At 34.5% G+C, this 114460-nt stretch overlaps 1 protein-coding gene across 1 annotated transcript; it reads left to right on the forward strand.

Annotated features, from left to right (window-relative positions):
* The first annotated feature begins 458 nt into the window (after positions 1–458).
* Positions 459–112380, forward strand: LOC115889234 (potassium/sodium hyperpolarization-activated cyclic nucleotide-gated channel 1-like). The gene is made up of 10 exons (XM_030909179.1): positions 459–550; positions 787–939; positions 43217–43461; positions 77145–77385; positions 93870–94008; positions 97745–97918; positions 98114–98272; positions 100792–100981; positions 101839–102152; positions 112233–112380. The coding sequence occupies exons 2-10, from the start codon at positions 818–820 to the stop codon at positions 112269–112271; spliced, it is 1623 nt and encodes a 540-aa protein (XP_030765039.1). The 5' UTR covers positions 459–550; positions 787–817; the 3' UTR covers positions 112272–112380.
* Positions 112381–114460: the final 2080 nt, after the last annotated feature.

Here is a 114460-nt window from a genome sequence, read left to right on the forward strand (position 1 = left end):
TCAGACACACCCTACAACGTATATTTGACAAATTATGATGACGTAACGTTGGACGATGGCTGAACAGACTGTACATTCTTTTTTATTGAGGTTTGCGGCAACTGCTCCACCCTGCCCCGCCGTAGCTACGTCCATGGTGTTAATTATATGCTGATGATGCTAACATGGTTAGAGAAACGCGCCAGTTAGGCAGTGTTAAAAGTAAAGTGTTTTGGTGTATTGCGCTGTTTTTGGTTTATTTAGCTGTAGATGATGTTCCATCCAGACGTCTAAAGAAAAGTTTTGCATGGGATTTTGAGTCATTGCATTAAACCAAAACTATATTGACATTTATTTTCCTAAAATAAGGTTTTTACTGGAGTTTTGTAGCAAAAACTATACTACACGTTTTATATTTCTATAAGTACTCAGTTTCTATGGAAACTAACGTAGCTGTCAATTTAAGCTGACAGAACAGCATGAGAACAACACTATGCCTGCAATATTTCAATTATTTTATCTTTACAATAAAATTCTCAAAAAACTGAGTAATTTGAATAATAATATTCATGTAAGTATTTTTTAATAATTATATACCTACTGGCCTCAAACTAAAATAATAGTTATTAAAACTAAATATCATGAGAATATGTAACTAACAACTAAATTCAAATAAAACATACAGCGAGATATTTAAATTCTATTAATGCCACAGTTTTATGGTGTTTTGTTGTTAACAATATTTTACAATGTTACTGTAACTTGAAAGAAGTTTTAATAATTTTTTTGTTTTTATAACCTGTGGAGTGATCCGAGATAATTACAATCACTTGTGAACATGGATTCTAGAAGAGAAGATACGAAACATCACAAGTGTGAGTTGCAAGATGGACGTGATGACATAGTAACATCTTTCATTGATGCTGGAATTTTCATTAACATAAGAAGAAGACTTAAAAGGTAAAATAACAGAGTGTATCGCACTGTTTAGTAAAAAACAACTAGATATCAGATTTTGAGTCTATAAGTGCTGTTTCACATGGAATCGCGCGGACCATCGTGTATTTTTTAAGGTCCGACGGAGTACTTTTATTTGTACTGCCCATCTGCGCATATAAAACAATGTATTTAATCATAGAGAATGTATGCGCGCGGATGGCCGTCGACTAAAGTCATCCGGACGGATGAAACGCGCCCATGTGAAAATAGTCATATAAACTCATGGTACTTGTTCAACCAACGGACGGGACGGTCCGTATGGATTTATCCGGTCCGTGTGAAACAACACAACAGGGACGAACAGCGCGGACGGTCCATGTGAACAGCATTTAGATTTTAACCAGGCCCTGTGCACTCTCCGCGAAACGTCAAACCGCGAAATTAGTGTCGCCTGGCGGGAGAAAGCGACAGCCAATAAGAATTTTTCTGTTTTATGATTGGTACCTGCTCAAAAGAGGGGCGACCGGCTGAATTTTAAAATTCTTCAATCTATCCCCGTCGTCATTTGGGTTTGTTCGTGGTTCGATCTAAATTTTTGTAATTGTTACGAAGTGTTATTGTGTTGACTTTTTAAAAATGGTGTAATATTGCTGTGTGCTGGGCTGTAAATCCTCTACTAAATCGTCGATTTTGCATAGTATGCCAATGGATAAAGAAGTAAGTGAACTTATGTTTTTGACCCGTTTAAAAATTCGTATATGTAGTTTTTTTAGGGTTATGCAAGTCCAGGAGTTAACAGATCCTCTAAAAAAAACTTGCATTTGAAGTATTTTAAAAAAATAAAGTAAAACATAAAGCCTTAAATAAAATTAAACAAGTCCCTTTATAAACTTTAATTTTTTTATTGCTTTTGTTGATAAATATTGTTTATATTATAATGTAAAATGTCTGTATAATGTGTATGTCTATAACGTAAGGTACTAATCTATATAACGAATTATTTTTTATTCAAATTGAATGGATAATATTATAGAATTATTTGATGATTGTTAATAAAATTTTTGTGTTTCATACTGGTTTTTGTATTATTGTTCCGTATCTTATTAGAAATATTATATACATATTGCTTTTTTTCTAAACGTGAAAGAATTAATATTGTTTTTTTTAGTTTTCTGTAAAATAAAAGTTATATTTTTAAAACGGTATTAATTCTTTCACGTTTGGTAAAAAAGCAATAATGCAATTCAATTTAAAATTCCCAGCACCTGGCGGGAAAAATGAAGATTTAGTACGTCTTCAACTCACCGAGCGCTGTAAAACGCGTTCTCGATAAACGACGAGAGTTGCCAAGCTAAATGTTTGTGGTCTGTGATTTTAACTTACTTTTTTACTATATTGGCAAGCAGCATCTTTAATTCTTTAATATACAGGAAGAATAAATATGCCTAACTAAACCAACAAAAACACATATTTAAAATGTATAAAAAATGTTTAAATAGAACCGATATTTTAGATTTTTTTACCGAGAATAGTTTATTTCTGTTGAATATTTGGGTCAAATAGAGTAAATCAGAACACTTTTGATAAACCAGACAAAAATATACTTGATATAAACTTAAACTACGCGGTACAAAAGAATGAAAACGGAATCAAAGAGAGCTTATAAGACAATTCAATAAATCTGCTGAAGGCAGTTGTCGGGGTCATTATGAACTTTTATTCTGTGCTCAATATAATACTTTCTAAATGTAAAACTTCATTCACATTCACACTTAAAATTTTGGATTTTTGTTTAGATGATTCCTGTGTCGCTATTGCTCTCCATACTCCCGATTCTCCACGGAGTTCCATGGTTTGACTAAATTATATACAGGGTGGCGCACCTCATTCGCCTCGGTTGATTATACGGAAACGGAAAGATGTAGAAACAAAATATTTTATGGGTATATGTGGGGAGACAATGTGCATAATTTAAAATTATTTTGAAATATACAGGGTGTTTCAGAACTAAGATCCATACCCAAGTTATATTTTTTCTTATGGAACACCTGGTATTTTATTTTATTTTTGGATTCTTGGGCCCAAAAAAAGGCATTTATTATAAGGGTTAAATATGTTTAAAATCTTTAGTTTTTGAGATATTTAAAGATATTTAAATTTGCATGCTGCAATAGAATAGACTATTAACACCCTGTACATTGCTGTTCAGAATTAATTCTTATGCTGAGTTTAAAGGTAGAGAAATAGACTTTACCGAAAAATGGTATTGGTTCCTTAAATTTACACAGGGCTATCAAAAGTTGCTGATCTATTTTAAGGATATATTTAATATAAAATCTTCGTTATTTCAAATGCAACACCCTGTATTTTTTTAAATAAGTTGAAGCAGATTCAAATGCTCTTTAAAACTATATTAGGGTTTCCTATACCTATCTAGCTCAGATTTTGAATAAAAAGCGATTTTTAAATAAAATTGCAATCAAGATGGCTGGTGTCGCCATGGCAGTTTTCTAGTGACAGTTAATAACTATTTTCAAAGTCGACATTAGTTTATGGACATTATTATTTATAATTTATAACAGTTAACTTAAATTTACCTACAATAGTTTAATAAGTAAGTATTCATTATTTTATCAAGAAAAATTAATCAGTATCTGCTGGGGCGGAACGAATAGATATGTTACTAGTGATATTATTTTGTGATTAAAATTGCTTCTTGGCCTCAAGGGCTTATGCTCAAAGATATCCAAATAGGAATCTTCCTGATAAGCGTTTCTTTGAAAAACTTGTCCTATTTCGCAGAGCTGTTAGTGTGGTTTATAAAAAAAACTATTAGGCAGAAATCTGTCATTGGAAGTGAATAAAATGAATTTGCCGTAATTGGCTATTTTATAGAAAATCCATATATCTACAAGTCATCGTAAAATAATTCAAAGAACTACTTCTTCGTTTTTCTTGATAGAATAATATACACACATTTAATAAATATTATTTATTAAACTATTGTAGGCAAATTAAATAAAAGTAAACTGGTATAAATTTAAATAAGTCCATAAACTAATTTCCATTTTGAAAATAGCTACTAACTGTCACTAGAAACTTGCCATGACAACACTAGCCATCTTGATTACAATTTTATTGAAAAATCGCTTTTTATTCAAAATCTGAGCCATATAGGTATAGGAAACCCTAATATAGTTTGAAAAAGCATTTAAATTTGCTTTGACTTTAAAAAAAAATACATAGTGTTGCATTTGAAATAACGAAGTTTTTTGTAAAATAAATATTAAAACAGACCAGCAATTTTTGATACCCCTGTATACATTTAAGGAAGGAATAATATTTTTCTGTAAAGTTTATTTCTCTACTTTTAAACTCAGCACAAAAACTAATTCTGAAAAGTAATGTACAGGGTGTTAATAATCTATTCTATTTAGCATGCAAATTTAAATGTCTTTAAATATCTCAAAACCCAAATGTTTTAAACATGTTGAAACCCTTATAATAAATACCTTTTTTTGGTCACAAGAATCCAAAAATGAAATAAAATACCGGGTGTTCCATAAGAAAATGTATAACTTTGGTACGGATCTTAGTTCTGAAACACCCTGTACATTTCAAAATAATTTTAAATTGTTCACATTACCTCCCCACATATATCCATAAAATATTTTGTTTCTACATCTTTCCGTTTTCGTATAATCAACCGAGGCGAATGAGGTGCGCCACCCTTTATATAAACGGGATTTGGTTTAAGTATTTAATACTCATTTCCAACTACAGCCTATTGCTGCCTTCCCGTTACCCTACGCCACACATCTCGATTTAGAGCGTCATCAGCTTCTAGGTTACGAGCTTCCATTGCTTCCATAACCGTTCCGTTCCAGGATTTTCTAGGTCTACCTCTCTTTCTTCTGCCCTGGGGAGCCCATTGAAAAACTCTTTTTGGCCACCTGTTCTCCGGCATACGCAGAACATGTCCAAACCATTTTAAGCTGGATTTTTCGATTCGATCTAGTACTGATGCATTCCGATGCATTCATGTTACGTAAATACTGTAAATCTACATTCCACAACTAACCAGTTAAAAATAAAAAGGGGAGTTAGGCAGGGCGATACCATGTCGCCAAAATTGTTTATTACTGTGCTTGAGCATGCATTCAAAATGCTGGCTTGGCAACAAAAGGAATAGTTATCGATGGAGAGAGACTCAACCACCTACGCTTTGCGGATGATATCGTTATAGTGTCAGATAGTCTGGGAGAGATCAAAGACATGCTTCAAGAACTTAACGATGCATTACACGAGATTGGGCTAACAATAAATGTTGACAAGACTAAGATACTGACTAATATGGTGCCCAGCGAACACATACAAATTCACAACAACAGAATAGAATTAGTCCACAAATATGTATACTTGGGCCATGAGATCAAAATAAGCAGAGATAACCAAACCTGTGAACTGTCTAGACGAATTACCTTGGGATGGGCGGCTTACGGAAAAATGAGGGACATCTTTAGAGCAAATATCCCAATACACCTGAAAAGAAAGGCATTTAACCAATGTATCCTCCCGGTTTTGACCTATGGCGCAGAGACACTCACTCTAACAAAAGCAACCGCAGAAAAATTGAGAGTGACACAGAGGCGGATGGAGAGATCTATGATTGGCCTGACTTTGAGAGATCGAGTAAGAAATGAAGAGATACGCCGACGTACGGGAGTGGATAACATTATCCAGCGAATCACAAAACAAAAGTGGAGATGGGCTGGACCATTGCTAGAATGGCAGACGGGAGATGGACCAAAAGACTTATAGAGTGGAGACCAAGAGCCGACAAGCGTAGCCAAGGCAGACCTCCCACCCGATGGACCGACTACCTGAAACGAAAACTAACTGGATTGCAACAGCTAAAAACCGCGAGAACTGGAGACGTTTGGAGGAGGCCTACGTTCAACTATGGACGTGAAAGGGGGCTGCGTGATGATGATGATTCATGATACGCCTGACCTCGATTTATGTCTTTTTTTCCATCCTAGATATACCTGCACTTCTTCTAAGGTAGTCCATTTCAACAACTTGGATTTTGCGCTTCGCGTCTGCACTCAGAGTCCATAGCTCTGAACCATAGCAAAGAACTGACTCTACCAATGTTCTCCAAGTCTCTTTTTAGTTGTTGCAGACAAGTTTCGGTCCCACCAGAGGCTGTTAAGACAGCCAATAACTTGTTTGCTCTTCTGAATTCGGGTTTGTTTTTCTACTTTGCCCAAACCCTCGTTGTTGATAGTAGCACCCAGGTATTTATGGTTGTTGTTGAATCTGGACGTTATCATTAATGAAGACTTCAAAACAAGCGTTGGAATTGACAGCTATGTATTCGGTCTTCTTTAGACTAACCTGAAGTCCCTATTTGTTGTATTCTTGATAAAGCCTCTTAGTCATGAACTCTAGATCGTATGAGTCCTGCGCAATCACGACCTGATCGTCTGCAAAGCTCAGGGTAAATAGTGTGTTGTCCTCAATGGGTATTCCCATACCTTGACATTTCGTCTTCCATTCCCTAAGGGCTACTTCGACGTAAGCGTTGAAGATCAGAGGAGATAAGCTGCATCCTTGTCGCAACTCTTTTGTGGTGTTAATTGGATTAGATAGCCTGTGTCCTATCTTAACATACGATTCACTTTCTTTGTATAGCTCTTTTATTATCTTAAGCAAAGGTCTATCTACTTCTAAGATATTCAAGACTTCCCATATCTTGCTGCGGGGAATAGAGTCGTACGCTTTCTCCAACTCAATAAATGCTAGATGGACTTCTTGATCTACTGCTATCTATTTTTTCCATCACCTGCTGGAGGACAAAAAGGTTATCTGTGCAAGATTTCCCGGGTGTGAATTCGCTTTGGTCTTCCGAGATTTTGTCACCAATACTGTCCCTGGGCCTACCCTGGAGCACCTTTCCAAAAAGTCTGCTGACCAAACTGTTAATGCTTAGGCCTCTGTAACAAGCGGGGTCGTTACGATTTCTCTTTTTAAAAATGGACACTATGTGAGCCACTCGCCATTCTCGGGGTAGTTTACTTTGCAGGCAGCACTGTTTAAATAGCTCTGCCAGATGCCAGCGCAGTCTTTGGGTTCCACACTTTAACAATTCCGCTACAATATTACCAGGACCTGGTAACCGCCCATTTTTCATTCTTTTGAGACTTTGATGTACTTCTCTTTCGCTTATCATTGTGCGTATCAAGTGCCTGCAAGGTTGTTCTCATCTTCTACCTCTTGGAATTCTGGTCGGTTTTCTGTCAGTAATTCTGCATAGTAGTTGCGCCATTTTTCTATATCCATTTTATTCAAGAGCTTGTCCGTTTGATTGGTTTTCATTTGTCGGATTGTTCTCCATACCTCAGTACTCCGTGCGCCCCCTATTAGGCTTTCCACTTACTGACACCTTCTTTCCCAAATATCTGCTTTTTCCTATCTTAATGGCGGCTCGTACGTCTCTATTTTTTTGCTTGTAATGATTCCAGTTAGTATATGTTCGGTCTGAGAGCCATCTTTGATAGAATTTTTGTTTGTCATTGATTAAGGCCTTTATGCTGTCAGTTATCCAAGCTGGTTCATCTTTTTTTTTCTGCATGTTCTGTTCACCTAAAACTTCGAAAGCTTCTTTTTTAATTAGGGTTTTTAGGTTGGTATACTCTAGTTCTACATCGTTACAGGCTTTCACTTCCTCTAGGGCTACATCTAATCTTCTCTGGTACAACCATTAAATACTGGCATCGTGTAGTAAATGAAGCTTGTACTTAATACGCTCAGATTCTTCAATTTCCAGTTCTTGTGATGTTGTGTATTCTATTCTTTTGGCTCTGCTCTGGAAAGGTACTACTAATTCTGCAACGACCAGACGGTGGTCGGATCCACAATTTGCTCCTCTCTTAACTCTGCAGTCTTTGAATTTGAGTTTCGATATTTGTTTAGCAATCATATAATCAATTATAGATTTTTGTTGCAGAGCGGGCCTTTCTCGGGTGTATCGATGAATCAATTTGTGTGGAAAGAAGCCGTTAAATATACGTAGACCATTCAGTTCGCAAAAATCAATTAACCTCTCTCCAGAATCATTAAGGACGTCCTCACCGTGTTTTCCAACCACTTTACTATCTTCTTTCTTACTAATTCTTGCGTTAAGGTCTTCCATGATTAAGACTTCCTGGCTCGGTTTTATTTCTGTGAAAACTTTTGAGAGTGCAGCATAATAAGAGTCTTTTTCCGCTTGGTTTGAATCATCTGTGGGCGCATAAGTACTTATTATTGACTAAATTATAATCGAATATACAGTGTGGTCCGAACTGTATTCCGGAAACTTCGGCAACATATTCTGCAGATAAAAATAAGTAAAAAAGTTCGTATAAATATATGTCCTAAAATGCTTAGTTTCGGAGATACAGGGTGTAGAACTTTCATTTTTATTTCAATTTTTAGTAACGTCAATATTTGGATGAAAATTGGTGTCTGGGAGTTTTTTGACATGAGAAATTTGATTTTTATGTTAATTTGACTCCTATTTGTAGAGGACACCACCTACATATTTTTAACTGGTTTGAAGAGTAATATATATGTTATATTGGTCCACCCAGTACGTTCACCCGGCAGGCCATATCCTATTGCAACACGTCCGGCGCACGTTGCGAAATCGCGAACGTATCATAATAATATTCTGTTGTTCTCACGATTATTGTCAATCTAATCATTATTTCTATTATAAAACCCAATTATTTTTGTTAATCAATAAGAGTAGTTTTAGTTGCTAAACGAGACTATGTCCGTTTAAATTTTTATAATTAAATTAAAATAAATTAATAAATAAAATAAAATATAAAATATTATAAATGTGTTTGGTTTGGTTTAAAAAAGTAAATAATTTTTTTTTAAAAAGTGAATCTCTGGTTAGAAGACTCTGACATATTTTACCTCGAAGGTGATAATTTAACTTTCACAAATGAAATCAAGCATACCATAGACACAAAGGGTGCAAAACCTATTTATACAAAATCCTATAGGTATCCCCAAATCCACAAGGAGGAAGTAAAACACCAAATTGGAAAAATGTTGGACCAAGGAATAATTCGACCATCTGTGTCCCCATGGTCATCACCTGTTTGGGTAGTACCCAAAAAATTGATGCTTCTGGAAATCAGAAATGGAGAGTAGTCATAGACTACAGGAAACTAAATGAAGTCAGTGTAGATGACAGATATCCCCTACCAAATATCTCTGACTTACTAGATCAGCTGGGAAGATGTCAGTACTTCACGACACTTGAACTCGCGTCAGGTTTCCACCAAATCGAGATCAAGCCAGAAGACATACCCAAGACAGCTTTTTCCGTGGAAAATGGCCACTATGAATTTGTTCGTATGCCATTTGGCCTGAAAAATGGCCCCTCCACATTCCAGAGGGTTATGGACAACATTCTTCTAGGAATACAAAACGAACGTTGCCTGGTATATATGGACGATATTATCATCTCTTCTCCGATCATCCACGAACATATGCAGCGCTTAAAAGAAGTTTTTAAACGACTCAGGAAAGCGAATCTTAAGATCCAGCCCGATAAGTGCGAATTCTTGAGAAAAGAAGTTGCCTATCTCGGACATATTGTAACAAAAGATGGAGTCAAACTGAATCCAGTTAAGATAGAATGCATCCAAAAGTTTCCAGAACCGAAGAATTCCAAAGAAATCAAATCTTTTCTCGGATTAGCAGGTTACTACCGCAGATTCATCTCGAATTTTGCGAAGATATCGAAACTATTGACTAAACTGTTAAAAAAAGATATACCATTCAATTTTGACACTGAATGTAAGTTAGCCTTTGAAGAACTAAAAAACACGCTAATTTCAGACCCAACACTCATCTATCCTAACTTTGAAGAACCGTTTCTACTCACCACCGACGCAAGTGCTTTTGCCATTGGAGCCGTATTATCACAAGGCCCTGTAGGTAAAGATCTCCCTATAGCTTTGGCATCGCGAACCCTTTGCCATGCGGAGACGAAATACTCTACCATCGAGAGGGAACTCTTAGCGATAGTATGGGCTGTAAAACATTTCAGACCATATCTGTTTGGAAGAAAATTCACCTTAGTTACCGACCACCGACCTTTAACATGGCTCTTCTCAATCAAAGACCCTGGAAGTAGGCTAGCTCGCTGGAGATTAAAGTTAGAAGAGTATAACTACAAAATTGAATATAAGCCTGGAAAAATAAATAAGAACGCCGATGCAATATCCAGAATTAAAATCAACCATTTCCAAGAATGTGCTAAGCTCCAAAAGAAAATAAATATTCTAGCATCCAATGAAGATGAGATCCAGGACACCGAAAATCCAGATGAGGAACACCAAGAAGATGATAGCGATACCGATGAAGAAGCTACTAGACAATACAAAAAATTTGTAGAATTGTACAAGACAAGATCAATAATCGATTACTCGAAAGTGGAATTTTCCAATTCACAGCTTCTGGATAAATCAAATAAAAACATAATAACATTCTTTCGCCAAAATAAACTGGAACAATTACATGAAGAAATAATAGACGACATTTTTGAAGAAAACTACAACTTTAGCCAATCAAAATTAAATATAGTATCCAGTAAAAAGGTAAAAGGACGAAAATATTTTATTATCCCAGTACCGTTTGATCCAGGAACTGTAGTAGCACACCTATTTTACGTACTTTTAAAAGGACAAGAAGAATTTAACAAAACTGACACCTACTGTGTAGAAAATAACCTAGATTTACCTATCTTAGAAACACTATCTTATATTTTTGCTGACAAAGACATAAAATTAAGAATATGCCAAAACACTGTCAAGACACCGAGCGAAGATGAAATACCTATTATATTGGAACAGTATCACAGAGTAAAAAACAATTTACACCGAGGCATAAATGAAACAGTCAGACGACTTAAAGCAAAATATAATTAGCCAAATTTAGCGAAAGATGTAGAAAAATACATTAAAAGCTGTGAGATATGTCAAAAGGTAAAAATATGTAGGAAAAATCTTAGTACGCCACTGGTCGTGACAGAAACACCGAAATCTCCATTCGAAAGAATTAACATCGACATATTTGAGTACCCTACGAGAAACTACGCTTTTAACAAAATTTACGCAAGCGTATCCCTTAAGTGACAAAAAGGCAGAAACAGTTGTAAATACACTTTTATTATTTTTTCAGCATTACGGAACACCTCTCAGAATACATTGCGACTATGGCCGTGAATTTGATAATACTCTGATGAAGGATTTATGCGAATTGTACGACATAAAATTAACCTTTTCTAGTGTCAATCACGCTCAGTCCAACGGATCCATAGAACGATGTGACGCGACCTTAGCTGAAACGATACGTGCAAACTCTGCAGAAAATCCTAATGAACATCCTTTCAAAGTCCTTCCTTATGCCGTGATATGTTACAATAATACTAGAAATAAAACACACGGTTTCACTCCATATGAGCTTATTTTTGGTCATACAGGAAGTAGAGCACCAGAAACTCTCTATAACCAAGAAAAATTAATATCTAAGTACATAAGAGACCTTAATAATCGTATGGAACATTATTATAAGATTGCACGCGAAAAAACTCAAAGACAAAAAGAAAAGTCTAAAGTCCGATTTGACCTAAAAGTATCAGCTGAAAAACCTGAATATAAAATTGGTGACAAAGTTTATGTAAAAGAATCTCAAATAAAAAGTAAATCAGAAAATAAATTTAATAGTCCATTTGAAATCACCGAAGTTTTTGAAAACTCTGCTATAGTTTTAAACCCACGTACTAAACAAAATTCAAAAATAAATTTCGACAGACTAAAACCGTATTTTGAATAAGAATTTCTTTCTTGCAGATTCTTTGGGCTGTTTTCAGTAGCTCTATGTCAATACACCATAACACCTATAAATAACACTCTTGGGGAATCTTCTTCCACGAAGACGGAACAATCAAAATATCAAACGATAAATGGACACTTCTGGTTTACAAAGACTTATCACCAATCAAACAAACAATTAGAAATAATGATAAAACACTGGATGACATAATTAACGCTTTTGCAATGGATGATTCCCCTAGAATGGTATCATTTAGATCTGAAATACAAACTCATGTTAGTCTTTTAAATCAAATTTCAAATTCGGTGAATTTAAAATATTCTGAACTAATAGCGGATACACAAAAATTTAATTATAGGAAAAGACGCGGAATATTTAATGGTATTGGTTCAGTTTGGAAATCAATAACAGGTAACCTTGATGCCTCAGATGGCGAATACTTTAATGAATGTATAAATAAGGTTTCTCAAGACGAAAGACATATTGAAACATTACTTAAGAACCAAATTTCAATCACAACTTCAGTAATAAAAAACTTTAATACAACTATTCAAAAATTGCAGATTGACGAAGAAACTTTCAATAGAGATTTAATCGAAATTAATCAATCGATAACAAACATTGCTGATGATCTCGCATTTTATCAAGCACAAATCAAAACACTAGAAATATGTGAGTTTCTAATGGAAAGTTATGCTTTTGTAGAAAACTATCTAAACGATGCTTTAAACGCTGTTGCTTTTGCTCGATTAAATATACTTCATAGCTCTATAATAACACCTAAAGATTTAATATCTGCCTTACAACAAGCCTCACAATCACTAAGGAAAAATAACCTTCCTCTTCCAGTTTACTCTTCGAGCGTTGCTCACTACATTGATATAATTGAGTTAGATGCTGTTCAGACAGACCTCAGAATAGTATTTGTTTTGAAAGTACGTCACTGCAAATCCACATAATCCAAGACTGGTAGACAACTTTAAAGCAGCCAACAACACGCTTCGAAGAGAACTGCGCCAAGTAAAGGATAACCGGTGGTCACAAAAAGCGAATCAGATTGAAGAGTACGCCACGCATCACGATTATCGTAAATTCTTCGAGGCTGTAAAAGAAGTATACGGCCCAACTAAGAAGGTAAGCTGCCCAATCATGGCTCAAAATGGCGAACTTCTAAAAGAGGAAGAACAAATCAGAAATCGCTGGAAAGAACATTACAGCCATATCCTTAACCAAGAAAACAACCCCAATATAGAAGCACTAAACACAATTCCTCAGTACAAGAAATAAAGACCTCCATAAAACAGCTTAAAAACAACAAATCAGCTGGCTGTGACGCGATTCCGGCGGAAATCTATAAGTGTGCAAGTAAAGAACTTATTGGTCATCTTAAGGCTCTCTTTGATGTCGTATGGGAAAGCGGAGAGGTACCTCAGGATTTTCGCAATGTGAATATAGTTAATATATTTAAGAACAAAGGAAGTGCATCAGACTGCGGAAATTACCGGGAAATTTCGCTATTGGCTATCGGCGGAAAAATTCTTGCAAAAATAATGTCAAACCGCCTGCACCCATATATAGAAAAAATCCTTCCAGAATCGCAAACTGGTTTTCGTACCAATAGCGGCACCTTCGATTCCGTATTTTCCATCCGTCAACTACAGGAAAAAGTAAAAGAGCAGCAGTCTAAACTTTATGTTGCATTCATCGATCTAACAAAAGCCTTCGACTCTGTGAACAGAGATGCGCTTTGGGCAATTATGGAAAAGTTCGGAGTACCCAACAAATTTCTTACAATGTGTAAAAGCCTCCATAACAACAACAAGTCAAGAGTGTCACATCATGGATCACTGAGCGATCCATTCCTGGACAAATACAGGAGTTAGGCAGGGATGTGTCTTAGCGCCTCTCCTATTCAACATATTCATGGTAGCGCTCTCCATTATGAAGGACAGCAAACTGCAGGAGAGAGGATTGGGCATTAGATACAGATATGACGGCAGTCTGTTCAACATAAAAAGACTCAGGGCAAAAACACGTACAAAATTTATCACAGAACTTCAATACGCTGACGACTGCGCTCTAGTTGCAAACACGGTACAACAATTACAAGAAATGTTGAACACATATACCTGGGCATACGAGGCTTTGGGCCTTAAGCTGAACATCGGCAAAACTAAAATCATGTGCACTCCCCCGGAAGATCACAACAATGCTATAAAAATCGGAGAAGAACTATTCGAATATGTGGCGGAATTCAATTACCTTGGCAGTTTGATTTCGGAAAAGGCCAATATTGACTCTGAAATTCAGCACAGGATTAGTAGCGCCTCAAGAGCATTCTGGAAATTAAAAGACAGGGTTTTCTACAATCATGACTTGAGTACAAAAACAAAACTTGCAGTATACCGAGCAATTATAATCCCCACCATGATATATGGGAGCGAAACCTGGGTGCCTTACCGCCGACACATGAACGCATTGAACAAGTTGCAACAGAGACACCTTAGACAACTCTTAAGAGTCCGGTGGTTCCATCATGTCTCAAACGTATCGGTCCTTGAAAAATCTAACTGCGAGAGTATTGAAGTCATGGTCACAAAATCCCGCTTAAGATGGGCTGGTCACATATGCAGAATGCAAGAAAACCGCATACCAAAATCTCTGCTTTACGGTGAGCTTGTAGACGGTAAGAGGAGGCCGGGTGGACAACTGAAAAGATACAAGACATTTTCCACGAAAATTTAAAGGGAATTAACATGCAGAATGAGTGGCAAAAAGCAGCTCACAATAGAACTCAATGGAGAAGGGTTGTAAACTCAGTTAACAGCGGCAACCAAAAAGTAAAGATGCAACAAAGCAATGAGATTTTTGAATGTCCGGAGTGCGGTAGGCAGATAACATCACGTATCGGGCTTTTCAGTCACAGAAATGCTGATGAAAGAAAACGCCTTGCGTGACCATCTTTTTTATGTGTGTCGAATACTCGTCAGCGAGTAACGGCTGTATGTATGTATGAATATTAGTCATAGTTGCCAGGTCTAGGAAATTTCCCTAAATCTAGTAAGAATTAAAATTTAAATCATAGAAGTAAATTTTCGGAAAACATATTTTTTAGACAAAATTTAATGTGTTTTAATTTTGTTCCCAAACTTGGCATTTCTAATAGTATCATCAGAAAATATCTTTTAATAATTATACACTACTCAAAACAATTATCGCATATTTGAATAAAAGTAATTATTACATATTTCTAACTGAAGCATGCATTTTTCTGTCTTTCTGTTGTGAGTTTTTTAGGATAATTAGGGTATGCACTGACATTTTTAGTCGGCCGACTTTGGACTTGGTTGCAAAGGTGAAAACAATACATTTTTATGGAGCCGATCGGGCCAATATTTGATTACATTGCGTAGCCTTAGGCTATGCGCTGACAGGTAATTTTAATCGGCCGACTATTTAGTTGCATATTTGTAACCAATATATTCTTATGGATCTATATGAATATATTCTTATGGTCCACGTGCAGTCAAATAGTCGGCCGATCGACTTCATAAGTATGTATTGTTTTCACTTTTGCAACTAAATAGTCGGCTGACTAAAAATTATAGGTCTGCGCGTAGGCTTGTTTTATCGAATTTCCCTCCACAGTCCAAGCCAGGGAATTCAAAATGTCTTCTCAAATTAATATTTTTTTAGAAAATATGCGATAATTGTTTTGAGTAGTTTATTTTTTTTTAAATGTAATTTTTCTTTATTGAGATTTAAAACAAAAATTCTAACCAGAAAACGAAAACTACTCTAACTAATGATATTATTTGACAATATGCTATTAGTTATGCAGAGGTTGTTAGAGGAAGTTTATCTGGCAACACTGAGTACAGTCTCGAATTATCATCGGTATCGGACTCGATTTGTGCTCCCACCATGCTCATTCTTAATCCCGCCTACACGTTTACGAACCGGCAACACTGTATCCCCCATTTTATTTTGCGTCTCTCTCTGTCAACCGGTCAATTGTATTATTCTCTGTCGTATCAATTAAAATCATATACAGAGTAATTAAATGACCAGGACTGTATAGTGTACAGAATAGTGATGGGTTGTTATTTAACTATCTGTTATTTTATAACAATTATTTATAAATAACATAACGCAACCGTTACCACTTCTAAAAAATAACAGATATAAAATAACGACACGTAGAGATCGGCCGCTCGTGAAACGAAAAACGAAGTCGGCGCTCTGCACCGCCACGAAATTCTATGCTGCTCGAAGCAATTCCAGAAAACAACTAGTATGGATGGAAAACATGTTATTTCGTCAACCATCGATACACGCGGCGAGACAACGGACAACGGAGTGGGGAATGCGCTACGGCGAACGTAGCTGCTTCGGTCGATGCCGTCGATGGTCGTATGGGGTTGCAACAGCTTAAAAATAATAGGATATAAAAGGAGCAGGTTTTTTGAAACAGTTGCGGGCATAACGCCTGCCGGTCGAGATAACAGGAGTGGGAAAGGAACGCTGCTGCATCGGTCGATTGTCGATGGGGGCTCGCAACGGATTGGAGAAGCAGTCATTTTAGATACGTTGTTTTTCAACCTGTTACGAGCATAACAGGGCGGCGCACGGTGGTGTATTAGCATGAAAAAGGTGATCGAAATTTGAAAAAGCAAATGTGTTTAAGATTTTCCAAAAAAAGATAAATGATAAGTTAAATCATGTCTGCCATGAATGGCGTTGCTATGGGTGTGTTTAGTTGCATTCATTCGTTTCAACGAAACGTCAAAGTTGTTACTTCTCACAGACAAGAGGTAAATGGCTAAATTTTATGTTAAAATTATAAATTGTTGTTGTTCTTGTGCTCTTTTTACGTTTATATTATTGTTTTGATTGAAAATGGCTCAGCAAGCTGCAGGTATATATTCTACAAGAACGTATTATTTATTTTGATATTCTCTATACTAACGATTTTTTTTGCAACTAAAAGTCCTAACTTTTAGTTGCAGCCTACTGTCAGAAAATTTGATTAAGTTTGTGACATTTTTATTATACTTAGAGATTTAGTTGCGCATTTCGAAGAATTCAGCATATTGTCTATATACGTTTTACTTAGTAAACATTGGGCTTTCATACAGTAAAATAAAATACTGCGACTTTTTGCGACTTTGCTGATAAAATGAGAAAAACATTCTTGGTTTCCTCTAATTTGCCAATCAGTGATATACTAAGGCGTGGTGTAAACCGCGATGGCATTGTTGTGTACAAAGCGATCGCATTAGTGCCATTAGCAGTATAGCACAATTTGGCATTAGTAGCGACTTTAGTGGTATCGGCATTGCTCGCGGATCAGTCGTAGCGGATCAGTTGCGATATTACTACTGGCATTAGTGGCATTGACCGTGGAAACACTGGAACAGTGATTTTTCTTTTTTTAGAATCGACGAATTATCCTTTATTTTGTCCATATTATTTCCTCTTTAATTGAAAATAGCAATAATTTATATAGGTCTACATAAAAAAATTTCGATCAACTATCTGTGTCAAATACCCCACTGTGCGGCGGTCGAGATAATCGGAGTGGGAAAGGAACGCTGCTGCATCGGTCGATTGTCAATGGAGGTTCGAAATAGGTTGGAGAATAACGCATCAGTTGTTTTAGATACATTGTTTTCCAACCTGTTACGAGCATAACGGCGGAGGTCGAGATATTATGGCGCTGTATGTTTCAGTACTTACTTATTAAGTTTCAATATTTAGGTATTTATTTATTCTGAAAAATTTTCAGAATAATATTTTAAGATTTTTTAAAAATGTATACAGGGTGTTTTGAAAAATCTGGTCATTGATTAATCATGATCCTGCTTAAAGCCCTTGACGTAAAAAGCTGATTTTTGGAAAACGGATTGACTTTAGGGTGTAGAGGTTCGATAAGAAGGGATTTTTCGAAACTCGAATTCTAAGGGGGTGAAACTACCCTCAAATATTAGAATATTTTTTTATTTAAAAACCGGTGAGTTTTTCGGAAAAACTCTGAAAACACTTATATTTTATTATGTTGTTTTACATATTTTAAGATTTTTTAAAAATATATAGAGGGTTGGATTACCATCTTGGACTTGAATGTAAAAAAATAAAAGTCGACCGGTATCGATGAAATACCAATTTATTTAATAAAAAAATGTATTAAAGAATTTTCCGAAATTATTGCAACAATTTTAAATAAGTCTTTAGAATTTTCACATTTTCCTTCATTTTTAAAAACGTCATGTGTGGTACCAATTTATAAGAAAGGTGAGTCGATCTCAGTAAATAATTACAGACCAATTGCATTATTAAATATCATTTCAAAAGTAATGGAAAAGGCAGTATCCTTACAAATTAATAATTTTTTTGGAAAAAAATAATATTCTTGCAAAAGAACAATATGGTTTTAGACAGAGTTGCTCAACAGAAACAGCTGCTTCTCACCTTGTACAATATATTCACGATAGACTGGAAAATAAAGTGTTGGTCGTGGGTTTGTTTTTTGATCTTTCTCGAGCTTTCGATAGTTTGGACTTCGAGTTTATTATGGAGAAAGTGCAAGCGGTAGGTTTAAGGGGAAATCTTGCTGGTTGGATAAGATTGTATTTAAGCAATAGAGACCTCGTTGTAAAAATAAATGAAGTAAAATCTTCCAGTTTTGTTATAGAGTCCGGTGTGCCCCAAGGCAGTGTCCTGGGACCGTTGCTTTTTTTGATTTTTATTAACGACCTACCTGACTACATAACAACAGGTCGGGTGTTTTTGTATGCTGATGATACTTCGGTAATGTTGTCAGCAAAGACCGAAATGGTTATACAACAATTTAGCGCATGGTGCAATAGAAATAAGTTAATGATAAACCATTCTAAAACTGTATGTGTTAATTTCTATTTTAGTCAAAATCCGATACAAGATAATTTAGTTACAAGTCTAGATAAAAATATTGTCATTAAACCGGAAAAAAACTGTAAAATTTTTGGGAACTACACTTGATGAAACTTTGAGCTGGTCAGATCAAATAGAAATTGTGTGCAAGAAATTTTATATTAGGGTTATTACGCACTCCTTAACTTGAGAGACTCGGTTAATGAAGAGGGTCTTTTGAGTGCATACTGCGCACTGATATACTCCGCTATGTCCTATAATATTGCGGTTTACGGTTGCGCAACTCGCAGCCAAAGAGTTTTTATTGCCCAAAAGCGGGTACTCCGCTTAATTTACGGGTTGACACCCTTGCAATCGTGCAGAAGTATTTTTAAAGAAAAAAAGATATTAACGTTTATATCCATATATCTCCTAAGCATTCTATGCTATGCATTCAAAAACAGAAACTCCTATGATACGATTGCTGACGTCCATGACTATGGAACTAGAAACAGGGAACTGTTCTATATCGGCAAAGTATCGTATAGCCGGCATAAGAAATCTCCTTCGTGTGCCAGTAAACATTTTTTTAATATGCTACCATCTGAACAGCGTAATATTACCAGTTTTCAAGTATTTAGAAAAACAATTAAAGACATTTTAATCCAACAGTGTTTTTATAGCATTTCTGAATTTATGGACTATTTCAATAAATAATTTTTTACTTTTATACATTTAGTGTTTATACATATTTTATGTCTTGTGTGTATTTATTTCATCTTAGATTAATTTTTTATATGTTCCTTTTATTTGACATGTCCAAATTCAATGTATATTTGTGGATAAATAAATATATATATATTATAATGTTTATAATAATGTTTAAAACAACTTTTTTAGAATTACTTAATATTAAAACTTGTGCTAAAACTTAATTGTATTTATTCTAAATTAAAAAAAACCTAATAAATAATCACAATATTTATGTAATATTATTACATAAATTTATTATATTTATGTATGTTTTTATTATGTAAGGCTGTACTTAAACTGCCGTTAAACGGTAGCTTACTAAAATGCCGTTAATAGGTATGACGTCGTTGATGTGACGCACTTGACGGCTTGTGTGTATATATGAAATATAGAAATTTTACAAGGACTAACCAACGCTATCCACCCCACCAAATAACCAACTTAACCAACGCAACTAACCTCGACACTGATAAAAAATATAAAAAACAAATATAAATTAGTAAAAATCAACCAACCCCACCAAATAACCAACTAACCAATGAATTAACACCCTCCAAATAACCACGCTAACCAACCCGCCAAAAACTAAACCAATCCAACTAAAAAGAGTGAAACCAATGCAATAAGATCACGCTATAAGCAAAAAAAATATAAAAAAGTCTTGGTCGGCGTGAGATTTGAACCACGGACCATTCGCTTACGAAGCGATAGACTCAGCCACTGACCCACAGGTGCTCTTGCACAATGCTTAAGGCCAGGCATTACTTCCCGCCGACATGAACGACGTCACAATATCTATTAACGGCATTTTAGTAGGCTACCGTTTAACGGCTGTTTAAGTACATCGTAAATGTAATAAAATACATGTCAATAAAACGAAAGTATGTTTGGTGCTCTTTTTAGCTTGTTCACCAACCTCTGCGCTGATTAGATACATATCACATGCCATGCTTTATGCGCCATGCTTTTTTTTTGATCCATTTCATACTTTACATCTATTCTTTTATTAACACTATACTTTCGAGTGTTTCGTAAATAAAACCTTTGCAATAACACGCAAATTCTAGCCTTTTTCCGAAGTTGTCAAACCCCTAACAGAAAAATGTATTGTTGAATAGAATAATTATTATTAGTTACCAAGACGATTAGAGCTTTCGGTACGGGAACCGAGGATTCGGTAGGGTTTCCGTTCGGTTCGGAGCTACGGACTAGCTTTACGCGAGATACGTGACGCAGTCCGTCCCATTCATAGTTCATGAACCGACCTAGTTATTATTTTACTATTATATATTGCAAACAATTAATTTGCTGACATTACATTTCATGTTATTGAATATTAGATATACCTATTCACTTTATGATTAACTTTCGTACACTACGTAGTTACTTTATATTGTCAAATTATTAAATTGTAATTTTCTTGAATAAAATAAATTTTTAAAAACAAGTTAGTTACAATAAAATACATAACTGGCGCAGTCAATCGTGTAGGTGTCTCAGAGATTCCTGGTTTTGCAAGCAGTCCCACAAAAAGACGTTGCCGAAGCCCAGAAAATCGTCAGTTTTAACTGTTTGTTGAGGCACAGAATCTAAGGCAGGAAGACCACAGTTAAGAAGAAACTAATCTATCGTAAGTGAGTTTTCCTTTCCACTCCCATATAATTGTGTATATAATTTACATTATTTCATAATATAATTTTAGTTTAAAAGTTTTTAAGTTTTAGTATAGAACGATAATTTGCTTACATTTAACTTTTTTAAAAGTGCAATAATTTCGTTAATTTAGTTTTACATTTTAATGTCCGAGAGTGAAATTGAAAGTATAACTCAAAGCCTTTTAAATATTTCTCTTTCAAACATGACCACCCTTACAGCCGCAAAAGAGATTGCTCCTACACTTAAAACTTTTACAGGCAAGAGTGAACATTTAGAGTTTTTTATTTCAAACATAGACAAATTTTACAATAGATATTTCATAGGTACTGCTGATGAATCTCTTAAAGAATTCGTTTTTGCGTCAATTTGCAGTAAAATAACCGAGGAAGCAGGTGACTTTTTACTTTGTAGACCAGATTTAACGACCTGGCCCAAAATAAAGGACGCGTTAAGACAAAGATTTGGTGACCGAATTAACCGACAAGTACTTGCTCAACAGCTAAATTTTTTGACTCGATCTAAAAGAGAATCCATTTTAGACTTTATTGAACGATTAAAATTGTTAAAATCACGTATTTCTCTAAAAATTTCCGCTGATGATTCTTTGGAACAAGGCACAAAAGAAGCTCTATTAGAGCAAACGGAATTAACAGCCGTTACTGTCTTAATGTCAAACTCTCCTAGCGAGCTTCGAACAATTTTAATGCTAAATAATCCAAAAAATATTGATAACGCAAGTTCAATTGTCCTAAACCACTCCCTTATCGAACAACAGATAAACGAACGTACATTTTTTCCCCGACACAATATGCCTCTACAATATGCCTCAAAATAGAGCACCTTCCCAAGTAAATAATCGCCAAAACTTCAACTTTATGCCTCCACCCACCCAACAATCTTTTGTTAACCCCTTTCCAATGACACAAAACAACGTTCAACCCCAACAATCATTTGTGAGTCTCTTTCCAGTGACACAAAATAACGCTCAATTTTCAAACAGCACAGGTGCTATACCTAAACAACCATTTCCAAGCCAACCAATAAAAATTCAACCACAAATGGTACGACAAAATTTTCCGACTAACGAACAAGTTTTTGGCAAGCCAAAAAATGTTTTCTCTAGAGAAAACTCTAATAAATTGACTAGCCCCCCAACACCAATGTCTACAACCAGTAGAATGCCGTCGACAGTAAGTAGAAATTCAGACGTTCACATGCGCTCAATCCAAACCCAAAGACGAAATTTCCTCGAAATCGAAATTCATTCGCCCAAAACCGACACCCATTCACTGATTTAAGCTATCTAGCAGATATGCCAGACCAATATCAACAAGACTTTGAATATTTGCCCGAAGAACAAGAATATCAAAACTATATCGAACCTCCCGAATATCAAGATATAGAATATTTCCAAAATCACGAAACTCCGCAAGATTCACAGGAAGAAAATTTTCCCAACAGCCCTCTAAACGAAAATCCGTCCTAAATTTAAATAGCTTTCAAGTCAACTCCCTTCCCTACATTCAACTTCAAAATCCCCCAGCTAAACTTCTCATCGACACGGGTAGCCACACATCCTTAATCAGACCATCTGTAGCAGAAGAATATTTTCCACAATTAATTTACCCTTGTAAACACACCTTAGTAACTTGTACCGGCAACACCAATACCCAAAATAAAACAAAAATTCCCTTATTAAAAGAATTCAATATTAATAATGAACTCGAACTAATTTTATACAGCTTCCATGACTATTTTGATGGAGTAATAGGGATCAGAGATTTACGAAAATTAGGTCTTAATATCGATATAACAAATAAGCTTTTAAAAAACGATACGATTGAAATACCTATCTATTACAGAGACAATTTTGATTTGCAAAAAATAGAAATACCACCCCTATCTATAATAATGAAAAACATAAATACTGACATACCTGACGAAACCGAAATATATATTCCCCATTTACGCACTGCTTAAAACATCGAAATTCCAGGTTCACTTTTAAAAGTTCAAAATGGTACGTCCCTTTAGAATTTCGAAATCAAACTAATGAATACGTCGTTCTAGATTTTTATCCGGATTCAATTAGGGAAGTAGCCCAATTTTTTGATTCCCAAAATTTCGAGATATTTAATATCGAGCAAATAACATCCAACTTTCAATCATATGACAATTCCGATCACAACCAAGATTTTTCGCTTCTCCGATCATCTAAATAATGATCATCTAAATAACCAACCAAGCCAAACCAAATCAATTTCCAGAAGTTTTACATAGACCAAACGAGAAACTATCTTGTACAAATATCGTTACGCACAAAACTAAAACCACAGACATTAATAACCGGCTCATGGATAACGTCCTTAAAGATCTTCAAGGTAAAATCTGTCTGGTATACATGGACGATATAATCGTCTTTTCCACGTCTTTGCAGGAACACATTTCTAATTTAAAATCCGTCTTTCAAAAACTCAGAGATCCACCTAAAAATCCAACTTGACAAATGTGAGTTTCTTTGTAAAACTGTAGAATTCTTAGGGCATATCATTACACCGGAAGGCGTAAAACCCAACCCAAAAAAAATAGCCGCCATTCAAAAATTTCCAGTACCAAAAACATTTCGAGACATTAAATCATTTTTAGGTCTAATCGGCTATTACAGAAAATTCATAAAAAATTTCGCACACTTGACAAAACCATTAACAAACTGCCTGAAAAAGAACAAAAAAGTAGAACACACCACCCAAATGACCCTGTACTTATACATGCAGATTTCACAAAACCCTTCATTCTGACCACGGACGCTTCAAACGTCGCTATCAGTGGAATTTTGTCTCAAGGCCCTATTGGCAATGATTTGCCTATGGCGTATGCTTCTCGCACCCTCAATCCAGCAGAAACAAAATATAGCACCATTGAACGCGAACTTTTAGCTATAGTATGGGCCACCAAATATTTTCGCCCCTATCTATATGGGACCCGATTCAAAATCGTTACAGGTCACAAACCCTTGCAATGGTTATTTTCCGTTAAGAAGCCGAATTCCAAACCTATTCGTTGGCGATTGAAACTCCAAGAATATGACTACGAAATCATATGAAAAAAAGGAAAACAAAATTCCAATGCCGATTGCCTATCCCGCATACAGATTAATTTAATCGAAGACGATCAAATGTCAATTTTTTCTAATTTCGACCCTGAGGAAATTCCCCAATTACCGCCAGAAGAACTGGACTAGATTCTTAACACTATTTCCGAAAAGCCAAAGAATGATAAAATCAACATAATTTCTGACATAATACTACGACCAGCCCAACCCTCTACCGACCTAGAAACCGAACTTAGAAATTTAGAAAATGATGTCGGCCGAATTTAGAAAATGATGTCAAAACGTACGTAAATCTTTGCGAAATATGCCAAAAACCACGTACGAAAGGCACCCCAATAAAATAATTTTTAAGCCCACCCCTATTAGTTACGAACCCTTCGACCACATTTATATAGATATCTATAAAACACATAATACTTCCTTTCTAACCGTGATCGACAGTTTTTCTAAACTAGGACAAGCATACCCCCTTGTGACACCCATAGGAGTTGAGGTAGCAAACAAACTTATTACGTATTTTAACCACTATGGACTCCCACGTCTTCATTCTACCTTAAGTGAAATTATTCTTACCCTTAAGTATCAAAAGCCAAAAGAAAATATAATAATTTTAATGAATTATGCTGTACTTTCTTATAATAATTCTACGCATAGTGCATCAAAGTATACCCCTTTTCAAATTGTCAGAGGGAAATTAGACTATAAAAACCCTTTAGAACTCTCAAATGATCAAACCCTTTCTCAATACATGCAAGAACACGCAGAAAATATATAAAATTAATTAGACAAGAACTTCATCAAAAATTAACCTCACAACAACAATCTTCTTTAGATAGAATAAATAAAAATAGAAATGTAGTAAACATTGATCCCAATCAAAGACATTATACAGATAGACCGAACATCTCATTCATAAATACTCGTTGGTAGTGTATCAAACATTCCAATGTGTTAAACAAAGACAGAAGAGACAGAGAAGTCTAAAATTTCCGACCCAGGCAACTAGGCGCATTTGAATTGTTCTAATGGCCAGTGGCATATCGTTTTTTGGAACGAATTTAATTAGTAAAGTAAAAGTAAAGTAATTAGTAAAATTTTTACTCCATATTAATATACTACATTAACACTTTTTTGTCAGATGAGTTTTGTTATAAGGTCTAATATAATAATATAATTAATATCCCACATATACATATGTTGAAACGTTAGTAGTTTTCGAAAATCGCTCCAACGTCGATTTTCAATTTAAACTTTCAGTTACTTCTATATAAACTTTCAGTTGCTTTTGAATATTTACAGGGTGACTCAGGCTTCCGAAACAGTTCTATATTAGGTTTGGGGTTGGTGACTTTTTTTTCAATTTTTTTTTCAGAATATGGAGGCAATGGTAAAGCATATTTTAGACATTTTAGTAAACATAGGTGGCCGGAACATATTTTCAAAGTAAAGTTGTAGATTTGCCATTAAATTTCCATTCCAGAAATACCTAGGGTTGCCACTTGTCCTTTTTTGAAAAGGACAGTCCTTTTTAGAAATAACTTGTCCTTTTGACTTTTTTTTACTTAAAAAGTCATTTTGATTTACGTATTTTCCCTGAGAAAATTACCTACAGCAAACAGAAATATTCTTTTCCAAATTTAATTAGGAATTTACTAAAAATTAACTAAAACTTATAAATAAGAAAAATCTTATTTAGAATAGGCAACATTATTAAGAACTTCCCGTTTAATCTCAAATGATAGTTTAGGTTTTAGTTTTACCTTTTTTATCTTAAAAAAAACTTTTCAAAATTAGTAATTAGTAACGATTTAGTTAGTTCGCAATCGATAGCTTCCTGTAAAGTACTGTGTTATAGTTGTTTAATCTTGTATTATTAATAACTTCCTATACCTAAAATCAATATTTAATGAGAAAATTGTGTTTTTTTAAAGACAAGATATGACTTTCGGTCTTCTTCTTGTATAATGATAGCTCTGATACGAGGCAATTGCCTTTTAGTCTCTCAATAGAAGGCATTTATCATTAAAAGTATAAAATCTGTGTGCTACAGTATAGGATTTCTGTCGCATGATAATGAATACCTATTACGTTTATTTACAAATCCATTACTTTCAAAGGATTCATTTCACTTTCAAGAATTTCAGATAATCAAATTTTAGTTAAATGTCTCAATCTTCGTGAACTGTATTAAGTATATGTATTGCGGTTTGAATCACCCTGTATGTTGACAAAAATATTTTGAAAATGTGCGTTACAATGGCCCTCATCTTATGTAAAAAATTGAAATAAAAATCACAAACCAAAAACATAATAGGTAAAAAGCTTTTTTGGAGGCCTGGGTCACTCTGTATATAGGTATGTATAAAACTAGTAGCCTAAGAATTATTTACAGTTCGTCCCATTCCAAAAAAAAGTTAAACACACCGTACAAATAACTCTAGGAAGATGTATTTGTGTAAAAAATTGTCTAAAGGTGGTAAAAAATTATCTAAACAAAGCCGAAGGGGCAGATATAATAAAGCAATAAAATGTAAAAAAGGTCGGGAAACACCTTTGTTTATTTGTTTAACAAAATTCCTTTAGAATATCGTATATAATGACCAAAATATGACGCAATTTAAAAAAAATATCTCACTTTTTGGCTTATAATAAAGTTTCAAATGCAACGTTTATATTCAAATTTGTTGTGATCTACAACAGTTAGGTAGTAATTGAGACGAATTATAATTCAATTACCGGCTACTACGTTCTTGTTTTAATAGATCAAAATTCACCAAATAGAATTAGAAATTATTTTAATTGTGAGAGGCTCCCTTATGGGACGCCTATGTACAATTACGCCGGAAATATAAAACGTCAAAACAATACCGACCTGTGAAAAGACAAATTCGGGTAATTTGAGCTTATTTTTCCACACACTTGACACTGTCGTACCATATTGAACATTTGCAGATTCAAAAGTACGTTAAACAAAAACAAAACCTACTGAAAAACACTGAAATGACTTGATTTTCGGACTTGATTCCGACTTCAAACACACCGTAAGCTAAACGTAGTACGCTATAACGGACCATGGGACGTCGCGAGGGGAGGTGGGACGGACGGCTCATTTCATTCTGGAAGACTAGCAGCGACGTTGCCAATAGTTCTAGACGTTTCAGCGCATTAAACAGTAAACATATCCTTTAATAGTAACGCATAATATATCCTCTGGTTAATAACATATTATTACTCATGCTTCCTTAAAAATAAACTATTAATTTAATTAAGAAATTGAGATTTATTGATATCCGGTGAATGTTTTAAAATCACCTTTTCTGCAAATCAAACTAAGTAGATAGGCGCAAATTTGATATGTGGCAATGTCGCCTTCTCTATTTCAGTTGGTTGTTATAGTACGTCGTCAACCTCCGAATGTTTGATCGGGTTAAAATGCATAATGTGATATCTGTTCTTCCTAAATCTATGATCCCAATAAACCACTTTATGCAAAAACTTTCCCTCAGAAATCAAAAGTTAAAGAATTAGATAAATATAAAAAAAATTGACAAACCTATTGTAGAAAAAAGTAATGTCATAACTACACAAAAAAAACAACTTCACAAAAAAGAATTAAAACCGCAACGTAAAATTGTTTCAGATGAGGCAGATCATCCCCTTCCTGCTCCTTCTACCCATCGCTATGAACTTAGAAGTAAAAAGCATTAGCAATCCCATACTACCAATGGCCATAGGAAAAACCTATATATCTGCCATGAAACACACATCCAATTTTCACATAAACCTTACAGAAATCGAAAATTCCTTATTTAATATAAAAAATATTTTAATTCAATTGGACAAAGATATTTTAAATAAAAAACAAAACGAAAGTTTTTCGATTCTTACGTTTTACAAATTTAATCAAACCTTTGAATATATTCAAACAATTTTGAGAAATACCAAAATTTTTCACAAGTTTAATCGACAAAAAAGGGGACTACTTAACGTAGTAGGTAAGGTCGACAAACGGCTCTTTGGCACTCTAGACTAAGACGACGAAACCCGCTACAATTATATGATCAAACGAACTTACCTGTGATGTTCGATCATAATTTTAGTAGACTTTCAATCCGAAGATATTTATTATAATTACCAAGTAGTAGTCCTCTGGATACTCACTAATGCCACTATATTTTAAAGAAGTCCGGCCCTGTGCATCCTCTATCCTACCCTGCCAACTCTCAGTATCTTCATTATTTCAGGGAATTAGACGGATCCTTCCCCTAATATGCCCATCCAACACCTTCTCCAGGGTCTTCAGCAGAAATGATGTAAGGCTTATTGGTCGATATGAGCCAGGTTGTAGGTTTTGTTTCCCCACCTTCGGTATATATACCACCTTTGCTCTCGTCCAATCCGCTGGCATGTGTGACCACGCCAGACTAGCCCTAAAAATCCTTACTAAGCGAGGGACGATAATGCTCTCAGCCTTCTGAAATAAGGCCGGGAATACCCGTCCTCTCCTGGAGATTTAAATGGGTCGAAACTTTCGATCACCCCCTTAGTCTCCCTATAGGTAATTACTTTCTTCGCTATCTCCCAATCCTCTTTTTTGGGCCGATTTTTGCGACTCATGAGTATTGGGGGAGGTCGTTCTTCATCACCTAGAATCAGGCAGCCTGGGAAGTGTTTTTAGGCCAAAATCTCTAACGTTTCTTTCCTGGACTCTGTGAAATTACCGTCGGGGCGCTGTATCGTCCCTAGCTCATTCACTGGTTCTTTTGAGAAAATCTTGTGAATTCTGGTGCTTTGGGGTAGATCGACCAGACTCCCACAGAAGCTTCTCCAAGACTCTCTCTTCGTCCTTCTTATTTCCTTATTGTACTCCGCCAACGTCGTACGATAGGTTTCCCAGTTACTGTTTGACCAGCGGATCTGAAGCTACGGAAGGAATGCGAGAAAAAAAAATCGATATTGCCACGTTTATCTATAAAATTGCAAAATTACCAGACATGAACTATAAATTTAATATATTTTTATTATATATAATGTGTTTAGCATATATTCTGACGTATATTACTGAGGAATTTTAACGTAGTTCATATTGTTCGATATGTTTTATTTAATAACTTATTTCTTTCATTCTGTATAATCTGCTTGTTATGAAAGTTGAAGATTTTTCAACGATATCATTGGCAAACCGGCATCGCCGCGCATGGCCGCCTATTCATCGAACATGATTGGCGAGATACGTCACAGGATTTGTTACCACGCGGTTGCCATGGCTTTTACGCCTTTCCTATTCGCTTGCTTTATCCCCAACTTCACGGTCTCTTCTGAAAAGAGTAGGAATATTGAATACTATTGAAATATCCAGTGGCGATGTCATTTTTTTGATCATTATTACTTTATTTCATTATTTTATACCGGTTATCCTAAACTTTATTCCTATATTTTTCGTATATTTGATAGTTAAGTTGTGTTTTATTGTTTTGTTATCTTGTTATAGTGTTTTTCGTTCGTAGTTTTTAATTATTAATATCAAGTTTGGTCGTATATTTGTGTTTTAAAATGAATAAAATTGTTAAGGGTAAGACACTACATAGTCAGACAAGAGAAATAATAGCTAATTTATATAGGTAAGTTAATAATAACGTGGATGAAATCTGATTTGGTTTATTTCCTTGTGTTCATAATAGGGTTTGCGATGAAGAAGCTACAGAGAGTTCGCTTAAGTTGCCGCTTAAACGTAAACTTGAGCGGCGGATATTTCTTTAACCGGAGTTAGCGTATCGGCTATAAAAAAATTCACACAGAAGATAAAAAAAAGGCTGAAAACTAACCCCGATAAAATGATATCCAGCTTTGGAAAGAAACGACCACGTGAGACTGCTGTCGAAAAGCTCGACGACTTTTTCGAAGTGGTCAGGAATTTGATAAATAGATTTTATCTCGAATTCAAACTCGTCCCCACAATTAGAAAGCTTTTGCAAAAATTGCAGGAAGGATCGAATTTTCCTTTTGCAGGGAAACGCTTAGGGGGTTATTAAAATCAAATGAATTTTTTTGGCGTAAATGTCAAAATAACAGATAAATATTAATGGAGCGGCCCATTATATTGCAGAGAGAGATATAAATATATATGCGAAATTCGAGAATATAGCCAAGTATTATCTATTTGGATGGAACATATGGGTAGACAATGACCTAACCTTTTAAAACTGCTGGCGGAGCGATACCATATCTGGTGTAATAGGCAATATTGGATCTACTGGTGAGTAAAATTATGTTTTGTTTGCGCTTCCAAAGTTAACTATTTTCAAGATTTTTTTTGCTGGAAATAGTTATATCTAAAATTCTGTATTATAGAAAAAAATATAGTTAGTACAGATATATAAATAAATATACCTCAAGCCTCAGTCTTGATCATCTGCTGATGGCAGACATGGTTAGCGAGACGTGCGTCCAGTGTAAAATTAAAAGTGTTTTGGTGTATTGTACTGACTTAGTGTTTTATTCTGCTGTGTAACACCAAAGGTTCCAACCCCCAGGTGTAATTATTTCTTCTATTATATTAACAACACAATAATAAAATGATTCAAAATATTTAAGGGAGCTTTAATAAAAGCTTTTAGTGTTTATCTGCTAACTCAACAGTAACGATTTAAACAGCATAAAGTTTTTTGAAAAAAATTATTAATCTGAGTATTATATTTATGATACACATTATTTTCATATAACACCGTACGCCCATGTCTATTTTATGAATGAAATTGGGCGTGTTTTGTTTACAACTGCGTTCCCCTGCCGATACTCCGTAGCTACAGATCCGTTGGTCACACTATACCTGACACTTTAGCGCGATTAAAGAGCTAAAAAGGGTTATTACTTTTCTGGTCCATATAATGATCCCACGAGTAGTAAGGGAAAGAAACGACCATCACGGCAGAGCCCCGCAATACCGTGACTAGGCATTTATGAACTGGGAGGTCGTCCGGTATCCCAGGTTAGTCGCTAGTGGTCGGGTTTCCCCCCGACCATCCATCCCTTTGGCGCGCACTATACCGTAGGATTTGGGGAGGTTTTTATAGTGGTGCCTCAACCACGCGGCTCAGACAGTAAAGCCAAAGCCCCCATGTCTCTCCTAGGAAAGACTTACGGTATGACGGACGTTAAGTCCCGAAGGAGGTCCCGTCCGGCATCGTTTTTATGTCTCGGTGCAGTTCCCTGGCCACGACACTACAGCCAGGGACAAGACATTGAGATGCTCCTTAGACCTAGCCAGAGCGCAAGAGGGGTCCCCTCCGGTGCCCTGGCCGGGAGCTTCCCCACCAACGTCAAGGTATCGCATCTCGTAGGGGAAGCGTCTACTACGGTGTACTTTCGGGTCACCCTCAGGGACCGGGTAAAGCGGGTGTGTGGCCGAAGGGAATATATAATATATTTCAGAAATCTGCCTAAGGCTTAGCCCGATCCTGTCGTGGGAATTTTGGGTGTGACTTAAAACCCAAAATTCCAAACACACGTACTTTGATTAAGACTTGATTAATGTTTGCAGAGCTTCAGAATTTGCCATAAAATAGCGAGCACTTTGTTATAAAACCATATAAATTATATATCACTGAGATGAAAAAACTTCAATCTATTTCCGTACTGTAACGGAATTTTAAATTATGTCGTTATTTTCGAGAAAATTTAGTTCAAACATAAGGGATATTTTGTTGATGATTGACCATCAAAATGTTAAAAATAAAGAAGTTGACCAAAAATGTACTAGAATACGGATATAGTATAATCCTTTATCTTTAATTTGCTTCTTCATTTATGTAAGAATACCTAGCCAGTTTTACATAAAACGTTAAATACTGAACGTTTATTTTGCCACTTTTTCGGGCTAGTGAAATGGACTCTTAAGACGCAAATTATCTAACGGATGCGTCATATTTTTCAAATATTGCATAATTGGCTTGGTATTTTAAGTTACATTATATTTTGGTCTGTCTGACCTTAAATTTCTAACACCTTAATCCTAGCAACAGCACTAATATTTTCATGTAATATTAATGATAGCGTTGACTAATGATTATTAAAAGTGCCATATTTATGTGGGTCGGTATCAAGTATCAACTGTAAAAAACTCAAAATTTCAGTAAATACTGCCTTAAAAACAGAAAAATTATTTTTCATACAAAAATTCCACCAACAACGGTTAAACGCACTAGTATATTGCTTTAAGGTATTTTCTGAAATAGAATTGAGCATAGTGGAAATAGCTTTTGGTATGTTCTTTATTCAGAAAGCTTGCTGCATAATACTGCGGCTACCAGGGAATGGTGGCCGACATCGGGTCTTGCTTCCCAATGAAAGAACAAGATGTAAATTAGGCTGTGGCTTAAACAAAATATGGTTTCCTATTTTATGTATAACAAATATAAAGGAAACCATGGCTGTCACAACCACCACGGAACAACAATTATCCTCCGTGCCTGATCTAGTATAATTTTCTTAAAATTGAGCTAACAGTGAATGAATTCTGCCAATTTAATGAGGAAGTATCGACAGCTACAGAATTAGGGTTAGGATGCCAAGATACAAATTTATGACACTTCCGGTTAAGATTGGATGCAAACAAATCAATATTTGGATTTTTAAATTGATTGTTAATTTTAAGTTCACAAAATGTCTCTCTACCTAGTGATTTTGTATGTAACCAATCAAACTTAACACCAGGGCAAGAAGAGACAAGTTACCTATGAAACATGCCTATTATCTAATAGTGCATTTTTCCTTTAGAAACCTCTCAATAAGGTGCCCGGTGGTGTAGAGCTACAGGCTCTCCTCTACCAATCTCAAGGTTGTGGGTTCGAATCATACACCCGGCATTTTATCAGCCGACTATTTTTATTAAAATAAAAATAGTTTGGGTACCTAGGTCGACTCAGCCTTAAATGAGTACTTGGGATTCACAGTCCTGATGTACCAAATAGGTGGTTGAGGGCGTAGTGCTAGCCACATTACCCTCCTTGTACACCGAACGGCTCTAGCATGGTAAGATGTACCTTGCTACTCCCAAGGCGTTAAACGCTATATACGGAAGCTATTATTATTATATATAGAAACCTCTCAATCTATGCTTTTTATATTTGTCTGGGAAAACAAGAGACCTATTAGTAGAATTAAAGATAAACGCCAAAAATGTTTGACGGTTGTAAAACACTTGTTTCAAAATGAACCTCAAATCTTCATGATAATAGTAAATCAACTGTATATTTATTATTATTATTATTCGCCCAAATTTCAAAAGACTAACCAAATATAAGGAAATCATCAAGATGTTTAACACACTCGATACCAAGTGTAAATTTATTTCATTAAATTTTTTTTTAATGTTTGAGGATATAAAAAGGTCTATTGTGGATATATAAACACCTTTTTAATAATTCGTGATACGTCCGGTAATCTTCCATCTTAAAATGGAAATTAGTTACAAACTTATTCAAGTTCTTTAAATATGATATAAAACGGGTTTTACCCGAAGGCTTCTTTACCAAAAATTAACTTGACACAAGCTGATTTGGTAAAACTATGCATATATTTATTACGCCTATTTTTAAGAGGCTATTGATATCCTTTGTAGTTCGATTCAAAGGTCAAAAAATGTTTGTTTTGGTTCCTCAAAAGGGGCTTTCTAACACCCTTAATACATGACAAAATTCCTTTTTTGCAAGTAATAGTTTTGGAAATAGAAATAATATGTTATAATAACCCTGCAAACTGGAGTTTACTTACTATTATTTCTTCATGCGCCCGGAACTGTCGTCGCATCGTCTTGTTGTGGAACCTTTGAGGGACGATATGGCCCTTTCGTTCTTCTCGTCTTCCTCTACTCACGAAAAGGACGATATCGGTTTTCCTAATCGGAACCTGTCCCTCCACCTCTTTTTTCCGTAGAAAAATACACAGTATTTATTTTATTCAATTTTTATTACTTAAGACGTTAAGGGTGATACCGAACGTTGTTAAGCTATGAGCTAATTGTTTTGAAGAGCTGGTTTTTGTGATAAGATAAAAGATGAGGCATAACCTCAGAGTTTATATCAAGCGGATTTTGAAATTATTTAAATTATCTGGAATTATATATTATCGTAAATTTTTTTACGATCATCCTCAGAAATATTATGAGATAAAATGTTAGACAACCTAGAACATAGTGCCGTATATAAGGCTAAAATATTATTAAATCAGGTAAGCCTACGTCCATATCCAGGATGTCTCTATTTAATTGACGAGGTACTACCATCCAGGATAGAACCCTCGCCTGTCTCTATATCCGAACGGTACCTTACATTCACATGCGAGTAGGCCGCAACACTCGGCTGCGTCCGACCCTGCCTCTTTCAGATGACCGCCTGCGTCCATATCTAGGATGTCTCTATTTAATTGACGAGGTGTACTACCATCCAGGATAGACTAAGGGATAGACCCCTCGCCTGTCTCTGTTTCCAAAATATCCGAATGTTGACTTCCATTCGCATGCGAGTCGTCCGCAACACACGGGCAGCGTCCGACCCTGTCTCTTTCAGCTGGCCTCGGCACATACATGCGCCGCGGCTGCTATAGAAGGCGACAGTGCATCATTCCTTCTTTCTCTGCGTCTACGTTTGATCGGCCGACCCTTAGATTAAGAATAAAAATAGATAGAGCAAGTCATTCATAAATTCACAAAATCGAGGTACCTATATCGTTTTATCGGTTAGTGCCCCCACTACCCTAGTTTATTGACAGCGGGGTAAAGAGGAAAGTGGTAGGGGAGTTTACAGCAGAAGAGCATCAAAACAGAATTTAACCTTGAGATTCATTGATGATAGTAAAGTAAAAGCCAGAGATATAGAAGTAGGTGGTTAGAGGCAAAGATAAAATATTTTTTTAATAATAAATTTTAAAAATATGTTCATGCAATAAAACTAATAAATTATTATAAATACATAATAGTATATGCTATAAAATATTTAACCAACACTATAAAAAATTTGTTTATTAAATATTCAATAATTAAAAGTTAGATATAATTAAAAGATATTATACGTATTGTATATCGTAGTGATTGATAATTGATAAACTAAAATGTTAATGGATCTATTATATAAGATGTCTTGTTATTTAGATAGTATTAATTACAAAAGAAAAATAGATACATGTGAACAACTATTTTTTATATTAAATATCAGTAGCTATTATTTACAATAATAATATAATTAATATCCTCGACACTTTACGACACACCGACACTTTACGACATCCTCTGTTAATATAGAAGAAGTTTTGCTTGCCGTATCGGTGAGAACCAGCCCCGGGACAGCCCACCTGATGAAGGGTAGGCCCAGAAACCGGTTGTGGGAGTGGAGCTTGGTTCCCCCCTTTACGACAAGCAAAACAATTTTCTTTTTACTTTTTATTTTTTTTTTAATTTTTTTTTTTCTCTACTTTCGATTTTTTCGAAATTAGAAAAAATACACAACTAAAGGCAAGAAAATATTATTTATTAATATACACTAAAGCTGTAAGAATTTTGTTACATTTCATATCTTTGAGCGGGCCGAAAAACGCTCTTTACCATCTTTTGACGGGAGATGCACTAATATCTCACCGACACTTTACGACATCCTCTGTTTAATATAGAAGAAGTTTGCTTGCCGTATCGGTGAGAACCAGCCCCGGGACAGCCCACCTGATGAAGGGTAGGCCCAGAAACCGGTTGTGGGGGTGGAGCTTGTTTGCCCCTTTACGACAAGCAAAACCAATTTTCTTTTTTACTTTATTTTTTTTTTAATTTTTTTTTCTACTTTCGATTTTTCGAAATTAGAAAAATACACAGCTAAAGGCAAAAATATTATTCATTAATATATATATATATATATATATATATATATATATATATATATATATATATATATATATATATATATATATATATAGCATATATATATATATATATATATATATATATATATATATATATATATATATATATATATATATATATTTCGTATATATATATATATATATATATATATATATATATATATATATATATATATATATATATATATACAAATCTTTATATACATAGGGTGTATCACCTCTCATAGGACACGAAGGCTCCAAGGAAAATGAAAGTGAATTTGTATGACTTGATTGATTTCTAAACCCTCCACTTATTCTCAAAAAATTTCATTTCAATACAAACTTCCAACAATAAAAAATCCTTGAAAAACCTGCGTATCGTATGAAAGGCACCACCCTGTACACTTTGAATCTGTGTATACATATTGAGTATATGGTAATATCTTTATATTAAAAAATTAAACTGTAAATATATATGTACTTACATATTGTGACGGAATAGGTATCCTAACAAGATCATACTTCCTATCTCGTTATATGCAGGATCCTGATATCTTAATGTTAATTTCCTAGGTGATGTTGAAACAAGTAAAACACTACCAAATCGCGACATAAATGGCTGTGAAAATCATCAGATTTTAAATATTTTCTTCAATTCCTTATAAAAAAAATCAGCTGTTCTTGAGTTAGTTCCCTTTTGCTCGACTTTTTAATATTATGCTATGAATAAATCCTAACAGAGAAAACCATTTAATTTTTCTCTCACTATCTTTTAGAAATCTGAAATAAAATATTTATCTTAGTAATAGAAAACGTAAATAGGCATTATTTTTTTTACAAATGTAAACATACCAATTATAATTTATGTAAACATACAAATTATATGTATTCATAATTAAATACAAATATAAGATTTTAAATCGGACAATATTGTAACAAAAATATAAACATTACTTCTTATAATATACATAATATATTATATTCACAAAATTATATTATAAAACAAATAAACAAATTTTAACAAATATGGTAAATATTTTAGGTAAACAAAACGAGATGTTGTATTCAGCGTTGTTACAAGGGCAAAAATTTTTGTACTATAAATGGTGTCGAAATTGTACTTTTTTAAGTGGGATTGTACATTTTTGGTGCAAAAATGTGGGGTCATGTGATCTCTCTATTTACCTTTTTACCAAGTTTTGGTACGTAGGGTGCATCCACACTATCCTAAAAACAGCGGAACGGCGTTAAGCCAATACGCCGAAAAACGCTCTTTACCATCTTTTGACGGGAGATGCACTAATATCTCACCGACACTTTACGACATCCTCTGTTAATATAGAAGAAGTTTTGCTTGCCGTATCGGTGAGAACCAGCCCCGGGACAGCCCACCTGATGAAGGGTAGGCCCAGAAACCGGTTGTGGGAGTGGAGCTTGGTTCCCCCCTTTACGACAAGCAAAACAATTTTCTTTTTACTTTTTATTTTTTTTTCTCTACTTTCGATTTTTCGAAATTAGAAAAATACACAGCTAAAGGCAAGAAAATATTATTTATTAATATATATATATATATATATATATATATATATATATATATATATATATATATATATATATATATATATATATATATATATATATATATATATATATATATACAAATCTATATACATATAGGGTAACACCTCTCATAGGACGCGAAGGCTCCAAGGAAAATGAAAGTGAATTTGTATGACTTGATTGATTTCTAAACCCTCCACTTATTCTCAAAATTTCATTTCAATACAAACTTCCAACAATAAAAATCCTTGAAACCTGCATATCGTATGAAAGGCACCACCCTGTACACTTTGAATCTGTGTATACATATTAGTATATGGTAATATTTTATATTAAAAAATTAAACTGTAAATATATATGTACTTACATATTGTGACGGAATAGGTATCCTAACAAGACCATACTTCCTATCTCGTTATATGCAGGATCCTGATATCTTAATGTTAATTTCCTAGGTGATGTTGAAACAAGTGAAACACTACCAAATCGCGACATAAATGGCTGTGAAAATCATCAGATTTTAAATATTGAGTTAGTTCCCTTTGCTCGACTTTTAATATTATGCTATGAATAAATCCTAACAGAGAAAACCATTTAATTTTTCTCTCACTATCTTTTAGAAATCTGAAATAAAATATTTATCTTAGTAATAGAAAACGTAAATAGGCATTATTTTTTTTTACAAATGTGAACATACCAATTATAATTTATGTAAACATACAAATTATTTGTATTCATAATTAAATACAAATATACGATTTTAAATCGGACAATATTGTAACAAAAATATAAACATTACTTCTTATAATATACATAATATATTATATTTACAAAATTATATTATAAAACAAATAAACAAATTTTAACAAATATGGTAAATATTTTAGGTAAACAAAATGAGATGTTGTATTCAGCGTTGTTACAAGGGCAAAAATTTTTGTACTATAAATGGTGTCGAAATTGTACTTTTTTAAGTGGGATTGTACATTTTTGGTGCAAAAATGTGAGGTCATGTGATCTCTCTATTTACCTTTTGCAACTGTTTTAGTACGTAGAGGTGCATCCACACTATCCTAAACAGCGGAACGGCGTAAGCTTAACGACCTTGAATCGATTTCCTGCAATTCTATTGGCTGAAATTTTTGCCAGGTGAATTTGACAGATAAAATTTCTGACAGATGAATTTTTCAGCCAATAAAATTGCTGGAAATCGATTCAAGGTCGTTACGCCGATACACCGTCGCCGATCCGCTTTTTTTAAGATAATGTGGATGCACCCTCACCGAATTATACACCATATGCTGTCCTCCTTTCACGCAGTTGAGCAGCTCTGAACTGTTCAAGAACGCGATACTCTCCCTCCATTCAATTGAGTCATAAATTTCAGAACTGGTTCCGCGCCATATGGAGGCACCAGGCTATCTCGCACAGCTCCTTTCAGAACCGTTCTGAGCAGCCCAGGGCGTAAAGCTCTGAAACTTGAAATTCGCAAATGGAGGACAGCAATACAGTAGCTACAAAGAGCTTTGAATAGCATTGGTTAAATGGTAACTAATTGCGTGACGTCACGTTTGACATCGGGACACAATTTGTATTACCACAGAACAGTACTTACTTTTGAAATGACACTCCACGATGTTTAAATTCTTTAATTCTCACACATTTCCCAGTGTAGACCCATTTTAAATGCTAATTTTGGTCTTTTATATAAAATGAAACAATTATACATTAATAGTTTATTAATAGTTAAGAAATATGGAAAATAAAAGCACGGCACACAGCTGATCATGCCAATCAGCTGTTTTTCGACAGTATTGACACTGTTGACCGCGTCCAATTCCCCTACTATAGAAAATACTATAGCAACAGAGCGGCGTTGTCAGATTAAAAATTAATCTTAACGGCTCATGAAAAATGACGAAATTTACAATTATTTCAAGTTTATTTTTCTTGTAATCTTGACTGAATCTTAATAAGTACTAAATAAAATTATAAATGTCGAAATTTTGAAAAGTAGTAAGCTAATTATATTATTATTTTCTTAAGATTTCCCCAAAGTATACGTATACAAAATTAAAAATAAACAAAAGCGGAGATAGACTTGGCAACATACCAAACAATAACAATAGGATGTTGGCATTCGCATAAAATGTAAACAGTTCCCCTGTGGGCCGACCACGGCGACTACCGTCAGACGCACTTCCCTCCCGTCTGTCTTTGTCTGACACACGGCTATGGCGAGAACTGCTCCGACGGCGACGTTCGCGTCTTTTATCTAAGAAATGCGAACGTGGTTGGGACGAAAAGAACCACATCGGTCTCTTTCTAGCCACTCTAATCTTTTGAAAAGAGGTTTTTGAGAAATATTTGGGGAGGATTTGCTTCTTTTTCCTACGCTAAAAAGATTAACAACATATATATTATTTAATAATACTTACATGAGATAAAATTCTCATTCGTTGCCAATCCGAAGCAAATTTCGTCCATTGTTTTCCCCACGCGTGGCATTCTTAGCGAGCACTAAAGGAATAATGAAGATACTGAGATTTGGCAGGGTAGGGTAGAGGACACACAGGGCCGGACTTCTTTAAAATATAGTGGCACTAGTGAGTATCCAGAGGACTACTACTTGGTAATTATAATTAATATTGAGGACTGGAAGTCGTGCTAAAATAAGTATTTCAATACACTGACAAAACATCAAGACATTTTAAATAAAAAATTTTATAAAGAACAATCAATTTTATCCACAGTTACCCAGGAATATACTAAAAATTTAGATAAAATCAACAATAATCAATTACTTATATTAGAAAAAATTAATTTACTTGACAAAAATCAGGTAAACCTATCTAGTGCCTTATATATTTCCTTAATTTTGGACAACGTAATGTTACAATTAAACAATTAAATACATTAAATTCAATAATTAATAATATCGAAAATGCAATCTCATTTGCCCATGTAAATAAAATGCACAACTCTATACTTAATCCAAACCAACTCTTAACATTAATGGAAAATATAAAAACAATATACGGTGCAAACCGAATACCCGAATTCAAAGAATTAATAAATTTTTATAATTATCTATCTGTTCAAGTCATTATTAAAAACAATTCAATACTCTTTTCAATATACACACCAATTATATTACCCACCCACTACATCCTTCACAAAATATTCCCAATACCTATTGTAAACAAAACTATCCTTCTATCTAACCCTTACATCCTACTCACAAAAGAAGATTACTGGACCACAGAAGAAGAATGTCCACAACCAGAAGACCTTTTCATCTGTAAACAAACCGCCTTATCAAAAGACGAACACTGCCTCTTCGAGCTTTTAAAAACATCAAATAATATGTGTCCAATGATCAACGTTAAGTATATAAAAAGTACCATTCAACGCCTATATGGTAACGAAATTTTGGTAATTCCTGTAAACGAGACAATTGCCCGAGACAAATGTCAACGAGGACTATACAAATTCTCTGAACCAAGCATCGTCAGCATATCTTTATGCCCTGTTGAGATAGAAAACTTAACTTTTGAAATCGAAACAAAAACAGAATTTCAATATGTTTTAGAACTGCCAAAATTCTCCTCTTCCCAAGATAGTAACAACATCTCCAAACTAACCCTCGAAGAAATAAATTTAGACGAGATGATGAAAGCACAGAAAGTACTGTCAACACTCCAGCTACAGCCTCTGGACAATCCCGGATCTTCATTGAACCTTGCGACAGCTTCAATTTTCACCAGTGCCGCCCTTGTATGCGGAGTCCTTCTATATATTGGATGGAAAAAAATGGAAGAAACCCGTTTCATCCCAAAACAACCACCAATATAATAATAATAAAATAATTAGTTACAATAAAATACATAACTCGCGCTACCGAATCGAAAATGTCGTCACAACCGAACAAATTCTACCGAATCGATCAATAAAATACTTATAGAATAAGGCCCCTATATGGCGTGTCTCATTAACTTGCACATCGTCATGATTTATATCAAAAATATAGACTTAAGTGATAAAAACGACTTAAATAACTAACTTAAAAAACGACTTAAATAAACTGATTTAAGTCTTTATAAAAATTACTTGACATGAAATAAAATGGCTTAAGTTAAAGTCTTAAGACTAAAATCATTTAAACTTTATGTTGAATTTGACGTAAGACTAAAATCATTTTGATTTTCGAAATGACTTATGACTAGACTTTAATAACTAGACTTAAGACTTTTTAAAACTGACTCGTTGCAGTTCTGTATGGCGTGTCTCATTAACTTGCACATCGTCATGATTTAAATAAAAAATATAGACTTAAGTGATAAAAACGACTTAAACAACTATCTCAAAAAATGACTTAAATAAACTGATTTAAGTCTTTATAAAAATTACTTGACATGAAATAAAATGGCTTAAGTTAAAGTTTTAAGACTAAAATCATTTAAACTTTATGTTGAATTTGACTTAAGACTAAAATCATTTTGATTTTGGAAATGACTTATGCCTTAAAACTTAAGTCTTTTTAAAACTGACTTGTTGCAGTTCTGTATGGCGTGTCTCATTAACTTGCACATCGTCATGATTTAAATAAAAAATATAGACTTTAGTGATAAAAACGACTTAAACAACTATCTCAAAAAATGACTTAAATAAACTGATTTAAGTCTTTATAAAAATTACTTGACATGAAATAAAATGGCTTAAGTTAAAGTTTTAAGACTAAAATCATTTAAACTTTATGTTGAATTTGACGTAAGACTAAAATCATTTTGATTTTCGAAATGACTTATGACTAGACTTTAATAACTAGACTTAAGACTTTTTAAAACTGACTCGTTGCAGTTCTGTATGGCGTGTCTCATTAACTTGCACATCGTCATGATTTAAATAAAAAATATAGACTTAAGTGATAAAAACGACTTAAACAACTATCTCAAAAAATGACTTAAATAAACTGATTTAAGTCTTTATAAAAATTACTTGACATGAAATAAAATGGGTTAAGTTAAAGTTTTAAGACTAAAATCATTTAAACTTTATGTTGAATTTGACTTAAGACTAAAATCATTTTGATTTTGGAAATGACTTATGCCTTAAAACTTAAGTCTTTTTAAAACTGACTTGTTGCAGTTCTGTATGGCGTGTCTCATTAACTTGCACATCGTCATGATTTAAATAAAAAATATAGACTTTAGTGATAAAAACGACTTAAACAACTATCTCAAAAAATGACTTAAATAAACTGATTTAAGTCTTTATAAAAATTACTTGACTTGAAATAAAATGGCTTAAGTTAACGTTTTAAGACTAAAATCATTTAAACTTTATGTGGAATTTGACTTAAGACTAAAATCATTTTGATTTTGGAAATGACTTATGACTTAAGACTTAAGTCTTTTTAAAACTGACTTGTTGCCGTTCTGTATGGCGTATCTCATTTTTACACCACTTGACACTATTTTATTGGTTGTTGATCCCTCCGTAAAAAATAGCAATCAAACAATTTTATATTTATTGCAGATTTATGATGATAAGTCCGAGCCATCCCCTAACTAGATTTTACATAAAATCGCTCTGTATGTTCAGAAGTGAAGAACAACGCCATCTGATCAAATATTACTATATGATTCATCCGATGAGCATGTTCGTGTTCGTCTATAGGATTTACATGTCTTTTATTTTGGCTCTCAACTATTTTGTGTGGCCGATAGTAGTACCTTATACCCCGCGACATGCTAGAAATTACTTATTTATGAGTATTTACCGTAAGTATGCTAAATTAATTACTATTAACTAATTAAAGACCAATTTTAAGGGTGACTGTAATTACCTAGCAGGCAGCTCCGCTTTAACTTATTTTGCTAGCCAAACCAGAGATAATAACTGTCTGGTTCTTGCTGCGAACGGAAATAAAGGTAGCTCCAATGGGTGTCCCAGAAATGAGTGCAGATATTTTAAGGGGTGGTAGATCTGGTCAAAATAAACATATTTTCTCTTTTCCATTTTTAAAATAAATTGAAAATAACCGAGTTATTTAACTTTGAAAATTTTAAAAAATAATCGCAACATTTTGAGAACATTAAAAAAGTTACTTATGACAGATCGATATAACTGTGACAGTTCTCTTTCTCGATATACACTTAACTAAAATACACTTCACTGTGCTGCTTTACTTGTACATGCTTTATAATAACTACTAAAATAACAGTCCCCAATTTTAACATATTATTTTCATATAAGCCTCATCACAATTTGAACCATTGATTTACAAAACACCTTGAAAAGCACACATTACTTTGAATACCTTTCTGAATGAATAAATGTTGAGAAATATTGTCTATTACCGCCACTTTCCGAACTACTTTCAATTTAAGAAAATACATGTTTCACTCAACAATTTTAAATACGTATTTTGTTTTTTCGCTATTTTTTCTACGTATTTCAACAATTCCATCGACAGCGCAAACGTCGCGTCGGCCGTCGGCCAATAGAGCGGCGCATCACTGGTAACTGCTCCTTTGTCGCGCCGCCGTGTCGAGCTTGCGTCATGCGAGGTTGCCGTAGTTTCAACAATTTCAAATTCAAGACACACGAAGCAATCAAATTCTTATTAAATTTTAAAAATAAAACAGAAAAACATGAAAGGAAACAAAACACAAATGAATTGGTTATTGATAAGGTCACAAAAAAGAAATTTCTAAAATGTTTATCGTAATTCAGAATTCAATACATCGAAAACAGCCCGACGAATAATCAATGCATTTTTGGGTATTGTTTTGTTTGTTTCCTTTCATGTTTCTCTGTTTTATTTTTAAAATTTAATACGAATTTGATTGCTTCGAATGTCTTGAATTTGAAATTGTTGTAACTACGGCAACGTTGCTTAACATCGTCGTCTGACGCAAGCCCGCCACGACGGCGCGGCGACCGGCGATTCAAAGGACCAGTTCACACGCGGCAGTTCTTGGCTGACGGTTAGGCTGTCGATGGAATTGTCGAAATACATCGAAAAAATAAGGAAAAAACAAAATACGTTGTCAATAATTGTTGAGTGAAACATGTATTTTCTTAGATTGAAAGTAGTTCGTAAAGTGGCGATAAGAGACAATAATTCTCAACATTTATTCATTCAGAAAGGTATTCAAAGTAATGTGCGCTTTTCAAGGTGTTTTGTAAAACAGTGGTTCAAATAAAACAGAGAAACATGAAAGAAAACAAACAAAACAAAAATGAATCGATTATTCGGGCTGTTTTCTAAATTTCTTGAATTGAATTCTATATTACGATAAACATTTTAGGAATTTCTTTTTGTGACCTAATTGTGAATAATATGAATCATTTTATTAAATTTATTCCAAAATAAAGTTATTTTGCAGCATAACAAAGATTTTCGTAAACGTCATAAACGTAATGTTTTAGTTAATTTTCGGTGGTTTTTGTTAAGTTTTCATTGAAAGGGTAAGTACTAAAAATAATTAATGTGTTTTTTTTTTCTATAATTATTAATAATGAGCACTGATAAAAGATTAAATTTGACATTCCTAATTTTTTGAAATTTAATAATTTTAGAAATTTAGAAATTTGTCTATGAATTTATAAATATAGAACTATGTTCCGCCGAACTATGTAGAATGTGGATAACATAGGAGGTTGCAACACTGCAAGGTTTAGATACACCGTAGGCACAGCTTACAGAATAACATAGCTTTGACACTCGCCAATTTTTCCCACGCTCGAATTTAAAACGCCCCACTCCGACGATGCGCTAACTGAATTAAGCGACCGACAGTCAGCCTTAACCATAGGTATTTGTGCTTTTATTTCAATTTTATTTTTATTGATGGAATGGGAAAAGGTTTTCCGGGATGTGCGGCTGCTGGTTGCACAAATAATTATGGAAATAATTCAAAATATAGTCTGTTTAATTTTCAATTCAATTCAAAATTAATGTTCAATTCAAAAGTATATTCACACTTTAGTGCTTTTCAAAACGATGAAGACTACTTATTTGGAGGCTTGCTAATGCCAAGTGACCATTTTTTTATTTAGTTTCCTCATTGGAGGCTAGTTTTATAAGCTTTTATTTAACTTGCTTTGTATGTAACTATCTATGTATGTATGTATGTTTGTTCGGGGCAAATCTTGTAAGCTAAATTAAAACCACTTTCTTTTATTGTAGGAGATTGAAATTTGGCATGTAGGTTCAGTCCCGATGATAATACATTTTTTTGCAAGGCATGACCCGAATTTTTGACAGCTGTCAAAATGGCGGCATTTTTGAGGTTTTTGATTTTTTAAAATTCTATTTATGAATGGATCGGGCTGAAATTTATATATATATATATATATATATATATATATATATATATATATATATATATATATATATATATATATATATATATATATATATATATATATATATATATATATATATATATATATATATATATATATATATATATATATATATATATATATATACAGGGTGTCCCAGAAATGAGTGCAGATATTTTAAGGGGTGGTAGATCTGGCCAAAAGAAACATATTTTCTCTTTACCATTTTTAAAATAAATTGAAAATAAACGAGTTATTTAACTTTGAAAGTTTAAAAAAAAATTGCGACATTTTGAGAGCCGCCGGGGAATCTCGCGGATCCCCCGGCGCGGGGGAGAGATCTCGCGGATCTCAGCTTGTTCGCCGCCCGCTGTTGCCACATCGACTAGAAAGACTTAAAAAGTACTTGCAAAATCCCACACCACCCAAGTGGTTCTGCAGAGGTGCGTTACTTTTTTTAAGTGGGTGATCGCCAGTAGCCCTACTTTCCACATTCCACAAAATAAACTAAAAGAAAAAAAAACTTACCAAATAAACAAGATATCCCTATAGCAGAGAGATACAACTGCAGAGCTTTCTTTTTTTTCCATTTTACCACTCTTAAAATTGCACATAACACTACACTTAATAACATCACTTCACTACAATACTTAACAACACTATGCAAATTTTCAACTGTGGAAATATTGGCTCCCCTATTAATTTTAGAGCTAAATCGTAAATGGTTTTTAAAGATACATTACAAATTTGCATAAGGGGATCCGATATCTCGACAGTTCAAAATTTGCATGGGATATCCTATATTTCCAACGATGATGCACCACCCGGTATACCCTTCGCTTCTTGACTGCATGCTATTATAATAATTGTTCAAAATGACGACCTCCATTTCCAATAGATGCTCTCCTTCTTCTGAGCATGGAATTTTTAACGTTTTGCAGCAATTTTCGTTGCTTTTCCCGAATCCCTCAAATGCTGAACCATACTTACAAAGGTTCGAGCATTAGGGATTTATCTATTCGGATACTCTTCGGAATAAAGTCTCCGAGCTTCTACAGCGCTTTCCCCTGCCAGAAAGTACCTATGCTCTTAGCATATCCACCTTCTCCGGATTTCTATACTCCATCGTGATTTGCCTATACCGATACCGATTACCGACACAAAAATATGCACTAACGAACATTTCACAACACTTTAAACACAATCTCCGATCACTTTCTCGAATTTTAAAAGCTCGATAATATTAGAAATTAGATCGATTTCTAATAGTGTACATGCTTTGTGTACATGCGATTAATAATGTCGTTAGTCGTTAATATAATACAGGAATCTGTAATTTTCTCCCCACCGCCCATTTCATTGGAAAAAACGGCGGCAAGTTTTCTGCTTTTGAAATTACGATCGATGGCATTTTATTGTGTAAAAGTGGATGGTAAATGGCATCGATCGTAATTTCTCAGGCAATTTAACGTCTTAGCAGGTATACTTATTTTTTTATCAAAAAAGCTTTATAGAAAAAAAAAATAACTGAACATGTTAGTAGCTATTACTAATTAAACTATTCAAAACATGTTCTGATATTACTAAAAAAATTTAAGTAAAAAATATAGCAAATTTTATAGTTTGACGACGTTATAATTAACAATAGGCAAATAGGCTAACTACATATTAGAGACATAATTCCATACCTAGAAATACCGTATGGTCGAAAAAAACGGCGTCCAGAATGGCTTGAAAATAACGGTCGGTGACATTCTCCATAAAATTTTACACATAAATTGACAGCGATCTTTATATCATAGCCATCGCTGACGCCGTTTTTTTTTCACGACCATATTGTATTTCCCATTAATCGCATGGTGGCAATACTAATTTATATTTAAAGAGATATATCTAAATGTGTATAAACTAGGTATTTTATTAGCAATCATATTTAAGCTATTATGACTCATATCATATTCTAATTATTTGAAACTTGAAACATAATATTTACTCCTATTATATTCATGTAACTAAATTTTCTAATATTAATAACTCTCTGATAATAAAAACAAAGAGTGTGTTTTGAAAAAGTAAAGCATAATTACTGTGTATTGACTTTATTGTGAAAAGCAACCTATTTGAAACACATTTACGTAACTACAGAATAGTTTAAAAAGAACTTACACACATTTTTTAGTCTATTTTCTTTATTATATTTGAAAACTACAGTCCCCCTTCCAATACATAAAAACATTTATATTCAAATATACTCTAGATAGAGCTCCAATTTTTTATATGAAATGAGAATTTGTTCACACATAACTACCTATGATCGAGAAAAAAACGGCGTCAACGATGGCTATGAAATGAAGGTCGCTGTCATTTTATATGTAAATTTATATAGGAAATGTCATTGATCGTCATTTCCCAGCCAACTGGACGCCGTTTTTCGATCGATCATATTACATTTTATGCATTTTATTCTTTAATTTTAATTACTACAAATGGTCTTGATATTTTTCTTTTTGAATACATATATTCTTGTTACTCTCTTTCATCTTTGTCTCTAATATACAGATGCATTGCAATTTGTTGTTAGTATATTTATGTAATCATTTCATAAATCCTAAAAAATAAAAATGGTTATAACATGCTTTCCAGATATCCATATCCACAATATTCTGTGTGTAAATATGTTCAATTTTTAATAACCCATTCACTAAATGAGATTGTGAGACAACATACAGGTAGCTGTTTAAATAATTTTCAATCTTTGTATGTAATAATAGATTTCACATATTATATGCATTACACAATATGCATTACCTGCAATAATAAAAGATATTTTCTTTAAAGTGTATAATTCTATCTAACACACTTCTAATAAAGTATACTCTGACTCTTTGAACATTTGTTACAGCTTCTAATAATTAGGTATATCGATAACTTCCTAAGAAATTTTGTTAGCACTTTTAGTTAGTTTACCATTTTTCTCAATATATTCTGCAGAATATAATATGACTCGATACATTCACCTAGAATAAAATCAATAATATCATTTATGAATAGAAAACTACATGTATAACTTTTTCATTAATATTTGCAATTTCAGACCAGAACTTGTCTGAAGAGAACTTTCTTGGTTTGTTTAAAAATATCTTACCGTATAACATAAATTTACATCTGAATTAATCTAATCAGATCAAATTTTCTTCATAGTATAGAAAACATCGAAACTATTTGACTGGTAATCGAGCTATCAATAAGCTGACACTAAAATTTAATGAATAATTAAATGGGATAATTATTTTCATGTAAAACAAAACTTTATACTTAATAAGACCACAGGGAGTACATTATTACAACAGTGTTACTGAGATTTTTGATTTAATGTATTGCTTGGTATTTGTAGATCTGTTATTGTATTGTGATTACAATTGCCTTCTTCTCCATTGATGCTCCTAATTTAAGATTACTGATTTTCTAATACATAATTAAAGTGAAATTATTTTTCCTACCATTACATAATTAATTTCTTCCTACCATTAGGTAGATACCTGAAAGGTTAATAAATTAAAAACGAATTTATTAAGACATTTAAACTGTTTACCTCATTTCTCACATATTTTTGACACCAAACATTATAAATAAATCAAAAAATATTCGTATACCAACTGAATTATATGATATTTCATTTTGAATAATAAAAGTACTTTTTTACAGGTTTATTTGGCATTGTTTGCATTGTTTTTTGTTGTTTTCTGTTTTGTTTTTGTGCGAGTTTAATAACCCACGATTAACCTTAAACATAACCTTAAACTACACACCATACTAGGGATGTACGATTCGAATCGATTATTATCAAATCGACGTGATTTTTATCAAACGATTTTTTGGTATAATCGATCTTTTTTTTTAAATCGAAGACCGATTTTATTTATACAGTTTTACAGGTTTATTTATTTGTTAGAATTTAGAATAAGAAAAAACACTTTAGTTTTGCTGGAATATTTGTTTGCAGTGCATCCCTAGTAAAAGGCCATCTAGCAATGAACTGAAAAATTAAGTGTAAGTGCTCGCTGCCGCATGCGCCGATGTTTGTTTATCACTTTGATATCAGGTGTCAGATTTTTGTCGGGGCTTCCCATATTTTTATATTTTAGATAACGTAGAATACTCTTTGATTTTACCTTAATTCTTTCTTGGGTATACCCTTTCTTGTACTTTTATTTTATTTTTGGGATATCCCTACTCCATACATTAAACATTTAGAAAATTGATTTATCTATCTTTATACAACCACCAAAACGTTGACCCATAATAGTAATACATCAGTCCAGTAGAGGACGCTAAGGTAAAAAATTTCTAAATAAAAATTTGTAATTTGTAATTCCTTCAGTGTTTTCGAAATCGTTGTCGGGGTTGCGTCGGTTTTGAAGAAATGTCGAAGAAAACCCCGGACTGTCTACCATCAGCCTCCGGATATGAGTAGTTATTAAAGCAAGTTTTTTTAACATTTTTTATTGTATTTATGAGTTTAGTGTTTGATTATTATCATGTGAAAAATTTTAAATAATATTTTAAAAGTGATAGGCATGTGATAGGTTTGTGATGTTCAGTTTAATAGATATTTGGTGTGTATGTGTTTACGTAATGTGTGCTGGATAAAAAACACTTTCATTAAAAGGGTAAGCTCTAACTAAACATTAAAGGTTATAATTGTTTTATTGAAACGATTGAAAATATTTCCTAATATGGCGAAAAAGAAGCTATAATTGTTAAGATTTATTTTTTCAGTTTACTCCACTGTAAAAGTATTTAAAATATTGCGCGTTTCTCTAGAATTAGTAGAGCAATCTACACTAATATGAATAAAATGAATTTTCGTATTTTTTCTGTAGCAACTTAAAATAATTGAATTTATAGATAAACATGCAGCATGTGGGTATGGTAGGAGGTGGCAACGTTGCATTCTCTCCGACACTCTCTATGCCCGGTAAACGAATTTCCGGGGAGTGAACAGTGGCACTCAAAGTTTTCAACATTTTCCGGAAAATGTCAAGAAAAAATATAAAATTTTCAACATTTTTTTTTTCACAAAAAAAAAAAACCTCATAGGCGTGTTTCTGGGGTTGAACTATACTACCAGTTAAAATATCTGCACTCATTTCTGGGACACCCTGTATATATATATATATATATATATATATATATATATATATATATATATATATATATATATATATATATATATATATACATATAGGGAAACAGAATGGCAACACTGCCTATTGAGAACGTATGCATTATTGATTTTTCTGCCGACTCGTCCCGTCGCGTCGTCTATCGACGAGCGGGCCGAGGTTATTTCAACCATAAAACTCTTGCCGCGAGTAATGAACAATTTAACAACCTGTATAGGTATATTGTGGGTATATACATATGAAAAAAAATATATGGGCGGCCATCTTGAAAAAATGACAGTTTAATGACATGTCAAAATTTCAAAGTCAACCGATTTTCATAAAAATTGATATATAGGATGGCCATGGGCTAAAATGAAAGAAAAAAAATTTGAGCTGTCAAATTTGACAGCTGTCAAAAAAATTTCAAAGTTGTCCGATTTTGATAAAAATTGATATATAGGACGGCCATGGGCGAAAATGAAAAAAAAATGTTGAGCTGTCAAATTTGACAGTTGTCAAAAAAATTTCAAAGTTGTCCGATTTTGATAAAAATCGATGATGGCCGTGGGCTAAAATGAAAGAAAAAAATTTTGAGCTGTCAAATGTGACAGCTGTCAAATAATTTCAAATTTGTCCGATTTTGATAAAAATCGATATATTGGATGCCCCCTACCCCATAGTCGGTTTTCATTTTATTTGTCTCACATTTGAACTGTCAAATTTGACAGCTGTCGTTTTTTTTAAGTTCTCCTTTTTTAATGAAAATCGATATACATATTATTAGGATACCCATAGAAAGTTATTTAAGAAAAAAATTGAGTTTAAGTGTGTGGCACTGAGAAACCAGCATAACTAAAAAGTAGAAAATAAATTTTATAAAAAAACCTTTTTTAAAAACAAGCTTTTATTTAAATACACTAAAAGAATAAAATAAACTCTTTTTCTTTAAAACTTTTATGATGAACTTAGAACGTCATTACACAATTTTAATATTAGATATATAAAAAGCTTGTCGCGAGATTTCTCTACATCGATAAACAAGTAAATTAACTAAAACCTGTGTCTACCCTGTCTCATTTTCAAAGTTTGTGTTATGATAGACCACTAGACCAGGAATTACAAGATAAAGTTGTCGTACCAGATTTTTATGAGTGCAACTGTACACTCAAATCTCGCGACAAGCTTTTATATAATATTAAAATTGTGTAATGACGTTATAAGTTCATAATAAAAGTTTTAAAGAAAAAGTGTATTTTATTCTTTTTAGTGTATTTAAATAAAAACTTGTTTTTAAAAAAGTTTTTTTATAACATTTTTCAAATTTTTAAAAGAACTTTCCTTAAATGAAAATATATTATGTAAATTCGTTAAATTATTTCACACAATTAAATTCAACCATCAATCAAAATTTTCCTATAATGTATTTTTTGTTAAAATTATACGCAAAAGTTAGAATTTATTATACCTTAAAGAATATTAATAAGAACTTAAAGGTAGCAAACAAAACCGAAAGCTCTAATTTAGAAACATTCGTAAATAACTATAAGTAATCAATGTACCTATTTCATTTTGCTGTTATTTCTAGAAATAAATTAATTAATTTGTTTTTTAAATGTTTTTCTTTGAGAATGCATATTTATTTAAAGTCAACAATTTAAAAAACGCGTATCTAAATTATGTTCTAGCACCAGTCGAATAATTTTTTACGTCACGTGTAAAATTTTTTTGAATACATCTCTGGGCTGACTGGCGCTTACGCGGCTATTGGTTTAGGCGAGAGAGCTCGCCGCTATAGTGTCACCCCTCTTTCGAATCGCAAATCCGAGCGTAAAATGATCAAAGCGGCACGCTACACTGTCCGAGCTGGTTTTTACTTAAGCTGTGCCGTAGGGAAATCTCAGGTGAATAAACAAGTGGCACTAAAAAGTTTTTTCAAATTTCCCGGAAAATGTCATAAAAAATTTAAAATTTTCAACATTTCTTTTTTCGCAAAAAAAACCTCATAGGCGTGTTTCTGGGGTTGAACTATACTACTAGTTAAAATATTTGCACTTATTTCTGGGACACCTTGTATATGTACAGGGTGAGTCGACGCTAGAGTAAAGTTCATTATCTCATTTGTTTTGGAGGTTTATAAAAAATCGTTATATAAAAGTTAAAAGAAAAGTTAAGATAGTTAAAGAATATAGATAGGTATAGATAGAAAAAGTTAAAAGGACATATTTTAAAATTATTGGAAAGTATACAGGGTGCATCAAAAAAGTGTGATGAACAGGGGCGCCGACTGCGTGGGTGCTCGGATACGTCAGAACCCACGAGAGGAAAATATATACAACCATATATATTGTTACGGATTCCGTGGGTCCACTATTTAAACTCACGATAAAATACTTAACGAATTTATTTGTTTCACTCTGTACACACAACTTATACTATTTACAACACAACTTATGCAACTACTATTACTCCAACGGTATTTCGCGGTATTATCAAACTTCAGACTTCAGACTATCTTCAGACTTGTCCAACTGTCAAAGCGCGGGCCTTATATACCCCCTGGCGATGGTTTCTGGAATTTTCTAAAGAATTCTGTAATTTTCTTTTACTTTCTGTCGAATTCGCCAGGTTCCTCAATGCACGTTGCGGTTATGCAACTAGTAATACACCTTGACCTTAACATTGCCCCCTTCTCAAATTTGATCGTCCCGATCAAGGTTTCCTGTCTGGTATCTCTTCAGTCGATCCAGATGAACTACTTTCATCTTACATCTAGGGCTGCGTTGAATCCGGTACACAATATCATTTATCCTCTTGATGACTGTATAAGGACCTTCCCATGCTGGAGTTAACTTTGGGGACCTTCCTTTCTTGCGCTGTGGGTTATATAACCATACCATATCGTCCTGTTGAAATCCCGTAGAATTAGCTCTGAGGTCGTAACGAGCTTTCATCCGGTCACTGGCTAGCGTAATCTTACTTCTCACGGCCTTATGAATTCCCAATAACCTTTCCTTCAGTTCATCCGCGTAGTCCTCTACGTTCGTGGTGCTGTCGTCTGGTGATCCGAACACCAAGTCACAAGGCAACCGTAATTCTCGACCAAATAAAATCTTCGATGGTGAAAGTCCGGTGGTGTTGTGAACTGCACTTCTATATGCCATTAGGAATAGTGGTATATGCTGATCCCAATCTCTTTGATGTTCATCCACCATTTTCGAGAGATGTTCTTCAATGGTCTTATTGAATCTCTCGACCATCCCATCAGACTGCGGATGTAAAGCTGTTGTCCTAGTCTTGTGAATACCAAGCAGATCACACATCTTCTGGAACAGTCTTGACTCGAAGTTCCTTCCTTGGTCAGTGTGAAGCTCTAAAGGAATTCCAAATCTACTGAAGACATTATTGACTAATACTTCAGCTACAGTCGATGCTTCTTGGTTTGGAATGGCAAAAACTTCTGGCCATTTACTGAAATAATCCATCGCCACTAAAACGTACTTGTTGCCCTTGTGCGTTTCAGGGAATGGGCCTGCAATGTCAACAGCGATTCTTTCGAATGGCAGTCCAACGTTATATTGTTTCATTTTTCCCCTAGATCGAGTGCTTGGTCCTTGGCTGGCTGCACAAATTTTACATTGTCGACACCATTTCTTGACATCTTTGCAATAATCCACCCAGTAAAAGCGATCTCTCAGCTTGCTCAAGGTCTTGTTTACCCCAAGGTGGGCTCCAGTTTTACCACCGTGAATTTCTTCCAATACCTGGGTAACTTTCTTCCTTGGTACCAGTAATTGAGTTGTTACTGTCCTGCCATCCGCACTTTCCCACGTGCGCTTTAACAATCCATTCTCAATAACCAGTGAATTCCACTGAGCCCAGAGAGCTTTGAAAACTAGCCCTCTGTATTGCTCCGATGTCTGGATCTTCCATTTGGTCTTTCCTCAACTGTGCCGTCGTCCACTGTTCATCAGCTCCAAACTTAAAACTCCTTATCATGACAGTGCCTTCACATTGTTCCGTTTTACAGCAGTGCTTACAATCGGTTTGACAGGGTCTTCTGGATAAACCGTCTGCGTTACCATGCATCTTCCCAGCACGATGTTGGATGGTAAAGTGATACTGCTGGAGCTTCTCGAGCCATCGTGCTATGTGGCCTTCAGGTTGTTTCATCTCCATAAGCCATTTGAGAGCCGCATGATCTGTCCTAATTAAAAATTCTTGGCCATACAGGTATTTATGAAAATGATCAACTGCCTTCACAATTGCTAGCAGCTCCTTCCGGGTAACGCAGTAATTCCTTTCCGGTTTGGATAGAACTCGACTGTAATATTCTACCACTCGTTCTTCGCCATCTTGGACTTGTGATAGCACTGCTCCTATGCCGATGTTGCTGGCGTCTGTGTCCAGGATATACCTCCCTTGTTGTTGTGGGTAGGCTAAAATAGGACTTGAACATAAAGCCGCCTTAAGTCTTCCAAAGGCTACATCACAATCGGTGTTCCATTCGTAGCCGACTTCATCACCTGTAAGTCTATGTAAGGGTGCAGCTATATTGGCAAATCCCTTGACAAATCTTCTGTAATAGGTGCATAAACCCAGAAAACTTCTAAGTTCATGTTTGTCGCGAGGTTTAGGCCAATCCTTGATCGCAGCGATTTTCTTCTGGTCGGTGTAAATTCCGTCTGCCGAGACTACATGACCCAAGAATTCCACTTGTCGCTGGAATAAGCTACACTTCTTCGGGTTCAAGTACAGGTGAGCATTCCGTATGCGGCCAAAGACTTCTTCTAAATTTCGCAAATGCTCCTCAAAAGTTCTTCCCATAACCAATACATCGTCGAGGTAAACCAAGCACGTTTTCCAAGTTAATCCTCTTAACACCACCTCCATGAGACGTTCGAAAGTGGCTGGAGCATTGCATAATCCAAACGGCATGACCTTGAATTGATACAGTCCGTTTCCTGTAGAAAAGCCGTTTTTTTTGTCTTCCTCGTCTAGACCAACTTGCCAGTATCCACTCTTTAAGTCGAGAGTGGAGAACCAGCACGAACCTGCCAGAGTTGTTAATGTGTCATCTATACGTGGCAGTGGGTAGCTATCTTTCTTAGTGACGTCATTGAGCTTCCTATAATCCACGCAGAATCGTGTACTGCCATCTTTCTTCGTCACCAAAACAACAGGAGATGACCATGGACTTGATGATTCTTCGATTACTCCATCTTCTAACATCTTATCTACCATTGTCTCCATTTCTTGTTGTTTGGAAAGGGGCACCCTTCTAGGACGTTGTCGAATCGGCTGAGCATGACCAGTATTAATCCGGTGCTTCACAAAATCCGTTCTTCCACTGTTATTCTTCTCAAAAATACTGCCATGCTTTAGCAGGAACTGCTTGGCCTTCTGTTTCTCCTCAGGTGTTAGGTGATCCCATGGCTGTTCTAGATGTTTTAGTGTTTCTTGGGATGCCTTTTGTGTAACAGCTGACGACACTTCATCACATCGGGTGACACTTCTTACAGGTTCGCAGATGGCTATCTTGTCACCTTTTTGTATCTTGACACAATTCGGGAAAACATTCGCAATTCTGATCGGTATATTCTTGTCGGTGTTCACCAATGATTTTCCTACTAAGTACCTATCTTGTTTCTTGTCGCCACTTTGTACCAGTCCAACACAGCACCCAGCGATTTTCTCCACTTTACCGAATACGATCTTCTCGGTATTACCAGGTATCACCACAGTTTCCGCTGATCTTACATCCATTCTTCCTGGTCCCTCGTCTGGAGATAACATGAACTCTTCGTTTCCGATATTTAGGATATTTCTTTGGCGATCGAACGAAAATCCATGTTGACGAATCACATCCATGCCCAAAATGATGTCATCTTCAATATCCGCCACTAAAACGCTATGCTGGAACTTCAAATTTCCTAACTTCAGTTCGACGATAGCCTCTCCCCGTACAACGGCTATTTCCCCCGTGACTGTACGTAAACACACTCTTCTTCTCAGAGGTATCAGCTTCAACCCTTGCACTGAGTTAGCCCGTACCAACGATACCATAGCGCCAGTGTCCACAGTCATTCGAATTCCCTTTCCATTGACTTTCCCGTCGATCACCAAACTATCAGCGATTCTTCCTAGACTCCTAATGGAAAAAATCCTGGGGCTCTGTTCTCCCAGTCAATACTTGCCCCTTACTATTGACTGATTTTAGTTTTCCTGGTGCCTACGTTCTCTGGATGGTGAACGGGATCGCATTTGAACGCGGCAATCCCGTTTGATGTGGCCATTCCTGCCACATCTATAGCACCTTATGTCCTGGGATCTTCTCTGGTTCTCTGTCTGGTTATTGTTGACTCCCTTGTTTATTAGTAGCTCACATAGTTTGTCGAATTTTCTACACATCTCCTCCAAACTTCTGTGGGTACTCTCGGGCTGTTCCTCTACCGTTACCGATCTTATCTTCGGTCTAGGGATGGCGCTAAAAGCAGCTTCGATTTCCAGCGCCCTGGCCAGTGCTTCGCTGCTGGTAGAAAATCGGGATATTTGCAGCGCCCTCTGTAATTCGTTGTCCCTCAGTCCGCTGATAAAGCACTGAGCAGCGAGTTCCTCCCTAAATCCTTCCGGTGCTTCAGGATACGCTAGGTGTACGAGCCGACGTAAGTCTGCTTCAAATTCCTGCAGACTCTCTCCGGACCTCTGCAGGCGTGTCTTGATCTGGGCCTGGTAAAGTTGGCGTCGATGTTGGTCGCCATATCTTCTGTCCAGTACAGCGACCAAAGTTTGGTATTCCTGCTGTTGGGCTGCAGGAATAGTTTGCAACAGTTCCAGGGCAGGGCCACGCAGCGCGATGACAAGTGCCGCTGCTTTCTCCTGGTCAGTCCATCCGTTGGCAGCGGCGGCTGCTTCAAACTGACGGTGGTACATTGTCCATGTCGTTTGTCCATCGTAGGTTGGGGCCTTAAGGTTCGCTGTTCCTTGAACGCCAGGTGTCTTTACTTGTACCTTGGTCTTATGTAGGTCCATCTCCAATCTTTCTATCTTCTGCTGAAGGCGTTCCTCAAGATCTTCTACGGTTTCTTGAAGTTGATTTTCCTGCCGTTTTTCCAGGTCTTCAAAATACTTCTGTAGTCGAAATTCCTGATTTTCCAGAGTTTTCTTAAGACGGTCCTGATCTTCAAATTTTTCTTTCTGGCGACGCACTTCTAAACCTTCAACAATTTTCTCCAACCGTTCTTGTCTAATTCCTTGATTTTCTAAAATTTTCTGAATACGGTCCTGTTCTTCTTGTCTTTCTTTTTGACGTCGCTCCTCCAAACGAATTTCCAAATTACCCAGTATTTTCTCAAGCCGGTCCTGTTCTTCTTGTTTCTCTTGTTGTCGTTGAACTTTCAAATCTTCGAAAATGTTCTCAAGCCGGTCCTGTTCTTGTTGACGTCGTAGTTTTTCCTCTTCCTTTTCTCTTTCTAATCGGGCTCGCTCTTCTTCTCGTTCTTTACGGAGTCTTTCTTGTTCTTCTGCTTTCTCCCTTCTCATATTCTCCATAAAATCGCCTAATAGTTTGCTTACTTCCTCCATTTTCTTCGCTTGTTCCCTTGTACCAACCATAAAAATACTCTAATCCGGTCTAAAAATCTTCCAGTCCACTTAATTTCTTCTTAAAATCCTCTTGAATCCCACTTCTGACACCAATTGTTACGGATTCCGTGGGTCCACTATTTAAACTCACGATAAAATACTTAACGAATTTATTTGTTTCAGTCTGTACACACAACTTATACTATTTACAACACAACTTATGCAACTACTATTACTCCAACGGTATTTCGCGGTATTATCAAACTTCAGACTTCAGACTATCTTCAGACTTGTCCAACTGTCAAAGCGCGGGCCTTATATACCCCCTGGCGATGGTTTCTGGAATTTTCTAAAGAATTCTGTAATTTTCTTTTACTTTCTGTCGAATTCGCCAGGTTCCTCAATGCACGTTGCGGTTATGCAACCAGTAATACACCTTGACCTTAACAATATCAAAATTAATCAGTTATATTACACTTATCTGTTATTACATCTACGGCAATATTAAATATCATAATTGCCATGACAACGCAAACATATTTATTTTTAATCATTAGCAAGTAGTTTAGTAATTAGTAACAATATTTATTATTAGTTTATGTTAATTAACTTTACTGAAATAAATTATATTCACAGCCGTGCAGTTCTTGGTGTATTTCAATATTATGAAAGATGACATTTGGATTTTTCACTTGGTCGAATTGCCATAGATTAGGGTAATACTAGTTTAACTAGTTGTTGACGACTACTGATATAGGAATTTTCTTCTACATAATGTAATTTTTTTTGTCGTAGAAATTCTGGTTTATAATTAATTTCGTAAAGCCAGTATTTCTACTGTCGCGAAACCGTCCCATTACACACTGATAATATTTTCTAGATAATCTACATCAATCTATTCTTTGTGTATATTAACAGGGGTGGATACAGGAATGTATTTTAGGGGAGGCCTTATAGCCAAGTCAAATTAGAAAATTCTGTGGAAAAAATCCCACAGTTTTCAGGTTTTAAATGATTTCTCTAGATTTGGGCTGATATGTCTCAAAAGTCGCAGAGATGTCTGAAAAGTCCCCTCTCCTCGACGATGAGCTCGAGGAGAGGGGAGGGCGATTGAGGTGTTAAATGTCACTTTTATGACACTTTTTGGCTTATATCTCGGAAAATATGATACCTACGAAAAAATACCCTATTTAGAATATGGACCGGAAATTAGAATAAGCACCGGAAATGAATACAACTTTTGGGTTTTAAATGGCACCCTCGGTATTTTTTTTACTTTATTCGATATAAAATGACACTCTGGATAGAATGACATATCATGTCAACTCTTAACATTTTCGCATATGGTTTATTTGAAATTATAAGATGCGGCTCATACCGACAATTTGACTCTAAATACCAGTCGAGCGGGTCATAGGAAATCCCATGTAAATTTTTAATGGAGTCAATTATTGGCTTCCCTAATTATTTTAGAGAATAATTCTATTTAGGTTTATTGAAGAGCACTAAAACCCACATTCAAAAGAATAACTTTAGATATTTTTGATTAGCCCGTTTACGAGTTATCGCCGATTTCTTTTAAATATTTCTCCTTTCTTATGGCCCTGTATTTACTTATGAGCACCAATAAAGGTAAAAGATAACTGTCATCCGATGATGATGAAGTTGTCATTTCAGAAATTTACCTATTTAGTGCTTTATTATTATTATTAAAAACTCATACCTACATCGAAAATATTAGCCATGAATTACACTACCGAAGAAAAAGTATTGATGATTAAATGGTATTATCAAGGAAATAGTTATCAAAAGGTGTCGGACATGTTTGCTGCTCTGTATCCGAATAGACCGATACCTGGAAAATCTACAATCGCAAGGAATATCCAGAGATTTGAGACCAAAGGTACCCTATTAAATAACTGCAGATGTGAAGCAAGTCAGGAACAAAGAGAAGATACAAGAAATGGTACCGACTTGGAAGTTTTATTGTGCGTGGAAGAGAACGATGGAAAGATCAGCACAAGGAAACTTGAGGATGAAATAGGAATAGATCACACTACAGCGTTTCGAATTTTGAAACGCCATAAATACTATTCCTTCAAATATGAAAAGCACCAAAGAGCTACGAGATGGGGACGAAATACGGCGGCAGGCGTTTTTTTTGATATGATGGAAAGAGCAAACATGGATAGGGAATTTTTAAAAAACATATGTTTCACTGACGAATGCGCGTTTACCTTAAATAATGAACCCAATGCTCAAAATTATCGATATTGAAACAAAGAAAACCAACACAGGTTTGTCAAAACAAGGACGCAATATCCAGAGAAAGTAAATGTTTGGGCAGGGATATTCGGACACAATATTATCGGGTCATTATTTCTTATCCGAAATTTAAATGCAGATTATTATTTGGAACTACTCGAAAATCATATTTTACCTACTTTACATGATGCCGCTAGGGAAAATCAGGAAGTTTGATACCAAATGGATGGCTGCCCGGCACATAGTACCCTGGCTGTTCGGGAATATATAGACAACAATTTTAACGGAAACGTTATTGGCCTAAATCATACAGTAAATTGGCCAGCAAGGTCTCCTGATATTTTGCCAAATGATTTCTTTCTCTGGGGCCATTTAAAAAACAGGATATACAAGGATAAAAAATACCCAAATCTAGACCAGTTAAAAAATGCTATTTCTGCCGAATGTAATAGAATTTTAGTTTACCAACTAGCGAATGTAAGAACAGAATTTTATGATCGCCTGGGTTATTGTCTAGCAGTCGATGGAGGAATATTTGAGCATCTTCATAAATACTAAAGTTCTAACAATTTAATAGTACCTAAATTAATAAGTTATTGAATATTGTAATAATACTATAATTAACCTTGTAATTGATTACTACTTTATTTTACTTTAATTCATATTAATTTGTATTTATAAATACATCTTTAAGATTTCCGATGTAGGAATGGGTTTTCAATAATAATAAAGCACTAAATAGGTAAGTTTCTGAAATGACAACTTCATTTGACAGTTATCTTTTACCTTGACTGGTGCTCATAAGTAAATACAGGGCCATAAGAAAGGAGAAATATTTAAAAAGAAATTGGCGATAACTCGTAAACGAGCTAATCAAAAATATCTAAAGTTATTCTTTTGAATGTGGGTTTTATGCTCTTCAATAAACCTAATAGAATTATTCTCTAAAATAATTAGGGAAGCCAATAATTGACCCCATTAAAATTTACATGGGATTTCCTATGTCCCGTCCGACGATGCAACACCCGGTATATATAAAATTATTCATAAAAAATGTTTTTTACAAATATGCTAATGAGCCACCCTCGTCCCATTTGAAAAATTAAGTAATGATTAAAAATACGATTTGGGCATCTTTGAACCGACCAGGACAAGGCACTAAAAAATATATTGTGCCGATTGTTTTATGTGCCGTGGTATAAGTATTATTATTTGGGTATTTTTTATCCTTTTTAAAAACATTAGACGATCAAATATATTTTTCCAAGGCTCCTTAATTAAAAATTAGTGTTTTTAACACAGTTGGTTAGACTGGTTTGCTTGGAGAGTAGACTGAAATTTAAAATACAATTTTGTTTTAATCGAAAATGTCAAAAGTTGACATATGATATGTCATTCGATTCAGAGTATCATTTTCTATCGAATAAAGTAAAAAAATACCGAGGGTGCCATTTAAAAATCAAAAGTTGTAGTCATTTCCGGTGAAACAGAAATAAGTAATTTAATTTTTTAGGTAAGTTCCCCATTGAAAAGTTAGAACAATATTCGGAATTCAATCCTTAAGGTTCACCCGTCATTTCAACTCCTTAAGCTTCAATCAGAATCTCCCAATTAGTGGAATAAATTAATGGTTTCTATTACACTTTATACCTTTTAGTTTACGATTATTCACAATGTCTAAAAAACGCAATTAAAATTAATAAAATATCCTAGCAACAGCTTGCGGGAGTCTGTTGTATCCATAGAGAAAGCCTAATATTTATAATAAACGCCACGAATGTTTGGGAGTGATTCATCGGTCGCTACCATGTGAACTAATCTGTTCAAGGTCACATAAAACTTGATTCCAGTGCCGTGGTGTTTCAAGTCATATAATAATCAATATATAATTTGTTGCAATTTGTTGTTTTAACTGTCAAAGTCTTGTCAGAACATATATTTGGTTATAAATATTAAATGGAATGCCCCATTGTTCGCACTGCAAGCACACCAATGGAATGACGCACAAAAACGAATCAATCAAAGAAACGCGATGTAGTATCGTCTTTGTCAATCATGCTAACATTTTAGAATAAAGGATATTTCACGGTACACCGTGACGGGCCGGAGCCGTGCGACGGTGAAGGCACGGCCAAACATTGTCAAGGTTGTCGCCCACTAGAACGCGCAACGCGGCGCGGCGCCATGTGGGAAATTTTTTTGTCTGCTTGCCATGTATTTAAATGGAGCAACGCACATTAGAGCGCGCAGCTTCGAAGCGCGCCGCGGAATTTCTGTCAAGAAGTCGGAAGACTTCTCTAGCAACTTTTTTCCGTCTCCCGCGTTTCGGCGCGTTGCAGTGTGCGTACTCACAACGGAAATAATTTTGCATCTCGAGTCTCTTCACTGGCTTTTTGACTAGGAACTAGTGGTACGTATCAATGGTAGAATTGCATTTTGAAAGGTAAATTAGGCAAACAGATTTTAAAAAAGGAATATGCTGACATTTTTTTAGTTTTTCCTCACTAGAGACAGATGGACGAAATGTTTTTCTATCAAAGATTTAATATAATTGAGGGGTGTAGAAGCAAAACCGGAAATCTCCACTTTTGGAGAAAAGTGACAATCTCTAATTTTTAAATTCTAATTACCTAAATATATAAAAAAGATTAGGGTTTTTTCATCACATAACTAGTATAAGAATATATAAATAAGGTTAATATATACATCAGAATAAATAAGAATTATCAAAAGTCGTCAGCTATAAGCGATTCATTATTGCATCATTAGTAATTTGTCTCTTCTGAAAAAATATGATGAGTAGAAGAGATACCCGGTGTTATGCTTCTAAAACCCTTAATTGAGGAGTTCGTAAAATGTTTCCTTTACATTTTGTAATACTGAAAAAAATGCTCTTGTCTTTTATTAAATAAGGAAAAAGATGGTAAAATTCTCCAAACTTCTTTCTTTTTTTGTTAATCTTATGAGTCCAAACTTTCCTTTTCTTCTTCACCTGCTCTTCCTCTTCCTCTGTTAGAAGAGCACAAAAAATACGCTTTCGTTCGTACTTGAACTCGTTGCTTTAAAAACTAAACTACAGTAAGTAAAAAGCACTTCGACTAACTAAATAGCGTTTCCGCGTTTCAAAAGCGCGCTATAGCGGGCGCAGTCCCTTCGTAACCGGAAAAAAATCTCTTCCCAGCGCCGCGCCGCGCCGCGGTCTAGTGGGCGACAACCTTCAAATGTTATTTATACTTATACCACGGCACATAAAACAATCGGCACGCCAACTCTACTCAGATTCCATTGTTTAAAAATTCTATAAAATTTGACCTTGTCGGCGCCATTATGGTTTCCTAGTCAGGGCCGGATTAAAACGTATTAAAAAATTTCTCAGAAAATACGACAGGGTCGTATTAAAAAAATACTGTAATTGATTGAAACTGAATTTTATTTACAATACTTTTGTCCAAACAAATGAATCGTTAACCGCGCATACTTCTCGAAAATTAAAAATGAAAAGATCAATTAAATATTTCACTGTAGAGAATAGACAATTAAAATTAAAAAACATGCAACTAACAAAAACATGCCAGGAGTTACAAACAAGAATTAAAAAAATACCAATAAAATATTTATTGAACAATATAAAGAGGCTACGTACAAATTATGCCCATCAAGGGGCGTAGCAAATTTTATTAATATTCAAATTTCACAAATTAATAAATCCACAATTTTTTTGAGAAACTTCTATTTTTTTCATGGCAGGAAACAAAGTAGGTACCGCATTGTATTTTATACGGTTACAAAGTGAATTGGTAAACATTTTAAATTCAAAGTGAACAGAACACAACCTGTACCTTTTCTGGGCCTTATTTATATTTTCAACCAAGTCTTCTCTATTAGATGCAATTGCCCATGTTCTTGCCCTAAAAATGTATTGTTAACTTGTTACTAATCTATTGTTATTTTCGATATACTCATTTTATTTATTTTTATAATTTTATTTAATAATTATTAATATAATTATTTTTGAATTTAATGTTGAATGTCTAGATACAACATTAAATTTTACTAAATATTTAACATTTTAATTTTGCTAAATATTTTATATACATATAGGGTGAGTCTTGAATAAGTGCAAATATTTTCAGGGGTGGTATATTTCGACCCCAGGAACACGTTTATGAGTTTTTTTCGCTAAAAAAAGATATTGAAAATCGTGCATTTTCTTTTAACTTCCTTGTATATTTTTCGAAAACTTTTTAGAACTGCCTGTTCACCGCAAATTTTCCCACGGTATAATTTCTTAATCTCTGATATTACCATAGTTGCGGCTTTACTCTATGGTTGCGGCACTAAAAGGGATGCAAATACAGAAAAAATTCGGTGGCTCTCAACTCAACATTTAAAAAAAAATTTTTTTTTAAACTTAAATAACTCGGTTATTTTGGATTTATCTGAAAAAGTAAGGAGAAAATATGTTTCTTTTATCGAGATCTGCCAGCCCTGAAAATATTTGCACTTATTTAAGACTCATCCTATATATAAGTTTGTTAACATTTAATATAGATGCTGAACTTGTATATTTTTAATTAGATCTTTCTATTTAGCTGAATGTCCTAATATGTATACTACTGTTTTTTTAACTAAAATATGTTAAAATAATTAATCACATATGTATATACATACCTAATCGGATCCTCTAGGAAACTGAGAAAGAAACTTTTATTGCAGTTTATCCTACCAAGCAGTTTTGCTGCACAATCCTCTCTCGCCCAGGTAATTTTAAAACACGTAAAAATTCAACGATTTAAAAAATGTTCAGAAAACAAAAATAAATTATATAACACAAGAAACGAAAAACAACCAGAAACCAAATATATAAATACAATAAACAAAAATAAAACAACAACTATAAAATATAACTCAAGAAATAAAACAAAATAAATTAATCCGTACGCTACTGACTCGAATCAGCCGAAAGTGCGCAGCCGATGAAAGAAACCACGACACCTGGTTACTTTCTGTTGATGGAAACCCTAATGGCGTATGTGCGCGCGACGGTATGCGCGTAGCGTTCCTGCCAAACAGAGTTAAGGCTTGTCGCCCACTAGACCGCGGCGCGATGCGGCGCGGCGCCATGTAACTTTGTCTGCTTCGCTATGTATTTGAAATGGACCAACGCATTAGAGCGCGTAGCAGTAAAAGGCGCCAGTGGGATTTCCGTCAAGAAGTCGGAAGACTTCTAGCAACTTTTTCCGTCTCCGCGTTTCGCAAGGTGTATGTACTCACAAGGGAAATAATTTTGCATTCGAGTCTTTTCAGTTGGCTTTTTGACTAGGAACTAGTGATATGTATCAATGGCAGAATTGTATTTTTAAAGGTAAATTAGGCAAATCGATTTTCATAAAGGAATATGATATTTTTTTTAGTCTTCCCTCACTAGAGACAGATGGACGAAATGCCTTTCTATCAAAGATTTAATATAATTGAGGGGTGTAGAGGCAAAACTGGCAATCTCCACTTTTTAACAAAAGTGACAATCTCCAATTTTTAAATTCTAATTACCTAAATATATAAAAAAGATCAGGGTTTTTTTGACCACATAACTAATATACACATCAGAATAAATAAGAATTATCAAAAATATTAGTAATTTGTCTCTTCTGAAAAAATATGATGAGTAGATATACCCGGTGTTTTTTCTTCTAAAACCCTCAATTGAGGAGTGCGTAAAATGTTTCCTTTATATTTTGTAATACTGAAAAAAATGATTTTGTCTTTTATTAAATCTGGAAAAAGATGGTAAAATTCTCCAAACTTCTTTCTTTTTTTGTTAATCGTATGAGTCCAAACTTTTCCTCACCCCCTCTTCCTCTTCCTCTGTTAGAAGAGCACAAAAAATACGCTTTCGTCCGTACTTGAACTCATTGCTTTAAAAACTAAACTACAGTAAGTAAAAAACACTTCGACTATAACTAAATAGCGTTGCCCAACTCGTGTTAAGTATATAGTGGGCGCAAACCTCTGCAGTCGGAAAAATCTTCTTCCCAGCGCCGCGCTCGCGCAGCGGTCTAGTGGGCGAATAACCTTAGCCTGCCATGTGATTTATATGCCGTGCCATACATTCATGCTAAGCCGAGTATCGGTCCGAGCTTCGCTGGAACGCGTCCGTGCCCCGTCCAAGAAATGTCGGTGTACATTTTCCTCGGATCCGCTACGGTCCGGCCCCGTTGCGGCAAACATAAATGAGTCGCACGGGCTAAATACTTCGTTCGTCTACGGGCCTATAGCGACTGTTTTCTAGCAGTGTTGCCGCACCCAACTTTTAGCGCATACCACATTATAAACTAAAAATGTACCACTACAATTTTACAAATTTTTAAAGCACAACAAAATACATCTGCAAATGACTTTAACGGGTTTGGTCGCTGTGAATTTCTTCATAAATTTCTACATAAAAAAACTTCCTGGAGAAAGACACAAATCGAGACGAAAAACATGAAATAGAAATTCCGAAAACCCAATTATAAGTATGTATAGGTTGAAGAAAATGTAAGCACTTAATACTAAGCACACACGATACTTGGAAAACTTAAATTCTATTAAAAAAAAAACGCAAATATAGAAGCACAAGAAAAAAAAAACAGCAAATTTTTAAGTTTCTTCTTCGGGTTATTTAATATAGGCAACCCTATAGACATTACAACGTTTATAATACGTCGTTAATTAATGCGGATTGTCTCCGAATGGTATCGGTAAGCGCGTTTAATGCAATATCAACAACAATAATTATTAAATATCTATTCATTTCACTATTTCGGTGCACGTGGGAAATAATTATTGTACCGAATCATCCTGGATTTGAAAATGTAGTACCACTGTACCAAATAGAATTAAAAGTATCAAATTTGGTTTGGTTACCACTGCGGCAACACTGTTTTCTAGAATATAATCGGCACGGACATGATCCCCGTTGTCCACTCGGTGTTGCATATATTGAAGGCCCGGACGTGGCTCGGTGTCTACTTTAAGCCGGGTCCACATATGTAGCACTCTGTTGCATCAGGATCATGTATCACGTATCAAGAGCTTGTATCGTAAGTGTGGACGTTTATTTGGGCTCTGTCGACTGAATATGCATATCGTGCCAAAGTAAGCGTCCATACTTATAAAATTCATACGTATCAGCGTACAAGCATGCGTGTCAGTGTATGTGGACGGTACAACAAATCACCTTGTATCGTCGTATCATGTTCATCAATTCTCATTTATATTATCAGGACGGTCAGTACAGTGTCAGCTGTGATTGAATCATGTCATCGTCCGTGACTGCATACGACAGTTTGTCGTTGTTCATCCCAAGCATCTTTTTTTAATAATCTATTGTAGTAATTCCTGTTAGTGGGATTCCACAAAACTTCTTTCCCTTTGTACGCATCAATCAGTTTTAATACACTTTCGTTATCCCAACTCATAGTAAAAGCGTGTACACTCAGTGCATGGTAGTTACCAAATGGCAATCGACATCAATCGCGTCCGAACTTGTCAGCGCACCCTCGATGCCTCTTTGATGATCGGAGAAAAACCGCCTCAAGACGGGTCACGGCGTATCAAGTCAATTGTATCGTTATACTGTATCAAAACACGTCCAAATGACAGATCGTGATACGTGTATCCGATACGCAGTGTTAAGATACGCTCCAAAATTCGGATTGGCATGTATCAGATACAGTATCACAAAGGTGTACCATATGATCGCGTTAATTCGGCGTCCAAACTAGCGATCATGATACATGTTGGTGCAACGCGACGGAGATATGATACACCAAGATGCTACATATGTGGACCCGGCCTAAGGCTACCTTTGTGATATATTGATATAATATCTGATACATGCCAATCCGAATTTTGGCGCGTATCTTAACACTGCGTATCGGATACATGTATCACGATCTGTCATTTGGACGTGTTTTGATACAGTATAACGATATAATTGACTTGATACGCCGTGACCCGTCTTGAGGCGGTTTTTCTCCGATCATCAAAGGGGCATCGAGGGTTCGCTGACAAGAATTGATGAACATGATACGACGATACAAGGTGATTTGTTGTACCGTCCACATACACTGATACGCACGCTTGTACGGTGATACATATGAATTTTATAAGTATGGACGCTTACTTTGGCACGATATGCATATTCACTCGACACAGCCCAAATAAACGTCCATACTTACGATACAAGCTCTTGATACGTGATACATGATCCTGATACAATAGAGTGCTACATATGTGGACCCGGCTTTACGGAACGTGCCCGGCTCGGGTACGGTCCGGTGTACCGTGAATCATCCTTTAGTAGGAGGAGCGCAGGCAGATTATTAGACCGGGCCTTTAAAAACCTACGTCTCCGGTAAAAATTTACGTTTTTAATGTAAAAATGATAGCGCGCGTGTCGATTCTAACTTCATAAAGCGATGAATCACTCCCAAACATTCGTGGCGTTTACTATAGCTTATAAAACAATAAACTTTTGATTTCTAACCAAATTTTTTCTTGACAGGTGATAATCATAGGTCAAAATGATATTCCTCGCAAATTTTGAAGTATAATTAGTGGAAAAGTCAAAAGTTTGTTAACTTTTCCCACTAATTGAAAATCACTACCACTAATTATAACGTTCTGAATGCTTACATTAAAATTACGCGAACAAACTTCTACGGCTAATAATTGGAACTACAAATTTGTTCCACTGATTTCGAGGTTCTGAATGAAGCTTTAGAGTGCAAATTTTCAAAAAATTTTAACAAATTTTTACGCAACCTTTTATCCCTTATTTGAACCTTGAACCAAAAACCTTTGAAGGAGGGTAAAAGGACAATAACTCACAATCTTTAAGTTGTTTAATTTAAAAAAAGATTTATGCTTAAAAAAGCAAGAGGAGCGACATGTTTCGGGAATTTAAAATATTCCCATCTTCAGGCCCAAAGCTAAAATACAATTACAGAGGTCAAATTTAAAATACAATCACAAACAAGTTAAAAAGTCAAAAATTTTTTTTTATACAAAGTCAAAAAATTATATATATCACAAAATTTGTTCAATCACAGATAACAATATGGTATATTAAATTTGAAAAATTAAAAAACAACTAGACTAAAATCATAAGGTGAGGGGAGCCATATAATCCACCATAATTAGATAAATTGAAAGAAAAAAACAAGGAAATAATCAAATCATACCTCAGTGCACAATTCAAAGAAAAATACTTAAGCAATATAGTTAAATTTATTTTTAGTGAAAAAGAAACAAAACCAATTAGAGCCATCAACATTTAAAAAAAAAATTATTGATTCTGAGTGGTTGTACTTCATAAGTGACTTTTGTGTGAGTATGCTTTTATTTTAAAGAACACAAGTTTAATTAAATTAAAATAAAAAATATTTTTTTACATATATAGATTAAAATAAATATTAAATTTCTTAAAATTAAACTAAATTAAATATTAATTTTCTACAATAAATAAATTTGAAATATAAATTAAAATTAATTAAAAAATAAAAAATAAACAAAATTCCTAACTGGTTCTTAACTAACATAACTAAAAAAATTCTAACTTACAAAATTGAATATCAGCATATACAGATTGAAGTAATTTACTCTCAACTTACATTACCAATACAAAAAAAAGACATATCACTAAAAATAAATTTAACTATTGCTTAAGTATTTTTCTTTGAATTGTGCACTGAGGTATGATTTGATTATTATCTTGTTTTTTCTTTCAATTTACCTAATTATGGTGGATTATACGGCTACCCTCACCTCTAGTTGTTTTTTAATTTTTCATATTTAACATGCCATATTGTTATCTGTGATTGAACAAATTTTGTGATATATATAATTTTTTGACTTTGTATAAAAAAAAAATTGCCTTTTTAACTTGTTTGTGATTGTATTTTAAATTTGACCTCTGTAATTGTATTTTAGCTTTGGGCCTGAAGATGGGAATATTTTAAATTCCCGAAACATGTCGCCATCCTTGCTTTTTTAAGCATTAATTTTTTTTTAAATTAAACAACTTAAAGCTTGTGAGTTATTGTCCTTTTACCCTCCTTCAAAGATTTGCTTTGATAATATGTACTCACACTGGGTTAGAGAACGTTTAGTATTTGGCAATAGTTTACAGTACGGTTTTTGTGTGTCATATACGAATAATATCATAGTTTTATTATCTTGTATTTATTTATTAATAAATTAAGTTGTTAATAAATAAATAAATTTAACCATATAGTTGCTATATATTAGACCATTTGCTACGTTCTTAGATTTTAAGTCCTAAACATCGCTCCTGAAATTTTCTCCCGCTAGAATAACCATCCGCCGCACTGTGGAGCGCTGGTCCCTGCGTGACGCACAGTGCTTTGAAGGATAGGGTTTGCGGACAAAAATGAAATAAAGTGTAAAATCGCTTATTTCTGGAGCTTACTCAACCGGGTCTCACAATGCAAATTCACCTCAAATATCCATTTAGTTGGTCATTGGCAAGCACTCTCTCATTGTACGTGAAAATAACAAAACAATCATTTACTGATCTGGATAAAATTAATAGTTAAATAGTAAGACTCACCCGGGGGTACTCCGCCCCCTAGCCACTGATATATTCTATTCAATATATCCCATTTCATATTTTCCATCTAATTCAAATATCATTCGGTTATATATTGGTTAATAATCTTCAACAACTAGCTAGTGTCACCTGAAATAGTTTAGGGGCTTCCCCCGGACGCAACTCTGCCGCTAAACAGATTCGCATCCCAATCGAATAAGCTAATTGGGGTACCTCACTAGTCTCTCTACCCCAACGCCGCATCGTGTCAATCGAGAAAACAAGGGAGACCTCAAACTCTCAAGACCAACCTCGAAGGAAAGACGTCACCAGAGGTTTTCTTCCGGTCAAACGACCCGTTGCCTTACAGTACTTGCAACGTTTAAGCTGGATTTATAAACTCGGGAGTTGAGGTTCAGTTAAGGTTCAGTTGCCGTTCAAAATGTTCAACGCTATGAAATGAACGCGCGCATTTATAAAGTCAGTTGGTCGAAAAGTTGGCAGTTCGTTTTACGTTCAGCGGAGTTCAAAGATGGTCAATGTTTATGTCGGCAGTTGCGGGCAGTTGGCGACCGCTGGCGACGTTCGGCGACAGCCAATGAATAAGCGCCTGTCGATCACGTGAAGCACAGTACGCCGATGCATTGGAAAATGACCTTTATTGTTGTTTCATTATTTCTGTTAATGTGATGTTTATATTTTGCGTAATCGTGGATTACTGTGTTTGAACTTTGACAAATACCAGAAGTATTTTTAAATCGAAAGAAAAACGTTCGAAATTTTCACAATTCCAAACCTAACCTACAACCGAAACTGACAGTTTATAAATGCAAAAATATTGAACCTCAACTGCCGCGAACATCCAACTGCAACTGAACCTCAACTGAACGCCAACTTCCGAGTTTATAAATCCAGCTTTATAGTCAAAAGACTCTCAACCCCCAAATATCAGCTCTATGACAAAACACAACACAACAGCCGGCTGGCCAGTCTACTACTGAACCGCCGTAGGCAAGCTAAGCCTCCTCTTACATCACAATTTTACCGGATCGTAAATGTTTACATTACTTGCCAATGAATCATACTATTTTCTCTAATCGACTTTAAAATAGAGTGTTTTAGCATTACTAGATAAATAAATAGAGAGTTTCCGAATCACAAATCACAAAATTCTTTGCTCAAAAAAATATAAACAAAAATAATACATTCGGAAACTATAATAAACTTAACAAAACTTTTCTGTCTCACACACTAACAAAAAAAATCAGAAAACTTTATTGTAAAAAATGTAAATTACAGAACACATTCGTAAACTATAACAAAGTTTAACAAACGCCTCATCAGAATATTGACCGACGTTCAGCAGTGATTGGATTTTCAATGAAATTTTATTTTTTCGGTCACCTTTACCACTTGCAATCCACTCTTCTAATAGGTCAATATTTTTTATGGTGTGGTCAGCATCTAAAATAAATGGATCCATGACATCACACCTTCCTAGTATGCTAGCAGAGCGCAATATAATTTGAATTTGTCAAAAATAGGTTTTTGTGAGAACAAAAACTCCTATTTTTTTTGTTATAACATACTTAAATGGTTGAAAAAAATACGTGTTATTATAATCTAAAAACCGCATATTGATACGAGTTTTTGTTCAAAAGTCACATACTTTTTGAAATTTTAGCTGTAAAAAAATTCTTAAAGTTGATGAATTTTAACTAAATTTCATTCGGCTTCTTAGAAGCCCCAACAGTATTCTCCCTGAAAATTTCATCACAATACCTCCAGCGGTTTCGGAGCTCGTGACACAGACATACAGAGAGAAAAAAAAATATACTAGCATAAGTTGCCACTAGTTTAAAAAAAAAACTTTACAATTTCAATAGCCCAAGGTCCACATTATTTAATAAAACTGAAAGTACAAGATGTTTGGCATATAGAACTCAATAAAAGTTTAATCAATGTTAATTACAACAAAAGACTAGATTATTTTCAGTCATTTTTTACTGCCGTATAACTTCGTACCCAAAAATAAAATTGTATATTTCATAATGTACAACAATAATACATACCTTGGTTAGCTTCCATGGCAGGTTTATTTTTTTTTAACGAAAAGGAACTTGTTGGTACGATTTCGTTTTAATCACAGTAAACGATTGATAAGACAATTTTATTTCTTCTACATTTTTATCATTTTTCATAATGTTTTGTAACGATATCGAGTATCCTAATGGGCCCGAATTCTGTAACTTTGACATAAAAACGTTACGCTTTCAAAGCGGTGAGCGAAAGTATGCGATAAGCGGAACGTCAAGCAGTCGATTTTGGTATTCTCGTTGCTGTGCGAATCGTTTTCTGAATACGCGTTGAGCACATACTGACAGCATCGTAATTTCGCAGGTATCTAATAGTCAAATGTGACTAAAACAATGAAAAATGTCAATGTTACGTGAATTTTATAACCTATTGTTGAGTTATGTCAACCTATTTTTCTATGGATATGTCATTATTCTTATTATACGAGGGAAATGTTGAAGACGCTTCTCAGCATTTTCGATGTTTTGAACAATATTTATAGCTACCAACTTGTAATTTGTCGATTACTTATTTAGGAATTTATAGTAATAAGTAGTAGTTTTCACTATAGAGCAAGATAACGCACGAAATCACAATTTTTTCGATTTTCACTGACAGTTCGACAAGCAAAACGATCCTTTAAGGCAACCGTTTTCAAAGCGCTTAGCGCAATCAGTAAAGACGCTAAGCGCGTCAGACGAGAATACCCAAATCGTTAGTTAAGTGCGCGCTCAGCAAAAATTAACGTCATATACGCTGAGCGTCTAAAAGCGCTTAGGGTTTTCTACGTTACATAATTCGGGCCCTGTTTGTGGAATTTCGATTATTTATCTTTAATATGGAAGCAAAAAAAAATATTTTGCACGCAGAATTTTGATTATTGTCCATAGGCGAAGCACTGTGTGACGTAAGCATCCACGGCGACGATTTGACGCGATCGAACCTTAGGATCGAACAGTCCTTTAGAATATACAGGGTGGAGCACCTCATTCGCCTCGGTTCATTATACGAAAACGGAAAGATGTAGAAACAACATTTTTTATGGGTATACATATGTAGAGAGGCAATGTGCATAATTTAAAATTATTTTCAAATGTACAGGTTGTGTCAGAACTAAGATCCATACCAAAGTTATATTTTTTCTTATGGAACACCTCGTATTTTATTTAATTTTTGGATTCTTGGGCATAAAATAAGGCATATATTATAAAGGTTTAATATGTTTAAATACTTTGGTTTTTGAGATATTTAAATATATTTAAATATGCATGCTGTAATAAAAAAGTTTGTCAACACCCTGTACATTACTTTTCAGAGTTAATTCTTGTGCTGACTTTGAAGCCAGAGAAATGAACTTTACTAAAAATTTGGATTGCGCCCTTAAATGTATACAGGGGTATCAAAAATTGCTGGTCTATTTTAAATATTTATTTTACGTAAAAACTTCGTTATTTCTTGGTTATTTCAAATGCAACACTTTGTATTTTTTTAAATAAGTCGAAGCAGATTTAAATGCTCTTTCAAACTATATTGTGGTATATTTTCAAAATCAACATTAGTGTATGGACTTTATTTAAATTTATAACAGTTTTATTTAATTTACCTACAATAGTTTAATAAGTAAGTATTATTACTTTATCAAGAAAAATAAAGAAGTATTTCTTTGATTTATATTACGATCACTTGTAGATATATATTGGATTTTCTATAAAAGAACCAATTAAGGCAAATTCACTTTCTTCACTTCCAATGACAGGTTTCTGCCTAATAGGCTTTTCATATACCACACTATCAGCTCTGCGAAATAGGAAAAATAGTAAGAAACGCTTGTGTCAAGAAAATTCCTATTTGGATATTTTTGAGCATAAACCCTTCAGGCCAACAAGCAATTGTCCTCACAAAATAATATCACTAGTAACATATCATCCACTCCTTCCGCCGGCAGATACTGCCTCATTTTTCTTGATAACATAATAAATACTTATTTATTAACCTTACTGTAGGTAAATTAAATAAAAATAACCTGTTATAAATTTAAATAAAGTCCATAAGCTAATGTCGAATTTAAAAATAGCTACTGTCTGTCACTAGCAAATTGCCATGGCGACACCAGCCATCTTGATTACAATTTTATTAAAAATCGTTTTTTATTCAAAATTTGAGCCAGATAGGTATAGGAAACCCTAATATAGTTTGAAAGAGCATTTAAATCTGCTTCGACTTATTTAAAAAAATACATAGTGTTGCATCTGAAATAATGAAGTTTTTATGTAAAATAAATATTTAAAATAGACGAGCAATTTTTGATACCCCTGTATACATTTAAAGATGCAATCAAATTTTTTAGTAAAGTTTATTTCTCTGGCTTGAAAGTCAGCACAAGAATTAATTCTGAAAAGTAATGTACAAGGTGTTGACAATCTTTTTTATTATAGCATGCATATTAAAATATTTTTAAATATCTCAAAAACCAAAGCTTTTAAACATGTTAAACCTATATAATAAATGCCTTATTTTATGCCCAAGAATCCAAAAATAAAATATAATATCGGGTGTTCTATAAGAAAAAATATTCCTTTGGTATGGATCTTAATTCTGACACGCACCCTGGACAATTCAAAATAATTTTAAATTATACACATTGCCTTCCCACATATACCCATAAAATATGTATTTTGTTTCAACATCTTTCCGTTTTCGTATAATCAACCGAGGCAAACGAGGTGCGCCACCCTGTACACAGTCCTTGAGTAGAGGGTGCCTGGTATGACGGACAGGGTAGTCCCATCCGGCATTGTTATATGTTTTGGTGCAAGTCCCTGGCCACGACACTACAGCTAGGGACAAGATAATGAGACGTTCAACGATGCAGTCCATCATGTTCTAAAGGTGTAGAATGCTGCTAGCCAGTACGACCGTATCATCTGCGAAGCGAATATTGTTGATCAGGGTACCATTGATTTTGATACCATCCTCAACGCTCTCTAGTGCCTCATGGAATACCGCCTCGGAGTAGATGTTGAAAAGGAGTGGGGATAATACACACCCCTGCCTGACGCCCTTCCTAATTGCTACTTCATCAGATGTTCCGCCATCCGCCCTGATCTCTGCAGGCTGGCTCCAGATGCTCCTTAAACTCAGCCAAAGTGCCAGAGGGGGTTCCCCCTAACCCTTTACTAGGAGCTTCCCCACCAAAGACAAGGTCTCGCATCTCCTAGAGGGAGAAACCTTTGGTAACTTACCAGGCAGTTCATTTGACTCCCAGCTCTGGGATTATAAACGGACTTAATCATTTTAGAACATGCAAATTTTTTACAAAATGTAGCATTCTCAAACTGTTAATAATAAAAAAGTATTTTCCCATTTTTTTCGATCGCGTAATAATACGGGTACACAAAAATTTCAATAAATGAGCTTACTATTTCAGCTTCTTACCTTGTACTGATAATAGTCAGTTTTATCACTGGTTTTCCTGAGAGAAATGTACATACCATCATGATGAATCCGAAAAGTGTAAGCAGAGCTTACTTGAAGTCACACTTCAGCACAGATGTGCTCAGTCTCGTGCCCCCTATAATAAGGTTTTTGACGAACAAGGGCGTATTGAATAAGAAAGACGTGCGCTTGCGTACTTTGAGATGGGTGCTGCCGATGCTTATGTATTGCAGGTATTTAACAGAATTTTTTTAATATGTCTAAAAATAATAATACAATAATAGTAAAATTTATGTCTTAAAAATAAAATAGGGGAGAGTAACCCAAACAGTAACAGCCTTGAAAGGGGAGAACAGACGATGTCCCAAAACAGAATTTTACAGAGAAAAATGTTGCGAAATATTATGTTATAGATACAAAAATGTATTAGTGCATGCTTTATTATTATTTTTCTTTTGTTTCGTGTCTTTGACCTGGTATACTATATATTTTTTTTCTTTTTATTCTTGGCTTTAGGTCATTGGGGTGGCAAAGATGTTACTAGATTTTGTTCATTATTTTATTTTTATGACGACGTTTCCACAGTATATGTCTTTTTCAAGTCTTTCCATTCCTACAGAATTAAAAATTGTTAAAACTGGACAAAACAAAATAACCCATATTAAAACTATTATTTTAATTGTTTTTGGACATCACACTTTAGTATAGAGCACGTATGTATTTTAGAATTTTACAGAACGGTCTGCTAAAACAATTAAAATAATAGTTTTAATATGTGTTATTGTGTTTTGTCCAGTTTTAACAATTTTTAATTCTGTAGGAATCTACGTTCAAGACACTGAAAAAGACAAATACTTTCAAAACGTCGTCATAAAAATAAAATAATGAACAAAATCTAGTAACATTTTTGCAACCCGAACGACCTAAAGCCAAGAATAAAAAGAAAAAAATGCTTTATTAGACAGTTAAAGCACGGCCGAAGACGTAGACGTAAACGTATCGTTTGGCATGTACGCTTGCGCAGTGAGAAATTCACTTGCGTTTACGGATACGTTATACGTATCTTTACGTGCCTTTACGTACGTACAAAACGCAAACGTATCGAGCCGAAAGGGTTTCGATTTCACCCGAATGATGCCGAACGTACAAATTCACAAACAACTCGTTTCCACAACTGGCTAGTAATTAAGTTATTTCATAAATTTTGGGGCCAGTGTAGTATGAAAATATTAAGCATCATAATAAACTCATTTTGGAATCTATTTAATTAAATTCTAGTTCTTAGCCAAAATCCATATAAGGATTCTAAAAGATGGAATCTTATAAATTATCATAAAACTGTGTCTGTTTTCCAATATTTTTATTACTAAGAACATTTTAAGTTGTAAGGGCTACTTTATGTAATAAAATAATTTCCAGTTATAATTTTCTTCATTTTTCGAACTTTTATAAATTTCATGTGGAAATCAATGGAATAACAGATATCCATTTTCAGTTTTAAAATTAAATAAATTGTTTCACAAAATAATTTAGAATTACAAATGTACCATTTGCGTTACGTACGTCAAAATACTTGCTTTAACTCTTGTTTACACGACAACGCAACGACAGACGTAACGTAGGTTTCTGCGTTACGTGTCGAGAGATACATATATGTATTGTGCCTTGCTTTAACTGTCTATTATTTTGACATCGTTTGTTACGTTACATATACATTGGCGCGCGCGCACCGGTTCTCCTGTATTGGTACGTGTTTTCAGATTGCGCGCGCTTTGCACGCAAACCGCTTGCCGCGAACCATCTCCAGTCGGATGTTCGACGGTGTTCGACGCTCCGCTTTGTATATTCGTTGTTTAATTGGGACGGCGCGGTAGGTGAAGTCACCGCGCGCACCTGTCAGTGACTACGTTTGTATTTGAATAAATTCCATTTTTCTTTAAATATAGTTTATTAATGGAGTGGTCAAAGTGCCGCACTAAATTGCGTAGTTCTTCTCAGACGATAGGGCCATTATTAACGACTAAACGAATGTTCTCGAAATTTCTATGGATCGCAGGATGTATGGTACGTATACATAGGATTACGTACGTATACATTTGGATTGTACGTATACATAGGTGCGCTCATCCGCGAATGCGCAGCGCGCGCGTCGAGCGTTGTCCACACGTTACTTTTATTGTTTCAACGAATATCCCGCGATCCATAGAAATCCCGCGAACATTCGTCTAGTCGTCTGAGAGGAACGCAATTTTAGTGATGAATAGTTCGGTTCTTTGAACACTTCATTAATAAACAATATTCAAAGAAAAACACAAAAAAGGGAATTTATTCAAAGAAAACACACATAGTCACTGATAAAGGCGCGCGGTATATTCACCGGCCGCGCCGCCTCAATTGAACGACGAACATACAGGGTGTCATTGAAATGGTGTAAAAAAAATCGGGTGGTGATAGTACTACTAAAAAAAGTTCCTATAAGTATAGGGCGGAAAATGCATATTAAAGGAGTTAGGGGCACTGAAAGGGTGAATTAAAAAAACGGTTGTTTTCAAATTGTAGGCTTAAAAAACGAGATAAGACTTCCTAAAAAATCCTCTGACATAAATTTTGATCCTAAATCAAATGGTGATACTGAAAAATTATTTGGATAAGCGGAAAGGGTAGTTTTTGCAAGGGTAGGAGGTTATTTCGTGAATAATTATTTTGAGGTTAATTTTTTGCAACGTGGGTTCATTTTTTGAAAACTACATACTTTTTCCTACAAAAAAGATACTCTTGTTGCACATCGCCCAGAGCGATGGTTTTCGAGAAAATTGAAAGCAAAGAGATTACTCTGATGGGTTGCTAACTGGTTAATCAACCTAAACTTATGAAAGTTATGGCGGTTCAAAAGTAACCAAGTAGTTATTAAATAATTAATTGGAAAATCAAAATTTCATGATTTTTAAAAAACCTTATTGCTTTAAAAACGAAATACTTCACAAACCAAATCAAAACTTTTTTGGTTTTAAAAAAAAATTGATTTGCTCAGTGTCGATTAATACTGAAAAGCAACTACGGCAACCCATTATTGATTGTTCCAATCAAATTCGGACAACACCAAGGATATTCCACAAGGTATCTACGCAGATCGTGGAGAAGAAGATCAGATGTCTATTATTAAGTAAGGCTTTATAGTTTGTTCTGGCTGGAGTGCCTGCCCAAACCTTATTCCATTGATACCTTTTGTTTCTTTGCTGTTCCGCTTCTCCCGTCTTTGATCATATATATGCTTATGTTTTTTTTATAGTTTATATTAGGGTAAACTAAGTTTAGAATTGTAATTATGAATTTAAGAACACAGTACAATAAGTGAATGGATATAATATATTTTTTATGGATCTGGACTAGAATATTTTTGAAATGATTCCAGTATCCATTTGGGTACTAAAAACTATGATTTTGTATTGTATGAATTGCAGACGTGTATTGTTAGTATTCAATAAACTATATATTATTATTATTATTATATTATGAACCAGTTAGCAACCCATCAGAGCAAACTCTTTGTTTTCAATTTTCTCGAAAACCATCGCTCTGGGCGATGTGCAACAAGAGTATCTTTTTTGTAGGAAAAAGTATGTAGTTTTCAAAAAACCAACCCACATTGCAAAAAAAATAACCTTAAAAAAGTTATTCACGAAAAAAACCTATCCTTGTAAAAACTACCCTTTCCGCTTTTCCAAATAATTTTTCAGTATCACCATTTGATTTAGGGTCAAAATTTATGGCAGAGGATTTTTTTTAGAAATTTTATATCGTTTTTTAAGCCTACAATTTTAAAACAAGCGTTTTTTAAATTCACCCTTTCAGTGCCGCTAACTCCCTTAATATGCATTTTCCCCCAATACTTATAGGAACTTTTTTTACAATTTTTAGGAGTACTATCACCCCACCCCCCCATTTTTTTACACTATTTCAATGACACCCTGTAGAAAGCGGAGCGTCGAAAAACCGACTGGAGATCGAAAGCTGTTTGCGTGCAGAGCGCGCGCAACCCGAAAACACGTACCAATACAGGCGAATCGGAGAGCGCGCGCTGCGTTCGTGGCGCAGCGCGCCGACGTATACGTACAGCCGAGTACACATCTGAACAAACAAACCGAATGAGCACTTTGAGCCGAATGAGCATTCATTCCGACGAATTGTGTTTTCCGCATAGAACCGATGAGCCTGCATTCGGAGGCGCTCCAGTGTTTGTGTCCGAATTTAGTGAGAAACTACAACAACATTTAGGAGTAGCTAGTGCATTTCATAGTTATTTATGAGTTGCTAAAGAAAAAGAGACCACGACATCATACTAGATGGTCTCCACAATTATATCTTCAAAGAAGTCGAGATTGGAGCCTTAACAGTTCTTTTTTATTGCACGACATCCGCAGCGACGGCGATGGCAGGCGATTTAAAAATTTTACAAGAATATCAGAAAGTGATTTTTCTGTGAAAGTCATTTCTTCTAATTAGCATTAAGGACAAAATATCCAGAAGGGATACGTACTTCCCAAAGGCGAATACGGCAGAAGAACGTTTGGCGTTAACATTACGGTTCCTCGCAAGTGGTGATTCTTTTACTAGTTTGCAGTATATGTGGAAAATATCCAAACAGCTGATATCCGAAATAAATCCTGAAGTCTGCCAGGCTCTTGTTGATCTTTTAAAAGAATATATCAAGGTAAGTTTAGAAAAAAATTATTTGCTTTCTAACTTTGTGTTATACACAAAATACGGGTGTTATAATTATTTAAATGAATATAATTTATAGAAAGTCTCAAATAAATTCAAACCTACCTTGTCCCGTTCTAACATTCTTTTTAACTTTTGCTTTTTCTCGCCAATAAGAACCCTTTAGACTATCTATTTTTTTTTAGAATCTCGCCGACGTGCCTGTTCAGTTTTTCAGCAATTTCCCCCCAAGCATCTTCTTTTTTAATTTTATTGAAATACAGCTCATGTTTAACTTTCCATAAAATAGGCCTTTTCTCAAATTCTTTGATTAATTGTAAACACCTGTCTTGCGAAAAATCCATGCCGTACGGGGCCGTTCGGCGTGTGTTTATACGCTACTAAAAACCCGTTCAGACTAAGCACGAATTTCCTTTGATGGACCGACAACCCTCAGATCGGCTGGCGCACCGCATGAGCGTGTTCGGCGCAGTGCGTGAGTCCGTCTACATTTGAATGCTCATTCGGCTCAAAGTGCTCATTCGGTTCGTTTGCTCAGATGTGTACGCGGCTGTACATTAAAACAATAAAAGTAACGCGCGCCTAACGCTCGGCGCGCACGCTGCGCTATCGCGGCGCAGCGCGCCAATGTATACATACCATTAAACTCGCCATTCACTATCCCAACCCGGACCCGACTGACAACCGCGACCCGACTTACGACCAATCCGTACTCGCGCACACATTTCACGAACCCTATAAGGAAGTTCATTTTTACGTTGAATGTGGTGAGCCCTAGACAAACAGCCTTATGGCTCCCATATTGTCTAAAAAGGGAAAAGTTGTAATGATTGGTAGAATTTTGTTAATAGAAGAAGAAGAAGGAAAGAATAAACGAATATGGGTGAAAACATGATTTAAAAAAAACTCATACATTTGGTTGGAAAAATTCATACATTTGCGTTTATTGAAATGTTCCCACTTTTTTGCAATACGACGTATTTGCTGACGCACAGATGCCCGTAGTGATGATATTTCATTTATGTCAAAATCATGTTTGTATTTGGATAAAAGAGGAATTAGAGGCATTACATAAAGTGTTCAATATTATATATCAGACAGGTTCGGTTTGGTTTGGTTACTTTTTTTTACACTACCCCAAACAGTGGTTGCGTTCTACTTTTATACCCCTGCCAAAGAAGACCAATGCCAGAAAGTGTGAGGATCGCAAACTTATCAGCCTGATGAGCTATACCCTAAAAATATTTCTGAAAATAATACACCAGAGAATTTACAAAAAATGTGAAAGGGACATATGAGATTCGCAAATGGTGTTCAGACAAGGGTTAAGGCTCCAGGGAAGCGATAGTTGCAACACAGGTGCTTGTCCAGAACTGCTACGATCAGAGAAAGGATGTGTGACTGTGTTTCATAGACTACGAAAAGGCATTCGATCGCGTCCAGCAACACAAATTAATGCAGCTCCTGAAAAGACTTGATATAGATCATAAAGCCATCCAATGCATTGACATCCAAACAGCACAAATAAAATTGTCCGATACTATGTCCAATCCCATCCAAGTCAGAAGGGGGGGGGTGCGACAGGGTTGCGTGCTATCTCCACTCCTATTTAATTTATACTCAGAAGCTATTTTCTAAGAGGCTCTGGAGGACGTGGAAATGGGAGTCAAAGTTAATGGAGTGTGGATTAATAATATCCGCTATGCCGACGATACCGTCTTAATTGCAGACAATATACGCGACCTACAACTGGTCAACAAGGTAGGAGAGCAGAGCAAAGCAATGGGTTTAAACATCAACATCAGGAAAACCAAATTTATGATAGTATCCAGAAACCCAGACGTGTTTAAACTCCATCTTAACATTTCACTCAAGGCCTCTAGAAAGTGTAGATAAATTTAAGTACTTGGGCATTGAGCATCTGGCTCTCCGAAGATTGGACATCAGACATGGAAGTTAAATGTCGCATCGAACAACCTCGGCAGGCATTCTTGAGGTTTCGAAAGGCATTTTTCTGTTCTGATTTTGACCTTAGCCTTAGATTAAGATTTGTAAAGAGTTATGTGTGGTCGGTGCTCCTTTATGGTATGGAAGGTTGGACGTTGAAAGCAGCTGCCATCAACAAATTGGAGGCTTTCGAGATGTGGCTATATCGCAGAATCCTAAAGATAGCTTGGACGGCTGGATTGACAAATGAAGAAGTTCCCAGACGTGTTTACAAAGAGTTTGAATTAACAAGTTGTTAAATTGATTAAAAAGAAAAAAACCGCATACCTGGTTCACATAATGCGAAACCCCAAATATCAATTCTTGCATTTGTTGATCGAAGGCAAGATCGAAGGCCGGAGGGGTATCGGAAGGAAGAAAATGTCTTAGCTGAGGAATATTAGACAGTGGACAGGGCTACACGATGTTCAGTCGTTAATACACACCGCCCGAAATAGAGAAGCAATATAAAATGTTATCGCAAACATCCATTAATGGATCTGGACTAGAAGAAGAAGATTTGGATAAACTTCTTAGCAACGGTCAACTAAAATCTCATAAGCACCATTCTTTTTTTGTCTATTTCTATAATCTTGACTCTTGATAGGCATACATTTTCCTACGTACCTACGTATCCTGGCGAACTCATGACCCGGACCCGACCGTGAGCATTGTCAGCGGTTGGATCGGTCGGCGGACCGGTCCGCTAGTGAACCGCGAGCTTTATATTCAATGACAATTCATCATCTGTTGGTTGTTGTTTATTCTCTTTCAATTTGAAAATTTTTCGTAATGGGTGGTTGTGGTTATTACAAATATTTATAGTCCAAGAAAATAGGCCGTTAAATACGAAGTTTAGGTAAAAACTTGAATTTTTGAATAAGTTACTTTGAAAGATCTTAAAACGAATTGTGAAAGATTTTTTTTAATTCACCTCGATAAATAAACAAAATTATTTTTTGGAAATTTTGGAGTAACGGCAAGAACTAGAAAAAAAAGTTCAAATAAAAGTTATGGTTTTGGAATGTTCACAAAAATGCCATCTTTTATCGTTACTATTTAGAAAACCAAAAAACTATGCACATTCTCATAGCCACTTCATTAGGGCTATCTGGTAGTATTTTTATATTTTTTTTTTATTTTTAAATTAGCTGATAATTTGTAAGATATAGAGGCTAACTTATTTTTTTTTAAATACGGACCTGTATTTTTTATTTCAGATTTTGAAAGAACTCAGTCTCCTGAGTAGGTAGTGTAGCGAATACAATTTATTTATTCTAATTTCAAGTCCAGCTCTGTTTTTTTAATATTTAATCTATTCATCGTTACAATATTGATACCAACTCTGCCGTGAAAAGGTAAAACGTAGTAACCATAGACGTAAAATAAAATATAGACTACACTATTTACATCTACACGCGGTCAAACAATAATTTTTGTACACATGTTTACTTATGGGTACACTCGACCGCAGCCGACCAAACCTTCCTCGTCCAGCCTATGTTGTCACGTCTTTAATATTTTCAATATTTTTTTTTCTTATTATACACATATATTGAGATATTAATACTGCATTTTAATAAAGTAGGTTTTAATATTCCATATATGTATTAAATAGTCCTTATATTACTTTATTATAAGTCGAATACTATGTAAAAAGGATAAATCCTTTACAATATGGCAACATCGATTAGAGGCGAGGTCGCCTATTCATTCTTCTATATCTTGTAGTACGCGTCGCACGTATGTAGTAAAGCATTGTTGCCGCTACTTCTCTCTAGCTGAATTATTGCATTTTCTTAGTTTGTCGTCCTGTATTCAAGAACTATAAAATATGGTTCGCCAGTGCCACATTTGAAAGAAATTTGACGTAAATGATCCATTTGAGTCTCGAATCGACTTTCGACCGGTAGGCAACTCTCAATTTACCAATTGGGAGTCAGAAAGATAAAAAAAATCTTAAAACGAATTGTGAAAGATTTTTTTTAATTCACCTCGATAAATAAACAAAATTATTTTTTGGAAATTTTGGAGGAACGGCAAGAACTAGAAAAAAAAGTTCAAATAAAAGTTATGGTTTTAGTTTTTTTTTATATTATTTTTATTATACAAGATAAATTATATTAGGCATCGGTTAAAAACTTAATCATGTTTTTATTAAAAATATATTCCAGTTTATCCTAAAACTATCTTCAGAATCTAAAATAACATACAAGAATTTTAAAATGATATTACATTATGAAACAATATTTTTTAATATACCGGGTGCGTCCCAAAAGTCACCCCTATGACTTTCTATTATTTTTTCAGATTAAAAAAAAACAGATTTGTATGTTAGTATATGACATAAATTAGGATTGACTGACGCATTCAATTGTTTTCGGTCATTTCCTGTTTCACCGGAAATGACTAAAACTTTTGATTTTTAAATGGCACCCTCGGTATATTGCTACTTTATTCGATAGAAAATGACACTCTGAATAGAATGACATATCATATGTCAACTTTTGACATTGTCGCTTAAAAACAAATCGTATTATAAATTTCAATTCAGGGTGCCACGGCGGTGTTAAAAACACTAAGTTTTAATCAAGGAGCATTGGAAAAACAGTTTTGGTCGTCTAATGTTTTTCGTGTCTTGTCTAGGCGGGTTAAAAGATGCACAAATAGTATTTTTAATCATATGTCAATTTTTTAAATGGAACAAGGGTGACTGATTAGCATATTTCGAAAAAACATTTTTTATGAATATATTGATACTTGGTATTTCGAGTCAAATTGTCGTTATGAACCGCGTGTTACAATTTCAATTAAACCTTATGCGAAAATGTCAAAAGTTGACATATGAAAAGTCGTCATTATGTCATTCTATTCAGAGTGTCATTTTCTATCGAATAAAGTAGAGATATACCTAGGGTGCCATTTAAAAATCAGAAGTTATAGTCATTTCCGATGAAATAACAAAAACAATTGAATGCGTCAATCAATCCTAATTTATGTCATATACTAACATACCAAATCTTGTTTTTTTATTAGAAAAAATAAAAAAATTATGGGGGTGAGTCACTTTTGGGACACAGCCGGTATAATAAAGACAGTACCGGGTTAAATAAATGTAGTTTTCCATCCACTTCCTAAAAGCTTGCTTCAATGAAACAGATCTCTGTTTTCTCTAATTTACATAATAAGACATCACTTAACAGAAAAAAAAAACAATAATCACGAAGTTTTTTCTCTTTCCATGTCGCCGATTCTATTATATCTATAGAATAGATCCTATCTTGATTAATATTAGGGTTGTAAATTTTTGACTAAAATTAATAATTAATTTATTAATTTCAAAAATTAAATAGGTAATTTCGATTATTAACATTTTTTCTATAACATGTATTTTATTATTTTTATCGCTTTTGGACGTTTTTTTTTCTAAACTTTTATTTAAAAAACCTCTCCTAAATCTTAATAAAATATTTTTAATTGAATTATAGCTTCATTAAAATAAAAAAATTACCCGGCTATGGTACGGAGAATTCAGGTGTACCGAGAAACGAAAAACAGTGTTGTATTCCTCGTCAGAGTCATCAGGGAACGACCGTTACGACGGAGACAACCTATCTATCGCTCGTGTCGCACTCGTTAGAGCCTAAAACAATAACAAGACATTGTCTGACCCTTACTAAATCTATGGTCTAACCGCATCTTCTAGCTATTTATGAATGAGATGCTCAGTATATATTTTATTTTAAATCTATGGTAGTAACCCATTTTTCAGAAGTTTGCAGGGGAGCTAATAACAATAAAACTAGATTTTTGTTTTATAACTTATAAGGGTTTTTCTAGCTTGATTTTTTTTTGTATTTCCGGTTATTTTTCTCATATACACCGTATTTTAAAAAATATTGGACTTACTACTTTTTTTCTGAATGAGTCATGACATTTTATTATGGAGAAAAATAGTAAGTCAAGTTACTATTTATATATTAATAAAAAATAATAACTTTACAGAGGAAAAAAGGTATAAAATGTTCTACTAGCTTTTACCACGTATGACAACAACCAATAATTATTTTTTTATTTTACTTCTATTGTTCTACAATGTTTTTCCAATTTATGTTCCTTCCGCACTACTTATTTGGCGAGAAAAAATGACCGGTGGATCGACTTGCTAGGTTATTCCATTTGAATATTGGTTTCAGTCAGTTGCGTTTAATCAGCTGAATGCGTAACATCGCGTGGGTGGTCTAATAAGTGATTAGTGCTTAATTAGTTTTAAGAGAGTTCAAACAACAAATAAAATAGGAGCATGTCGTGTTCTAGAGGTAAGCTTTTAGTGGCCCTAGCCCAAAAAGGTGATACTGCGAGTGATCCAGGAAAAGAACGTAAGTTGATTAGATGGATTTTATTTTTATCTTATGCCGCGCGTAAACCAGCGCCACGCGACGGCTAAGATACCGCGACTATGTTGCCAGATTTACCGTTTTTTCTGATATTTTGGGTAACATAAAGCCGTTGGTTATATAAAACTGCTTATGTTGTTGCCTTAATTTTTTTAAGCACGCATAGATTTAAAAAAAGAAATTTGATCACAGAATTGCCATGCCCTAAAAAATAATTCTGTACTCGCCCCGATTTTAGGCTAGCAACTACTGTGCACGAGCAACAAATGGAAAAGGAGCAATCAGAGATTATAAATTTGAATAGACTACGACTATCAGTAGCTGAAGCTGTCACGAAGGATATAGTTTTCTGCACTTCACAATTAATACTATGACTAAAGGTATTCAATTTTATGATACGTAATTTACCGCTAGATCAAAATTTGTTTTTAGTGTGGAAAATAATGAAAAAATGTCTTGTCCTATATCTGAAAGTCAATTGACAGACAATGGAATGGAACCTGATAATATTGTATTGCAAAATAACGTTAACGCAATGCATACAGAAGTACCTAATTCAGACCATGAAAAAATGTTCACAGAATTACAACCATTACTTCTTCCAGATCATAAGTAGCTGACTTAAACTGCAAGTTTCAAAAAAAAAAATTAGCTAGAATAGTAGGATTCGCACGCCGTAAGCTAGGGTCCGCTACGTCATCGATCTGTATTTAAAAACCATTGGCGCTGATGACGTAGAGGTCCCTAGGATAAAGCGTGCGCATCCTACTTCCTTTATTGAATCAATCTTTTTTAATATCGTTGTAGAAAAGCATTATTATCGTACTGATAGTCCTTTAGATGACTCAGATATTGATCCAGATTACGAAGAAGAAGATACAGATCCTGAAGAAGAAATTAGCTCGAGATCTGGAAAACGAAAGAAAATGTTTTCTATATTCCGCTCAGGTAAACCATGACATTTACATCTCGATCTGAGTTATATGCATTTATTTAAATTATTGTTGTTCTGATGAACATCAATACAACCGTTATTCTTACCTTATTTTGTTGTTGTTTCAGGCACAAACTCTGACAGCAGCGATATTGACATCAGGCTTAACAACGGGGATGATCCAATTGTTTGTGAAAATGAAGGAGAGAGTAATGAAAACCTTGAGCAAAAAAAGAAAAGAGCTAGAACAGAAAAAACTGAAAGAAATTTGAAAAAATATAAATTGCTGCTAGTATGCAACTGCAAAAGGAAATGCTTTCAATATTTTAGTAACGAACGAAGACAAGAAACCTGTAAAAGCTTTTGGAAAATGAACTTTGAAGAAAGAAAGCAGTATCTGAATGGTCATGTGAAACGAAACGATGTTAAATATAGAAAGGTGGGAAGCAACAACAATAGGCAATGTTCTTTCAGCTACAATAAGGTACAAGAAGACGGTGTCGAGAAGCAGGTGTGCAAAACTATGTTTCTGAATACTCATGGACTAAAGACAGATGGTATGATTACCGCATTAAAGCGTCAACAAAACATATCTCAAGGATTAAATGTTAACGCTGATAATAGGGGAAGATCAATTCCAACCAACTAAAAAGACTCTGCCATTTTTAAACAACATATTAATTCATTTCAACCGCAAGTATCCCATTATAACCTCTCACACGCTTCTAACCGCAGATATTTACCCTCAGACTTAAATGGAACCCAAATGTGGAAAGATTTCTGCGAAAAATATGAACCTGTTTCATATGAAAAAATACAGGCATGAATTCAATCTCGAGAATATTGGATTTGATCAACCTACTCAAGACGACTGCGATGTTTATACTTTATGGAAAGAACACGAAAAAGATTGTAATAAAACTGATGAAGTTGGTACGGCAGCTTGTTCTATCTGCATCACCTATAACATGCATCACGAATTATACACGGAAGCAAGAATTGCCTATCAAGCCGATCGTGACGGAAAGTTTGATCAATCTTACAAACTCTACTCTGTAGACATGCAAAAAATATTGTTATTGCCAAAGATGTCCTTGAAGTCTTCCGTTTTTATCAGCAGATTGGTTATTTTCAATGAAACCTTTGCAGCTCTAAACAAGCCATTTGAGAATATCTGCGTTTTGTGGCACGCGGGTGTTGTGGCCGAAACGCTGAAGATATTGCTTCCAGCTACTGTGCAGTGATACAACGTACGTTTGCTGACATTAAACATTACATATTTTGGTGCGATAATTGTAGCGCGCAAAATAAAAACAGGAAGTTATACTCTGCACTAACATGCATTGTTAATGCCGAATGAGGCCAAACATCGATAACACTAAAATATTTCGAAGCTGGATATACCTTTATGAAGGCTGACACAGTACATGGACAAATTGGTAAAGCATGGAAGAAAATAAAATATTTATGATATTCACGATTTAAATGAATTAATACTTCAGACTTCTCGACAAAATAAAACTTTATTACTAAACTGCAATGAGTTTTGTCAGTTATAAGAGGGTTGTCGATAAAGGCGCAAAAAATATGAGGAACATTTTCGAAAGCTAAGCGATGTAAAAATAGTGGAGTTTAGAAAGGTGTCGAAAACCATGTTTTATAAAAAAGGCTCACATACAGCGAGTTTTTGTCTTTCGATTTATTAAGGCCAAAGTTTGATTTATCAATGCCTCAAACTAGACAATTTGATAGAGGTGTCAATGATGCGAAAAAACAAAAAATACTTACCGACTTGGTTTCAAAAATGCCTGCCGTAAAACGGATTTTTTGGGAAAATTTATCGACATCAAAAGATTCATCCGATCTTCTTTCGAATCAAAATTAACACGAGTCAAATATATTGGTATACTTGACTATAATAGTATTCCTAGATTTAAGTTATAAAGTACAATATAAAATAACTTCTGATAAGTATCTTATTTTTATTTTAAATTTATTATATAGAGTTACAACAAAAACTGTTTCTTTGTCGTTCCGTAGATTTTCCTTTGTTACTTATTTATTTGACGTTCGTTAAAATGTAATGTTAAAACTGCTGAGTTACCATTTTTCTAATAATAAACATTACAGTTGAGGGTTGGAACCTGGTGTTACATAGCAAAATAAAACACTAAATCACCACAATACACCAAAACACTTTTACTTTTACACTGGACGCGCGTTTCGCTAACCATGTTAGCATCATCAGCAGATGATTATAAACTCAATAGTTTATAATGAGTTTATAATAAGAGATTTAGTGTTTTATTTTGCAATAATAAACATGTTTTAATTAAAATATATTGATACTGCAGCTGCTGAGTTACCATTTTTACCAATATAAACATGTTTTATTTAAAATATATCGATTATGTTTTTTTTTTACCTCAAAGTATGGGCCTGGTTGGTATGTAAATAGACTCAACACGGTTTACCCATTGCAAGAAGAATATTCATTTTTTTTCTTTAAAGTGGAAGAACTTAGTAAGTTGATACACTAACGTCGTACCTAATTTAATTTCAATACAAAAATATGGAAATATCTAGTTGGTCGTTTTGCAAGATTTTTCCAATGTAATCTATAAAACTTTTGTTTGTGGTTACAATAGTAAAATAAATATACTACTTTTTTCCGTTATAAACTCGACTTGCTACATGTTTCCTTTGGAGAAGGTAATATTTTTGGGCTTACTAGAAATTTCCAAAGGCTGTAAAATATTTATCTTTTGGAATTAGGATACAAACGGCCTATCACCACAAAGGAAAAATTTAGTAGATTCTGATGATAATAAAACCTAATTTTGACAGTAAGTGACTTACTAGGTTTTGCCTATGCACGGCAGAACTACACTTGTGACGATCAACACACTAAAGGAGGCTACAGGAACTGCCATGAAAGCCAAGCAGCAAGAGACGTGGCAACACCGTGAGGACTGCGCTACAGCTCGAAGACTATGGCCAATGGTAGATAGCAAAAAGACAAAACAACTACTAGAGCACAAAAAGGACCTAGTACGCATAATTGTAGGAGTCGTCACTGAAAACTGTCCCACGGGGGTGAACCTCGTGAGATGGAAATTTTCCGACGAAGACTACTGCAGAGAATGCGGAGAGGAAGAAGACAGAAAAGAAACCAAACCAAACCATAGACCACCGGCTGTGCCACTGTCCGGCACTGGAATACCGACGCTTTAAAACTTTAGGGCAAGGTTTTTTGAAGGGACTAGAGGAAACAGCAGAATTCGATCGGCGACATCGGGAACTTTGCAAAGAGCTGGAGAAGTGCTTTAACGCAAAGAAAGAATGAGAGGAAGGTTTGGTACAACAATAAACAGGGGTATCGCAATGGGTCCAAGGCCTCCGAGTGAGGGATCAAATATGATCCCAAACCCCAGCAACCTAACCTAACCTACAATATTGATAAGCTTTCAAACTTAGTAATGACGTGGGGTAAAACATTGAATACGGAAAATCAAATGCAATAAAATAATCAAATCATTTCCCCGGAAGATGGCTTGGAAATGGTAGAGCAATATAACGGCCAGGATCTGAGGTTCTTGGATCTGTCGCCAAGGGGCGGGGGCATATATTACTTGACGTCATTTGTAAAAGTAAAATTAATACATCTCAATAATTACAATAAAGAGTACAAAATGCATGGAAGTATAAGAAGAAAGTTCAAAGAGTTATAAATAAAATTGAACTAAAAATAAACTTGTACAATAGGGAGGGTGGTAATTCTTTCTAACCTTTTCGAACATGTAGAGCATTAGAAACTAGTTTGTAGAAGTTGATTTATTTATAATAACTACGCTTAATATTATACATATTATTAGATCGAACATTGAGATTTCAAATTCACAATGAAAAAAATAAAAATAATATCTTTAAATTGCCGACCTGAATATTATTTATTTGAATCTTCCAATTGACTCGATTTTTCTTATTCAATATTAATTAGCGCTGATAAATATTGTTCCGATGAATATAATCAGATTAAATAATTTAAAAATAAACAGATTCGAACTTGAAATTATTTTAAATAATAATTAAATTGTTTTGTTGTTGTTAAGGGACCCAAAACAAAAAAATATAAAGTGTAGCATATCATTGTACTTAGGGAGTACATTGTACTTAGGGAGTACGAGTTCTTTCAAAACCTAAAATAAAAAATGCAGATCAGTATTTAAAAAAATTAAGTTGGCCTCTGTAACTCACAAATTATCAGCCAATTTGAAAGTAAAAATATTATCAGGTTGCCTTCATAAAGTGGCTATGAGAATGTGCAATTAGTTTTTGAATTTTCTAAAAATTAATGACAGGAAAAAAATAAATTGATTTTCAAAAAAATCCGTTTTTTTTCTAAAAACTCAGCAATCCTTGAAATTTATCCTTGAAATCCTTAAAACTTTTTATATGGCATCTTGGTGAACATCCCACTTGGCCCCAATTTAACCATGTTCATATCTATTACGGTTACCGAGATACCAATGCTCGTACCTCGAATTTGTAGCACCCAGTATATCATTATTAATGTTTATGTATCTAAAAAATCTATTTTCCAGAAAGGAAATGACAGGACAACAACTGTCACTCATTAATTAAACTATTATCTGTTGATTTATTTCTATATTTTTAGATACAACTACTTTCTCGAAACACTAAAGGAAGTTCGATTGTATACTGGTTTCAGTAATTATTTGTTCCTCGTTATAAAGAGCATTTTGAACTTGATATCTTTTATCGTGGTTTTAACTACTATAGTTTACAGAATTCTGGTAAGTTATAAAGTTTTTTTAGTCTCTAAAGTTAATATACAGGGTGGTCCGAACTGTATTCCGGAAACTTCGACAGTATATTCTGCAGATAAAAATAGGCAAAATAGTTCGTATAAATGTATGTCCTAAAATTCTTGGTTTCGGTGATACAGGGTGTAGAAGTTTCATTTTTATTTCGATTTTTTTCAAATAATTTCTGAAGGACCTTCAATGTTTGGATGAAAATTGCTGTCTGGTTTTTTTTTGACACGAGAAATTTGATTTTGATGTCAATATGCCTCCTATTTGTAGGGGGCGCCACTTACATGTGTCTTAACTGTTTTGAATACATATAATTAATAATATAATAATATTACAGGTACGGACGAAAAGTTATTACTTAATAATAATACTAAATAGGAGGCATATTGACATCAAAATCAAATTTCTCAAGTCAAAAAAGTCCCAGACACCAATTTTCATCCAAATATTTACGTTACTTCATAATTATTTGGAAAAAATCGAAATAAAAATTAAAGTTCTACACCCTGTATCTCCGAAACTAAGTATTTTAGGACATACATTTGTACGAACTTTTTTACTTATTTTTATCTGCAGAATATGCTGCAGAAGTTCCCGGAATACAGTTCGGACCACCGGTTTGGATAATGAAAATCAACTGAAGATGCTGCTGGTACCGATTAAGCTGTATATGCTGAGTGTCAAAAGAAGGAGAACACATAATATGTCGAGTGTTTCTCAAAAGTACCTGTATAACTTTTTGGCTCTATAACTTTTTTAGTTTTCAGATAAAAAAACAACATTTGGTATGTTAGTACCTATATGACATAAATTAGGATTAATTGGCGTATTGAATTGTTTTCCGCCACTTCCTGTTTTACCCGAAATGACTACAACTTTTTATTTTTTAAATGACATCTTCGGTATTTTTTTAAAGGCGAACTTTGAGAGGGAACGTCATGCCCATCAGACAGTTGGCGTTACGGTTTAGGGTGTCATTGCGTATGGTAGTAGATCGCAACTGGTTTTCATTACATGTAACATGACAGCCTAAAGCTTGATTTTCATGCATCCGTTGTCCGACGATACGTTGATACGATATTAATTTTATTGGTAGAATTTAAAGACTTCGATTGGTTAGAAAATAACGCAGTTTTTAAATTTATTGCAATTTCATGCCTCCGTTTATCGGATATACGTTGGTGTTTTATATTTTCGTTTCCATAACGATTTTGCTATTCTACTTATATTTTTATTAAGATTAGATTAAATTTGTCAAAACGTCCGTTATCGTATGAACTGGTCCGTTGACGGGCTGAAGTAAAATATTTACGGATGTAAAGTGGCGCGAAAACGCTATGACCAATCAGAGCACCGTCGGACCAACGTATCAACGTATAACGGATACATGAAAATCAAACTTAACGCTACATCCATGCAGTGGCGCAGCCACATGCGATTCCATACCTTCACTCCATCTTCCAACAAGACAATGCCAGACCACTCATTGCTCAAGGATCAATAGTCTTTATGAATCAGCATCACATTAACCGCTTCCTATGGCTGCAATGATCACCCGATCTGTCTCCCGTTGAACATGTCTGAAATATGATGGGTGGATTGTCGAATTTAGAATACAAGTTAGTCGATATCCTCTTGGAGTATCCCATTTTAGGCTGCTTCAACTTCATGCATAAGGGCCTTTAGCAGCCCCTCTGCGTATAAAGTGAAAATTATATAAAATTACGGGACTGCTATAATAGGCCCTTATGCATACATCTGAAGCAGCCTAGAATGAAAATCTGAAGTAGCCTAGAAATTACATCAAGGGAACATCGACCGCCTTATCAGAACTATGCCCATGCATCTCAATGAGTGTCAGAAATCGGAGGTCAGCAACACGCTAAAAGTGACCCAGATTGTCCATTAAATCTAATAGAACTAAAAATCTAATGCTGGAAGTACACACTCGCCGAGGAGACCCGAGGCGCCACAAAAAATGCGAGGTCCAGCGAGGCGCCCCGAGACATTGCGCAAAAACACACCAATTAAATTTTGCAGTACATAAATAAATATATTCTGAAGAATAATTTTGTAAAAATAAAAACAATCAGGCGCTCAACGAGATTAATTTAATAACACTTTTGGGAAAATTTGGGCAAAACATTTTCTTAAATCCAATTTAAAACCGACCCGAAAATCGAGAAAATAAAAAAAAAACAGTGAAATCCACAAAATCAAATTGCATATATTAGTTTCAAACAGAAAAAGATAAATCCGCCTGTGATTTTTGTTTATATTATGTTATTTATTTTTGTTTTCATTGTATTTTTGGTATTTTATAGAAGCATATTCATCTACGCTTTGTTTTTTTGATCCTTGGCTGTTATGTCACAGATTATCATTCTATTGTCCGTGTTTGTCATGAAAAAATCATGAAAACCAATATAACGTCGAAAATGATGACGTTACTGCCAAGGATCGAAACAAACTGTATTTTCGACTTTATGTCGCCGAGGTGAGGTGTTTTAAAATTTAAAAAAAAACATAATGCTGCATAGAAACGTAAAATATTTGCTATTTTACCTAGTAATATTAAAACAAACTATTTTACATTATAAAAAATAAATCTTTATTTTTAACTGAGGATAAAAGAGATTAATCAATAATTTTGTAATTAGAGTAATAATTCTTATGTTAATGATGACAAAAAAGCGAAAACAGTGTCTAGAAAGTCTGTATCATAATATCTTTCATGTACCTACATTATAATTTTCTTTGTTTAAAAGACGCAATAACGACACTTTTATACCAATAACGACACGTTTTTTGCTAATATCTCAAAATGGATTCGTTTTGTTTGATCGCTTCTAATTTATTAAAATAAACGTAGATACTTATAGAAACTAATAAATGTTTATATTAGGTTGGCAGTCATATATTTGAATTTGAAGACTTTCCACCAAACTGAATGAAAACCTCGGGCATAGCTTTTAATAGACGTATTTTTCTTTCTTAAACGGCCCGGAAAGTGACCATTAAAGATTTTTTTTCTTCTACAGTTCTCTTAAAAAATTTTTCGGTACTTTGACTAAAATCGTTTATCCACTGTATTAATTATATATTTATATTTTATTAATTTAAATACCGAAAATATGCGTCAACTCAATGGCAGTTGAGAAGACGAACTAAGGAATGCCGATCTCCCGAGAGCAACGTGTATATTTTCGCGGGACCTACTACTTAACGCTTTCGCCATAGAGAAATATAAAATTCATGATGTCTCTCTTTTATTTAGTTTCTCTATAGCTCTCGTCTCCTTTGACTCGTGCTGGTTGCGTGCTGGAGACCGCCTCTAGCCCGAGCGCTCTCAAGACGAGGCGAGAGGAACCGAGGCAAGACGAGAGCCCCATGTACACACTCGCCTTGTCTCGTCTCGGATCCCCTCGGCGAGTGTGTACTTGGTACAACAGAGTGCGAGGCGAGAGGGCCCAAGAGCAGGCGAGAGCCCCAAGTACACACTCGCCTCGTCTTGGCCTCGGGTCGTCCCGGCGAGTGTGTACTTGCACCATAATCAATTGCTAGGTCAGAAGGAGCCATCATATACACCAAGAATTATTTAAATTAGGTGTTCTCCTTTTTGTCGTTCAGTATACTATATAATTTTTAGTAATTCACCACTTATAACAGTCTATTATATTATTATAAAATAAGTTTTTATATCATTTTTTAATAGAGAGAGTTTTCTGTTTACAAAAACAAAACTGCTGGGGAATTCGCTGCCTCGGTTGTACAAGTTGTGATGATGGTTAGTCATGGATTTCACAGTTCCGAATTATTGTCTGATAAGTTAATATCAATTCTTCTAGTTTTGTGCGGATTTGTTATACATCTACTGGTATTGGTTTATGTAAGTACTCTGAAAAATTGTAATCGTATGATAACAGTAAAAATGCATTAAGTGTGCAAGTAATATACTTAGTTACAGATGACGATTTGGCACGACATCAAATGACAAAAAACCTTTATTTGTTTATTTATTAGATCTTATATGGTTGCTTAAAATTATTTGTAAGCAGGTGTTTTAGTGTTGTGCTTTTTATAGACTATGGAAATCTGGTATAAGTTTTACAGCTGTGAGAATATGCAAAACACTGTATATGATGCTGTTGATGCTTTCATCAAGTACAAAGCTTTACCTGTTGGGAAAAGAAAACAGATATTTCTCTATCTGAATTTTAAATATCAACGGAAATTTTATAAGGTAAGCAGATAAATAGAAATTGACACAAAGCAATCACCATACACCAAAACATAGTTTTAACGCTCAGAATAGGTTAATTTGTCAGATCGGGAAAGTTAGCAACTTATTGAAAGCAAGAATTATAAAATACAATCCTGCTTGAGCTACTACAATCCTGCTTCAAATCCCAACCCAGCCACACCCAAATTTTTAGCTATTGTTACTTTTATTTTTGTTGCTAACTTCCCAGTTGGCAACACATGAGAAGCAGGATCACCAAAACTGGTTCCTGCTTGCGCTGCCATATCCCTGTTGCATCCTGCTCTAAATTTCATCCCAGCAACACTTGCTGTTTTTAAGATACACCAAGTTTAAGTCTGATTGGTGACATCACACATAGCAACACAATGAAAGCAGGATGGCTGAAACAAGTTCCTGCTTTGGCTGCTATAATTCTGCCTTATCCTGCTTTAAACCCCATACCAGCCACTTTTGTCGTTTTTAAAATAGAACGAGTCGATTCCTGGTAATCAGTCGCACCTTAAGATTAGGAATGATTTTCCCGAACTTGATAAATTTCAGCTTAGGCTGCTATTTTTTTGATTTATTTGCCTAAAATATGTATAAGCTTCCAAGCCACAAATAATTATTCTGAACAGTTGAACAAAATAAGGGAGGTTCACTGTTCTCAGAAGTAACTTTAGAGTTTTTAGTGTGACATCCGGAAGCGCCTTAACGTACCCGCGAACCATACAAATGTTCCAGTTTTCCACTATGAATTTGAATTAATAGTTCTCACAAGTGTTATTTGTGTTATTTTGTGTTTTTTTTTAAGAAATGTAAGTATTTTTGACGGTCAATAATTTATCGTTAAACTTTTGTTTTTTACGTTTCGTTCCGTGCCCTAGCGGAGAAGTCAGCAACAAGCTTTTATATCATATAAATTGTGTAATGAGATGTAATGAGAATTAATAAAAGTGTCACAGAAAATTGTTTTCTTCTTTTTAGAGCATTTAAATAAAAGCTTGTTTTTAGAAATGTTTTTAAAAGCTTTTATTTTTTGCAATGTATGTATGTATGTATGTATTTCCCGCGGATTTTGGATTGTTTGTTTTTGTCTCTGTCTAACACATTTCAATTGGCGGCATCGATTGTTTTTGATAAACAGTAAAATTGTCACGTGATGGTCATCTTTCGTGATTTATAGTTTTTTTAGTTTTTTGTTTAATAAAAATTTCATTTTTCATAGATATTTGTTTAATGTTTTTTTCCAGTTCACATCCCCAATGAGCCCACGGGTATTCTTACGTAATTTACTGGCAGTCTAGTTGTGAAAGGATTCATTAGAAGCATTTTATATTTGATCTTTTACAGGTTACATGATTGGAAAACTCCAACTTCCCAATTCCCGATTTCCAGTAATCAAAACGAAATTTTTTGTATTTCAAAAACGGCAAGAGTGGCTGGTATAGGGTTTGAAGCAGGATGAGGCAGGATTATAGCAGCAAAGGCAGGAACTTGTTTCAGCCATCCTGCTCTTATTGTGTTGCTATCTGTGACGTTACCAATCAGACATAAACTGTGTTGCTGGGATGAAATTTAGAGCAGGATGCAACAGGGGTATAACAGCGCAAGCAGGAACCAGTTTTGGCGATCCTGCTTCTCATGTGTTGCCAACTGGGAAGTTAGTAACCAAAATAAAAGTAACTCTAGCTCAAAATTAGTAGGTTTGGCTGGATTGGGATTTGAAGCAGGATTGTAGCAGCCCAAGCACGATCGAATTTTATAATTCCTGGTTTCAATGAGTTGCTAACTTCCCCTATCTTAATTAGTCAGATTTTGAGTAATATTTTGTGATGTGAAAATGGGTCTAAAGCAGGATCAACACTGTGTAATCATCCGAGTTCACATATTTTCATCAAGTTCGCTGTTTTACATCTCGCGGACGGCTACAATTAATTGTGGCCCTCATTACTCTCTATTTCGTGTTTGTAAAAAGGTCCAATGACAACTTTAGGGACAAAGACCAATGTCTTGAATATTAATATGTCCCTAAAGCGTGCGTGAAGGTCCATTTTTCGAAGTTAATATCATTGTGATACCAGGTCTATCTGGAATGTCTCATTTGAGAAGCAAACAAAGATGATAATGACGAATAATTACAATAAGCTTATTATTTGTAATAAATTTAAAAATCTAATCAAAATTTGAAACTCTCAATAGTTAACACAAGAAACTGTGACCTGTGACAGAGATTCGACTGGTATTTGTGAAGTGAACTAAAAAACAAAAACGGGGCTCTTTACACTTTTCACTAAGCCTTCACTCTGGATAAATCATCGGATCGGGATCGTTTCTTTTATTGAAAGTTGGTCAGAGGACAAATTGTTTCATTTTTCATCTTTTGTGAAAACTTTGGATAAAACATAAATTACCTACACTCATTATGATTCTCTAAGGTGATCATTAGAAGTACCTAACAAATCTAAATGACATTTTAGCTGTCTTTTTCAATTATTATATCTATTTAACTTTTGTAGGAGTCTACTATAGTAAGAATAACCTCAGATGCTCTACGTCGGGAGGTTTTAGTCAGAATTTCTAGAGAAAGTACACAGAGAGTAATCTTGTTCAACCGTCTACCTGAAAGTATTTTGGAAAAGTTGAGAGCCGGTCTGTCATGTGAAATATACATGCCTGGAGATGTCATTATTAAAGCCGGGATGTTAGGTAAAGATAAAACTGTATAATAAACTTTTAATGTACCAATTGCATTAAAAACACTATACCGGGTGCGTCTCAAAAGTGGTATTTTTTTCAGATAAAACAAGGATATTTGGTATATTAGTATATGACATAAATTTGGATTCACTGACATATTCAATTGTTTTCGATCACATCCGGTTTTAACGAAAATGGCTACACCTTTTCATTTTTGAAAGGCACTTTCGCTATTTTGTTTTACTTTATTCGATAGAAACTGACACTCTGTCTAGAATGGCATACCATATGTCAACTTTTGACATTTTCGCATATGGTTTATTTGAAATTATAACATGCGGTTCATAACGACGACAATTTGCCTCGTAATACCAAGTGTGTAGTGTCAAGTTATTCGCAAAAATATGCCTTTTCCAAATATGCTAATGAAAAAATACCATTACCAAAAAATACCATTTGGGCATCTTTGAAGCGACCAGGACAAGGCACTAAAACATTAGATGATCAAATCTATTTTCCAAGGGTACTTGATTAAAAATTAACTTTTTTAACACAGCCATGGCACTCTAGATTGAAATTTAAAATACAATTTGTTTCTGAGCGAATATGGCCAAAGTTGACATGATATGCCATTCGATTCAAAGTGTCATTTTCTATCGAATAAAGTAAAAAATACCGAGGGTGCATCATATATAATTATATACTTTATAATTGCTATAAAAAACGTGATCTAAAACTGCAACACTACAAGAGTCTTGCATGCTGGGTCATGGTCTAAGGCTTGGAGTTCTATCGCTAGTGTTGGTCTTGGTCTTGCTTTGTGTGCATCTCCCTCACCACTACATTAAATACAAAACTCTTTTCAGGTCGAAGCATGTTCTTCATTCTAGCCGGTACTGTAGTAGTGAAAACTCCACAAGGAAAGGAAGTCTGTTACTTACGAGACGGTGCCCATTTTGGAGAGATATCTTTGGTGGTGAACGTGGCCAGAGTGGCTACGGTTGTAGTCGTGACACCCTGTCAGGTGTTTCGGTTAAATAGGCGTCAGTTTTTGAGCGTGGTCAGACATTATCCTGATTTACTCAGGCAAATTCATACTCAAGCTTTGGAGCGTTACGCTGATACGACAACGTTGCATACGGACGAGCCGGAGTTAACTGACCGTTCTGAATTAATTCAGGTAAAATCAAAATGACAACTAAGGCTCTGTATTCCTTTTCTCACCTTGGTTATGGTTTTTTATTCCATTTATATTAGATTACAGTTGAGGGTTGGAACCTTTGGTGTTACACAGCAAAATAAAAACACTAAATCACCACAATACACCAAAACACTTTTACTTTTACACTGGACGTGCGTTTCGCTAACCATGTTAGCATCATCAGCAGATGATTATAAACTTTTTAAGACAGTTTATAATCATCTGCTGATGATGCTAACATGGTTAGCGAAACTCGCGTCCAGTGTAAAAGTAAAAGTGTTTTGGTGTATTGTGGTGATTTAGTGTTTTTATTTTGCAATTTATATTAGGCCAGTAAGCGAGGATAAAAATAGGTTATTACCTCCGAATTCTTGACACCCCCGCCGATTGACGTGAAATTTTAACAGTGAATAGAGATATATGTAAGAAACAAAAGTTACATAGTAGCGATGCGTGAGTGCCACCCCTTCTCGGGGGTGAAAAATAAATCACCCATTTTAATTACAGGAATCAATAAAGGGATGAATTCTAAGCAAAAAATGTTCTATAACATTTTTTTAGAAAATTAATATTTTCCGGGTTATTTAGGATTGAAAATGTTGATTTTTTATCTAAAAACTGCATATTTTTCTGTAATTTTTATAAATAACTAGAAAATCTTGCTTTTTATCGCAAAACTCATATAAAGAAAAAATGAAGCTTTTGAAATAACGAATCGATTCATTTTTTGCTGTTTACCGTAGGTGTAGTAATAGCCGAGTTATCACTCTGTAAACTTGATTCTTTATTTTTCGAAAACTAAATTGCAACCTTTTACCGTAAAATAATGGCAAAAGAACACATTTTTCGAAGGAAATGAATATGGCCGTTTTTAAAGTGCTTGAAAAGACCTTTTAAATGTGTATTTTTTAAAAGGTCTTTTCAAGTTCGTATCTCAAAAACTCGGGGAGTTATGATAAAAATAAAATGATCACCTCATCTTTTCGGAAAAAAAATGAACGAAATTATACGAGCTACAAATAATTAACCTCTATATTTGAACAGTCTTGAACTCTTCATTTTCACGAGATATTTGGGTGTTAAGTGCTCAAAGAAGGTGGGGTCCTTACATGGAAATCAAATTAAAAAAACGTAATATCTACGAAATAAAGAGATCTACAGATAAATTGAAAGGGAGAAAAAATATTGCAAAAAAGACCTTCAATTTTTCTCTGTTGCATTTTTTACGTATCTTGCTTAATTTTTGAGATATGTCAAAAAAATTAAATTTTTTTAAAAAACAAAAATTTTTTTTTTCATTATTTTCAACTTTTTTCAAATTTAGGCATTCTAAACCGTTCAAATTTGCAGAGTCAATTGTTAGTACCTAAATATAGGCAACTGTACATGTATTACACTTTTAGTCATAGATTTTGTTATTAATTTTTTTTCCGAAATAATGAGGCGACCATATTATTTTTATCATAACTCCGCGAGTTTTGAGCTACGAACTTTATTAAGAAAGCATTTAAAAGGTCTTTCCAAGTACTTTTAAAACGGTCATATTCATTTTCTTAGGAAAATGTGTTCCTTCGCCATTATTTTACTATAAAATGTTGCAATTTAGTTCTCGAAAAATAAAAAATCACGTTTACAGAATGATAACTCGGCTATTATTACACCTATCAACAAATAATGGATCGTTTAGCTATACCGGTAATCAACATCGGTTTAGCTATCGGTAATCAACAAAAAATGGATCGTTTAGATACTCCAAAAGCTTCATTTTTTCTTCAGTTTTGCGATAAAATGCAAGGTTTTCGAGTTATTTATAAAAATTGACAAAAAATATGCAGTTTTATGCAACATTTTTAGTCCTAAGTAACTAGGAAAATATTAATTTTCTGAAAAAATGTTACAGAACATTTTTTGGTTAGAAATTCACTGTTAAAATTTCAGGTTAATCGGTGCAGGTGTTCAGAATTCGGGCCCTTTAACCCTGGCTTACTGGCCTATATCGGTTTCCTGAAAGTTTTATTGTTACGGAACGGTTCCTGAAAAATATCTATCATAATTGCCACCAAACTAACAACTGTTTTTCTGGTTTTGTTTTTCAATCATTGTAATTTATGTGGCAGAAATAAAGAAAAAATTTGAAGTTTGAGTGAAATTCTCATTTAATTTATAAAATTTGTGTTATTATTTTGTGTTTATATCCAGAAGCAATGGAGGTAGATCGTAAAGGTAAAGAAATTTCATTAACTAAATAGAGTTACTTTTTAGGACCATTTAAACTTATTATGCGGCCATTGGTTCTTAAAGTTATGAGTTAAACAGTTCATTAATAAAGTACTTTTCAATATTAAACTCCATTAAAAAGAAGAATCATGCATAAAAGCAAGGACTATGAAAATAGTGACAATGAAAACATACATAAATTCTTTTATCTACGTCAATGAGTTAAGAAGCGCTTTACTCACGCATTTTGAATGAGTTAAGAGCTTCTTAACTTACGCATTTTCATTACCGCACTCCTTGTTTAGATGACTACCAAAGAGAAAAAAATATCTTGTAAAACATTTATTTTGTGTACTTTTTTTTCGGTGCACCATTTTTCATACTTATAGTATATACAGGGTGCTACAAATTCGAGGTACGAGCATTGGTATCTCGGAAACCGTAAGAGATACGAAGATGGTTAAATTGGGGCAAAGTTGCGCTTTAGGATATTCACCAAGATGCCATCAAAATTGTTTTAAAAATTTCTGTAAAAAGGATTGCTGAGTTTTTTGGAAAAAACGGAATTTTTTGAAAATCAATTTTATTTTTCCCTGGCGTTACATTTTAGAAAATCAAAAAACTAATTGCACATTCTCGTGGCTACTTTATTAGGGCTATCTGTTAGTATTTTTATATTTTCAAATTAGCTGATAATTTGTGAGATACAGAGACCAACTTACGAACTTTAAATACGAACCTGCATTTTTTATTCCAAGTTTTGACAGAACTCGGTCTCCTGTGTACAATGATATGCCACACTTAATACTTTGTTTTAGGTACCTTAACAATAACAAAACTATTTAATTATTATTTAAAACAATTTCAAGTCCGACTTTTAAAGACCATACCATCACGTGGTATACTGATGCTTCCAAAACCAAAGCAGGGACAGGGATAGGAGTATTTGGGCCGAAAACTGAATACTCCGAACCAATTGGCACCTACCCCAGTATCCTTCAGGCAGAAATTTGCGCTATCGAAAGATGCGTACAATTTATCTTAGATAGGAACTATCGAAAACAGGAAATTGCCATCCTATCCGATAGTCAAGCAGCACTTAACGCGATCAACTCAGTAACCATCAATTCGAAGTTGGTCAAAGAATGCCTAGAGAAGCTCAAGAAATTAGGCAAAGAAAATAAAGTCCTCCTACTCTGGGTGCCTGCTCACCAAGGGATAGAAGGCAATGAAAAAGCAAATGATCTAGCTAGAAAAGGAGCGAACACTCCACTAACTGGACCAGAACCGTTCTGTTTTCCAAACGGGAACCAACTGAAAGCGGAACTGAAGAATCTGGAAGACTCCATCCGTAACTTGGAATGGGTGTCCTCCACCGATCTAAGACACTCGAAAAAGTTCCTTAGAACTTATGACCGAGAAAAATCAAAGGTTTTCCTTGATTTAAGTAAAAACAATCTTCTGATTGTCACGGGGTTTCTAACAGGACACTGTCTCCTCAACGAACACCTCAGTAGGCTGAAACTGAGAAACAACGGCGAATGCAGATTTTGTGGGGAAAATGGGGAAACACCAGAACACCTTATCACTGAGTGCGCCGAGACGATGACCATTCATGCCATGAACCTTGGTACGTCTGATGTCGAGGATGGAGAGCTGGCCTCTGTGGAGCCGTCTCAGATACTGGCTTTTCTTAAAGCCCTGAGACTGTATAATGAGTTATAACTCGTTATAACTCAAGAAAGGGGAACACACAATAGATCTATAAGGTCGCGGTGATTAACTCCCCTCCTAAACATTCTACATTCTACAAGTCCGACTTTGTTTTTTTAAATTACTTAATCTGATTATATTCATCTTAACAATATGGATCAGTGCTAATTAACATTGAGTAAGGAAAATCAAGCCAATTGAGAGATTCAAATAAATCATATCCAGATCAGCAATTTGAAAATATTATTTTTAACTTTTTTTTATTGTGAATTTGAAATCTCCGTGTACGATCTAATAATATGCATAATATTAATCATAGTTATTATAAATAAATCAACTTCTACAAACTAGTTTCCAATGCTCTACATGTTCGAAAGGATTATCACCCTCCCTAATGCACAAATGTATTTTTCGTTCAATCTTATTTATAGCTCTTTAAACATATCTTCTTCTTATACTTCCGAATGCATTCTGCGCTCTTTATTGTAAATGTTGAAATGTATTGATTTCACTTTTAAAAATGACGTCAAGTAATGCCCAATAATTTTATATTATTTTATTGCATTTGATTTTCCGTATTCAGTGTTTAACCCCACGTCATTGTTAAGTTTTAAAGCATATCAATATTGTAACGATGAATAGATTAAATAATTAAAAAACCAGAGCCGCACATAAAATTAGTTTAATTAAATCGTGTTCAAATGTCCGAAACAAAAAAAAAATTAAGTGTGGCATATCATTTTACTCAGGAGACCGACTACTTTCAAAACCTGAAATAAAAAATGCAGGTCCGTATTTAAAAAAATCAAGTTGGCCTCTGTATCCCTCAAATTATCAGATAATTTAAAAATCTAAAAATGCTATCAGTTAGCCCTAATAAAGTGGCAATGAGAATGTGCAATTAGTTTTTCGATTTTCTTAAAAATAACGACAAGAAAAAATAACATTGATTTTCAAAAAAATCCGTTTTTTCCCAAAAAACTCAGCAATCCTTGAAATTTTCATAACTCTTTTGATGGCATCTTGGTGAACATCCTAAGGCGCAACTTTGCCCCAATTTAACCATCTTCGTATCTCTTACGGTTTTCGAGATACCAATGCCCGTATCTCGAATTTGTAGCACCTTGTGTATTCATACTTCTGTTTCGATCTTGCTGGAAACAATCCAGAAATGACTCTGAATGCCCCTTTCTTCAATGTCAGAGGGAAACTTTCCGAATCGCTCATTTTTTAAACTAGTGACATCAATATTATTTACTCTCATATTGACATTGCCATGCATAGTGTTATTTGAACAAAGGTTGAAATTGATTTTTAGGATAGGTATATAGTTAAGTACAAAATTTTTTAAAATTCATTGTGTGTTTTTATAGTTAGACGTAGATAAAATAATGTACAATACATGCGAGTTAACTCCATTAAGATACTTGTGTGGTTACAAAACTCGTGCAACGCACTCGTTGTGCAACTTTCACACGCCTATCTTAATGGTGCTATTAACTCACTTGTATCGTAAATATCTATTATCAAACCGTCCCGTATTTAACCGATGTTTTTCAGGAACCGCTCTTTACCGTAGTTTACTGGTCTGGTTCGCCTGGTTTAACAACGGAATACAGCCTAAAGCTGAACACACACATAAAGAGCAAAAGTATTTTAGTTAAAAAATTTGGGTCCCGGCAAAAGCGTTTTTTTCTTATATAAAACCATTATACAGGGTGGGTCTTAAATAAGTTAAAAGTGAGTTATAATAAGTCTTTGACGTTTTTTTCGAAAAAAAAATGGAAATTTGGAATTAAAAAAAAAAATGTTTTTTTTTAGTTTTTGATAGAAAAGCATAATATTGTGGCAACATAGGTAGTAGATAAAATTTACAACGAAGAAAACCCAGAAAAATTTAATATTAATCGAGTGGTTTTCAAAATTTAAGATTTTTTTTATTTTCAAAATAAAATAACTAGGTTATTTTGGACTTATATGAATAACGATAAAGAGAAAATATGTATCTTTTATCGTGATTTATACCTCAAATCAACATTGGATAGAGCCGAAGGAACAATTGGCACCAGGAAGCGACGAAAACTGAGAGCTCTTAACAGACTGCGTACGGGCACAGCGAGATCGAGAGACACTCTTGCCAAGTGGGCCATGTGGACTCCAACCTCTGCGAATGTGGAGCACTACAAACCACACAACATATGTATACTTGCCCACTGTGCCCCGCCAAGTGCACTATAGAGGACCTTATGGCAGCAAAGTCGAACGCAATTGACGTCGCCCGCTTCAGGGCAAAACATGTTTAGTTTCCCGTCTCAAATGATGTTTATACATGCTATGTTTGTTTTATATCTATGTTTTAATGAACTGTGGTTTCATGTATAACTTTTATGTTTGCAATTTTACTTATTATTATTATTATTATTATATGTAATTATTGTTGTTATTTGTTGTTGTATGTGATATTATATGTATATGAAATGTAATCTTGATGATGCTTCTGCCACGAATAAATAAATAAATCGTGATTTAAAATGGACTGAAAATATTTACACTTATTTAAGGCTCACTCTGTGTATTGAAGAGAAGCAAAATGTTTTATTTGCAATTAAATATGCTTGGCAGCAGATACAGAACCTAAACCTCTTTTAAACATCGCGAAGGATGTGTGCATTAGCCCATTTAATTTGCAATGAAGCATCATATGAAAACAGATTTAGTCAAAAACGTTTTTGACTGTTTTGCTCTTTCTGTGTGCGGCCAGCTTAAATCTAAAGATTTGTATACAATATACAGTTCATACCAAAGAAACTTGACCTTGACCGGCACAGAGTCGCCCACTTTTATATATTTTCTTTTAATCAAAATATTTTAGGAAGCAAAAATAAATTAATTATAAATATATAAACAGCTATTATTTACATCAACAAAACTTACCTACTTAACAGCACTAAAGGGACATAACGGGCCATTATTACCGCTTTCCCGTTCAAAATACTCTAATGAAGTTGCGATGAGTTTTTTACCGCTATTAAGCTATCTTGTACCACTTTGCACTAAAAGAGCTTCTAAAAAGAACAATGTTCGACTGCAATGTCTGCCAGTAAACATTTTTAAGCTTAAAGTATCACAACACTATTTATTTAAACCAAAAACTCGTAATACAAAACTAAAGTGTCAAAACGAATTACAATATCAGGAAATAAATAAATAAATGCGGTAACTTGACTTTTTTACAGCAGAACCACCACCTGAATCCCTAGCGCGAAATTTGAATTCCAGTTAGTCAGCAAGGCGCCGAATATGTCCATGGTTGGCAACAATGAATTTAAAAATTGCGCCCTCCGCGATTACGTAACTAAAAGCTTAATTAATATCAAATATAGGCTAACAGGCTAATACATCCTTATTTGGCCCAACATTTTTTTTATTTATTTAATATATCAATTGATAAGATTTCTTCCAGAATATAGAGCTATATTCTGAAAAAGTCTTCTACGAATTATTAGTTTCATTTTTAAATTCAGTCAAAATGCATTAACCAATTATAGGCCAGTCGGCAAGTGCATCGATGGCGGGAGCAAATCCGGACAAGCTGGAATAAGTTTTATTTTGTTTATTTTGGTGTCGAGAAGCACGTATTAAATTTGAAACTCCCTTAAAGCCCGGATTTGGCCGCCAGCTTGAAAAAGTTGGCTAAAATTCGGTTTATTTTTCATTATTTGTCAATAACTCGATTTCTATCAACTTTAGTGCAAAATAGGTACAGACCAAAACTAAAGAAGAGGAAAAACTCTATAAAAACCGTTGTATGGGTTTCTTTCGTGCGACTACCCAAAGTATCGAATTATACGAAAACAAAATTAAAGTTTCATATAATGTACGTGTTCAATATACATATCCGGGGTTAACTGTACTTGTTTCCACACCATCTTAAACGGCACCACATACATAAAGCCTAAATACATAAAGCCTAAAAACTTGTTTGCTACTGGCTGTCAGTAGCTTGCTGTTGCGGTCATAATGGAAGAACGCAATTTGCATTATGGCCGCAATAACGGACTAAATTTTTATTTTTGCGCGACTGGTGGAAAATCAAGTTTAACCGCCTTATCTCTCAGGGAGCTGCCATGAGGTAAAGTAGGTACCCGGCGCGTTTTTTTGAGTGGTCTCCCCATTTCCAATAGGCCTAATCCACATGTCGTCAACTTAGGTTTCTTTTGAGGTGGAAGGTTCATCAGAGTTCCTTCGATTTTTTTCAGTTACTGGCTGTTCAATATAATCTTCCTGAATGTCTTCCACATCTGTATCATATTCCGGATCTGGTTCATAAGGTGCAGAATATTCTTTTCGTTGATCTTTACCGAGAGGAAAATTGTCCTCGTACTCATCTTCGTCTAATTTTGCCACCTCCAAACTATTCGAACATGATTTGCCCTGACATGTGCACACATTACCGAGCAACGCAAACCTGCTTTACGGCAACTATAAGATGTATTACAACTTTTGGCACATTTACATGAAATCAGATTTAATAATTCTTGGGGAGCTGCATCTTGGGAAGTAGCAATGGGCAACCCATTCTTTGAATTTTTCCATCCCCAATCCAGAGGTGATTTTTCTTTTCCATACCATAGCTGTACGTACGGAAGGAGTGCAAGCGAGCTGCGTCTTTGGTCGGCGGTAATGATGCTAGGTTTGGTAAGCTTGTGGTAATATGATATGTATACATTGGCGCGCTGTGCCGCGAACGCGTGGCACGCGCGCCCCTATTCGCCTCTATTGGTACGTGTTTTAAAGTTGCTGCAAAGGTAGCGGAGAACCATCTCCAGTCAGTTTTTCGACGCTCCGCTTTGTTTGTTCGTTGTTCAATTGGGACGGCCGGTGAAGACACGGCGCGCATTTATCAGTGACTATGTGTATTTTCTTTGAATAAATTCCCTTTTTTGTGTTTTTCTATGAATATTGTTTATAAATGGAGTGTTTAAAGAGTCGCACTACTCATGATTAAAATTGCGTAGTTCTTCTCGGACGATAGAGACATGATTAACGACTAGACGAATGTTCGCGGGATTTCTATGGATCGCGGGATGTTCGTTAAAACAATAAAAGTAACGCGCGGACAAAGCTCGCTGCGCGTTAGCTGCGCAGCGCACCAATGTATACGTACCAATAGATTTTACGAAACACTGGGTATCTGTACTTATCTAATGAGTCGCATTTTTTGGTTTGGTTTGGGATCCATATAGATGAAGAAGAAATCGTTCTCCAGCTTTTTCTATATCTTCTGGGGATGCGTTTGGGTCTTTGAAAGTTTGTTGAGCTGTCTGTAATAATTATTTTTCTTACTGTAAAACTTTAACGAATTTCATTTTTTCTTGTCTGTATAATGCGGATGTGGTGTCGCAGCCACTAAATGCGTGGAGAAATAAAAAGAGTAAGGTTCTCGGAAAGACAAGAACTGCCTAGAATAGAAGAAATAATAACTGCTTATAATATATTTAGCGTGTAACTTGGAAACGGGTCGTCGCACGGGAAAAGTACACAGAACGTTTTTTATAGAGTTTTTCCTCTTCTTTAATTTTGGTCTGTACATTATTTGCACTAAAGTTGATAGAAATCGAGTTATTGAAAAATAATGAAAAATAAACAGAATTTTAGCCACTTTTTCCAAGATGGCGGCCAAATCCGGGCTTTGGGGGGTGGTGCAAATTTAACACGTGGTTCCTTACACTAAACTAAATAAAATAAAATTTATTCTAGCTTGTCCGGATTTGCTCCCGCCATTAGCTATTTTTTAATACTTGGCGACTTTTTGGTGTGTGTGAGACTGACGATATATGTAGACAATATTTATTTACAGTTTCATTTGATAACCGACTTGATGTAATACTTTTTTCAAGACTAGATAATATCAATAGCGGAGTTTCAGAATCTTTAATAACATATACTATCTAGAGAAAAATTAAACATAACCATATATACTCGTAGTACCAAATACGTTGTTTGAGAAAAAATATTGTTATTCGGATATTATTTATTTATTGTGTGTGGATAATATTTACTAGTTAGTTACAGTTAAGTTCTGTAAAGGCATATGAAATTATTTTCATATATTTTTCTTATTTTAAGGTGATCGATCCTGATGTAGAAAATCGAGCCCCAGAGTGATCATAATGAATATTTTTTTATGTAAATTTTTGTTATTATTTAGTATTATTTAGTTTTTCTATGCATGTAAGTCCTTTAAGAATTAGAAAATAATTTAAAGTAATATTGATAAAGAACGAATAGTAGTAAATTAATATATTTCTCTTTAAATAGGTATTTTTATTTCAGTTGAATGTATTACAGCAGATGATTGTCATCTGCTGTCGACAAACACACTAACACTGATTACTGGTGGGAATGCAGCGAACACCGCAAACAGGCGTAACGTTCCGCGCAAAATGTTTTGTTGCAGGTCGTTCAGAGCGCACCCGAAAAATGTTTTGTTGCAGATTGTTTGGAGTGCGCGGCGCGTTTGGTTGGTTTGGAGTGTTTTGTTGCAAGTGAATACGCACCATTATACTTCAGACAATATGTGATTAAACAAAACAATTTTAGATATATTTACAAAGATAAATGTGTCTCAAATTAACTAAAGTACTACTATTATAAAAAAATGTAATATTTAAATTAAAAATATATTAAAAAAATATATACATTTAAATCTGTAAAAAAACTCAAAATTTAAGTAAGGATGCAGTCAATAATCACCAACACAGACTAATAAATCTACTTTTTCATATTTGTCAAGCTTTCGAGAATTTTATTCCCATCATCAGGACAGTTTGACTAAGTCAATTAGCAAATAAAACAACATCCTCTGCACAAAAAGGCCTTAAAACTAGCATCATATGACATTGGACTACAAGGACATTTCCTTTATAAAATACTAGTGTGTACCAGCGACTTCGTTCGCGTCGAATTAATCATTTGTAATGGTGATGATAAATCAAAGCAAGAATTTCCATTAACATACAAACTGGATAAAATTTTCTCACATTTAGGTCAGCATGAGAAAAAACAATATGGCGATATTATCATATAACTTGATAATATTTGAGGGTAGTTTCATCTCGTTGGAATTTGACTTTCGAAAGATCCGTTTGCCAAAAATAAGCTTTTTACGTCAAGCAGTTTAAGCAGAATCGTGGTTAAGAAATTACCCAACTTTTTGGAACCCCTGTATGATTTTTTAAAAAAATTCAAAATATGTAAAAATGACAAATAAATTATGCTTGTCCAAGCGTTTTCCCGAAAGACTAACCGTTTTTTAAATAACAAATACTGTAATATTTGAGGGTCGTTTTCACCCTCTTGGAATTTGAGATTCGAGAAACCCCTCCTTATCGAACCTCTACACCCCACAGTCAATCCGCCAAATCAAATTGCCAAAAATCAGCTTTAAACGTCAAGCAGTGTAAGCAGAATCGTGATTACTCATTGGTCATATTTTATGAAACACCCTGTATAAATCTATAAAGAATCTTAAAATATGTAAAACAACAAAATAAAATATATGTGTTTAAGCGTTTCCGAAAAACTCACCGGTTTTTAAATAAAAAATATTTTAACATTTGAGGGATAGTTTCACCACCTTAAAATTCGAGTTTCGAAAAATCCCTTCTTATCGAACCTCTACACCCTAAAGTCAATCTGTTTTCCAAAAATCAGCTTTTTACGTCAAGCGCTTTAAGCAGGATCGCGATTAATCAATGACCAGATTTTTTCGAAACACCCTGTATACATTTTTAAAAAATCTTTAAATATGTAAAAAAACAAAATAAAATATATGTGTTTAAGCGTTTTTTCGGAAACTTGACCGTTTATAAATAAAAAATATTGTAATATTTGAGGGGTGGTTTCACCCTCTTGGAACTGGAATTTCGGAAAATCCCTTCTTAACGAACCCCTACACCCTAGAATCAACCTGTATTCCAAAATTGAGCTTCTTACGTTGAGTGGTTTGAGCAGGATCGTGATTAATCAGTATGTCAGTCACTTAAGGATTTTATAGTATAACAGAGTATAACCACAGATAACACATAATCATCACGTGGGCTGTCCAGGGGCTGGTTCTCACCGATACGGCAAGCAAAACTCCTTCTATATCAACAGACGATGTCGTAAAGTGTCGGTGAGATATTAGTGCATCTCCCGTCAAAAGATGCGTTTTTCGGCCCGCTCAAATATATATGAAATGAACAAAATTCTTACAGCTTTAGTGTACATTAATAAATAATATTTTCTTGCCTTTAGCTGTGTATTTTTTCTAATTTCGAAAAATCGAAAGTAGAGAAAAAATAAAAAAATAA

This window comes from Sitophilus oryzae, unplaced genomic scaffold (genome assembly GCF_002938485.1).
Source record: "Sitophilus oryzae breed Bouriz unplaced genomic scaffold, Soryzae_2.0 scaffold_811_pilon_pilon, whole genome shotgun sequence".
Classification (NCBI taxonomy): Eukaryota; Metazoa; Arthropoda; class Insecta; order Coleoptera; family Curculionidae; genus Sitophilus; species Sitophilus oryzae.

Coding starts and splice junctions, on each gene's coding strand:
- LOC115889234 (XM_030909179.1), top strand. CDS start 818: ATGGATTCTAGAAGAGAAGATACGAAACATCACAAGTGTGAGTTGCAA. Junction 77,386..93,869: donor CCGATGCTTATGTATTGCAG/GTATTTAACAGA, acceptor CTATATTTTTAG/ATACAACTACTTTCTCGAAA. Junction 102,153..112,232: donor ACCGTTCTGAATTAATTCAG/GTAAAATCAAAA, acceptor TCTTATTTTAAG/GTGATCGATCCTGATGTAGA.